This window comes from Betta splendens, chromosome 24 (assembly GCF_900634795.4).
Source record: "Betta splendens chromosome 24, fBetSpl5.4, whole genome shotgun sequence".
Lineage (NCBI taxonomy): Eukaryota > Metazoa > Chordata > Actinopteri > Anabantiformes > Osphronemidae > Betta > Betta splendens.
The window spans coordinates 11058899-11180794 of NC_040901.2; the positions used below are offsets into that span (position 1 = coordinate 11058899).

Sequence of the window (121896 nt, forward strand, 5' to 3'; positions counted from 1 at the left end):
TGTCACCGCTTTAACAAAGCGCACACTGTAAACAGCGTCCAAACAAACGCGACACCTGAGTAAAAAAACATGAATCCATCCCAGGAGTGACAGATCCAAACATTATCCTGCAACACAAACAATGTTAGTCCGAATCATCAAACATTATTACACTCGCTTTTACAAGCGGCAGCCATTTCACAAGGCTCTAATTTTAGTAGTGAACACAACTACGAGCCACTTTATTGTTGCTGTTGTCGTCGTCTGTGGAATTAATTAAAACGCCGCCGCTCTTTATCTTCACAGAGCAATGAAATCCGAGCGCTGGGTGAAATGGGAGCGCGCTCTGATCCGCGGCGCGTGCCGAGCGGAGGCCAACGCGGAAGCCCCTCTCCGACAGCGGGCCGCGCGCGTTGCGGTCATTATCCCGCGCCTCCGGCCACAGCGCGCGGTAAAAATAACCCCCGTCGATGGTTCCTGGCGAGCGCAGCGTCGGCTCTGGTTCTGAGTAATGATCGCGGCGCCCGCGGGCGTCGTGCGGCGGACGGCGGCGCTCGCGCGGCCCCCGCCCCCCCGCCGCCTCCGAGGGTGCGGGAGTCGGAGGTTGCGGTGTAATTAGGCGCCGCACGCCGGCGTGACGTGCGTGGACGCGGCCTCATTAACGCACGGCCTCGCGCTCCCCTTCGTTTCCCCGACGCTGTCGACTCGTCTGCCGCGTCTTTGCTTAATCTCACGCATGAAATATGGCGGCTTTATTGTTTTTAATTAAAAGCACATTTTGCTCAATTCCCCCTCGTTACCACACGCGGGGAGAGAAAGTGGAGGCATCGCTTTCTAAAGAGCAAATAGGACCTTGCTGCTCGAGGGTGTCAATTGGAGGTGATTTAAAACCACATTTGGATTAATGGGGAGAAAACAACACTGGAGGATTTTTATGGGGCGTTTAAGGGACACACGCTTTCCACGCCGGCCTCTTGTTCAGTGAGCAGCGAGTCCTTGAAGGACCTCATCTCACAACAAAACCCGGAACCTCTCCCGAGTGGACGCAGAGGAGCGGCGTCAATGTCGGCGGCGCAGCATGAATTCAAATGTTGGAAATGAAAATCCAATAGGCGGCGTCGCCCGTCCGTCTTCTCTGACCTGGAAAAACCCCCGCGCTGCTCCCGGCGCGGGAGAAAGCGAGCGGAGAGGAGGAGATAGGATCCGAATCGATAGCATCTCCACCACGACGGCGGAGGGAGGACGCGGGCCCAGAGCTGGAGCCTCTAATGAACACATGGTGTGTGTGTGTGTGGGGGGGGGGGGGGGGGGCACTGGAAAATGGACTCTCAGCGACTCAACTCGTAGGTCTGAAAATTCATTGATTTAACAAGCTCTTCAACGTCTGTAAAGAGTCCAGTGGTCGAAGCGGACGCTGACGAGTGTCCAGAGCAAAGTGAGACACGAACCTGAGAAACGAGGCCTCACAATCAGTGTAAGACACGAGGGACGCTCAACAGGAAGCTGGTGAAACGAGGACTGGTTTGAAATTAAGCTAATATTAAAGTTTTATGTTTGCTGTTTACTTTGTATGCGAGGGTTAAAGCTGCATGAAGCTCAAAGATCTTTAGTTTGACAAGAGGCACTGGAACCGGTTTAATTACCACCGATACAAACACTTTGATGTGAGATTAATTAGAACTTAATTTATGGCCAAAAACTAAAGCAGAAGTAGGAAAGATATAAATCATCCTCTATAACTTCAGTATTTACATACAGACACACTGGGTCCGACTCATTGCTTCAATAGTGAAGGTCTGAAGTCTGAATTAAAGGTTTATGCTTGATTTCTCCACATGAACTATGCAAATGAAGCAATTCTCGCTGTAGCCCTGCAACTGGACTTTTTAATTTGAAATCAGTGGCTGCACTTGCCCTTTAACAGCATCCTCAGCCCCTGGTTATAAATAAATAGGCTGCAGGACACTTTGATAGTGATGCTCTGATTGCTGGGGTTGATGCTGTCGCTGTGTTGGAGCCACAGGCCTCACATGCAGGCAGGAAGTTGGACTTCGACTGATTTCATATATAAGCATTATTATTAAACGGCTCTTTCACATCGGAGGGAGCATTTGTACGGTTGCGACTGAAGATTGGTAATTTCCCTGCAGGGGTGGCCGTGATAAAGTAGAGGCGAGAGGCGGGAGCGAGGTGAAGCGCGCATTAAAGCGCGATCGCTAAGGCGAGACGGTGGCGTCCGCTAATGAGGGCTGTAAAAGAAGAGTTTCAGCCCAAAATTAAAAGCCTCTCTCGCTAATTACACAAAATGACTGTACTTGACTTCCCACCTTGCTTGACGCGCATACAAAGCAGCCCGTTACGTCAGCGCGTCTCCGCCTGTTCATCGCGGACGCTGCTTTGCGTTTACACCCAGTTTAAAATTCAAACCAAAGACTTTTTTTTATTTATGGCTGCGACCATCTGTTTTTAACACGTCTGTCTTTAATCTCACATGTTTATCATTTCAAAGGCAAGTTGGATGGAAAATGAAATGTTTATAACACAGCTGAGGCAACAGGAAAGACGGTTCGTTAGTAGTAACGATGGCGTGGCTTAATTGATTATCTAATTATATACTGAACCGGGCTCGTGTTATAGATTTATACGGTTTTGTTCTCTGAAGATCCTCTGAAGCAATAGTTGTCATAGCAACAAGTCCCAAAAGCCATAACTGCAAATTAGCTTGAACCAAGACGTCTCCAACTCATTTGCATGTATTAAGTTACAGGACTCTTCAGATGTTACTGATTTAAAGCACACATTATTCAGTGGAGACAAACTGAGACCAAGCGTTTCCTGTGTAAACCCTGTGCAAGCTGTTCTGGCCGTGGTGAGACTCTGCTCAGCATTCCTTCGCTCCTCCTTTCACAATATCAAGTTTATCCAAACACGATTGATATTTACAATGTGAAATTGGCAGAACCCGGAGCGGGCGGACGACTAGGACCATGTGTCAGCTCCCCACGCTGTGGGATAATGTGGGCAGATAATCCGTCCGTCAGACCCACGACGGCCCAGTTATCCTGCATTAATGTGGAGACAGAACGCGGCACACAGAAATCAGGATTTGCATTTGAAACCTAAAGCGCATTAAATTAACGTCAAACGTCTGAAGCAACTTTTCAAGATTTAAATATTTCATTACGGTGAAAAGCTTCTGATTAGTCCCTAAAAGGCATTTCTGTGTCAGAGCAACGTCTCGTTTATGGGTAATGAGCCTGAGAGCGGCGGGAGCATGATGAACGCTGATGCTGAAACGCACTGACACGAATCAATATTGGCTTATGTGGATAAATCACGGACCTGCAGCCACGCGAGCGCCGCGCAAACAGCCGCTCGGCACCGGCGCCGTCTCGCTCCCTCCCCTCCAGCCGCTGCCTCAGCGACACTGTGTGTTTTTGGAGAGAGCTTCCGGTCCCCGGAGGCGTACCTGAGGGTGCCCAGAGGTCAAAGGTCAAAGGCTGCGTGTTTTCGGGCTTTAAGTCGAGGCCGCTTTTTATTAGCCTGCCTTATGTTTGTACTCCAGAAACGGTCCCCTTGGGCCTAATGAACCGCTTCTCCTCAGCTTTAGTGCACAAAGGGTGTCTTCCTTCTGCACGTAGTCTATGTGCGCTCTATATTAAGTCCACCAGTAATTTGTCATCAGCATAAAGCTCATCAGAAAAGCTGGATTCACTCATTACTTCACTCTCGACTATTTCATTTCCGATTTGAACCTCATTTGTCTCCCAGATTCCGGACGCTCCCTCGGGGTTCGTCTTTTAAAGCGGGGAAGCAGACTGATTGCTTTTTAAACACGATGATATAGCGGGAGCACAGTATTTAACCAGTCCATTTGTCAAGATGCAAGATTTTGTGTACTTTGTGCTTCAAATGTTGAGCGATTGCTTCCTCGTGGTTTTAACCGGGCGCGCGAAGGCAATAAGATTCGCTGCTAATACCCTGAACCAGAGGAAAGTTAATACGCCACAGAGCCGCCGTCGCCGGAGCTATTTCTCTCACCGCACGTCTCCTCGTTTCCTTTCTTCTCATCCCTTCTCATTATTTGCCTTTTTTCTTTTTCTCTCCAGTTGTTCCCAGTAAACCTATGATTCAGCCTCTGAAATCACGTCCTTTCATTTCTATTTCTGGGCACCTCCCTCGATTTACTGAAGGTGTAAGTAAGGGAGGTTATCAGGAGCCAGCTGAAATGGAACCGTCTCTTCAGATTAAGATGCATGCCGCCGCGGAACGTGCGCGGAATGAGAAAACGCATTAGCCGCGACTGCGCCGCGGGGGCCCGAAGCGTTTCCTGGCGGATTGGGGGCATCGCAGTCAAACACCCGCAGCCACTCAGCCCACGTTTTTCTGATCAATTTTCGCCTGAAAGCCACTGTTTACCCCGACTTTCAGCGCGCGCGCTAAATGTCAAGAACTGCGGCAGAAAGGCGGCGCTTCACTCCCGTCAAAACGCATCAAAGTGGGCTATTTGACGGTAAGTACAACACAATCAAGGGGGGACGGCGGGCTGGGAAAAGCGAGGCGAGCAAACGTAACACTTTAAGATTAAGCGCTGAGGTCAGCCAGGTGGAAGTTTTCCCTTCAATAAGAATTAATCTGCTCGCTCACAGCTTGGATGCAACTTTGGGACTTGACGAATCCTGGGACGAGCGCAGCTGCTCCGGCTGCTGCATCCGAGATGTAATCACCGATGTGGCCGATGACGTTCCCGTCCTCATTAGGGCGCTTTTATCAGAGCCAGCAGACGCCTGGGACGCTTGCGGCCCAGATGCTCCGGTCACCTCCCTGCTGCGTCCCCGGAGGCGAAAGCGCTCCTCAAAAGCTAAATTCAAACTGCCACCTGGTTAACGCGTGGAGGCTAAAGGAATGATTCATGGCGGCTGGATGCGGGCTATCACGCGCTGACGTCTCGCGGCAGCGTGGGGCTCGGGGCCTAACTGATTGATGGATTTGAAAGCACCGCGTGGAAAAATAACAACAAAAATCTCACATCTGCAATAAATCGTTTGCTAATGGATATAGACAACGTGCCCTGGGAAATTTATGAAATACGGCTCCTCATTTGTTTGAGAGCCGCGATATTGCGGATGACATTAAATGTGTCCGGCTGCGGCTGCGGCTCACATTAATCATACTCTCAGAGTCAGAACCTGTCAGGCCTGGTTGGCTTCCTTCATTAGGCTTCTCCCTGACACTGGACCAAGCAAGATCACAGAACGCCAAGCGTGTTCAGCTGTTCTGGCAGAACCGGTGTCGGGGTGGGCGGCCATCTTCCTCGACCATCACCAACCATAACCAGAACCAGCAAAGGAACCTCCGCTACTGCTACTGCACAGATTCACAAACGTGTCCGTCGGTGTCTTTTCTAGTGGACTGTGACGCTGTGGGTGTTGTGTTTTGACGCAGGGGAAGGACGACGGACTCCGGCAGCGCTTTGCCTGCAGCCCATCAGCAGGGTGACCTCACTGCCGCTCTGGAAACATCACAGCTGCTTTTTGGTGTCATAAAGATTACGCTTAAACACCAGAGAGCAGCTGATAAACAGCAGCGCCTCGTAAACCTCTAAGTATCAGGCAGTCGCTTGCTGTCGGGAGAACGTATTTGATACTAAAAAAAAGAAAACCAACTCTTATCCCTTATCATCAGGATGTGCTTCTCTTTTAATAGAGTTGAACTTCTTTGTGATTGACTGCGGGGGACGGAGGCCTGACGCTGCTGCTGCTGCTGCTGCTGCTGGAGCCCCACTCATCCACAAAATGTGGCTCCAAACGCTGAGATAAGACTTTCTATTGCAGCCGTAGCCGGCGTTAAGCTGAAGCTGAGGCATCGGCACCTAGACGGACAAAGAGCCGCAGACAGGGAGGAAGTGAACTGAGGAAGAGAACACGTGCGGGAGAGGATCAATGGCGACGCGAGTGAGTTTCATATCCGAAGCGCCGCGGGTCGACTGTGATTCCCGGGCACAAAGCGCCGCCGTCACGCGCCTGAACAGCGTGCCGTTGAAGCCCCCCCCCTACAATCAATGAGCCATTCATGTCGTCAAACATCAGAAATGAGTGTAAGGCATCGGGGGGATGCTGGGGCGCCCTCCCCCCCGCGCCGGCGCCGTGATTCAGCAGTGGGAGCTGACAGATCGGCGGAATAATGAACGGCGGCATGCTGGGCGGACGCGGCGGTGGGCGCGCGCCGCCGTTAGCGCGCGCTGCGGCGCTAGCAGGCCGTCCTCCCGCTGCGCCCGCGATAGCAAGGGCTCATGTGGAGGGGCTCCTTCAGCGAGTGCCACACAAAAACAAACTTCCGCCGCACGGGTCCCAGGTGACTCTGCCGCCGTTCTGTGATCGCGTTGCCTTTCTTGTTCTGTCACACTTCCCTTTACTTATTAATCCATCTCCGTCTCGCTGGGTCTTTGATGCCGCTGACAGTAGCGCTGTCCTGATTCTGTCACCGAACCGGAGCTCTAAAGGTGGGATACAGTCACTGTGATGGAGACTACAAGGGCTGTGGAGAACCCCAGAGGTGGGATGAGAGGGTGTAAAACATCCAGAGTCCACGCTAACTGTTTTCTGAGCAGCCTGGTGCCTCTGCAGGCGTCCCTGCATCAAAGGTGCATTAACTGACAGTCGGGAAGGTAATACAGTACGGTTCTGATAGAGACTGTACACGGGCACGTTAGATACGCCTCCACTGCCTCGTTGGCTCGTAAGAAGGCAGATGGAACTTATGGAGAGGAGCTGGGGGATCCAGGAGGACAAAGGCTCCCCGGGGCCTGCCGGTGCTGCATCCACTGCTGAAGCAGTGCCTTTGTGTGTATTGGGAGGATATTTGCTGCTCGCCGTTGACAGACAAGCCGTGAGCCGCGAGGGGCTGCTTCACACATGGCATCGGGCCCAGTTGGAAATGACTCTGGAGCGGAGTCAAGGTTGAACATGTGTGTCTGTGTGTGTGTGTGTGTGTGTGTGTGTGTGTGTGTGTGTGTGTGTGTGTGTGTCCATCCACCATTAAAGCCCTAACGTCGGGTAAATAGGGAGGGCGGGGGAGTCAATTTGCTCAGTGCACGAACAGTTTGTCCCTGTTTGGATTCCTTAAAGGAAGGCAAACAAGCAATTTGACGTGATGAGGCAGCGCGTCTGCGTTTGATCCTCCTCCCTGTGAGCTGCTACAGTGTGACCCTCTCCTCATCCTCACGCGCCGCAGACGTAGGAGTCTGCCGCTCCCGAGGCTCCTGTGGGGACGATCCGCAGATTATGGCATCAAGCGCTTTAAACACAAGCTGTTCGGGCCTGTAACTTGATTAGAATGTTCATGCCTTTCAAGGAGGGAAATAACATTCGATAAACAAGTTTATGGAAATGCCACGCGAGGAGGGACTGGATGGATTGCCAGGTAATTCTAAGCGCTGACACATTAGATTGTTGCTTTCCAGACGAAGAAATTGCCTCAGCTCGCTGGAGAGATCAACACGCGCCCACACGGGGACGGAGCGCTCGCAGGGCCTCTAATTTGGATCACTGGGAGGATGCCTGGGATGCCGGGCGTCAGAGCGTCAAGGGCCGTTAACGTTTACATCGAGTGGAGCTGAATCCAGATGTGTGATCACATCTGTATACGAGCTGCAAAGGCAACTAGAATGTCACAACTACAGTCACAACCTGCTGTAGTCTGCTCTGCCTTCAGGGCTAAATAAAAGCTGCATGTCATGTTGTCATAGCCCTTATTTGGACACACTGCAAAGGAAATGCTGGACTATTCATCAGTATTCTTAGACTTAACTCCAGTGAACGGCTCTTGAAGAAGTCAGAGCGATCAAGGACACAGCGCAGCGTATGTGAATCCTATTGAAAAACATTACAAGAGCTGAGCTTTGGAACAAACGGCGTAAGCGGAACATGTGAGAATATTCATACCGTCCACAATCAGCATCTTTCTTTATGTTCGTTTCACTTTACGCTTATTAAACACCATAAATCTAATTAGCTCCACAATGGGTCTGCTCAGTTACGCTCCTTTGTCTGACTGTTTGCAGGCCACCACCTCGTGGAGGACTGTAATTACCCTCCGACCACAGAAACCAAAGAGTGGTTGGAGCGGTTTGGCTTTTTCATTATCTTGCACGACGCAAATGTTCCGGTTCAGGTTCAGCGACGTTAAACCGACTGCGTTGGATTAGCGGGAAAGCAGCCGACTGGGTTCCAGTCATCATACAGTACAGACGAGCAGCGAAGGCCTTAAATGACACACGTCACCGTTCGCCAGCAACGTTTCCACTCATTGAAGCAGTGAACACGATGAACCGCGCGTGAACAAGCTGTCAGCGAATCCAGCGCCGCGTCTCCGCGGTTTATATAACAAAGTCGGTTTTTGGGTCTCTTTTAAAAGCCAGAATTGTCAGTTCAGTCATTTTATCATTGTACTGACGAGTGTTACAACATGAGTCAACAGCAGGCTCGAATTTGTTCGCTTTCATATTCAAAAGTCGTTTTTGTTCGGGAGTTCGGGTGAAAGTAACTTTAAACAATAAACTCCAAATTTTGTAAAGACACTTCGCCTTCCTGAAACAATATTCATCCATTATCTATGACACCGCCGCCGTGGGGAGAGGGAGCGACGTGACAGTTAACAGTGAAATGGAAATCGGGATGAAACGCTTCATGGTTGCGTTCTGTGCTTTACCTTTTGTCTCCCGACGCAGCGCTCATGTGTCGACGGCCTGTGACTGGAAACAGACGCCTTGCACTCGGTGTTTTGCACCATTCTTGTTCCATTTCAGGCTTGAAAAGAAACTCGTTACAACGTGATCATTAGCGTCTGTTGTTCATTCTGCTTATTTTTGTACATATATATATATATATATATATATATATATATATATATATATCTATATATATATATATATATATATATATATATATATATATATGTATGTGTGTGTATGTGTGTGAAATCTCTTGCCTCTCTGATTTATTGACAGTATGTCAGATTCTATTCAGCCCAAGGGGAGATCGATGTCTGTGTGCTGTGCTGGAACTCGGGTGAGCTACAGAAAAGAACAGCCTGATGTAGCATCTGTTTAATACAAACAGATGTACTTGTCCGTGTTGCTGGTGCCAAGAGATCATTGTGGTCAGCGTCTCTCCGCCCGGGGCGCTTCCTCTGGTGACCACGAGCAGGCCGCCAGCTGTCACGGCTAATTCACGGCCCAGCCTTTGGGGCGTCCTCCTAATAGCGCTGTTCATTTACGATAAATCCACGGTGCACGCGCCAGCGCTCCGAACACGTTCCCAACCACAAATCATGCGCCGCTGTCGCTCCGTATAAAACACAAAGCTGGCATTCGCTGTGAACGCGTGGCACTAATGTCATGGAGGAAGCTTGGTCCCGGGACCTCGGTTCCAGCAGCGGTTCCAGCCGCGTGATTGGTTGAATGACCCAAGGCCAGACGGCGCCTCGTGGAGCGCGGCCCTCGCTCTGCAGCAGCGCCGACGTCACGGACTTGGAAGCGGCCGTTCTCAAGTGCGAGAGCCAAGCGTGTGATGGAAAAGCTCATCGACTGCATTGGTACTGTAGGACCGAAACCATGCGTGATGGGACCTGAGTGACAACATGTTCTCTGCGAGGAGCCAAGAAGAGACGTCCTCTGCAGATGTGCCATGGACTGGATCACGTCTGTGCTTGTTTTCAGTCCACGGCTGCAGGAAGATGCCTTTCTAGCTGTTGTAACTCGCCCCCTTTTCTCTATATGATTATATTTAATGGAGTATCACGCATTTATTCTGTCTTTATTTTTCATTTTCACTCCAGCACTCGGGTTCGTGTCTTTTACAAGCAGAGGGCGGAGGGCAGCTGCATTAGAGCCGTAATTAACATGTTAAGACGTCCTGGATCCTCCTTGGTCTCAGCGTTTTCATCTGCCACCAGTGGCTCTGACCCTTATTAACCCAGACACTTACCTGCTCCTCAGCACATAATAGGAACCACACGGCCTTTACGTTGCACAGCCATTACGCTGACGAGCCGTAGCACTAGACGGCGCGTTTGGGTTTCTTAAAGGAACCACTTTACTATTTACTGTCCTCACGTTTACTCTCTGGCCCTTAATTTACAGCACATGAGACATGGCCCCCAATCAAAAAGCCATGAAAGGCAAAGAGCTGCACAGATTAAATCCATGACAGAAAGCAGGTTGGCAGCTGGGCTCACATTCTGGGGAACCTGGGTCAACAGCTCAGCTCCTCCTCCGCTTCTTATCATCACGCCTTTTTATCTGCTCACATTTGGCCTTCGGGGATTACTTGTATCTGCACCGCACATTTCTCCAACACCTATTAGCGACATTACCGCGTCTTTATCGTGGCATCTTTCTCCTCCTCTCTATCCTCTCACCATTTCCTCTGGCCGTCTGGTTATAAAATAGTCAGAAAGCAACATCTGGCTTTTTAAAAGGAGCCACTTAAGCATCTAAAAGCCCCATAGAGCCATCCTGAATAATGACACGGGCCCTGTCAAGATGGCCGCCACATCATTTATCTCCCTATAGATGGCCCCCAGATGGACAAACATAAAAAACAAAAAGGATTCTCTGCTTGCTCATGTCCAGATAAGATGCAGGACCAGGGGGCAGAACTGATTGTTGTTGATACGTAACGGGCTCCTCCGAACTGCTACAATAGAGCAGAGACACGGTCCTTGACCCAGTTAATTAAAATACTGGCGGAGATGTAACACAGTAATGTCTTTGAAGTTCAACACAACAGTGCTATTCATGATGTGAGATTAGCATTCCCCTCACACTGGCTTCATTCAGTACAGGTGGGCGCACCGCATTCAGTGGGTAGACACGCAAACAGCCTCCATCTGTGATTACAGTTACAGTTAAGCTGAAATGTGGGAGCAATTACAGCCCACGGCCGACTCTGCTGCCGTTTACGTGGACGCTTAGATCCGGCTCAGCCGTTGCCACTGCCCATTTGCATCCAGGGATGCGGATGCTGGTGGCGAACGCCCCCTCGCTGAGCGTCGAGCCCCCGGCTGCCTCGTCCCACCTCCCGTGCCCTGTGCACAGAGCGGAGTGGTCCGTATCAGTCACAGAGCGAGTCGAGTCGTTTTGAGGGCGGCGAAATTCAAAACTGTGCTATGAAACAGAACTAATTCATTTCAACTTTGAGTGTGAACTTGCACAAAACTGGCAACTGCGTGGGCGGACACTAAAGATGGCTGCCATCACAACAGCCACACTTGTTTGCAGCTAACGCCCGGCCATCGGCGTGACAGTGCGTCAGTAGCTACCAGGAAGGGCTCACATACGAGGTTAAATACTCATGTCTCTTCTATCAGATACTCAATTCCCACCAGGCCACAGGTCAAAGCAACGCCAAGAGAGTTAGCACAGGCTTAAAAGTTTTAATTTAAAATACGAACACAATGGAATCACCACCATGTGTTTTCCAGAATGTTCAGCTCTGCACGAAAAGAGCGGCAGAATGAAGAATGGCTCAGATCTGAAGTTAGTAGAATTTATATTTCGCATTGACTTCAATTTTCTACTTGGCTGCCTGCTCCTGAACTTCACACCTGTTAAAGCGCCACTTCTCCATCTATCATTACCAGCTCCTTGTAAGTGAAAATTATCGGGTGTGGCAGTTTCATTCGACAGCAGAGAGCCACAGTGTCCAAAGCATAGGAGACGAGACGGGGAGGGGGGGGTCTGCAGCCGGTGACTGGGTTTGGGCGCAGATGGATCGTCCTCTGACAGACAGAGGCCGGGCCTCAGCCACTCTCCTCGCGGATAAATAATAGGGCAGAGCGATGAGCAGCGACGGCCGCGAGAGACCGAGTCGCCAAGAGCCGCTGCTCAAAGTGCAACACCATTTGTCAGTGTCACAGCGAACTATTGATGTTCGTCAAAACACGCGCGGACACAAACACGCGGCGACCGCGGGGCAGCAGCCAAGGACACGCTCTGCAAAAGTCTATTTCTGCCTCCAGCTATTGTTTTTTTTTTTTGCGAGAAAGAGACAAAGATTGGTTTGAACTGATTTTCACCTCACATCCTCCAAACACCTCCAGTTTTCATCTCCCGGAAGAATCATCGCTAACGACGTTGTCGCGCAAGAAGCGCCTCAACAACAACAACAACAATAAAAAAATCGTATTTCACAGGACGACAATATAACAAAAGGAGCCTCATCTCAAACCCACTTACAGAACTCTGACTAGTTTTCACAAAAGTTGAAAGGGAAACATTATCCAGCACTTCACCCAACGACTGTACAACTAGGAACAGTGTTTCCATGGTAACAGCCAGTGACACCTGTTGACCAGTGGCACCATCTCAGAAAATGGGGGGAAAAATGGCCCATAATTGCCGGTCTTCAGTGGAGCCAGCATCGAGTAGGTAAAGGCCAGACTCTGTGCAGAGTTACCTACAATCTGGGAGGAGACGGAGCTTTAGCGGAGGGTGCTAAAGTTTGACGCTGAGTCAGCCACGCGGCGAACCGATGGCAAATTACCCCTGTTTGAGAGAGCCGGGAGCAGCAGACGCCTGCGGGCGTTAACTGGAGTCCATTAGCTGGAGCTGAGCCACAGTCAGAGTGTATCTTTGTTAAACAGGCCCCTGAGAGCCTCCCCATGTGACCCGGCAGATTAGCATGCGCGCCTGACGACGGAGGTCTTAGCTTGATGCGCGCGGCGGCGGCTACATCCTTGCGCTCGTGCCTCCTTGTCTTCATGCTTCAAGAAGCAGTTGACTTCATTCATTTATTGGCAAGTCTCTCTATTGGTTATTGTGTGTGAATAAAACATACTCCGTTTAAACTTTACAATTACAATAATTATAGTTATGTCCGGGTTTATGTAACTGCTGGTAGGTCCTGTTTTAGCAGGAGCTGCAGCCAGAGGGATGCTGCAACAACACAGTGTTCTACCGTCTGATCCCCACGTCCCTGTCCAGCAAAGCTCCCAACAGGGAGCCGCTTATGAAGTGTTTCATGAAGCAAGTGCGGCCGAAGCATCTATGAGGAGCTGCCAGATTCCCTCTTGAAGCCAGAGTCCAAATGTAAAAGCTTTGCTGCTCAGGAGGAAGAGCCAACCCAAACCAATGCTAGCGCAGCATGTGGGCTGAAGGATTCCTGTAAAGTGAAACACGGGGAAGCCCGTTCCAATGTTACGCCTTTATTTATTATCGATCTGCATTCATCTAAAGCCGTACGCAACCAGAACTCTGTTAAGAGATGGAGTCTGTTGTAATGTAATAGAGAGGTTTGTCGTGAAAAGTAATCAAATCATCAAATGTCACCACAGAAGTTCAGGTTGTAGATACAGTAACAACCTGCACATTTACGATTTAATGTACATTACCTTAAGACGCATTTATCGATTGAGAGAAGAAGAAAAACAAGCGAAAACAAGCCTGAATATCGTGATGGACGAGAGCCAAACTTTAACGAAGAGATGTGACTGAATTGTTGATTTGAACACATCATGGGGAGAAGTTAGGACAGACAGCGGGATGTAAAGGAGGACGTAAGAGAGGCGCCAGCCTTTGAAAGTGTTGCATCACAGCTGGAGGTTCAGCAGAGCAAATAACAAGAAAAAAATCTGGTTTCTTGAAACAACTCCAGGGAGCGAGTCAAAGCAGGAAGACGAGTTGTAAGAGGGGGGAGGTCAAGCACGAGGAGGACGCGTGCGCAAGTTGTGTTTGGCAGGTTGAAAGGTGCGTTCTCACATGTTTATATGGAAACTGTCATTCAAACGAAAAACTACTCTCAGAGAAAACTCTCCAAAGAGCAGCACCACCGCGTTGTAAAGTGAATGTCTAATGCGCACGCGACGCCTCCTCGCACGAGCAGCGAGTTCCCAGCGCGAGTTCGGGCCTCGCGGGGAGAAAAACAAAAGCGCGGCAACGGCTTCTGAAACTCGAAATTCAATCTTTCCGCCACTGATCCCCACTTATCCTGAGTTAACTCCACGCTGAGCCCCGTCGAGCACCTCCAGCTCCTGTCTGAGTGTCTCTGGGGCCGTGATTGGAGTGTCGGGCCGGAGCAGCGCAGCGCCACGTAAGCGACTGTGCTGCTCCATGTGGGAACACTTAAGACTCTCCCTCCGCTAATTACATAGCTCTAATTAGCTCGCGGGTAGAATCCAGTAAATGTCTAATTGTCTATTGACATTATGCAATGAGCTGCAACAAAGCCCTCTATCTCAGTTATCGTATCGCCTCAACAGCACAAAAAAACTGCGGGCTGCTCAAGGTGGCGGAGTTTGAAGTGCAGTCACAAACACAAGCGCACAACAGGAAGAGAATACGAATATTCATATTCAGTATTCCAATCATGACTTCCCAAAGTCGGAAGAGAAAGAAAGACTCAAATCTGTCTGAGTGAGACTGAGAGATCTGCCTCCGTTCTGTCTCTCTCTGTTTCCTCTTTTTCATTGTATCAAATGCAAATGAAATGAGCTTTACTTAGCTAAAATGCTAACAAGATGCTAAATAAATAACTTGTGCTGGAATCTCATCTTCTTAGAAAACTCATCCAATTCCAGAATTCCCAAAAATGCAAGATGATCCTGCTTTGGGATGAACATGTTCAGTACCTGTGTTCATTCTCCAGGTTTGGGGTGTAATGATAATAAAAACATCCCCAGCAGTCATTAATGCATGTTTGCTTGCGTTTGCTCTAATTCCGCCCCTCAGAAATGAGCTTTACTTTGCAGGTGGAACGTTCACCATAAATCAGCATGTGGAGCTTTTTGGAAAACACCGCTGCATCAAGGTGTAATGTGCACTTGAGGCTCTGGTGTTTGGAAAAGAAACAAGAGAAACACTTTGGAGCTTCTCCCTCTTGTCTTTTGTTTCTTAGGTTAACACACTCCCTTAAGGTTGTATTATGGGAACAATGAGCCATTAGCATCCAAGCGTGTCTAAGAAAGATCCAGCCGCATTTCTAATAAACTCACTAATCTTCGACAGTATAGTACATTGCCATCATTAGCATTAGCATTAGCATTAGATTTTACTGTAGCTATTTGAATGTGTGTTTCTTACTGGGGTCGTGTTCTGTAAGACAGACTGGTCTGTGGCAAACTGGTCAAAACAGGTATTTTTTAATCTAAACAATACTTTTCCACATATTTACCAGGTAAATGCTTAGTAATTCGGAGATCGTAAAAGAAAGCGCTACACAACTGTGTCGTCATGGCAACTAGTAATTAGACACATATTGTTAAAGCAGCATCCACATAATTCACATTTCAAAGGACAATGTGAAGATTCTCCATCATATGAATGAGCCCACAGAGAAGGATCTGCAGAATCTGCAGCCCCTCGGCTCCACAGCTTCACGGACTCTAAACCCCCGTTGCTGCGGAGGCACCGATTTGTTTCGCTGTCGGCCAGATGCTCGTCATCCGCAGCCAGTGACCGCCGCTGCATCTGATGGCTGGAGTGATGAGCGTTGCTGGCTGCAGCTCGTTTCAAGCGTCACTAACGAGCTTTCTGCGGCTAGTGTTTCGGAGGAGCCGAGCCACGCGTGTCTGTGTGCATCCACACAGTTCCTAGTCCTGGAGGAGCGTCAGCTGGTTTGTTTCGTTCGATGCCCAGGAATGAAGGATGGGATGAGTTAGTGACATTAGACTTAGTTGACATGAAGCCACAAATGTGTCTTCAAATGAACTGACGTAGTTTGTATAATAACGCTCAGCCTTCACTAGTAAAGTCATTTATTCAGTTATTCAGACTATTTATGTCTTCATTGTCCAATATATAAAAAGCATTAATTAGTGTGGCTTCTATGCACAGTCATAGTGTAAATTAGCATCATGAAATGGAATCCTAATTTACTTACTCTATGTTTTCCAGTGTTCTTCCTACTTTACCTCTGTCTGGCCTCTCGGGGGAACGGAGCTGCTTTCAAGTAAGGAAATGGGATTTCATCTCACCTAAGACACAACTCATATTTGTTTGTTTGTTTTGTTTTCTAGTGACGCAGGAAATTCACTATTTGAACAAACTTAATAAAAAGTATCCCAGCGAAGGAAAAGCGTGAGGTTTTCAGCCGCAGTCGGGAGGTTTAGTGTAACTTGTGTGTGGAGAGAGTGGGAGTTTTGCCCAGATACAGCGGTGGGAGTGACGAGCTGCCTTTGACAGCACCATCATTAATTCATCGCCGTGTTTATGACTCTTATTGCATTTTTTTCCTCCCCGGCAGCTCAAACGCGTCTTCTCGGCTGACTCGCTGGCGTGCGAGTGTGAGACGGCGTCACGAGCGTTGGAACGCGAGCGCCTCGGGTTCGCCCTGTTTGCGTCGCTCGGGCCCCAGGAGGCGCCGCGGAACCCAGAGGAGAATCTCAGCGCCGCGGGTGGTTTGTGAGAGCGCGTCACCCGCCCCGGGGCAGAACGCACCGGTCGGCCTCACTCAGGCTCCGCGGGATGGCAGCTACTCCTCATAGAGGAGGGGAGGAGGGGGAGGAGGGGGAGCCTCGCCGACGCCCCTCCATTTAAAGCGTGCTAATCATTGGGAGTAATTACCAGCGAGGGTGCTGCCGCCGCTGCCTTTTTCTGCCGGGCTCCAGCTCTCGGATGTAATTACGGCCGGCGTTTAAGGTGCATTAGCGCCGGCAGGTAGGAAATAGTCGGCGGTGGGTAAACACGCTGTTACGAGGCGGCCGTGGATCTTTCATACAGAGACACAAAGTAAATGGCCGGATAGCGTTCTGATATTGGCAGCAGGTATGGCAGCTGCGTGTCAAAGGGGTTGCCATGGCGACAGGGCCCCGTCGGCTCAGCCGTCCCCTCCCTCCCTCGCTTTATCTCTTTTCACTCAGTTTTTTTCTTCTCGCTCCCAGTCATTTCCGCCTCGCGCCGCCGGGCAGCGCCTCGTTTTCGCCGCTCACAGAAAACAACGCGACGCCGTCGAACCGTCGGCGACTTCCCGTCGTCCCCTTTTCCCGACGAGAGGACGCATCTGCAGGACCAACGCTGGCATTGTGCCGCGATGTCCTGATGGCGTTTTCCCTGAGAGCTCCATAATTGGGAGGGGGGGGGGGCTGAGCGAAGCAGGAGCAGATAATCACCTCCTGACAAGTGAAATTACGGTGTTCAGGAGCCGAGCGGGACACACGTCGCACGGTCCCAGCAGCATCAGGAGCCGCGCTGCTAAATGTTCTTCTGCAGCTCAGACCTCAGCTTCTGAACCCGCTCCGCGGTTCCGCTCCGGCCTCCGCCCGCCCCGTCCATTCACAGGCCCATTTCCCCGCGTCTTTAACCCACTTGTTAACGCGGTCGTTTAGCGGCGTAAATGTCAGCGCGAGCGCTGGGAACGGGAGCGACCGCCTGCGAGCGGCGGCTCAATGGGGCCTTTGTGCTGCGGAGCCACGGACGCTCGCATAAACAGGCGCCTGCAGAAGCGTCCGCTGTCACCGGACCAGAGAGGGGCTCGAAGCCCAACACGGGAAGAGGCCGCTTGAGCGCACACAACTTGGAGGGGGACATCAGGCGTGTTATGCAGCTTCCTCACAATATCAAATTAACCCAGCTCACTTAATGTTTACGTGTTTACAGGCAGCACCGTCGCACGGTTTGGGGTTAAAAGCCACCGTCTCACGGGGTCCAGGCCTCCTCTGTGCTGTTGTTCATCGAATCGATCAACTCCGGATCCGGAGCCGGATCCGATGCTCTCTGGCTGAAACAGCTCCACCTTCTCTCGTCCCACCTCCGCCTGGAACGTCTCCTTGTTCAAAGTAACCGAAGGACTAATTTATAGCAGGGAGGTGATCCGGATTCTTCCTGTGGCGGCTGAGACTTTCAACATCAGTCCTCAAAGTCATTTCTGAGCCATTTGGCCACAACAAACTCATCAGAATACATCAAGTTGCTAAACACGTTATTAACATTCTTAATATAAAAACGCAGGGAATGGTTTGTTGTTTTAACGTCTTTGCCCAGAACGTCTGGGCCCATTTTCCGTCCAAGGCCGTGCGCTGCTACTCGGGGCTTTGATTGTCAGATGGGCTGATAACCCCCACCGCCTCCATTCCCAGCACCTGTCAATCACCCGTGAGCCCCAGAGCGCGTGAGGGGCCACACAGGCAGAGGCAACGTGGACCCAGGCAGAATCAGGCAGTAAACAAACGTCCACCCGCTTCAGCACACGCGCTGCCTGCTTCAGCATTTCTGATCATTAAACTAATTCCCAGAATCGAGGATAGACCTCCATTAATCTATTAGCGCTTATTGACCGCTCTACTTTCCTGCAGATAATCATGTTTCCTCGTTTTACTCCTCCTCGTTTGCTGATGTGACAGTCGCCGCCTGCTGAGTCGCGCTCTGAACCGTCCCGTCCTGCGTTTCCTGCTCGGCTGCGCGTCCATCGCTGACGCCGGCTCCGTGGGTTCATTCACACTGGTGCATAATGGGAGCGTGTGAAGGGCATCTGCATGAAATATTTGGATGAACCCGCCTGGATGAGTTAGCACACATTAATCTGGGGGCTGCCGTTTGACCCGTTGCTTCCTTCCTCACACGTCTGATCATTTCCTCCCAGGACGTTGCTTCCTGTCTGTCAGCGAAAGCCGCTCCATCTCTTTGCAGCTGCTCCGCCTCGTCTGGATCCTCGTGCCCACAGGGGCCGGCGCCTGTGATTCCGGATTATATTTAAGCACCTATTTTGAACAGGTATGTTTTTTTTCCGACATCCGAGGCGGCGGCGGCGGCGGCGGCGGCAAATGAATGGTTGCACGCTGCCTTCGCGACGCCGGCCCCCGTCATCAAATTTTAATAACAGGGAATTGTGGGGAAAAGGCGCCGACGGATTATACAAACAAAGCGTGAAGGTGTGATGAGGTGTCAGAGCAAAAGGAAGTAATTGTCAACACATGTCAGGTGCCCACCAGTAATTATGTCACAGTATGTGTGTGTACAGTATGAATGCAGGTAAATTAAATCTGGTGCCTTTGCATAAATTTGCGCTTTATTGATGTGGCTGTCGGTGGTGGGAGCATTTCAGAGCATCCCTGCATGCGTGTGTGTGTGTGTGTGTGTGTGTGTGTGTGTGTGTGTGTGTGTGTGTGTGTGTGTGTGTGTGTGTGTGGGAGTGACAGTAATAAATGTGGCAGGGGGGAGGTGGCACACAGAGTGATGGATCGGCTGCACGCTGCAGGCGGAGTCTTTGGGGAGGGACGCCGCTGCATCCGACCAGGAAGGGACAACTTAGAGTAATTGGGTCACCGGTTCTGGGAGGAGAGTTTCCACCCAGCCGCGCTTTAAAGTGAGAGACTGGCACTGAAGGCAGGAAGACACGAGACAAGGGTGTGGATGAGCAGAGTGATAAATAATGAGCGTGTGGTCAGGCGGCGGCTGAGGATGGAGAGACACACAAACAGTGGCACAGTTGGCACAAACGAAGTTGCGCTGCTTCTGAGCTACAGCTTCCAAGGTTTTCAGCTGCTCCCGTGCAGACGGGGGGAGAGAGAGAGGCCTCCGAGCAGACGAAATGCAGAGAAACGTGGCGCCTTATCTCCGGTCTCTCCTCCAGGAGATGAGGCGGCTAAATGGGACCCGACTCCCCGTTTTATGAACACACAGGACGTGCAAAAGGCCGGTCGGGGGAGGAGGAGAGGGGTTATGGGATGTGAAAGGGAGACTCAGGAGGACGAGGACGAGGATGAGGAGAGAGAGAGGGGGAGAAATGTGGGCGTCCGCTGCTGCTTCGGCAAAAGAGCGAGGTCAGAGATTGAGTGTGGTGTAAATCTATCAGCGCGATGCCGGAGCACTACGTCAGCCGTCGCTTCAGGGGCCACTTTATTAGGAACAGGTTTACTGCTTTCATTTTTACCCAAGGTCCTGTCGCTTTCATTTGCTGCCACAGTGCGTGAGGCATTTTGAACGTTTCACCAACAGCTGCTCCATCAAGAAAGAGACAGAACCCACGACAGTGGACGAGCTGACGAGGCACAAACGGCGGCGTGGCCCCGACGAGAAGCAACAATGGAGAGATGGAATCCGCTCCCTGCAAACGTGCCGCGAAGCAGGTGTTCCGCTAAAACATCAAACCTCATTTGGATTCGTGTAGTTCAGCTGTTACTGCGTCGCCAACAGAAAGAGAGACGTGACACTGAAGGCCGAGCGTCTGAATGCGAACCGGCACCGAAGCAGCCGCTCCTTTATGTTCTGCAACAACATCTCCTCATCTCCCACTTGCTCGTTTTTTACGCCTTATCTCCGTGTTCTGTCCTCCTTTTATCTACACGCTCACATCTTTGCTCCCATTCTTACTGTCGTCTAATTATCTCACCTGCACAACTATCCATCATCTGTTCAGCAGCCCTCTGGCTTCAGCGCTTTAACTGTGTCGCTGCTTTTACATCCAGCATAAAGAAAGCCTGTTTACAACAGCTACAGTCGAACCTGCATTTAACCGTGTGATGCATAATCTTCCAAACCCATGCAATTTTAATGGTGAATATAACTAATTAACTCGTGATGTCTGACGCCGGCTGTCAAATTTAAGAGGCCCCAGATTTAAAATTCACAAAGTCCATTCAAAAGGCGAAGTGAGAGATCTACGAATGAAAAATGCACGAGGCGTGTTGTAATTCTTCACAAAGTGCAATTAGTCTCCGTTGAGTTACGTTACTAATGTATGATCACACAATTAACTTTTAATACCGGAAGCCTCGCGACGGCCGGGTGACATTTTAAACACAATCCCCCAAAGCGGGGGATTTCGTCTCCTGTAACGTTCGCCTGAGTAATTAATGTGCGGGCTTTCGACAAGCGCAATAAATAATGAACGGTGGGAAAAGGTGACGGGGACGCGAGCGGACGCGGCGGCGGCTCCGAAGGGAGCGCTCGGCCCAAACAGCCAAGTGTGATTTAGCACATCTGAGCCTCTTTATGGGCTCCTATTGACTCGCTGATGAAAACCCGGTCAGTCACACTTAGCAGCGGCGGCGGCGGCAGCGCTTCCCTTCATAAAGCTCCTCTCATGCTGCTCAGGTTGGTCGGGTGAAATGCTTTCATGCTCGCCCTCCTTTCCAGTCCAGACTGAAGTCCATTGTTGACATTTTGCGCAGACGTGGGCTCCGTGGAGCCAACAGGCATCTGTATAGAAGGTTCTGTAATAGAGCGTGAAGTCCATCTTCGGTTTCATTCCACAGGGGTCTGGAGGTCACCGCTCCACAGCCTCAGCGCTCTCATAACGCACATTAATTACATCAAGGCCCACGTTATTAATCAGGCTTCCTACCTGCAGGCAAGACTGCAATCTGAGAGTGTCAATCTAAAGAAACAGCATCGGCGTGAGATGAAAGCCTGACGGAAAAACTAATTAGTATTAGCGAAGGCGCGGGAGCCGAGCGTCGGGGCCGTCTTACACCAGATTTCATCACTGCACTAATATCACAGTTTGCTCAGAAAAGGACAATCGTATCGGCCTCTGCCCGGCGTCGGCCCGATCTCGGCTAAGCTGCCTGGTCGAGCAGGTGGCCTGGGACTGCGCTCGCAGGAAGTAAAGGAATCCTATTACAGTGGGGAAAAAGAGAGAGAGAGAGAGAAGAAGCTAGATCAAAACACAGCAAACATATTCTTCAAAAACACGACGATTCGTCCAGATGTAGAAAGTGCTCAGGCTTCAAAATCAATCACAATGTACAGCAACAAGCTTGTTTCCGTCAAATGGCGACAAAAGTCACCTGGAAGTCAGAGGGGAGAGAAGTGGAGCTGGAGTTAGAGGGTGGGCGGCCATCTTCCTCCGTCGGCTGGAGTTTTAATTTGATGCAAACTGCAGAAGACAGAAGTCAACGTTCTGCGAGACAGGATAATTAATTCACCTACAATATGAGAATTATAAAGTGTCGTTCGATCCAAGTAAATAAAGGTGAAAATCAAAGCGCGGGCATTTGAATGCACGGCCGGTCGCTTCCCTTTCACCTTGAAAAGGTCTCGTGCCTTCAGAACGTCTCCGCCGCACCCGTCCTCTGTGCTGCTCCCTCTGAGCGAGATTAGGCCGAGCCGGAGCCCTCGCTTTTCATCAGCCCTGCTCTCAATCAGACCCTCCCCGGTCACGGTCCCTCCGTCCACATCCATCAGCGTCCCTTCAATCAGCCGTCGGCCCCTCTCTGCTTAGCAACTTGTTTCAAAATACGCTGACCCGCCGGCGCCTAATGAGGCTCAAACGGACAATGAGGCGCTGAGGCCGCGGAGCCGCAGGGGGCGAAAAGCCTGCGGGTTTCCAACAACACATGGCCCTGATTGACCTGTGACCGGCTGCTATAATCCCTGACAGCTCCAGATCACCTCCGCGCTCACCTGCAGCAGCAAAAGCTCTTTGTGTTTTTCCCGCTCCCCTCTAGTAATCCACCCCCCGCCCCCCGCATTCACTCACTCTAATCTCGCTCCCTCGAAAACCTCTGATCCTACACATCCATTCAATTCGCCCCACAATTCAATTTCATTTGTTATATTAGCGCAGGACAAGAAATGCTTATCTTGCCAAAACATGTATAGAAGGAGTAAATGGAAAAACATAAAACAACAGACCATAAATATGAATAGGGATTAAAGTTGGTAAGCTGTCAAATGTACTGTACTCACGGCCAAAGTTAACTCTGCAACAAAGGCTTTACTTAGCGGTGGATCCATGCAGCCATGTGTGGCTGGATATTAGTCCCTGCGCAGTAATAAACATTTTTAATTCAGCTCCATCCGATTCAAAATCAATATGCAAATGATTTCTGGGGAACGTCTTCCTGCCAAAACCTCGACATGCTGATCTGAGCCTAGTTGTGTCTTGGAACAGGCAGGCAGGCTTTTAATGCACCCACACACACACACACACACACACACACACACACACACACACACACACACACACATACACACACACACACACACACACGCACACACATATGCTCCAAAGCCCTGTAGTCGGCTTCTCAAATGCTGAATGTCTGCCTAATAAATACAAACACAAATGCATTAACACATAATGACGTGCCGGCGCTGGAACCCTCCCACGTTTTACGCATTCATTGATAACAAACGCGTGTCCGGCTGCGCATTCGCTCACCTCGGCTGGTTCACCACCGGCGCTGTCCAGACCCACCTGGGCCGGCACCTACTGCAGATGTGAGGCCAGAGGAGAGAGAGGGAAGTCTTTACAGGATGAGCTTTGAAATGGTAAGAGGGTCTGTTTACAGGCGATGCAGATGGAACGCATGAGAGGGACCTTCAACAGCTGAGTCCATGGACTTTACTCTCCGTCTCCTCTTCCACTGCACTGCTACAGTCTTTCACACTGCACCAACCTTCTACCTTCCCATTGGTTTCATTAAAATTTCATCCAACTCTAACTAATTAGGCATCATCAATCACCAGGATTCTTCAGAAAAATCGATTCACAGTGAGCAGGTATCACTTTAAATGCTTAAATGCTATTTCAAAGTTTCTCAATTGAAATGAAGTCTGTTTAAACGATGCATGTGTGTGTGTGTGTGTGTGTGTGTGTGTGTGTGTGTGTGTGTGTGTGTGCGCACGTACTGCACAAACTAAATTAATAAAGAAAGAATCTGAAGTATTTAAGCGGTTCAGAAACTCCGAATAAATCCCCACTCACCTGGTCCAGACAGCTGCGCTGGGCCGGCACCCGGAGATCAAAGCACAGCTCACAGCAAACACAGAAGGGAGCTGGGGGAAAAATCAAGAACTTAACATGAGAAAAATAAAAAAAAAAAACCCTGAAAGCAAGAAAAGGCAAGTTGTGTGTGGAGCTAACATGAATAATGGATAACGAGTCGAGCTCATGCAGATGAGAACAAATAGACTCCCAATAAGAGGCGCGTTAAAAACAGCCAATATGACACGTGTTAGATTAGAGCAAGGCTTTTGTTGACGTGACGGCGCCATCGCGCGCGCACACTCACGTGCACCCAAACGGAGGAGCCGTCTGCTGATGTGTCTGACAGTAATGAGGCAATGTGCTGGATTCGAGGAGCGGCGAGCCTGCGAGCAACAGACAGACAAGCGGAGCATGTCAAATCAGCCCTATGTGGGACAAAAGCGTGATGTCACCGCAGAGCTGGGGTCAGCGGCAGACGGGGAGAGCTGCTGGCCGCGCACCCGGCCCCGGTCCAAGTCAATGTGGGCCGGGCCAGACCAGACCCAGGCTCCAGCGCCGTCCATCACCGGAGGGTTGATTTCAGCCGCGTGTTGAAAAATGCACGTTTGCCAGAGAACTCAGGGAAACCGAAAGAATGTAAGCCTTCAGCTTTTGGGCCCGTTTCTGTGTGGAGAGGACGACGCGGAGGCTGGGAAAACATCCAGAGAGGAGGATTTCAGAGAGGAGAACCAGCGCTGCTTTGCCGACACACTTCCCAGTTCCTTCGCCACTTCTGTCGGAATATGTGATGATTATTATTGCAATTTGCTGTAAAGTGTCTCCACAAATGCTTAATTGCCATTAAACAGCTGCCATGTAAAAACAGGCATTATCTGCGCCGACCCTGCAAAATGTGATGCAGTTTGACTAAACTGGCTTGATGGGGGAGAAACGGCACATTTTAGTAATTACTTACACAAGAAGCATTAAAAGCGGCGTAAACATGACTGAAATCCATAGCAAGGACGCCTTCGATTTTGGGTCTGCGTGACATAAAAAAGAAAGATGTTGCCGAGTTAACGAGATCTCGGTTGTGCTGTTCGATTAGTTCTTTGCAAAACGCTGCTTAATGTCAGACTGAAGGCTGAAAAACAAGAGCACCGAAGCAAAGCACCGGGAAGTGACTGACTACTGTAACTTTGAGACACAGTCAATTTTAGTCCCCTGGCAGAGGAAAGGGAAACTTTGCTTAAGTCGTTTAGACCAAGGCCAAAGCGCCACCCTGTGAAAAACAAGCCTCTTTATTCACGTTAGTCCAACACTCCTGAACCGCTCCAACACAGCGAGGAGGCAGAGCTCGTTACTTACAGCTTGTGGGATTAATCACTGCTACAGTTTGGTCCTCCGGCCTTCGGGAGGCGCTCTGTGTGTGTGTGTGTGTGTGTGTGTGTGTGTGTGTGTGTGTGTGTGTGTGTGTGTGTGTGTGTGTGTGTGTGTGTGTGTGTGTGTGTGTGTGTGTGTGCGTGCGTGTGTGCGTGATGTCACTTCCTGCTCCCTTTCCTCTAACAACTGCTGTTTATTCGCCTGTGCCTTTGCTTTTATCACTATAATGAGTAAAGTGTACGAATTGTTTGTGTCTTCAACAGCAACATAGAAATTAGGCATCTATTCATCCAGTAACATCACAAGAGAGGATATTCTGTTTACGTCTGAATATATGATTTCAGTAAGTTCCCACCCTCTTCTCTGTGAGCTCCTGAATGCCTTTCTGTGCTCATCGAGAAGTGGCAAACTGTGACCGTCGACTGTTTGGGGCTCGGCAGGAAGTGCACGGTGGGTTTTACAGCTGCCTGCTGGTGAAGACAATGACACTGTGAGAACAGAGAGATGGAACCGAAACAGGACCATAGCAGATTGAAGATGGATAAAGACCTAAAGCTAAAGCACAGCACTCGTACTGCACCTGCACCGAAGCTTATTATTATTAATAAGGAAAAACCAGAAGATGAATCTGAGAAAAGCTCTGAGACGCTCCAGAGGAACAGTCACATCCATCGGGAAGAGACTGTGCAACATGTAAATGTGCCCGGAGCTGGTTGTCTTTAAGGCAGAGTGACAGGTGGAGAAGAGGCTGCTCACCTCCAACGTCTGACGCAGTCACTGTCATTTTGAAACTGTGACAAGGTTCAGCGCGAGACTTTACATACAGCTGTCACCGAGGCTCCTCAGCCGCCGAAGAGGCGCAGGCTCATGCAGCCGCTCAGCTGGAGTCTGCCAGGAGGTGGGAGGGAGGCTCTGAAGTGTAATGGAAGAGGGCTGAAGGTCTGACGACAACAAAATTGAGCTCTTTGCCACAATCAGACGACAAAGCTGTGACTGGTGACGACCTCAGGCAGCAGAGGATGTGCTGTATGTACCCACGTTTATCATTACATACGTATGGTTCACATTGTTTTTAATGTTTGCCATAGAAATGACCTGTTGTAAACAAGCTCCTCCTTCAGTCTGACCTCTCCGGCCTCTCGCTCTTAATCTGTCTCCGACTGGACAACGGCAGATGCTGCGATTCTAATTCTGCTGCAGTGATTATGAAACAGATGTGTCTTTAGATGATGTCATGGTGTCTGTTACTCTGCTGCTTGCTTCTATACGACATATATGAGCACAAGACGCCCGTTTGAGTCCATTATGAAGAAACCCGGGGAAAATAAAGACATGATTTGTATGAAGTGGGTCTGAGTCATGTTTAATGCTGCTTGAGCATCAGTGGCAGTGAGACTGAACTTTAGTCTCTAACCTCTCTGCAGTATGATGAAATCATACCAATACAGTCAACCTCCCTCCACGGCAGCCAGAGGACGAGCTCCCCTGCTCCCCAAAAACATGATAAAAATCATTACATAACGCTGGAGCTGGTTTGAAAGCGCTCTAACAGTGAAGGGAGGGCGATCCTCAATATTTAACACCTTTCATCCTGCATTCACTTTGACTCCGGCCGAGGAATAACCTTGTGATCTCACCCATCAAAGCTCGCTCAGACAGTCACCTCACATCTCTCTTCCATCCCTGAGTCTAATCGGCGCTGATTGGCTTATGAAAAAGCCTAATCATTGAAAATGACTTTTAATGCGGTGCCGGCGTGTGTGGCTTCTGAATAACGTTGAAATGACGATACGGTGCAGGAGGGCTTTTCTGCGCCGGCTTGATTTGGAGTAGCTGTGCGCAGTCACACTATATGTGGATGTGGTTTTGAAAGCTAATGAGACACAGCAGACTCCTCGCCTCCGTGGGGGAGGGAGGGGGGAGCGGGGGGTGCAGCCAAATCCCCGACCAAAAAGCGCTACAATATTCCTGCTGTAGCCCTGCAGGGACATAACAAGGCAAAGGAGACTGGATGGGACTTCAACCACGGCTTCACAGTGTACGGAGAGGCATTTTATATTTTCTCTGGCATCGAAATGGAAGACATCTGATTATGTTTATTTACGGTTAGGACTAGAGGCCATATGATCTGTAATGAAGCAATGAATTGTGTGTTCATGGATTTAATTTATTGGATTTTTAAAGTCTCATATCATTATGTGGGTTCTCTATCAGGCTTTTTTTTAATCAGGTCCACTTTCAGACTCTGTGTCAGTGGACAACAAACATTCATCCATTCATTGTCTGCAGAGGATGAACCTTCTGCTATATTTTCTGTATCTCCTAAGTGGCTGGAGCCGTGGGGAGCTGTGTGCAGATATTGCATAGCTGAGGATCCCGTGACTTTTCCTCCAGCGCCATCATGAACTTGACCTTCTTTCTTTTCAGTTTTATCTAATGTTCCCTTCAGGATGAGTCGCATTAACGTTGTCTGTCCCTTGTTTTGTCATCATGCACCATGATGAGGGTAAAGTTTTAAAATGAGACAAGACAACAAGTCTGATCCTCAGCTGTTGATTTTGAGACTTTGACATTTTCAGTGTTAATCCTGTTTTAATTAAATGTAAACCTGCATTACAGTTTTGCCGTCTACTAAAACAGCCGCCATCGCTGCTATCTGCACGCTGCTGTGCTACTTGACTAGCACCCTTCACAAATTAATTATCACTCCGGTTGTTGTTTTCTTTAGAGGCTAATCCCCACGCCAGTGTTGTTGACTGTCATTTACTGGCAATAATCAGCGGAAAACTGTTGCTCTGCTAAAAACAAAACATGAAAACACACTACACGGCAGGCCAGGAGGTGCCTGAAACAGATGGCTGTCTACTTTACATAAGTAAATTGACCAATAATTCAGCTGAATTTAATTGAGTGTGGGTCTGTGAGAGGAAGAGGAAGAGAGAGCGTGTGCAAGAGAGATAGAGAAAAAGAGGGGGAAAGAAAGAGCAGGACATATGGCTCATATGCAGCTGGTGGAGTGGCACTGAATAAACCAAATTGAATGTTTCTTTATCACATCACTTCCAATAAGGCTAATGCTAAATGAATTCTTAACTATTGGTAGTCATTTGCTCATGTCTAATGCACACTATAGGACACTGGAGGATATTAGTTTCAGTCATGTCACTCCAACATATTTGAACTGAATAGTGACTGATGGAGCGTGGAGGAGGATTGGAAAGAAAGGGAGGGGGGGGGGGGGGGTTGAGAGCGGGGGAGAGAGGGAGAGAGAGAGAGAGAGAGAGAGAGGTGGTTGCGCCTATCCGGAGGAAGACGCAACTAGCAAAGAAGCCTCCGCGCTCACATTTACCAAAGCGCCTCCCGTTTTAGCCAGCAGGCTACACTTTCAAGCGTTTCCGCCACAAACGGCGTTTTTCTCAGACGCAGACGCTCCGTCTCATCCCGCCGCCCGCGTCGCGCCGGGCACTCGGCTGGGAATTGGATTTCCGTCGCACGCAACTTAACGCAGGCAGCGGCTGCGTGGACCGGCGTGTTCGGCGCCTCCTCGCAGCGGATTTACAAAGCCTCCGCGGAGCCCGCAATGAGGTCCAGCACCCCGGACAGCGCCTGAGCGCGTCAGCACCCCGGACAGCGCCTGAGCGCGTCAGCACCCTGGACAGCGCCTGAGCGCGTCAGCACCCTGGACAGCGCCTGACTGGAGGTAAGCCAGCACACTCGGGCAGCGGCTCGGGCTTCGCGTCGGCGGGTCACGCAGAAGCACGGAGACCGCCGTTCCACAGCGTGTCACCGCGAACTGTGGGGACCGCGGCTGCTTCGGTGGGCGACGGGTAGAGACAGACGCCCGTTGTTTCTAGTGGGAACGGATTGTCTCGTTCCCTGGATAAGTTTGAGCGTTGAACGTTTTTGCCAGTTCCGCCACTTTCTCGCGGTCCAGCGACTCTTACCGCCGCTTTTCGGCGCTAAACCAGTATTTTGGCGCGTGCATCTTAAAGAATTCGCGGCACACGAGGCTAAAGTGATGGCCGAAGGCGACCGTTTACTGTAATTTATGAGCGTCGTTGTCGTTTGTTTTATTTCGGATGTCTGTCGTCAGTTTTCATTTAACGTAGCGGTCCATTTTGAAGAGTCAGCGCGTGCCGACGCTGAAACAGCGGCTCGTGCCTGCGGTACTGCGCGGAAAGTCGGCCGCATCCATGGCCGAGGCTCCCAGCGCGCGCGCGCGCGCGCACGCGCACATCCCCGGCTCCACGCAGCCAGGAGTCACTAACGAAATATATCACCCCGACGACCCACGTGCGTGATTTACAGTGAGCGAGCGGCTTGCGGGTTCGGTTTCTTGCTTAAAGGCACTTCAGCGTCAAACATGGCCGATCTGTAAACGTCCACAGGGCCCTGAAGCAAGTGAGCCTGCAGTTTAATTGGCCGCGTTAGCAATGACACAGCGCTGAAGAAAACCCAAAGTTCTTGTAACAAAATACAACAATTGTCCTGGACCTTGTTATAAAAATGTGATAATCAACATAGGACAGCGCCGACGCTCTGCTTCAGCCCGGACGGCCACATTCCAGTGGTTGCTCGTTTTACACTGGTGTGGTCCCAGCTGCACATCAGCTGCTGCTGGGACCACACCAGTGTCACGCACACGTGAGCGCTCGGTCGGCGGCGTGGCCTCACAGCCTCCGTCGGCCTGTGTGGAGCCATTTTCTGCCCATTTTCCCACCAGCCTGTTCGTTTCCAAAGCGCGTTCGCCGGGTCGGCTTTGATGAGCGGTGCCCTCCGCGCTGTTTTAGCCCGAGGCACTGGAACGGGCTCTGATATCCACAGCGACACCACCTGACTGCGCAAACGCCAGCCTCGGCTCCTGGAGCCGTGATTTTAATGACGTTCATTAGGATTTTGATTACACCCAATGTGTGACATCGCACGGCTCCGCATTAAGCGAGTCTGATACGTGGGTTCAGGCCGAGCGACAAGGCTTCAGTGGGAGGATGCACTAAGTGTAAATCAAGGGAAGACACTGCTACAAGGCTCCACTTCAGTGTCCTTGAAAAAAAGAAAGCACATTTTCATCTGCCTCTGGATGCTACTGTGTAGAAACCGCTGCTCTATATCATGGGAGTGATGAACTAAATGCAAATACCTCTCCCGTGCTCAATTTATTATCCAATAAACACACCATGAATGTGAATGTGGACAGTGGTCCGGAGGGCGACTGCTGTAGGCGCTGACACGCAGGCCAGACGCTGGAGCCGGTGCATCCACGCTGCTCCTGTAGCATCGACACCAGCGGTTCGGGACGCGGCGGCTTGATGGACCCCACTTTACACAATACATTACACAAATTGCAGGCCGGCTTTTCACGAGTGCGCACACTACACGCCGTGCATCATGGCGCCGCGCGCCCATCGCTCCCCGTTTATGGCTCTCTTAAAATCCCGGCCTCCCGCTAGAAACGCAATTAAATTCAATATTGCTATAAATATGTGACGGCGCAGTCGGGGAGGCGCTCCTCACCCTCCTCACTCTGCAACACTCTTCTCAATCACCCCAGACCCCCCCACACACACACACACACACACACTACCACCACCACAAGGTCCATTTGAATGATCAACTGACGACCATCTGGGAGGCGATTGCTGTCACAAAGCATATTAGCTCACAATGAGGCGCTCCAATAAAAGCCCCTGCGTGTCCAGAATGCCCGGTGCGACTGCTCGCTCCTCTGTTTCCTGCAGCCCCCGTTGGCGCCGACAGAAAGTGGAAGAATGCGAGCGCTCCGCTGTGCTGTGCTTTGCTGCGCTAGGCTCTATTCTGGGCAGCGCCGCCGAGCGCCGTGCCTCCGCTCCGCTCTTTGTCGTCTGCTGACGGCGCGGCCGCCGGCCTCGTCGGCTCCCGGCCGCCGGCTGTGGAGGGCTGTATTCTCACTGACATAATGGCGTCCATCGCGATCAATGGCCAAATGGCACCAGGAATCGATAGCTGCGGCGCTGTAGGATAACGCGGGCCGCTCCTGCACGCGCTCGGCCCTGGAGGAGACATTCTCCTTAATTATGGATCAAAAATACCAACCTTGTTAACGAGCTGTGCATTATGGATTGCTGCGTGATCTATGCTAATGTGAGCGCAGCACTTGACTCTGCTCGCTCCCTAATCACCACACATGCAGAGCATGAGCGTCAGGCTTTGCACAGTTGTAGGAAACCTCATCGGTGTAATGCGTTCCTTGGCCTCTTCCTCTCCGCTTATCAATCACAAATAACATGTTCCTCTGCGGAGCCGTTCGGAGCAACTGAAGCCGTAGACTTTATTATATACTTGTTCAAAAACCTGCCACTCTTAGCAGATAGCAGCGCTGTGACTGACAGGCGTATCCCGTTACAGGAATGCAGGAAAAAACACATAAAACGCTCCTTGACGCACATCTGCAAAAACCACTGGGTCTGAGAAGCGAGCAGCGAAGGCATTTAGCGCGCTCCGTTAGCGGCTTGCTAACTTCCCCTGAGGGAGACGGAGAACTCACCGACTCCTTGAGTGTAAATCGAGACTAATCCAAGTAACAGACCTCTTAAGATGAAATTGTGATTTTATGTCCCAACAAGTTAGAGTCAGAGGCTTTTCTCCTGCAGCATATCCAGCTGTTTGAGGGGATTGTTTGAGACGTCCTCGTGATGATATGCACAACGAAAAGCAGCCACGGCTCTGGCCTTAATTCAGATCGGGCTGGTAGCAGCTCGTTATTCACGCAGAGAACGGGACATAAAGCCTGTCGTCCGTCCTTATTACTCTGATCACTGCCACTCTCAGCGGCACTTTGGCATTTTGACAACCCGCCCGGCTTCTCATAAAACAGTTTCCACAACCACGACGGGCATTTATGAATCCACGACTTCAAATGCGAGAGTGAGGCTGGAGGCGTAAACAAGCGGCCCAGTTACCGGATCAGAAACCCACATCTCTGACTCGGGCCAGCACCGGCCCAACGCGGCAGCCGGGCCCAGAGCGGCGGCGTAAACGGAGCGACAGCACGGGGGTGAAAGACGAGCGCCATCGCAGCCCACCAGGCGTGCAGGTATCAGGGATACAAAACAGATGGGAAATCAATCAGCTCAAGTGGAGTGGCCGGGACCAGGAGCCCCGTCTCCTGCAGATGCACGCCTGACTCCAGCAGCTCAGCGCTGCACTGTCCTGAAAACCAGGCAGTTCTCTCCATCCGACCCGGAACATCCTTCGAAATGGAGACCAGGACCCCAAGAACCGAGTCCATTAACCTGACTGTCACTATAAACGCTGCCTTTCTGCCCCTCTGGCCTGTTTCTTCAGCATCCTTTTCTGTGATTAATGTGAGTGTTAATAATAAAACAGCTGATTTAAATATATTAAATAAAAATGTGGCTATTTGATAAAGTCTCCATCAAACCTCAGTGTTCACATCCTAATCGAACATTAACCATAGAGGTCACAGCTCAAAAAGGCCACTGGCCCGTTTGTAAAATCGAATGTGCATCAGTTACGAAGCAACTCGCGTTGACGGAGGTTTCCTCGAATCTCCCGCATCTCCTCGCCTCGTGTTGCAGGACCGCTGTGTAAAAGCGAGCAGCACCTGGACGCTTCGCTTCTTTCGTTCACCCTCATGTCTAATTCACTGCCGTCGCCTGTAACAGCTTCGGTCAAACCTGAATCACGCGAGCGGGATGATAATGTGCTGCAGCTGGAGGCTTAGAGGATTTAAATACCTGCAAACATTAAGATGTCACATTATCCCGCTAAGACCGCTTCCTTTGTGATGACTGTGAGTCGGAATGTAAGCCAATTTCCATGCGCAGTTGTGTCGACGGCAGGAAGTGACAGAAGAGCGTGGTCGCGTCCAGCGTGTGCAGATTCAGGTTCAACGCCTGGACTCCAAGTGGAAGAAGCCCCGGCTGCTCTGCTCGTGGCCCACTTCCACGTCTAACAAGGGCGCACAGCGGGGCTCCTGCTCTGGTCTCCAACGCCGTTCGGTGGGAAATCACCCATATCAAACACTTTGCTCCAGTTTTGCGCGCGCTCACTTCTCATTTGCGAACTCCCGTGTCATTACTGTGCGTACGCGCATCGGTGTGGGTGATAAGTGCTCACCGAGTCGGGTTCCTGGCGCACGTGCTTCCAGGAGCGTTTGATTGCTGCGTGCCTGGTTGTGTTTGTAGCGAGGCGCTAACTGGGGAGTTAATTTCTAACCACTTTGTGCAGGAAATAACTCTTAATTCAGCATCGCTAAATCCGAGCCGCTTAATGCTAATGTCTCCGCTAGCAAATTATCGCGAGGGGCCACAGATCGGCCTGATGACTGTGAAAGCCATCTTCAGCCGCGTGACAATCAATATCTCCGATAATCCTATGGATCTTGATACGGTTTATTTAGAGTAAGCTGCAGGGGAACGTCACCAGCCCACGAAGGAAACACTTAATCCTTCTGTTTATCTGACGGTTTCAGATCCAAAGCTGGACGTGCGCGCGGCCTGCTACCGTACGTCCAACGCACCCTTTCGATCATGGTGCCGTAGTTAAACCAGCTGCTCACCCTGTGCTGCATGTGCTGCTGACTTGCTACTACTGCTACTGCCATTACATCAGCCGTCCTCCCTGAATCCATGTGTAGCGGGCTGTGAAGCTAAAATATGACAGAGAGGACGACGGCGTGCGCTTTGGTGCATTTTTTCATATCTTGCGCCGTGCTGGCAGACGGGGGGAGGATACTTTATGTTTCACAGTAATGGACTGTGTGACCGGCTGTTGTCTTAGCGTGTGAGTGACAGCTACAACAGGGTCTCGGCGACAAGGAAGCTGCCTGTAACATGTCACGCTGGATGGAGGCGAGACGAGCTGAGATCATCTTTAAAGCGGACCAGAGTCCAGACAGTAGCGTCGCTAGCAGCTATCTGTGACGCGTGCTCCGCGGTTTAAACCCAGCTGGCGCGAGTGCAGTAACAAGCATCACCAGCCGCGGCATATTGTGCTGACAGCATCCTGCTGTACTATTTATCTATCTGCTAATGGACACAAACAGCCGGGGTGAAGGTTACACTGTATCAGCTGAAGCTCAGTCCAAGATAAATGCACGGAGCAGATAATAAGAGGACGTCCTCTGAGCCTGCTTATCAGAGCCACTTGAAACACTTTCTGCACAAAATACTGTTTGCACAACCTTTTGTCAGCCGTTGTGCAGGTGTGGCTGTGTGTAATTACAGTCTGTGTGTTTGCCTGTAATTAAGTCAGGCCCACGGAGTCAGCGCCCACGCTCCTCGTGACGTAATTAACGAGCCGCGCACTCATAAGCACGCGTGCACAGTGGAGCGGCGCCGGACCCGGAGGAGACGCCCCCTGGCTGTTACCTGGGCCCACAGCGGAGGCAGGCAGTTAACCCGGCCGCGCGGGGTCGTCTGACCCCTCTGTAGCACATCACTGGCCGCGTGCCGCACGCCTCGGCCCAGCGAGCATCAGCATCGATACAGATCAGAGCTGACAGGGGGGAGAAGTCGGACTCCCCGGAGCCGAGCGGCAGCCGAGGCTGGTGGACTGATTAGTCGTCAGCGGCCGCTGGTAGTTAGGGGATAAATGCTGCTTCGCATGACTGTAGCTCTCAGAGACAGAAGCAGCTGCTGCTGTGTCACCTCCCGTGGGCAGTGGAGGAGGACCTCCACTGCCGCCCTCCTCCTTCCTCTCCCATCATACCTTTCATTCCTCCAGGCACCACATACTGTAATACAAAGGCATGCACACACCCAGCAGTGATGTACTGTCACATGTACTGGTTCATTTTCTGTGCGGGGGCTCGAATACAAAAGTCTAGTACTTCTTATCTATGCCCATTGTCTTCATGCTTCATGTGTGTGTGTGTGTGTGTGTGTGTGTGTGTGTGTGTGTGTGCTCGTGGGTTTGTCTCGTTTCCAGCGATGAGCTTTGTGTTCCGCCGGTTCGTCTCTCTGCACAGCACGGCACTAATAGCCTGGTTCTGCAAGCCGCTCGCGCCGCAATTAGCCGGAATCCACCAGAAAAACACTGATAAACAAAGATGAAAGGGTTCGCGCCTCGCCTGTCGCGAAGCACACGATCCAAGTGGAACGCCACTCTCATCCCAGGATCCCAGGCCCGGTTTGGGCAGGTGGAGGCCCGGCGCTGCCAAACAGGCACCGCTCTGCCCTTGAAAGTAATCAAACTGGAGCAGATGCGGTTTGTTCAGACGCTCATTAAAAGGCCGTTCTTGTGGGTGTTTGTTGTTGGAGCCGGAGCTGAAGCGGCGGCCGGCGCTTCATCCTGGTCCACACAGGGCTCTGGCAGCGCCGGCCCGGGGGCTGCTGCCCGCGGTTTCATGTCCGAGCCAGAGCCACGTGGTCCAACAGCCAGGCTCATCCATCCGGCGCCGGCGCCGGCCGCGGACCCGACGGGGCTCAAAGAGCGAAAACGGGCCTTTTGCTTCTTCTTGAAAATGTTTACGCTTAATGAAAGCCGACTCGACTGCTCCCTGAAGCTCGATGTCTTTGAACATTATTCTTGGCCTCAGCAGATCGATATCACCCGCGTTCCCTGTCCGTCGGTTCGCAACCTCTAAAACTTTGCAGTAATGAATCCTTTTTTACCCTTAATATCTCGGCTGATGAAAAAGCAGCAGCATCTGGTTCCCCGGGTTTCGTTGTCTCCTTCTGGACGCTGCCAGGACAATAATCTCTTGCGTCTCGTGCGGCTCTTGCCAATAAACGCGCGGGGGCGCGTTCCCGTTCACCACAGCTCCTCGCCCTCCTGCACGCGGGCCAGATATCGGACAGGCGGCCCAGTTGCATCAGCAGCAGACAGACGCTATTCTGCATCGCTGGAGCACCGGCTCCTCTTACAGACTGTTTACATCAGAGCCGATCAACAGGAGGCGAGACGGGGAATCGGAGGTTGACTGGTGCCGTGCTTCATTGGACCCAGTGAGTTTTACAAGGTCTCTGTCAATAGCGGTGACAAGCTACAACCGACATTTCTGCACTCCTGACTGCGCTGGGGGAACCGGTGTCTCAATGCCGATGCTCAATGGGCTGAGGATAACACTAACAGTTCCCTCTGGGCTCACACACGCGTTTACTGTGCGGGTTTGTACAGTTACAGAATTACAAAAGCAGTAAAGTGCAGGTAAGGGAATGAGACGATGCTAAAAAACCTTCAATTACCAAAACCTAGACATAAAAAGACACTATAAAATCTGAAAACTGCAGACATTGCACTTTCCGCAGAAGTCAGACAACAGCATAAGAATCTTTGATTATCAAATTCCTGCTTAAGTCTCAGCTTCTTATGTCAAAGAATTCTGCAAGGAGCAACTGAGAAGAGAGAAATTGACCGCCTGTGCCCGTGTTCTGATAATTAACTCCACTAAGAAGCTGCATTTAAACACCGCTTTAAATGGGGCACTCCGGTGCAGGTCACATTCGGGTAGGACTTGGCTCAACCTGCTCCGACTCCATCGGACCCGCTCGCCGCCTTAATCGCCTCATGTTTCATCAGAGCTTTCCGATGGGACAAATGATCGCTATACAACACAGGGAAACAAATTAACCGCCGTTGTCAAGATCGTAATGGTTCCAATTAGTCAAAACTTTGGGGAACGCGGTTTACGGAGAGCGACGGCCAACCTGCAAATCCCACCTCACGCGGAGACGTGATGCAGTGTAGTGATGCACGTCAACACTATCACTGAGCTTCATCCTCCTCATCCTCCTCATCCCGTGAAGCTACACTTCACATCCCGGAGTAATATATAGTTTTGGAATAAACATTTTCTCGCCTCCCTCGTCGATTCGCTTCTCTCCTTTTAAGTGGGGCCCATTTGTAAAGTCACTCACAGAAGCCAAGTCACCTGGATGGCAACACATGCAGAGCTTCAACTTCCTACTGCTGGCTTCCTCTCACCTGCTGTAAGAACTAGGACTTTTGATTTGAATGCGCCGCAGCCTCTGAGTGATTAGTTCCCAGATTAGGTTCTTTGGATGCTCTCCCTTTGGCACAGGCTCCTCTCTGCAGACAGACACAGGCAGCAACCAGTCAGTTACCTTCTGTAGAGCTTCCAACGGTCGTGGAGCCAACGCTGCAACGTCAAATCAAATAGACCCACCTAGTGACAGACGCTTCCTTATCTGTAGTGAAGCAGCCGGTCAAGGCAGATGACCCCGCGCCTGGTTCTCTCATGCACTGTATTCCCAGCTTAATACTGTACTGGTTATTATTAGCACACATCCTGGGCGTGCTAGCAGAACAGACAGAGTAATAGCTTCTGCTGTGACAGGCTCATTAGGCAAATGGCAGCAGAACAAATGCTCCGCTAAGAATCCGCCGCTCTCAGAGATCTCGGTTGCAGATGATCCACTCGGGCCGACCTATTGATCGGTGAGAAATGCATTGGTCCAGCACCGGACCCACGCGTGCTGGGCTGCTCTAACCTGCACCCAGCTGCTTCGCTGTAGCTCCATCGCATTTAGGTGGGCAGCGGAGGGCACACGAGGACCCCCGTCCCCTCCCGCCGCGTCTCAAAGGGTCTCAGAGGGTGAGGTGATGCTCTAAACGGCTCACCCGACCCGAGGCTTCAGCCAATGCCAAGCCCCTCCTGCCCCGCCTACCTCTGCCATGAGGCACACAGCAGACAGACAGTAAGCCGGGAGGCGATAAGATGGAGGTGGAGGCGTGTGTGAGACACGTTCAACTGAGTCTGTGCGTCTGCCGGAGACACGGCGTGTCAGACTCAGGCTCTTGAAGGTGGCGTCACCCGCTGAAGGTGCAGCTGCGTCTGAACGATAGAGGCTCGCTTCGCTCATCTCCTTTCCGCTCACGGCCGCGGTTAATTATTCACCGGGGTTGTGCTGCAGAGATGAACTGAGGGGCTCTGGGATAAAGGCACTGGAGGAGGAAGATGAAATTATAAAATCCTAATGATGGAACTCTGGCTGAATGGTAATTTCTTAAATTGATTTTGAAGAGGTGCCCAGACAGAACCAGTATGAAGAGACACCCAGATGGGGAGAAGAACCCTCCTCTCTCTCTCTCTCTCTCTCTCTCTCTCTCGCTCGCTCGCTCGCTCTGGACATGCTCCAGCCATCTCCACCTCCAGCTCAATCCTCCTTTATCCCACACTTAAGTTTCATTGCCACACGTCTGTCCTTTTGATTCAGCCCCGTCTACTTAACCTTAACTCTGAGCTGGTTCTGTTTCTGTTCACACACCACTCTTCACTATGATGTAATTACCTTAACTATTACCTCATTTTAGTCGTCAGTGAACTCTGTACAAAGACCTAAAACCTCAAATCGTGATTCTTTCATTTAATTGTGAATTATTCAGAGCGAAACTTTAATCTGAGGAAGATACGGTGAATAGAAACCATGATTCAGTTCTGATGCTCAGTAGATTGTAAAAATAACAATGTGCAGATATTCAGTGATATTTAAATTATACACCAAGATGAATGAGTGCCGATGACATAACAAACAGCTGTGTTGCTGTAAGAAAGGTTATTTTAATTTATTCAGATGAAATAAGAAATCGGTCCATCCTCAGATTGGCCTGTTTTTGAAAGTTCAGGTCTGAACAGTAACTCATCAAAGTGTTTGATGAGTTACTGGACTGGAAACTCTCTCCAGGCCACAGGGAACGATTGTTCTGGGCACCGACTCAAACGACTCGTCGTCCGAAACACAAGCGAACATTTGGATAAACTCACAAGGTGACGTGACGTAACGCCTGCTCCTGTGGATGCTCCTCCACTCGCTGCATCCCATAACCACGAATCAACCGTTCAAGTCTTTTTCATTATAGCTACAAAGGAGTGAAGCTTCGAATTCAACCAGCATTAGGCTTCTGTGCGTTTCACCTCCGTGCAGCCGCAGTCGGACTCTAACAGCCATTAATTTCATTTGGAACCTCTTCTTAATGGGTTTCAGTGTGTGCGGATCTGTGAGCTGGGCTGGATGTGACAGCCAAGGATGCTAACATCATTAGCGAGGCCAGTGCATGTGCATGTGTTCATACAGATGATCCCTCCGCATGCTGACTTCAACGCGACGTTAGCCTCCAGGCACGGGAAGCGTCCGATGGCGGCAGCCAATCAGCAGCAGCCAGTAAAATATGTGTGTGTGTGGGGGGGGGGGTATGCTACTAAATGCATTTCACTCAATAGGTACCATTGAGCAGAGCACTTAACCTCCAGCTGCCCCAGTTGAGTAGCTCAGCTGAGCTCGTGTGTGGATCCACGGATGCTGAGCTGATCACAATTCAGGACATCTTTACATCCTTTTACCAGTTTACAGCATTGAGTGTGTTCATTCTTCTTCGTTCCCATCGTCCGTCACCATCGTGGCCCGGCCACAGAGGAGCCCGAACGCCTCGCTGATTGACGACGATAAGGCCTCTAATTAGACGCAGTGACTGGGGGCTCTGGAGGGGGCTCAGCTTCCTGGCAGGCGGAGACAGAGACGGATCCATGGGGCCCGACCCGTCAACAATTAGACACATCTGCTATCAGCGATCGGCTCGCTGTGCCTGGAACCGGGAGCTGCTCGGCGGCGCGGCGCCCGTCAAAGTCATTCATTGTCCCGGTTTCTTCCCTCGTTACGAGCTGATGCCGCGACGCCGCCCCATGGATTGGGGAGATGCTGATAGTGACACACACACACACACACACACACACACAGAAGCAGAAACACACAGAAGCAGAAACACACACCACACGAGACAGGACGATGAATATTCATACAGAATGTGAAGAGAGAGCAGTGTTTGCAGTGAACACGCGAGCGGTTAAATCCGCTGCTCCTTGTAAACAGTGCATGTGTAAATCCAGACATCACCCGAGGATGAGTTTAAGTGCGACGGACAAACGGGGGCCGCAAACAGCGACGCGTGCGTGCACGCGTACGTGCACACGTACACACCCCGGCACGCCATTAGCGTGACTCACCGGCTCCCACCGCAGGCTGTAAACTTCCTGTGTGACAGTGGGGTTTTACAGCCCGGGCGAAATGTCACATCACCACAGCGCCGAGCTTTATGACTCTAATCTGGGCCCGTGACACAGACGCAGCACCCACAAGCATGTTCAAATGGAATAATAGTGCATTATGACACACGCGGGCATAGATCACGGGCCTTCCTGCAGCTGCCGCGCGTTGTCGCGTGCAGATGATTTACGAGCCGATACGTCTACAACCCAATTGCAGATATGAGGGAGCCGTCGTTTGAATAATCTACACGTGGGGAGCAGGAGGCTAAGGGATATTTAAGGTGATGAATAAGCCGGAGTGGAACTCGCGCTATCTGCTAGAGTCTTAAATCTGGAGCCTTAGTCGCAGCTAAGGAGGGGCCGCGGTCGTCCGAGGGGAGAGAGAGAGAGAGGGAGAGAGAGAGAGAGAGAGAGAGAGAGAGAGAGAGAGAGAGAGAGAGAGAGAGAGAGAATAAAAGGGCAGACAGCTGAACTGGAAAAAATATTTCAGGAGCGAGACACGAGGGGCCAGTTACACATAGTCTCCAACTAAAGAGATTTCTCTACAGAGACGCCTGCTGAAAAGGCAAATTAGTGGAGGAGCAGGCATAATCCATGTCTGTGTAACTGACCACGAGTGTTTTCTCTCCAGGGGCGCGGGTCTTCATTACAGCCCCACTCTCCAATATCACACCCCAGCCTCTGCCGGGAGACCGGTCGCCTCAGCAACAAAGGACTTTGGCTTTAACATGCTCTGTTAAATAAGCCACGCTAGGCGGCGCCTCCACAGCATCTCCTCTGAGCCCTTTAAGCCATTAGGAAACGGCGGCGGCGCAGCGTGCAGGGCCCCGTCCTGCTTCCCAGCGCTTGTTCAGCCCGTTCCTGCTACGTAAACACGAGCAGCGGGAGCTCGGGCCTCGAGAAGTGACCTTGAGCGAGGTGTGTGCTGCAGAACTGGGATCTGGAGGAGACTGGTAGCTGTGTGTGTGTGTGAGGGGGGGGGGGGTCAAACAGGGGCTGTGAAATGAGGAAGAAACCAGGACGACGTGAGGGGAGAGAGAGAGAGAGAGAGAGAGAGAGAGAGCAGCGTGGGAAGGAGGAGAGAGAGAGTTCACTCAAGGAGAGAAATGGGAGAATTGGAGCGTCTCCCCCTCGTGGATACTCTGCGAGCAGAACACAGAGGACGCCTCCTTTGTCACCCATCTGTTACTCCTCCTCCTCCTCGCCGCCGCCGCCACCTCCTCGGCTGCCGGGGAGCGACTCGCCCTGGCGCCGGCGCTGTGTCCGGCCAGGGGCCGGAGCGCTGGGGGACAGAGCTGCTCAGACTTGTTTTCAGCCGTTTCAGCAGGTTTCTTTTTCGGCTCCTGCTCCTTCTGTCACAACGCATCTTGTGTTTCCATCTTTCTGTGTTGAGATAATTTAAAGCGTTGCTTGCGACGGAGGCACTGGGGACTCGTAGAGTGTGTGACTGTGAGGCAGAGTGAAGGCCGACTATTTATGAATGGCCTTTAACGGAAAGGGGAGCGATGCTGGATCTGCAGGATTTTCCCTGCTCTCTCTTCCTCTCTCTCTCTCTCTCTCTCTCTCTCTCTCTCTCTCTCTCTTGCTCGGCTTCAGCGCCCCACTGTACGTGACATTCAGCCTCAGTTTGAAAATCAGCAGATGGGTAATTTTGTTTGTATGGTTAGTGAGTGTGTGTGTGAGTGTGTGTGTGTGTGTGTGTGTGTGTGTGTGTGTGTGTGTGTGTGTGTGTGTGTGTGTGTGTGTGTGTGTGTGTGTGTGTGTGTGTGTGTGTGTGTGTGTGCATGCGTGGACCATGGGGGTGGGTGAGGGAGCGCTAAGGAGCGGGGAATAATTTATGACTGCTGTACCCTATAATTAGCCAAAACCAAATTGCGTGTCAATGTAGGAGGCCGTTAAAGAGGCTCAGCTTCTGTCAGAGGACGTTACAAAGCTGGGGAGAAACCCAACAGTAGCAGGCGACAGGCGACTTCTACCCACTCGCTCCCTGAGTCGCCCGCAGCCTGAATGAATTTGGACGCATTTCGGCGAGACCAAACCGCCAATAACTTTTTGATGAATTGCTAATTCTCAATTACTTCTTAGCTTTTAATCTGTTAATAAACGCTGCACAGCCCAGAGGCAGAGGCTCGTTGGGAAAGCAAATTGCTGTTTTCGTCCTCTTTTTCGTCCTCTTCTTCTTCTTCTTCTTCTTCTTCTTCTCCTTCTTCTTCTACACACTCTGTTGCCTGCAAAGGTGCGGGCTGGCCTCAGGTGTGTGTGTGTGTGTGTGTGTGTGTGTGTGTGTGTGTGTGGAGGCTGCTCTAATTTAAAAAGGCCGACAGCGCTTGGCTGATTGATCAGATTGACTTCTCTGCTCCAAACAACTCCCCGAGCTTCATTCCACACCTTAAATATGGACAGGACCATATTCTGCCATCACTGTTTCAATCAGTTCGACATCGCGACGCTCACAATGTGACTTAAGCAGGATTAGATGGGACAAAACTAACATTCTGATGGCTCTCATTGGATAAACCACAAGCGGCACAAATCCAAGCAGCTTAGTGCCGATGTGAGGAGGAAGATGGTGGATTCATGAGTGGAGCCTTTTCTGAGCGGCGGCACATTCCAAGAACATCGGTTCATCAACAGACGCCCGTGATGAAAGGAAACACCCGCCGCCGTGGCACAGATCGGCTCGGCGCGTCCGCATTCAGAACCGAGCTGCTCCTTATTCACATCAGCGTTGAGTCTGCAGCAGCGGCGGCGCTTCACGCGTCACAGCCTTCACACGCCGACGTGATTATCCGCCCTTATACGAGGAATAACTTTGAGGAGGTTTGTTTGGCAGACGTGTGGGAGGTTGGCAGTCTGGTCCTTAACAGCCGGAAAGTAATGGGAGTCAGACGTGGATGCATTTCAGATTTAAGTCGCATTTTGTGGCGGAGGAGGAAGCGAGGCTTCAGTGTTAAACACTGCAGTGGTGATTTCAGGCCCCGGACGCGTCGCCTCCTTTCAAATCCTGCCGTCGCTACACTTTTAAGTTCTCGTCCCTAATAATCAGTTTGGGACATTTATTCTCCCCGCTGTTGGCTTTAAGTGAGCGCAGTGGCCACCCAGCGCAGATCATTACTCTGAAACACCGGCCTCCTCGTCGCATTAGCCTCCTGCAGCAGCAACGCCAGGAAACGCACTGTCGCAAATTGCATTTTACATTACGCGGCTCCGCCACAACTCGGGGGTCACCTCAGTGCATCCCGAGCTGTAGGTTATGATAATCGCCTGTAACCAGATGCCACTTTTAGAAAATGGCTGCCATTAGTCCGCGAGCCAAACAAGTTCCTCTTTCCCGCCTGTTTCCGGGCAACCGCGCGTTTGAGCCCATGGCTCGGTCCGATTGCACCACGGTTGCCTGTGCGCGGTACCGCGGCAACGCTCCTTCGCTGCTCGGCCTGCCTGCCGCCCAATGGGCTCCATGGGAGGGTTGTTGAACTCCGTGAGCTGACGGAGTAGGAGGCATTTCGCGGGTGGAGGGGCCGCGCTGTAAACGCGCCGGCCTGCGTTCGGCGCCCGGGCTTTGTTTGCGGTTGGAGCATGTGAAACAACGGCTTCTCCGTATGCGCTGATGATCAGAACAGACCCGGCTGCAGCTGCCTGCTGAGAGTGTCTGTCCCCCAGTTTCCTTTGTTGGGAGGGAATATGTAGCCTTGAGAAGTTTTTATGATGTGGCGCTACAGAGAATAAATGAAGCCCAACTGAGCCTGTGGCTTCAGGTTATTTAGAGTCACTTAGCCTCCACGTGTGGAGAAAAGGTGGGGGAGGGTTCTAACTGTACAGTTCCTTCTAATGGTGTTGCTTTCTGCTTCTTGGATTAAGCTAACGCACACACAAATGGAGGCCGCCGCACGTGAAGCATGGATTCCGTGCACGGAATCGTTAGCGAGTCATTTTTTCCCCCCAGGAAATCGCCCCGCGTTCGCGCAATTTCACACAATACGCGCGGCGGCCGAACAACCGGCGTCGCACAAATACAACGCGCGGCCGAATTATCCCATCAACATCAATTTCCCGCCGGTCGTCTCCGCGGTGACGCCGGCGGGCCCCGCCCACGCGGCGCCCTAATGAGGCCCGAAGGGGGAGAATAGTGTGGCGGCGACGACAATCAGCAGTCAAACTGCAGTCGCACAATTATGTCGTCTGCGGCGAAGTAAGTATGAGTTCCATGAGCTCGTGCTCAGCATTTTCACCTCAGCAGACGGATGCCGTCTCATCCTGGGTGAAATATTCTCCCCATTTCATTATCATACAAAGCAGGCGTCGCCTTCAGCAAACAGCCGGCCCGCCGAGGCGCGCTCAACGTTTCGCAGCGTTTTGTAACAGAGCGCGCATGAAGGGAATCTGACAACGGCGCCTGTTCGCTGCCAAAACGCCTCCACTTAAGGTAAATGATCTTGCGTTCCCTTTTTAAAAAGCCATCACCCTTGAATCCGAGAACGTTTCTCACGTAATGAATAGATTTTCTTTACTTCCGTCATGGAAAATTACTCTTTATACTCAGCTTCTGCCTCTCTCTTCCACGTTCTCGTCATAAATCCCTCACTGGTGATATTCAAATCTGTTTCTTCTGCAAAGCGATCCATTTTCACTCCCAGTTCATTAGCAGCACTTCAAACCCTCACTGTGTCGTATCTCTTTTGCCTTTTATTCAATCACGAGGACAGCGGCGCAGCTCCTCTCTCTCCCCCCTCATCCTCAGCTCCCTCGCCCAATCCGCCGTGATGCTCGTGCCCCTGATGGCGACTGGTCCTGTCCCGCTGACGAACAGCTGACACAGGAATCGGGTCGACTCCATCGCTCGCATCCTCTCCCGCCGCTACTTCCAAAGACACGAATGAGTCATGAATACGAGCGGCGAGGTTTTGATGTCTTTGGGAAGTTATTTCACCCTCAAGTGGGATGAGAGAGCCACAAAAGGGGAGCGTGACGAGAACGAGGTGTGGACGACGCCCTCCCTGAGGGCGAGCAGATTGGAAACGGCGGCGGCAGGAAGTGCACGGCATCGCAGAGAAGGAGCATTGACTCAAAGATTAAACCGAGCTCGCTGTAAAACCAGTGGTCAAAACCTGGCTGATCACACACCCTCATCATCATAGGAGGAACCACCGTGAGCGGTGTATCAGTGCCGTTACCATGGTATCGAGGGCTGATGGTAATCACTGCGAGACTTTGGGATCGTTTGTGGAGCTCATATTAAAAAAAAAAGGAGAACCACTTGAAGGGACAAAACAATTAGTACAGTAGTTACAGGACGTGCTCCGAGGCGTGTTTTAAAGGATTAGGAAGAAACTAAACTGAATTATTCACACAGTTCTAACGGTTTTTATTTGGGTTTAAGTCCTAAAACTAATAACGAGGGACCAAGCAGCTGGAATCTACTTCCCTCTGGTCATTTGGACTGTCTTTACTCATAGTTTCAGGGGTTTTCAGCATCTTTGTGTTGACAGTGATGCTTCAGAGCGCCCGACTTTACTGCTGGTCTCAGGAGGTGGTGGCGACCAAAGCCGAGCAAAAAGGGGGGTTTGAGACCACAAATACGACGAAGACGCAGAGGAAGCGTCAGGACCTCTGTGGTCTTGACCTGAAACACTGGCACATGATGCGATGATTGTTCATATTTACAGGTATCTGATAGTCTAGTGAGTAAAAGCTCAGAGAACGTCAGTGTACCTCATTGACATTTCATTTATCCGGCCTTACATTAAAGCCTTGCTCAGCCGTCTGCCAGAAATAGCTTCTCATTCATCAAATCTGTTGGTTGTTTTTTTAAAAGACTTTTGCAAATTGAACTCCTGTGAAAACACAATTTTTCCTCAAGCTAAAACCAAGTGTGTGGGTAAATGTCAGCAGCTTGAGTGACAGCTCATAAGGGTGTGGGGAAGGGAATAGAAACAAACAGTGGACAGTGGATGATATGCACGAACTTAGAAGAAGTACAGTTTTTTTTAAGGCTTGAGTGAATTATTGCCCAAGTTCGATGGAATAAATAAGTAAAGGTCTGAGTGGAAGCAGCAGCACCCAGGACTCGCTTACTCAGAGGCGCACACGTAAGAAAGCATCGGTGCAAGATTGCATTAAGTTACAAAAGCTCATACAGTGGTAGCAGGGGTTCTGCAGAGAGAACTCCACATATTGACGTTCCACCTTTGAAATAAGGCTCAAAGAACGAGAAATAAGATTCCACAGAGTCCAGTCACGTGTATGTCACGTCCCTGTGTGACTAACAGCTGGGTGGGATGTCGGGGGCTAAAGATGACTCAGTGCCACGGCGCCTTTGATCCTCTCCCCCTGCTTTGTGAATAGAGAATATGCTGTGATTGACACATTACGGCCGTTTTTAGAGCTGGCACAGTCACGCTGAATCAGCCACATCCCACTGTAGTAGCCACAGATACTGCATGTAAGCAATCTCAGCTGAATCTGCCATGATAAGGAAATATACATTAGAGAATGGACCCAGAAAACAAAGCAGATGTGTTTAAATGCAGCTGGGTCGGTCCCAGCAGGCGATTTTGTGGGGATTTGGGGACCTGCAGCCGCTGCTCCAATCAGAACAGGGTGCGTTTCCATCAGACCTCATCAGACTAGCAGCACGGTGAAGCTCCATACAGGAAGACGTGTGCACGTTTGCTCACTCCTGCACCAGGTGGATTCAAAGCAATCTGCCGCCTCCCTCCCAAAACTACCCAAGCGCTGACTGTAACACAAAGGAAGGCACAGAACACCTGGTGAGATGATGGAGATGGCTGGCAGCCAGCGCAGCATATGGGTCTCGTTCCGGCCCTAATGAAGACAACCTGACATAAAATCGGACAAAACGGATCGCTCCGGAGAGCCGCGCCGTCCCACTCAAATATTGCCGACGCTGATGTAAACATTCGATCATCCTCGCAGCGCCGAGGCGGGAGGAGGCCTGCGGAAAGAAACATATAATGTAATGCATTCAATGCATAACAATTGGGCGACCCAAAAGCATAAACATGCCGGGTTCTTTGAAGCCCACAGGTACCGGCGTGGCTTCCGCGGCTGCAGGATGAATTGATGCCGCCGCTGTGAACAAGCGGTGGCTCGCAGCCGTCGCGAGGCGTCTGCAGTGTCACAACACCCGGCACCGGAACCAGCCTTGTTTTTGTTTTGCTGCGACTTGAAAGAGCGGAAGCGATGTCAGAAAAGACAGACACGGGTCGGACGCAGGGTATTGTAATTAAGTTAAAACGGAGCTTGAAAGGGGAGCATTTTTAAAAGCAGCACCTGCGAAAGACCGACACGCTCGACCGCTTGTTCTGTGGCCCAAACGGACCTCCGCTTGTTTCACACGGAGAACTGTTTGTCCCGGTTCTGATCCACGTGGGAGCCTGTGACCCGTCAGCGAGGCTAAGCGCTAGCGCCGCGGCCTGACAGGGAGGCGCCGACCGTTTGGGGAGATCGCGGCTCAGGCCTCAGACAATAACAGCCTCCCTCTGCGGAGAAATGCAGCTCTGCCAGTTCACAGCCCTCCGTGCGGCCTATTTATAGCCCCACCATAATTAATACGCCGTAACTGAGGCGTACATTACACGGAGCGCTGAAACATTTACAGCAGGCGGTACACAGGGGTCCCAGGCTCTAACAGGGCGAAGACACTCATTCAGAGCTGCTACGTCTACCACCGGTCGAGGCCGATGGCCGCTCATCCTGAACCTGGCTCCTCATTTCACATCCAGACCCGTTTTTATAACAGCATATGACAGAAAAGGATGAAAAACCATCCATTACTGTAATAGTCCCAGCTTCCTGCACCTCACAGAGCGCCCACGCAGCCCCGAATCATGGAGTCATCATTTCTGGGAGGTCAAACCATCCAATTTAACACTCGTCATATTATCACGCCGTCAGTAATCCGCTCATTAGGGAAACAATGTCGGCCCCTTTTTTGGTAATTAATGCCGTTTTAAATGATGTACTGTATATGTGGGAGCAGTCGTCCTTATAGCATGTTAATGATCTACAGCATTTCGCTAATCAGTCAATTAATCACCATCTTATGAATTTAATCTCTTACTTAGGCACTGTTCTACGTAATGGGTTTTAAACATTCTAATCCGTGCCTGGATTACAAACCAGCACCGTTCGGCGCCGTCCTCTTCTCAGCCGCGCTCCCGTTGACAGCCCTTGATCTCGTCTGCTATTTGATGCAACGCTTTACCACGGAGCGCGAATTAGAATTCCCGACGCGCCGTTTGTTTCGGCGTAACCTTTATGAGCGAGCGGCACATCGTTTTCAAGGATGACTTCTGTTTGGAGGAAAAGCACGTTTAATTGTTTTAAGGGCTCAATCGGGTACGGAGCTGGAGTGATTTCACAAAGCAGGGCCGAAGACAAAGCCCTGGTTATTTGGCTTGTGTTAGCAGCCACCAATGGCCCAAGAGGCTCCAAATTAGTGGATAACAGGCTAAATTATTCAGTTTAGCCCAAGGTTTATTCCACCGATCTGAGACACAACCAACAAAACCGAGCGACAGGCGACGTCCCGCTTTCGCTGAAGCTTAACAAACCTGAAGCGAAGCCGAGGTTTCTGCTCCGTCAGCGCCTTTTCCTATTTACCCAAACTTGTTTAGTCTCTGCATGTTAATATTTAGGCACGCCGTGCTGTTTACTGATGAAGCCAGTGCTCAAGGTGAGGTCCCGCTGGTAAGCGACGCGCTCGGCTTCTTTCTGCTGTTTCTAGTCACTACCTGGACTGTCGGCTATAAATAAAGCTTGAACTTAAGGTGAAACGACACAGAAGGATAAAATCCATCACTGACACAACGCAATATAGTCACTGTGCAGCATTTGACACATGAAGATCTTGACTGTTCCCCATGCACCGTGATGGAAACCTCACCAAACCGACTCGTACATGTGCAGACAGAGCCCATCACCGCTCAGTTCAACTTAGACTTAGACCTTCACTATTAGGGACAGTAAAGCAGTTAGTTACTGTGCAGAATTTCAAAACTGCTTCCTACAATCCACTGTTAACTCAAGTTGTAGAATTACCGACCCCAAATATAATAACTTCACAATTGGGGCATATTAAGCCGTGCACCCAGACAATAGCGAGGTAATGGCGTCCTAGTGTAAAACCTTCATTATTTCATGTCCCATCAATAGGAACACAGGCTACGTTTGAGCCAAGCTGACACATTACTTGGCTCCTCATACGTGCAAGCCGTTGGCAATGAAAGCTGTGTTATATGGCCCAGGAGTGCTGACAGGTTTCTTCCCCCCCCCCCTTCTCTTTCGTTTTCTCTCGTCTTTTCCCAGGTTGTGGAGCAGGAGGAGGGGGAGGATGGATCTCCGGCCCCGCGTTGGAGCCCCCCCCCCGAGGAGCTGGCGTCGGACGCAAGGCCTCGTGGGCCGCTGACCTGCTGTCCCGGTGATTGATGGCGGCTGGGGGCCTCCGGCCGCCGCAGACTCCTCTCCTCTCTGTTGCAGGACCGCAAGGAGCATCCGAGGAGGAATCCCTCACGCGGGCGAGCTGCGACCTGGCGTCCCGAAATAAACACCTCCATAAACACTCCCGCACGGCCGCCGTCCGACCGCACGTCTGTTAACGCGGGGGGGGCGCGCCCATCGCCATCCGTCATGGTGCGGAGCTGCCGCTGCAGCCGCTGCTCGGGGGTGGAGCTGAATCCAGGGAAGCGCCGAGTGACGAGGCGGTGCTCCCGTTTCCACGTGGCCTGAGCGCGACCGGCAGCCAGCACCTCCACGCCGACCCAACGGGCCGCGACTGACGGCGCCCGGCGCTGCTTCCAAACCCGACTGACGCTGTGCACCACTAGCTCGTACTGGACTCTACCACACCATGGTGTTGCCGCCCCCCGACAAACGCCACGTGTGCCTGACCACCATCGTCATCATGACCAGCATGGCCTTCATGGACGCCTACCTGGTGGAGCAGAACCAGGGTCCGAGGAAGATCGGGGTGTGTATCATCGTGCTGGTGGGGGACGTGTGCTTCCTCATCGTGCTGCGCTACGTGGCCGTGTGGGTCGGCGCCGAGGTGCGCACGGCCCGCCGCGGCTACGCCATGATCCTCTGGTTCCTCTACATCTTCGTGCTGGAGATCAAGCTCTACTTCGTCTTCCAGAATTGCAAAGCCGACAGGAAGAGTCTGGAGACGGTTGCGCGGAAGGCGTTGACCTTACTGCTGTCCGTGTGCGTGCCGGGCCTGTACTTGGTCCTAGTGGCTCTGGATAGCATGGAATACGTGAGGACTTTCCGGAAGAAGGAGGACATGAGGAGTCGTCTGTTCTGGGTGGCGCTGGACCTACTGGACCTGCTGGACATCCAGGCGAACCTGTGGGAGCCGCAGCGAACGGGCCTCCCCATCTGGGCCGAGGGCCTGATGTTCTTCTACTGCTACATCCTGCTGCTCATCCTGCCCTGCGTGTCGCTCAGCGAGATCAGCATGCAGGGCGAGCACATGTCGCCCCAGAAGATGATGCTGTACCCGGTGCTGAGCCTGGTCACCATCAACGTGGTCACCGTCCTCATCCGCGGCGTCAACATGGTGCTGTTCCAGGACAGCCGCGTCTCCACCATCTTCGTGGGCAAGAACGTGGTGGCCATCGCCACCAAGGCGTCCACGTTCCTGGAGTACCGCAGGCAGGTGAAGGAGTTCCCGCACCCGCAGAACGCCATGGCCCTGGAGCTGCAGCAGAACTCGGTGGGCCACGCGCAGCCACTGCCCAACGCCACCACTCTACCGCACGAGCCCTCGCCGGCGCAGGACGTCATCGACACATGATGACGGGCGCCGCCATCGGCCGCCGGGCGCGGGGACGATAGAGACATCAGCTGCATGACAGGATGACGGTCTGCTCTTGTCAAGCCCACACAAACTACTGTGAAACCATAAAAGAGATTTTCAGCATCGCCTGCCTGTCAGAACAGACTGTAGAGCTGCAATCGACTCGACTAGCGTCAACCTGAAGTCCAAACTTTGTATTGTGCTATTGTGTTTTTAATTATGTCAAACGTTTTAAAGGTTCAATCTTTACTAAGAGACAATCTCCACAGTGACATTATGTCGTGTAGAACGGACAGCTGGTCCTCCCTCGCCGAGCGTCTTGTGTTTTTAAAAGGTCACTTTTTCGACGGTGCATCTGTGGCATTTCTTTTGAATTCCAGCACAAAAGGACGCGGCGCTCAGCGTGAAGCGCTGATGGAGAGGGGAGCGAGAGGGAGGCGAGGGTCGTGCTGTGGGAGGAGGGAGACGCGAGCGGTCGCCGTGCGCGGAATTGCAAATGAGACGAAAACATTTCATGATGTCAGAAAAAAAACAAAATAAACTAAACGCGATGGGGAGAAGATGCTTTTCGTTTCCTGTACTGCACATTCCTCTAAAACTTAATCTTAAGCCTTGAAATCCAAGAGTCCGGAGAACGCCTCAATGAATAAATGATAAAAAAAACGTTATTATAATCACATACAGACAGAAAATGCATTTTCTGATATTATTCAGTTTAATATTATTATTATTATGTACATTCTTTACTTCTTGGAGGCCAATGACGTTTTAATAAAAGCATAAATAAAAGAATATCATCAAAGCCATTATTATTGAGACTTAACTCCGTTTTTCTTTTCAGCTACATTTCTTTTAAGTGGTTGAAAGTGCGACATGACTGCAAAGTCATCTCTTATGTTTTGATGGAAGAATCCCCACACGGCATAAATATTTAGGTTGAGCATCCGCCTCCTCCCCCTCGGGCTGCGGCAGCAGCAAGCTGCGGATTTATCTTCAAAATGTGATCAAATGTACGAAGCTTCTGTCAAATGGCTCCTGTGTTGTGCTCCCAGCTGTCATTATCGCCACCCACCTGCTTTTTTTTTTTTTTTTTTTTTTTTTTTGCTGTTAACACTAATCTTCCCTGCGCTGACCCAGGATCAGCTCTCAAGTGTGACTTTTCGCCTCGTGTTTCCACGCGCGCGCGCGCGCGTCGCGTGCGTGGGTGGAGGCTCCTCCCACACGCGCCGTCGCTCATCCCCAGAGACGGAGGTGAAACTGAACCTTCATGAAACGCGTCCAAACCCGACTCCACCTTTATGGGTTCCGCTGCAGTGATGTTGAGGTCTGTTTTACAGCAGGGCGCCGTTAAACAGCTTCATTACATTTTTATTTATGTTGCGGTAACGTTTGTGCTTCGCTGGCGAACCTCCGCTCCACTTACGCCTCTCCCGTTTGCTTACGTAGCACAAAGTTGGTTCTGTTTCCCACAAAATATGCACAAATAACAACCACAAAAAGTAAAACACACACACACACAAAAGTCCTCACCTTTAAACACGTGCGTCCAGGTGGATCGCGTCATTAGTTATTACTTTGGCGGCTGCGCTTGTGTGAAAAGCCCAAATAATTCGCTGTACTGATGCACTGTGTCAATGTTTGCGTTTGCATTTCCCACATTTGACGTTCTCCGGCTGAAATTGGAGTAAAAGCGACCCAGTCACAGAGAAAAACACCCTCAGCCTGACTCCAGCAACGGGGAGTCGCCGTCTCACCGTTACGCGAGCGTCAGGGAGCCGCGTGCGTGCCGCGCTAACGCGCACGCGCGAGCGCTGGCTGTCAGTCGTCCATCACGCGCTCCCCCGCGTCTCGCTGTCACACGCGGAGCTCTCCGTGGAGCGTCCTCGTTAGAGCGGACGGCAGGTAATCCAGCTTTGACACCGCGGAACGTAAACGAGTAGGTTAAAAAAAATCTAATTTGCTCCACAGAGAAACATGATTTGTGTAACGTAAACAGGCAACAGCTCTAAATCTGGGAAAGACTGTATTGTATTTTAATAGGCCCAAAGATGCAACAGTTGGAGGCGGCAACAGTAGCTTCAGAACGAAGAGGAAGAATTCGATTGGACGTTTAATTAAACGTATGAGGACGCTATTGGGCCTGTTATGAATGAGACTGATACCAAATCTTTGCTGTGGTCTGGATGATTGTTGGGCTTAGAGCATAATGCCACTATTGTTTGAATAAATCTTGTCAGCACAAGCGGTTGAAGGGGAAAAAGTAAATGGCAAACTCAGGAACGGGAATAAATTACCTGTGGCTGCTGCTGCTGCAGCACATCACCTTTGGAGACCCCCGGAGCGAGGGATTCATCCATAAATCACCAGCCTGCGCATCAGGAATGTAATTGTGCTCTCTCTCTCGCTCTCTCTCTCTCTCTCTCTCGCCCCACATGTAAGAAGTTGGTAAAAGTGCTTTTTCCTCCCTCTGCCTGTGATTTACTGTGTATCAATGACTTCCTGCAGCACTTAGTCTCAGCAGTATTAGATGTGAACCGACCAAATGCAGGCGGTTTCCTGCCCCGCTCTCCGGCGACGCCTCCGCTTTTGCTGACGTGGAGGAGTTTCTCCACTCGCTCGCTTCACACTTGTTAGTAAATGCTGCCGATCTAATGCTGTAATCACTGCGCTGGCTACACAGCCCTTCAACTCCACTACCCACTGCACACTGTAATCTATATGGAAATCGCTCCCTGCCGGCGAGTCCGTCATAAAAAGCTGTGGATCTATTGTCCACCGGAGGCGTGGGCAAAAAGAGCATCTTCTGCCCCATGAAGCGCTGCTAAACGTTACTGAGGATGACGATTTGGAAGATTCATCCTAGATCCTGCCTGGCTTCAAGGTTTTTAATAAACTGTTGGTGCTTTATTTTGAAATGCACAACTGCTCATTTCCTGCGTCCGTGCGGGACTTAACGACGTTAACGGCTCCTCGTTTCGCTTTCACGCAGAGTTTGTCACGTTCACGTTCGGTGTGAAATCTAAATCAACAAGGTGATGCTTCTACCTACAGACGGAGCCGCAGGGTGATTTCAGGGGGAAGTTAGGGACCGTGGCTAAAGTGCAACATCCTTTGTGTTTTTTCATCCTTGTGTTTTTTTCTAGACATTTCCAGGAAATGCACACTTTTTTTACAAATTATAACGTACTCTCAGAAAATACGCTTTGACATCTCCCTCCTACACGAATAACCCACTTTTTTGTGAAATAACATTCCTAAGCTGATGAGCTGTGAAGTACGCGCTATTCACATAAACCCAGAGGGACATTATCTTTTGTTGGGATATCAACAGGATTCCTCATATTAATTCATGCCTTAAATCTTCATGAGTGATGATTTGCACATTTGTTTGAAATTATTATGTGCCATACAACAGCCAATAACTTGAATGAAAGAGGAAATATCTGTGTGACAATAACTGTGAAAAGGATTTAACACATTTAAATTGCTTTACTACTGTATGAACCTATATGAATTATGTTTATAATGAACACTGTTTGGTGGTACTGAAAGAGGAGCTGTCTCAGGCTTGTAGTTACTGTAGATTTAGTGTGTCTCTAATCCCACCACGCCACTGTGTTGAGATGGAGGCTCTGGAGAGGCCACAGCATCTTCTGAGGGATCGTTCTTGTTGCTGAAGCCACTTCTTCATGAGCTCACGGCCGCATACGCTGCAGAAGGAGCCGGGGAGCGATGCAGTGCCTCCTGGTCCTCGTGATGGATGGAGGCCAGCCTGCACAGACACTCTACTGTAAATCTCTGTGCGGCTGCTGAAACGGATGAATCGCACTTACAGTGCAAACACATGCACACAGAAGTGGAGCAGATTTAACGTTGCACTCATTTACCGAGTTTGACGAAATATAATTCACTTATAAATGAGGAAGGATCCCATTTTAATTATGGATAACGACATAGTGAATTAGTTTTACTGAAATCCAAGCATTAGTCAGCTTTACTGTTAATTTAAAATTAGATTTGATTAAATCGGAGCGTGAGGCTGCAATAAATGCAAACGTTGGCCTTCTTCCAGCTCCGACGTGTTCTTGTAATGAGCCCGACAAACGTCTACAGCGGCAGCCGCTGATCTTTACTCAGGGCTCAGTGTGCGACTCGCCATTAGTTGATTCCTCCAAATTGTGCCATCAGAGATAGCCGTCTCCATTACACAGCGCCGCCTTTACCTGGAGTCACTGCTTCATATTCATATAGAGATAAGGACGGCGCAGCATGTGCAGCATCCATTAATCACCCAGCCACAGTTGACGGTGGGAGCTGTCACCAGCAGATAAACAGAAATGAGGGCCGCGTCTGCTCTGGGGTGGAGGTCGTGAAAGCAGCTGCTTGTCCTCTGAGTCCGTGTTTTCATTTCTTGGCTGTTCGCTGCGTCTTCATCCTCGTCTCGGTCGCCAACAGCAGCCTGTGCAGGTCGCAGCTTCATCTTAATTTGCTCTACAGCTGCAGCCTGGATCGTTAGTTTATTACAGCAGTTTGTTGTCGGCCTCGCTCTGATCTTCAGTTCGTTAAACGTGCTAAACGTGAACCCGAGCCTCTGCAGTGTTCTGCATTCGGGTTCCAGCCTGGTGATCGGCTCAGTTTTCGAATAGGAAGTGTTCCCAGTTCAGGAAAGGGTTTTATTCAAGGCACGTTTGTTGAATAACTAGGACAATGTTTCTGGAAAGTGATGTTGCTGCTGAATTTTTTAAAGTATTTTTTCCCCATCGCTCTGAGCATCACAACAAAATCCCATTTCCCTCCATCCTACCTCGGTGGGAACGAGTCTCAGACGTGATATTTTCGAATCAAACCCCTCCACATGGAAAAAAATACAGGCTGTAAATATAAGAAGGGGCCTTTGTTTGCGTGTGAAGAGTCAGAGTTTTTCAGGCGACGGCAGCGCGTTACAGCGGCGGCCGGCGCAAACCGGTCGTCGAGGGCGACCCTCGGCAGCACAAGACGCCTTTATGAGGGACTGCAGCGAACAGCAGCGGCCCCGTTTGCTCACCATCCATCACCGCGGCACAGCAATTTACCCAAACAGCCGAGTGGTGTCAAAACCAGCGGCGAGACACAAACAAGCGAGGAAAATGTCCCCGAACTGTAAGCGTGGGGGCGGAGGGCGAGCGGATAAGCAACTTCTCAAATCCAGATTACTGCTGCAGCGGACGTCGGCGCCGGGCACGCGTGGGCCCCGTGTGAATGTGGCGCCGGGGAGAAGAAGCTGCCCAAACCGGCTTGTTAGGGGCGAGAGGGGGGATTCATCAGCGCACGAGATCAGGCCTGACAGAGGAGCTCGTTAACCGCGGCGCCGGCGCCGAGAGGGCGGCTCGTTAGCGAGAAGCGCCGGCGGCCGCTCCGTCCGAGCTGGTCTCACCAGATGGCCGCCTGTCCCGCTGCCCACATTAATCAGTGACTAATCATGTTGTGCGCGTGTTCACTTCATTAAATCACACGGAGGCAATGGTTCCAGTCGTGGTTTGACTTTGTCACAGTTTGATATCTGAAACGTCGCATCACGCAGAGCCAGAGTCTGATTCACTGGGGGTGGAGGTCGTCCATTTTCGTTCAGGGCCCAGAACGCTGCTTCAACATTGCCCCCTGCTGGTGCAGCTGCACCCAGAACGTGACGTTTGCCCATCACTTGCAGCTCAGCAGACTGGTTTTGTGTGTCACTTATTAAAAAAAAAAAAAAACAGTCACCCTGACTCAGCCACACGCTGTTACAGCAAACTCAGACGTGGGAGTTCTTTTCAGTGACACTTCAACCAAATACAAGGAAATATTTCACGCAATTCAATCGCACGCATATTGAAATTAAAAGTATTGTTGCGTGCTGGGAATCCATCCACAGCTGATGCCATTAAAGTAAATGTCTATTAGAACTCATTAAATTAAGAGAAGCAGAGCTGGAAAAGGAACGGATGCAATCAGACTGGAAGATATGGATGAATGTATTTAGTAGATTTTTAGGCATAGATGCCTGATTTCTAGCAGAAGTAGATGTTTAACTTCCAAAAAATATCTTAAGGGTCATTCAAGTTTGGATAAAAGGCAAACTTCCACCCCCGTGTACGAGTCTGAAACTGTCTGATTCTGAGAAAAAGCACACAAGCAAGTGATACATGTACAAATGGCTTCATTTAATATGTATTTCACAATCCAAGAAGTTAGACAAATGTACAGGAATTATTTTGCCATTTTATTTTTTGTTCTTCACATTATTGCTTTACAGTAAAATGCATTGGTTGGATATGTCCAGTATAGCAAGACAATACATTCATAAGTTATACAGATGTCCTCAGTAATGTTTGATAGTAACTAACTTTACATTAAATATATTTTTTTAATCATCTATTATTCTGGACGAACGACTGTCACATCACATTGAGCTCACAGTGCATCAGGTCGCATTCGATCAAGAAATACATACCGGCCCTCGCTTGCGTTCTATCGCGTGTGCGTTTAGTTTGTACATGGTTTCCATTCAGTCTGGACGTATGCAGAGCTGCACCAGGTTCGTCGCCCGAAAGCTATTTTAATTTTTCACCTCCTTCTAAAAAAGAAAAAAAAAAGTCACTTAGTAACAAAGACGCAAGTCAGACGCCGCGAAGGGAAAAGCAAGTCGTCGTCTTCCCCTGTTGTGGTTCCGCCACTCAAACCCAAAGTCCAGGACACGACCACACCAGCGACTCCGATACGGTACAAACGTGCCTTCCAAGAAAAAAAACAAATAAAAAACAACGAGTCCTGTATGTACAGAAGACCCCCTGCAGGGGCAGAGGAGGAAGCTGGGTGGAAAGGACACGGCGGGAGTGTGGTCGAGTCTGACCCAGCGGGCTCACATCCAGCCAGTAAACAGTTCTGAACTCTGGCCGAGCAGCTCAAAGTAGGTCCAAAAGTCTGCGGGCTCCAGGATCAGGAGGAGTCTGAGCTGTGGAGGGTCCGTCCGTCCGTCCCGGTCCGCGTCCCCCCCGCCCGTCAGGGTTGGTGGAGACTTAATGCCCTTGTGCAGGAGCGGCCGGGAGGGGAGGCGGCAGCGAGCGGCTAAGCTAGGTGTGCGTCCGACGTCCCACAAAGCTGCAACATCTGCAACATCTGTGCAGCTGATCAGTTCGTCAGCTGCCACACACACACACACACACACACACACACCTGTGAGCTCACACAGTAATACTAGACAAACCAACACCACCATCTCCACAGGACCCCCTGTCTGTATATGGCGTTCTTGCAGGGGCCCACCGTTACATCAACTCTTTACAGTGATATTGCATATACAAGTGCCTCCCGCCAACAACGGCAGAGGGAGAATTTCAACGCGTTCCGCTCCCCACACACTCCAAAGTCCAGTCTCAGCACCTCGGTGCTGGACCCCCGCCCCCCACAGGCCTTTTTGCTTGGTGTCAAAACATGTGGATCGCAGTGTAGCTCGTAGCTGCCGATTTCTGTAAAATGACTCGGGCAGTTTCCACGGAGACGCCCAGAAGCCCCCAGCCTTAATTATTCAATTTTGTTGTTGTTTAAATCGCCCTGCGCTAAAGGAGGAGCCGTGTTTAACGTCCCAGCATGCACTGCACACTGAGGCGGGTGTGCTCACGGTGTCACAAGAGGTTCAAGCCTGTTTTTTTTGGGAGTCGTCAGCCCAGTGAGAGACATGTGGAGCAAGGTGGGCCCGGACGGGGCACGTACACAAACGTCCTCACGCACACACAGAAAATACACGCGCACACACACACAAAGGAAGCACTAGTTGATTGAGAATGAGAGGACGGCCGTTAAAGTGCAGTATCTACATGTAACTCAAAAATCAAGACACCATCACCGTCGCCTCCTCCTGGAGCTGTAAATTTCCAAATTTCCCTGATAACACACAGTTGTGGTTGGCACCCTTGCCCTGAGTAGAAGGGCTGCAGCACCCCCTACTGGCCAAAGGGCGTTATAGCAGACAGTCACTGTTGAGATCTGGTTGGTGTTCAACTTTTTTTCCTTTTTTTGTTTTTTTTTTTTTTTAAATATATCTCCATGCTACAGCTGAAAAAAAAAAATAGATGCGTCCCAAAGATCTGGGTCCAGTTTTGTCTTTTCAGTTGTGCACAGAGACAAATGCCACCAACAGCTGAAAGAAACCTCCGCGTGGTCAAATCTCCTCGCAGCACAAAACTAGAGAAAAAAAAAAAAAAAAAAAAAAAAAAAAAGCGCTTCCATGTGCAATTTGTTCCGGTGAGAAAACAGGCAGTCCTAGAGTCTGCAACATGTTTCATACAAGACAAATCCTTGGTTTAGAAAAAAAAAAAAAAAAAAAAAAAACTTTACATAAAGTTTAGTTTGTGCAGTGTTGCATAACACCTTCACAGTCGGCTGATCTGGACTGCAATTCTTCTAAGGAAAACCAAGGGGACTTGTGCAAGCGGATGAGGCGCGGGGGGAGCTGTGCGCGGGCGAGCGGTGCCAAAAGCCGTGCCAGGGGAGTCGGGTCCAGGCTGGAGGAGGCGCTGCCAAGGACGAGGCCGGCGCGCTTTGGGTCAAACGGGGGGGAGGTGGGGGCGACTCGGTAAATCCCCTAGGAATTAATTTTAGGAGTTAACGGCAGGACGTCTCCCTCCTCTGATTTGGGTCGTGGAAAAGCTTTGAAAATGTGTGGAAATCTACGAGTGACCACTGAAAACACACACACCAACAATCAACAGGGGCACTTATGATTCTGGAGCTCCCCCAACATCTACGAAGGCATGCTAGATGGGTGGAGGGTTCTGAGGCGCAACAGAGGAGCGAAACATCGTTACTGCAGTGACAGGCGACGCCCGGAACCGTGTGCATCGAGGACCGGCACCGTGGACTGACCCGACGGGGCCGAGTCCACCTCTTACAGTGCGCGGCCTTTCCAGTCATACTTGGAACTTAAGGGATCACGTGTAGAAGAGGTCGAGGGAGGAGAAGAATGATTCTGCGGCTAGGTCCAGTGTTAATGGGAGGAACATTTGGGCTGCTGTGCAAGTGCTGAGGTTCTGGTATCGGTGCGTGCGGCTGTGCTCTACTCCTCCATGCACATGGGCAGGTTGACGAAGGTGAAGACGTTGTACTCGATCATGATGGAGAAGCAGAGGAAGACGGCGTACAGGACCAGCACGTAGATGCCCAGCTTCACGTCCAGCCTCCACTTGTTCAGGTGGATCCCCAGAACCTGCCAACGCAAACGGCGCCGATATGGTCACGTGCCAAACGAGCCCCTTCACGAGGTTCCGGGGGAACGGGGGCGTCGCGTATTTATGGGAAGAACACTGGATGTCCACAGACACACTCACCGTGAGGGCCACGGACCCCAGCAGCAGCACCACCGAGTACACCAGCCCCCGGCTGTTGATCACCACCTCCGAGCCGTAGCTGACGCACGTGGTCTGTAGCGCCCACGGGACCCCCAGACCCACCAGGATGTCAAACACGTTGCTGCCAATCGTGTTGGACACGGCCATGTCCCCCAGACCTGCAACAACAGGACTGGTCAATGCGCCAGACGTGGGAGCATCCACTGCGTCCACGCCGATCCAGACGCCGTGTACCTGAACGCATCACGCCCGTCCAAACGCGCTTCGGAGGCGGAGCTTACCTTGCCGGGCCACGATGAGGCTGGCTATGCAGTCGGGGACGCTGGTGCCGGCCGCCAGGAACGTGATGCCCATAATGACATCAGGGATTCCCAGAGTGTAGCCAATTATCGTCACCTTAGCGGCGCGGAGCAGAGAAGTGGTCCATATTTAGCTTGAGCCAAGGCCATAATTCAATCTAGTGTCTGTTTAGCATTTGCCTTTACCATTACGGTGTATTTTTAGGTTGTTTTGCAGATTACACCCATCTCACTCACCATCCAGACCATGAAGTAGGAGAAGACTGCAATCCACACCGTGGACAGAATGAAGGACAGCATGAAGAACCTCTCCCAGCGAGGCTTGGCACAGTTTGGGACGGTTAAATACAGGAGCAGGAGCAGCGGCCACGACAGCAGCCACTTCAACTTGCTGCCAATGCCTCCTGACGACCAAAACAACATCAAAGGTCACTGGGATTCTAACGGTCCCTGAACGCAACACGCTGATCCAGTACGTACTTGGAATGTGGAACGGGGAGATGGTGTCGTTCTGCTCGGCCTCCGACGGCTTGTCCTCGGGCACGTTTCCGTTCTCGATTTCCACCTTCCCGTCAATCACCTGCGTCTCCACACCGTTGGCAGCTTGGACCAACTTCTGACGCTTTATGAAAAGGGAAAGTAAGTCAAGGAGCACGCGAGCGGATGCATTTCGCAGGCAAAGCCGCTGGACCCGCTCCCGTCCAGCTGTACCTCTGTGATGATGAGGCGACTGGCCATGCGCAGGCGCGTCTTGGGTCCAAAGTTCCTGGTGACCATGACGCGGAGGCCGGCCTCTGGGAAGCGGAACTTGGAGGGGCTGGCGTTCATGATCTCGTCCACCATCACCACCGAGCCGCGGCTGTAAGCTTTGCTGGGCTTCACTGGAGAGCGGACGGACACGTTACGAGACAAAATGGCCGCCCGTCGCCTTACGCTGCACCTACAGTCTATGAGAACCTACACTCTCTGCACCATGGTGGCGCCTCCATCTGGACTGTTTTCCCCACAAACACACAGCTTCTCTGCAGTAATGTTTGACGGAACACACTCCAGTGTTGTCTTTCCAGGAAACCAACTGTGAATCATCACATGTAGGTTTGACCCATTTTAAAGTCTGCTTCACTCAGTCAATTTTGCAAATAATGACGTGCTCACTGCATATTAGCTTCTTGTATGGTTACATACAGTAACTATGAACGTGATAAAACCTTCTCTCGTCCATTTTAATCTATTGCTTCATCAAGTCGTAGACTTTACTCTGACTTATCTTGAGAAAGCTATTTTTATGTTCGCTACCAAATTGCCTGGTGCAGCTTTGAAGTTTCTTTGGGTCCATTAATACACTCAATTATTCTCACAGATTAAAAAAAAAAAAAAAAAGTCTGACTTTGCTGCTGTGACCTCTGACATCCGGCTAATAAATACACATGATCAGTGCAGGCACTATTCAGACAATATGGATCAGAGTTCACAGACAGCCTCCATCTCCTCACTTGCCCTTTGCTCACAATTACCTTTGAGGACGCAGTGAAGAGGCAATTAAAGAAGTTCCACAGTTCACTTATTGGTTTAACTTGGCTTTCATATCATATATTATGCATGCAGGAATGCACATAAATTAACGGCGTAAACAGAGCCGGCGTAAACATTTCCTCTTGTGAATATCATTACCACTTCAGGAGCGAGTGGGTCTGAGCCCCGAGACCGGCGGAAGAAGTAGTAGCACGCAAGCAAAAAGAAGTGGCAGCACAACACTGTGGACAATAAGCGTGGAGAGGTTTAGTAAGGCTAAACAGACAGGCATGTTAACACTGACGCAGCCAAAGTGGGAAGCGTTAAATGTCGCTCATCAGAGGTCGATTAGAGTCAGGAGCAAGAAAGGAAGAAGTGGAAAACTGTGGCTCAGAGGAAAGCAGCAATATGTTATTCAGAGGTTTTCATGCCTTTAAGACCCTCAACAACAAAGTCCCCTGACATCAGACCGCAATACTCAACAAAAGATTACAGAACATTTTCATTAGGATGGTCTTTTTTTCCATTTTATGCCCGTGTATGCTCAGATAAGCTCCGGTTGCTTATCTCACAGAAAAGGACTTAGCGAGAGGCAGAGGAAATTAATGGATCGTTACGCTGAACCTTTCAAAATGGCGAACGCAGAGAGAAATGTGACTTCAGGTGCAGCGCTCACCAAGGTCAGAGGCCTGGTACTGACCTTAACATGAATTTTAGGATTCATGTTAAGGTCAGTACCAGGCTGTGGTCAGCAGCCAGTTACCAGAACCTGCTGGGGACCAGTTAGAACCCAACAGTGGGAAAACATTTAAATGCTTGGTCCACTGATGATTCAATCTATACCGTCAATTAGGAAACGCCTTCATCTAGGGATTATTATTTTTCACTTCCAGCTCAGTAACATAGCCGTGATATCGATCTTCTCATCTAAATGGTCAGAAAAACAAAATGTCAAACAACTGTTGGAAATAAATGTCAGCAGAATAGAGGATTGAAGAGTTTAAAAAGAAAACGTTGAAAGCCACATGAGGAACCAGCCACAGTCTTCCAGAGAGTTGCAGTCAATCATCAAGACAGGATTATAAGTATTAGACTCGTTTTGTGAGGGAGGACTCAGCCTGTCTGATTAACCTTACCTGCAGAGAGCAAAGGCGATGACGGGTCGTCATCCCAAACATAGTCATAATTAGCATTACCGTCCTCCATCTCGCTGCTGGCCGCAGCGTTACCGTTGGCCACGTTGGCCGACTTCCCCATGAAAAACTTCTGCATGCTGGAGTTGAACCTGGTAAACAGACGGGAGATAATCCATAAATTAGAGCCGCTGAAATAGTTCAGCCCGGCCAGCAAAAAGGGGAGAGATGTTCAAAAGGCGAAATTAGCATGTGCAAATGGAGCCTGGGATAAAAAGCGTCTAAAATAACATTCACACCTCTGCAGAAGAAGTTTACAAACTCATTACACAAAAAAGAAGGAAAAGACTCTGGACCCGGACGGAAAAGGACAAGAAAGTCAGAAAAATGTTCAAAGGAGCCAATCACGAGGCTTTCATCAGCCACGCGGCCTCGCGGTCGGCCGTTCCATTCAAATGCATCAAAAATACGGAGCGCGGTGCTGCAGCCTTTGAACATAATGTGCAGATGTTACACTGGGAACATCAGAAGAATGACCCCTTTCACAAGTTCAACATTAAAACTAAAAATATCTTGCATCGTCGCGGCATCATTTGCATGAAATTAGTCAGCGCTGCTATTTTAAGGCGAGATTTTACTTGAGGTTGTGGGATTTTTGTTCAGTTTGGACCGTAAACGCAAACCAAAGCTTAGAGAAGTCCGAAATGTAACAAATGACATCAACTGGCATCAAACAGAGCCGTGGTTTTAATAAAGTGCGCACCAGGATCGGCTCATTAGCGTCTGGGCTTTTTCCCACCATCCTGCTGTTTTTTCCAGCAGCACGGGGGCTATTTGAGGAGCAAAAAGGCACAGAACACGCAGGCGAGGTCACCTGAGCGCGACCGCCGCGCTAAATAAAACCCGCCACCGCTAACGTCCGCGTCCGGCAGCACGGACGAGGAGAGGGGAGCGCTCCAGCTAAGCCCGAGCTCTCGGCCACTGCAGAGGGACAAAGATTAAACTCTTATGGCAGCGGGAGAGCAGGCTGCTGCTGAGTGCGACAGACACAGATTACCAGCAGGTTCTGGACGAGGACGGCTTAAAAAAAAAAAAAAAGATACGCTGCAGTAAAGCACTGCTTGGACTCAGACTGCTGCAGCGCGACGTCTGGGCAGAAGCTCCTCGTGGTGATGAACAGGAACGACTCACTTCATGACGAGGATGTACCCCGCGTACATGACCACCAGCACCAAGCTCTCCCACCTGAGGAGAGGAGCACAGCGTCAGTAACTCATCATCGTACGGACAGACAGCTCGGCCGGACGGGCAACTCACCACACGATCTTGTCGTCGTAGATGAACTGGAGACGTGGAGAGAGACATTTCTCGCGTTAGAACAAAGTTACCAACACGGTGCGCGGGGATTTGCGGGACTCACCGCAATCAACGCCACGACGGACAGGATGTAGTAGAAGGAGTCCCTGAACACGGCCCACCAGGTCAGCATCACCACCTGAGGATGAAGCCGTCTTAGCTCGGAGCGCGTGACCCGTTTACACCTGCGGCGCTTTGTTCCGCGCTTCCATTAAAGCCAGTTCTGAGAAAACTAACTGCAGCAGACGCTTTCGTGCCCCTCAGCAAAAAAAAAAAAAAAAAAAAACACGTCTGCCTCGCATGACTCTAGAAAGTCTATAAACAGAGGTCTGCAGTCTATAAACAGAATCATGCAGCTGCAGCAGCCCCCCCCCCACACACACCTGTCCAGCGAAGATCCCACACACACCGATGATGCACAGGATGTTGAAGACCGCTGAGCCGACGATGGTTCCCACCCCCACGTCGCCGTGGGTGATGAAGACACCTGCAGACGGGGGAGGCAGCCAATCAGAATCACCGGTGACACCGGCCACCTGTGCTAACGCTGCCGCTACGTTTGTGAGCGCGTACCGATGACGGATGCAAAAAGCTCCGGTGCGGAGCTGCCAGCCGCCATGAACGTGGCCCCGGCGACGTCTTCGCTCAGGTCCAGTTTCTGCAGACGGAGAGCGGCGTTTACACAAGCGGCGCCTGAGACAGCGAAAGGTGAGAAACAAGGCGGCGAGTACCTCGCAGATCTTCTCCAGCGCCGTCACAAAGTACTCGTCGCATGTGATGGCGAGGGCCAGGAACATGTAGAGAGCCTGGAGACGTGGGGGGGAGGGGGGGGGGGGGGGGGGCAGAGTGAGAGGCATCCATCAGCTAATGGAGGCCGCTAAAGGACGGGTAAAGGGGAACCTCAGAGCATGGCACCCAATTAAAAGGGAACGTGCGTGAAATTCAAATGTCACCTCAGTGACGCGAGTGGAAAAAGCTACGGCGGCTGCTGCTGGAGGAGGGGGTGGGGGGGGGCGGTCAGCCGATTTCAGCCGCCGAGGTGAAAATCTATAAATTATAGATCAGATGTGACATCATCGTGCCTCCGCCGGCCGCCGTGCTCTGCTCTATGCTATCCACAGGGGGCAGCGCAGGACTGCAGCAGAAGCACAAGGAACACACACACACACACACACACACACACACACACACACACACACACACACACACACACACACACACACACACACACACACACACACACACACACACACACACACACACACACACACACACACACACACACACACACACACACACACACACACACACACACACACACACACACACACACACACACACACACACACACACACACACACACACACACACACACACACACACACACACGATGCCTCCCACTAGCGAAGCACTGGAAGTTTCCTTTCTGAACAGTGTGAGCTGTGAAACATGGCGCTGGGGGAGGAGGGGAGGGAGGACCTGACACTGCATTTCAGGGAGAAATGAAAACGCCATCTAATCTCCCCCCCCCATGCTTTAAAATAGACAGTGATGAGTAATTGCAGGTGACTGCTTCACATTCTTTGGCATCGCTCTGTGAAATCATCTTACCGCCAAAATGTGCAGGAGAATGGCTCCCGTCTTTCGCTCGTTGTTGGTGAAAAGGTCGTCCGGGAACTCGTGAATGGCTGCGGAGACAGGGAAATGTCAGCGAGCACCAGCAGAGAGGCACCCGGACCCAACAAGTATGAATTATCACCAGGTATGAGTGAGTGGCTGAGGACTCATCCTGCAGAGCTCCATCTGCAGCTGCTGATGGGAGACAGAAGCCCAGCGTCGCCCCGGCTGCACGCAGCATCTGCGGGACCGGCCGACGCCGCCCTCCGACCCGTTCAGGCCTCCACCAGGACTGGATCAAGCTCATTAGCATATCGCCAACACGGCACCCGGCTGCATTTAGCCTGATGCTGCACCCGGGAGTAGCGTCTTTGAGTAATAAAGCACTGTGAGCTTCGCGCGTCAGCAGATTAAAGCACCGGCACTGTTCTGTTTAATGAGCCCAGCCAGCGGCCCAGACTACATGCATGAGACCAGTACACATGGAGGTGAAAGGGAGCACTGCTCCTGCACTCAGGCCCGGTCCAACATCACATGCACAGAGCACGTGGCACGTTTTGCATCAGCTGCCGTCGTCTAATAAGAACGATCGGCAGCGGATCCAAAGAACCGAGCACAAAGCGGCCGCGCGGCGCTGATTGGTTTCTGGCGGGGAGTCTCCCCGTCGGCGCTGTGAATGCACATGATTAGAGCGCGGGCTCAATAAGACGCTGAATGCAGCATGTGAGCGGAGCCTGGAGGACACCTGGCCGACATTAGACTCTTCACAGCCACAGATTTAAATCAGATCGCTTCAGGAAAGGCCTGAATGAATGGGACCTCGAGCACAAAGGTGCAGCCAATTACGGAATTAGTCGCCCGCGACCTCGGAGGAGAAACCGACGCCTGGTGGAAAAACTCATGACCGCTCCTTATTCCTTCCCCGCTTTAAGCCTCGGAGTCACAAAGAAAAAGCAGGGAAAAAAGCATCATGTGAAATTCCTGCTGTCTAAGCTCCTAAGCCCTCTGTCCCAGAGTGTAAAAATAAAGCTTCACAGAAGGTGTTTGGAGGACGGAGCGCTGACGGGCGGGCGGGGGTGTGTGTGTGTGTGTGTGTGTGTGTGTGTGGGGGGGGGGGGGGGGGGGGGGGGGGGGGGGGGGGGGACTCCCGGTCCCAGCGCCGGAGGTCAAGCAGGACGCGACGCACACAAGGGCTTCCAGGATGGAGTCGTGAATCACATGGAGATGAGCCGGGAGGAACGAAACCCGCGGTCACGGGGAGCAGGAATCATTAGGTCACAAATCACACCCGTTCATTCTGATGAAGCCCGCTTCTGCAGCTCAACTAGTAGTCAGTTCTGTGTCAAAGTTATTTTAAAGGAGGAACGTGAGAATTCAGCTCATTATGTGCATTTGTTCTGTACCTTTAATTTATCAGGCGGAATATCACTGAAGAGAAGTGAACAGCTATGGATGCTGAGGAAATGTGCCATTCTGCAGGTAAACGCGTTCAACGCGAGCGCTGCCAAACGAGCTGCGTTCACGAGGAGCTCCTGCTGCTCCTGGGCTTTTCTTTACAGGCCGTCGCGCCTCCTTCCAGAAGCGGCGCCGCGGCGCTATAAATAAAGGCTGGATTCTCCGCGTGGACACCTGACGGTGCCGATTATGCAAGAAATTACTGGCAGCGCTTTTGTTCAGCCGTCGCCCCGAACCCCGGCGTCCTCGTCTTATCAACCCCACAAGTAATTACAAGTCCACAGGCCTGAGGTGCAGCGCCGCCACGTTAATACTGCTTAAATTGTGGCCAGCACGGACCAGCAGATGGGGGGGGGGGGCTGTCATGAACGAACCAGCCAGTTGGTCCATCATCGAATACAGACCTCATTTCCTCACTAAAAAAGGCACAATTTCATCATATGCCTGTTCTTGTAAAATGAGCATGCTTTCGGGGGATTCGTGTTGGCGCTAATATAATTAAAAGCCAAAGATCCCCTCGCATTTATTTACATTTGTGCGGTTATTATTGCCCCGTGTCTCATCAGGTGCCGTCTGTCGCCCCAGATTGTGGAGGTCTGGCAGGACAGTCGAGAGCGGGGCCTCACCCCGAGCTCCCACTGTGGAGCCCTGAGCAAAAATAAAACCCAGCGCTACCGGCCGACGGGCGACGCTAAAACCAGCCTGATGAGTAAAACACCAGGTCATCGCAGATTAATGAACCCAACACTAATATCACGACAGCAGCAGGATGTTTTGGCGAAGCGCCGGCCGCCACCTTCCAGCCGGCCTGGTCGTTAGCGTTAGCTTTAGCGGGCTAACACCCAGGGCTGTTATTAGCACATCAGATCATTAGCCTGCTCCGGCGCACATCAGTGATCGCCGTGACTCAACTGGGAACCATCAGCCACAAGACAAGGCCACAACGTCACCAGTCGCCTGATGGGGAAGGTCCAGTAACACTGGAGTGGACTGAGCGGCAAAGGGCTCCACGTGCATCAGTACATGTGTCTGCAGGTACATTTATGTTGTGAGCCTCGACTCAGTTCTACTCAAACACAACTCACACTTGGCCAAACGTGCCCCACGCTCCCCTCTCCGCTGCATTGTTCCACCGCCGGCACGCCAGCGAGGTCAGTTTCCATTATGAGCAGCGGCAATAATCCCCTGCTTGTGTAATTCCCTTCCTGAAAAAAAAAGGGAACGCAGCCTCCTTCTGGTGTTTCCTGGAGCCCAGCTCGGACCGTTTGCAGCCAGATTTCTGCTCCTCGTCAAACCCGGGCCAGCACCAGAACCACACAAATCAATGAGCCTCCACTCAGCGCCACGCAGCAGCTGCCTACGGGCCCTGGTTCAGCATTCAAAGCCTCATACAGAACATTAGCTCTACGCACTCGGCTTTAGTCATCCCTCGGGTGGAGGCGGAGGCCGGGTGCAATCAAGTGTTAGCGCTGAAGACAGCTGCTACGCTTTCAGAGGTTTGGCAGCTTCACGCCAAGAGACTGCTGCATGGAGATGCACCGACGGGGGGCACAACTCAAGGTCTGCATGTGATGGTTAAATACAGAATAACCAGGGGTGGGCCGGCCTCGTGAAGGTGAAAGCAGGCCTTGTAATAGTGAAGGTTAGTGGTCCTGTGATGAACGGCTGCCTCATGAGCTCTGGTCTCAAGACGAGCATCACAACTCAATCATGCGCACAGAAGGAGGAGGTGGAGGTCCAGAAACCCACTCTTTAAACTCCAACTGCACACGTTTTGTCTCACATCTGTCATTCAGGAAACCTCCTGAACGTGGCTAACGTGCTACGATGCTAAAGCTAACGCGGTGATACAATAACGACCGAGCACAGAGTCATTCGTGCCACGCAGACGCGGCTAAAGCACAGCAAAGCAGTCGGCCTACGACGCGGTAATTCACTAAACCAGGAGCCGAGAACAAAGAGTCATGCGGTGGGCTCACGCTGCTGAGGAGGATGTGGAGGTCGAATGGAGGAGGAGGAGGAGAGCCGATGAGAAATGTGAGGAATGTCTGGTGCCTCCGGTGTGGAAGGCGTTTGGATGGGGAAAATATCTAATCCTGGCGGGATTAGGAGGATATTTTCCAGTGCATAATCTTGTCATTTTCTGCTGACTTCAATAGGACCTGGAAGAGCTGAACGGACGACGCGGAGCACTTCGTCCATTAGCGCGAGATTGCTATTCATTCCGCTTGTTCGGGACCCGTTTCCCCTGGAGACGCCGCCCGCTGTGGCCAGTAATGAAGTAATAACCAGTGACTCCTCTCTGGGCCACTTGTGACGGCGCAAAAACAACCGCGAGTTTAACGCGTCAAACTGATTCTGAACGGAACGCGCCCCAATGGAACCACCCTTCAAAACAGAAGCGGAACGTGCCCCGCTTTCATTTGTGAAGATTCAAATTGTTTGTGCACAACCTTTTATTGATGAATGCAGCAAACGTTTAATTTCTGGTTTGGACTTTGCCTTAATTTAGCCATTTGCTGCTAATGCCGCAGTGGATTCTGGGAAGTCGGCGGTGACGGCGGCCTGGCAGCGTGACGGCAAACAGCTGCCGGTTCAGAGGCGGCCGACGCGGAGCAGCTGTGAGCTTGTTGCAAACTACTTCTGGTTTTATTTTCGTGTCAAAGCTCCTGAGGGAAACAAAAGTCTCCTCGGCTGTTAAATGTTCTCCGCCGCTCAGCAGATAGAACCGAACTGGGTCAGACACGTTCCAAACCCCTTTTTTTTTTTTTTTTTTACTTTCCATCTGAGAGGCAGCACCTGCTGCTGATCCGACGCAGATGAGAGACGGAACCGGAGCGGCGGCTGCAGATCGGACTCTTCTACTGTCTGACTGTACCTGGTGCCGAGCAGTTCTTCGCCTCCGTCTCGTTGTCGGGTTCTGAAGCCATTAGCCGCCTCCCCCAGTGCTCGAGGTCTGGACGTCCCTCCACCACCATCCCATGGCCTGTGAGAACAAACAGCTGTGATCAATCAAGGCAGTTAATTAACGATCATGACTCTTACTGTAAAAGTCCATTTGGCTTCAGACTAAGATCGGCCCGCTTCAGCAGAGCCCGTTTCGTGGCCTGCAGCACGACCGCGGTCATTAACCCGCGTGAGGTCGCTTTTCCTTTAATCCCTTAAAAGTTCCCTTTTATGTAAACATGACATTTTCATCTGGCGCTGGCGGCAACACACAGTGCAGCTGCTGTGCCATTATGTCTGGAGGAGGGAGGTGCCGGCGTCCAGGTCGGCTTTTTGTCATTAAACTCCTCTTAAGCCTCGGTAATGAGGACAGAAAAAGCAGACCATTATGTAAAGTCATGGCAACAAGCAGAGCAGTTTTAGCTTCAGCAAACAAACAGCGCGACTCTAACAGTGCTGCCGTTCACTGGATGAATGGCGGCTGCTGTGATGACGCCTCATTCATACCGGACCCCCGACGGGCCGCGTTGTGTGGCTCGCAGCCGCCGATCACAGGGTGTGTGTGCGCGTCACATGACCCCGGTGTGCAAACGCCTCGCCGCTCATGTGAGCGTCTCCTTGTGCTCGCTCCGAGGCCTAATCCCCTTGTGGGAATAACTCAGCAATTAATGGATCAGACCTTTAGAATTAAAAATTAAGAGTAAGAGCCGTTTGAGTTTTTTTTTTTTTTTTACCAGTCACATGTTCTGCGGCAGCTGCATGCTGGGAAAAGCAAGTGGCTCCTCTCTGACCAGTCCAGTCTCCTCTCATGCGTCAGATCTTCACGTTTAATTGGGTTCAAGCTACGCTCTCGGCCCCGTTCTTTTCAGCCCCGTACTATAAGCACGTTGGTCACACCCACTGGGGCTCATCCCTCACACTTCCACACAAACTTTGACCCTCTTCATTTTTTACGGACAATTAGTTCGATTCTTTCCCATAATCACACCCATCCAAATTTAATTTCTCCACGCGACGGTGCGTAGAATCGCTCGACCGTAACTATGAAAACTGCTGTCCAAATGTTTTCTGACAACATTAGGCGTGACATTTCCTGGAGGAGCAGACGGGGCAACGGCCGCCGGAGGAAAATAAGGGCTGCCGTCGGCTGTGGGCGTCCAGGATCTGGCTCCTGGTCCCGTTCTGTACCACCGACGGCCCCCGGATCGGACCTCGTTAGTCGGGAGGAGACCTCAGAACGTCTGAGGACACGCTGAGCCGAGACATTAAACAGCAGCACAGTAAACATCGCATCTCCCTCCGTCATCCAGAGCTGGACTCATGACAGCGGCCATCAATCATCCCGGGCCGTAAACGCGCTCCTCTCCATGAATATTCACCCCCAGCGTCAGCTTCCTGTCACAGCCTCCTTTTAAAAAAGAGGAAAACACCTGTTCTGAGCCCCATCCTCGCAGCCCACCCCTCCTCATGGAGACGTAACCCACGAGGAGCACATCAGATCCCGTCCATCTGGGCCGACACCACGCTCCTGCCACTCAAACTGCTGCAGAACCCATGCTGGGGTTATTTAGTCATTTATTTTTACTTCACAAACACTTGTTCCTGATGCGACGGCTAAAAGACAAGAACGCCATGGCAACCAATGTCTGTCATCCATCCCTTGCACAGGTCAACAACACCACTATATAACACCCCCCATGACAACCAGCCAAACGTAATTAAATAAAAACTTGGGGGGGGTCACTTTGGGGCGTAGCAGCTTTGCACTCATCTGTAGCGTATCATTCCACTATAATCTTTTAAGCCTCTTGTTGTATTTAATGTAATTAATGAAAACTCCTGCAAGAGATCAGTCACTGGTTACTGGGACCTAAGTGGCTGCTGGTGGACGCGTCCCATGACCCAGTTTGATTAGAGCCAGTGAAGTCCCTCAGTCTCACTGCAAACTTCCCGTCCTCTCCCTCGTTTCCGTCCTTGGCTCAGATAAAAAAGCAACTGAATTCATCGAGGCACTGAGCACACGGTGGTTTTGTTCCCCACATATGAACAGTACTGTCCTGGGGTCCGTCTACAGAACCCGAGAGCTCAGTGTCACACACTCTTCACCAGCAAAATGTCAAGATTGGTTGTTAGATTACGTAAGTGTGTGTGTGTGTGTGTGTGTGACGCTGCGTGTCAGTGTTTCCACCTCCTGGAGGTAGGAGTTCTGACATGTATCCATGAGATGGCGTGTTATTTGAAGCGTGGGGGCATCACACGCGCATCACGCGTGATCAGCTGTCGCTCGCTCGGCGCAGATCTTGGACATCTGCCACCCCCCCTCCCTCGTCCTACATGACTGTCAGTGGCCTCTGCGTAAAAAAAAACAAAAAAAAAAAAAAAAACATCGACATGCCTCGATCACCGTGCGGAGCCTGGCAGCGTGACGAGGCTCGAGTGTGATCGAGGGGGTCCGGTGCGCGCAGTGGCGTGTGAACCCCACGGGCCGGACGCGATGAGTTGGCATTAAGCACGAGCCCCACGATGCGCCGAGAAACGGCGGATTTCTATTTTTTTTATTCTTTTTTATTGGGAGGGAGAACGGCGCCAGCGGCCGCGAACACGCGGCGCTGTAACGCCTCGGTTCTGGTCGCTGCGTGTGTGCGCACATGGAGCGTGGGGCGCGCGTGTGCCGTGCTTATTGTGAAATTAAAAAACGTGCCGCCGCCACGGCGCGCACACTGCGGCATGCGGACGGGCCGCACCGAACACGGATTAAAAGACAGCACGACTCTTCACATGCGAAGCCGACTTGTCCACGGAGCGTGACGGGCCACAAACAGCAACATCACCGTGGGCTGTTTAACACGCGCCAATCAAACGGTGACAAAACACCTCGCAGATTTGGGTTTTACGGTTCTGGTCCCGTGCCCTTCACGCCAAAGCCTCGTGTCTGAGCAGGAGACGGCACATTATCACACTGCAGATTTCGGAGCGGTTCCGCTCTGCCCCGGTGCATCCCAGCCGTTTCCACGGTCCCCACTCACCTGTGCTGGTCAACAGCGCCGACATGGTCCACGCCACGAAGAGGACACTGCAGATGAAGCACACCTGCACGAAAAGCATCTCCCTCCTCTTGCGAACTTTGAATATTTTGGCCATTATCGTCTTTTTGGACGCGCTCGCGGCGCCGGCGTCGGTGCCGGTGTCGGTGTCGTCCCGCTCCATGCTGCGCAGCTCGCGCCGGCTGCCACTTCCCGTGCGTCCTTGAGAGCCGAAGAACCCCGCCGCCTCGCTCGCCTCGTCACACTGAGCCGCGCCGGGCTGAGGTCCTCATTTCACGCCGCCCGGACGGAGAGTGGAGCGGACGGGTTCTCCGCTGGAACCGGCGACGCGGGGCAATGACACGGCGGTCAAACGCCGAGACGGGGATGCGAATCACAGCAGCGCGGGCCGCGAAGTCGGACTGTGCACGAACACGCGCGTCGGACGGGCTCTCGGCGCAACGTGCATCCTGTCCTGCGCGAACGAATAAATGCGGGGCAGCGGCGGCGTTTCCGGCGCTCGCTGCGTCAGTGTCCGGCCGCCAACGAGGAGCCGCTGGAGCTCCGCGCACCTGTGTCGGCTACGTGAAACCAATCCGCGTTCATCAAGGTTAATTGTTAAATTCGGGCAGCCGTCGTGCCGCTGGCCGCGCTCCTCTCGGGCGCCTCCCCCTCACGCGCATTCCTGCTCAGTGCGGCGCGGCGGCGCTGACGAGAGCGGACCACGCGCCCTTCGTGCTCTCCGGCGAAACCGGGCTTCTTCTTCTTCTTCTTCTTTTTTAACTTTCCCAATCAGCTGCTTCAGAACCCCCCATCGTCGCCTCCTGGCCGTCGGCCGCGCACCTCGACGCCCCCGGAACCGCCGCGCGTCGATCGCCCCGCTCTGCGCCGGGCTTTGGTGCCGTTCGCGTGCGGCCGTGAGATCGCGCGTGCGGCGGGCTCTGGCTCGCGCTAAGTCCTGCCGCGCTACCCAAAACAAACGCCCGCATCCCACTGATGCATTATAAGCCCAAATCCAATATGCTGCCGCTCGGCCCTTTTTAATAACGGCCCCACGTGTCACCTGCTGTTCTCGTTGTGATATCACGCTGAATAATTGAGGTTATAGATCCAGTAGCTGACGGGCATCCACACTTTGAGTCCCCTGAACCTTCCTCAGTGGTGTCAACAGAATAAAGGCGTTTGGAGAATTGCTTCACACAAGCAGAGTGATAGAAAAATAATGAGATTTGGTGCAAATTAAAATAAAACACGTCCGGCGCTCAGCGGCCATTAAAAGGCAAATGCCTCAAATGTATGACATGAATTTTCCCCAAACGCATAAGTCAGCTTAAAATGCTGAGTTGAACGGGATTTAGCCTCCACCACTGCACCACTAATTAGAGTTTGATAGTTGGCAGCCGTGCAAGTGTGTCGCGCATGCATCCAGGCCGAGTGAGGACAGCGGCGCCGGCTCCGTGTGAGCGGCGAAGGTCAAGTGGACCCGGTCACGGGTCGGTTCATGCTACGACGCCCCCGGAGGCTCTGTTAGTGGGAATGAGTGAGCAAATGTAATAATGTAAACGAGGAGGGGGGTGCTCTGAGAGGTGATACCTCCGTGGAGGCGGTTCTGATGTTTTGGCCGACCCAACTAAAACATTAGAACCGCCTAATGAGCTCCAGACAGAACCAGCGTTTCCAGCCGTCATCTCCAAGAAGCGTCCGTGACGTTGTGCGAAAGCTTAGAAGTTGTAGGTTATTAGTCAGAGCCTTTGGGAATCTGTCACCAGGTCTCGTCTTGATCCGGCTGCAGCCTGGGTCTTCTACACACACACACACACGCACACACCAACATGTGTGACCCGTGCCCATGCCAGGGGATTAGTCCCCTCCAGGCCCCTGCCCACACAGCAGGCAGGCAATCGGGGAGCGGAGCCAGGGCCTGCTTACAGAGATTTAGCCACTGCTACACACACACACACACACACACACACACACGCACACGGCTTTCTTTGCCTCCTGCAGGACCCCGTGAATGGCTGCTGATGAGCAAACCGTGTGTGAGGCGGTGTTTGATGGACCCCGCGTCCGGACTGCGCTGCTCACTTTCAGTCGTTCAGTTGCAGCTGTGATCCCGAAGCCTCGTTATTCAGCGTGTGTGGAGTAAATGCAGAGCGTCCCGGTGGCCGTTGGGCAGAGCGCATGCTTCCATAATGTGATCAGAGTCATAAGGAGTGATGTTACATCCGGAGGTGCGTCTGACGTAAAGCTCTGCGTCCTTCAACCGCAGACCATTCAATCCCAGCGCGGAGCCTCACAGGCGCCTCGTCGGCCGCCGCGCGGGTTGAACTGAAAAGCTCGTGGTTAACGTCTGCATTACGAGCATCAGGCCGTGTCCCTGAGAGCACACGCCCGCTCGCTGCATCGCGACGGAAAGCCTGATCTCTCCTCAGAACACAGCAGACGCTGGACGCGCGCCAGATGTGCCGCACAGGCCCACATTAGAGTTCAGAGCATTGTAACGAATGCTCCACTAATTATCTGACGCAAGTAAACAGATGGAGGGATAATATCCACTGCTCTGAACCTCTGAGTGCACTTTAGCCACGGTCCTCAGGCCCAACGGGCTCAGACTCACAGGAAGTGAGGAATGAAATGTCCACCATGAACGTTGAGGTGTGGAGCGTAAACGGGGCCACGGAGGAAACACAAAGCGTGTGTTATGTTGCTTTCATATTAAATTCATATTAAATGTTTTTATAGTTTTCAGACGGTCTCATCTTTGTATCGTGCCATCGCTGCCTCCCTCTGGGCTGCAGACATCAATTTAGCACCAATTTGAAATGGTTTCTTTCATTTGGGCGCGAGCATGCGGGCTGTGTGGAATTAAACGAAGGTCCGTGGCCGGCGCCGCCTCGCAGCAGAAACAGGTGCGACGTGGGCTCAGCCTTTTGTAACGAGCCCCACGCAGACACCTTCATCAGTGCGTCGGCAGAGGAGGAAGCGCTTGGAGCCCATTCATCCTGGGGAGATAGCGTCAGCGCATGCAGCGGCGAGGCAGAGGACGAATGAGGGTGAGTCCCGCTGCCTTCGCTGGGGGGGGGGGGGGGGGGGGTGCTGGGCTCCCTGCTGGGTGCCTGCACACCTCCACGCTGCAGGAGAGCGGTCCACGGGCGCCGCGGTGATGGAGTAGGAGTCGTTAATGTCACCGTCCTGTTATTCATGAGCAGCACGAGGACAGGAACGTGCTCGCGTTGAGCTTCTGCTTCTCTCTGTTCTTCTCTCCGGGTGTCGTCGGCCTCTGAGCCTCATGTTTTCAACCCTGCTGGACCCTATAGGCCAGGAAGGAAGGAGGCTGATGTTTGACCCCTGACCCCTGATTGTCATCCTCGTCCTATCCTGTCCTAACTCACATTTTTCTCCTCTTACTCCCATTAGTGCGTGTTTCACATCATCATATGAGAATCATGTGGATTGAGTGTCAGCCCATCAGCATCTAAATGGGCCCGCGTGAAGATAAACGTTTGTAATGCTGAGTCACCTCCCGTCCTTGCGCCGCCGATGATTCAGCCTGGCTTCGCGGCCCCGGTGTCAGAGAGTGGCGGCGGGTTCAGATGTCCGCGGGCGTAAACACAGAGACCTCCCCCGTCACGTTTTTCTGAGCTCCAATTAATCACCAACAGGGTCTCCTCACAGCTTGGAAGGGGGCGTCGGCCAAGTCGCATCAGATGAGCCCGCTCCGCTCGGACGTGCTGAGCAGAACCAGCAGAACCGGCCGGGCCGCATTGTGCTGACTGGAACCGCGCGTCAGGCTCGATGCACTTTGCTAAGAGGCTGACGCTGCCCACGTCCAAGTGCGCGTTGCTGGTCAGGTTTGTTTTGCTCCGGGAGCGAAAGAATGCGCCGCTTGTGTCGGGCCAAGCAAAACAGTCTCATGTGATCCGTCCGAAATATCCACACGCACACGCGATGGAGCGGAGTCCACGCCGTGACTCACCGCCGCGGCGGAGCATCAGAGGATCACCTTCATCATGGTGGAGTCAGGAGTCCTGCTGAACTGACGCATCCGAAGCAGTGGGTACGAGTGGCCTCACGGGGCGTGAAGCCTCCTGGAGCATCCACGCATCCACACGGCAGACGTTCACACAGCTTCTGGCCTTAGGCGTCCTGGCTGGGGTTTAGAATGGAAGATCAATAGTCACATACGCATCAATCTCATAATATCTTCTCAAGCACTATCTGGACTATGACTAAAGAAGCCAAGAGCTTATCTTCGCTTATTGGAACATAAACACTGGGAACTGGCTCTTTTCAGACTTTATTGCCATATGTTTCCCCGGCCTGTTTACAACTAACTCCAACTGTTATTGTTGCAATATTGTACAAGTTTCATAATTTTTTATTTTTTCGGTGATTATAGCAAATTGCTAATGTATTTACCTACTGTATCTTCAGCCACACGTTAGAATTTTTAAATTTTTACATTAAAGTTTGTTGTTTTCTTTTCACAGACTGGGATAAAAACTAAACAATATAAAAACAAAATAATTTTTTGTTTTGTTTGTATTTATTTTATCCAACAGCTGCCGTTGGACCGAACGCTGCCTCGTGCTCATTTATGACCTGTGAGTAAGCTACCGGCTAACAACCGTAATAAAGCTCAGACATTTTATCGTGATGTCCATTTGGGCACAGTGACAGGATCCATTTTTAGATCTGGACATCAAGGGATTTTGGTGCCTTATGCTATGTTTGAATATTGTGAAGTTTCATAGAAATGTGTCCTCTTTTCACATTATTACATTGATGTCATTGGCATTAAGTGGTCTGCTTAGTGAGGAGACCGGGAATGCAAAAGGGATTAAGTTCATTCATCCTCCAATCCACACATGAATGGATATCAGCCACCAAGATGCTCCTCTCGGAGTAAAGCCTCATGCAACTGAGGAGAGTGGGCGAGGCGGGGGGAGGCGGGGGTGGGCTGCTCTCCCCGTAGCCAGGTTATGGATCTGTGATTTAACGTGGCGTGACATACCGGCAGGGCACTTGTTGGGGAGAGAGCAGCGCTCATGCTGGCCTCCAGGGGGCAGAGCGTGCGCCGCTGCCCCGGGCCTCCGGGCTTAGCTGCTCGTTACATTAAAACAGGGGCTTCTGTGACAGAGTCAGCATTATGAAAGCTAAGAGGATTAGCTGATGGACATTTCTGGCATTGCCGGTCAATTATCAAAATGAAAAGCAGTGACTGGGCAGGCCTGGCATGCTGTGTGGCACAGAAGAGCTGCTCTCCTCACTCAGCTCCTGCCTGTCACAGGTTACTGGGGTTCAGGGGGAATAAAAAACAAATAAAGGCACCACTGGTGTGCGTCTGAGCACGGAGGCTTTGTGTGTCTGTGAGCAACGGATTAAAAAAAAAAAAAGAGCGTTTCAATTTTAATGTTTCTTAAGTGCAAAACTGTATGTTATGCAACTGTTAAAAACAGCTGAGTGTCAGCCAGTTATTCATATTCAAGTCTGCAGCCATGTGCACCATCACCCCCTGCATCACTGGAGGAGGAGCCTCCACTGCCGACTATGTCAGCACGCCGGTCACACGGAAAGTTGAGGGGCGATGGAGAGGAGTTGTGAGGAGGCTTTGTTGATGTGCGTTAAGGATCTAACCCAGGGATTCACACGACGAGTCGAGGCGCCGCCCCTGCGATGACACCCCCGCCTCAGAGCGAGCGACGCTCCCGCTTATCGCCCACATTTCTAACACACCTGCTGCACCTCAGCGGGCTCGGCAGAGATGAGGCCGTGCAGCTAAGATAAGGGAACGAACCGGTGCGTGTCATTATTGCTGCTCGGCCACAAACTGTGAGGGACGGGGTTTTTTTTTTTTGTTTTTTTTTTTTTGCAGAGACAGTTGGCTAAAATATAAAGACGCAGCGTAATCCTCGCTCACGACACGCAGGCTGAATTATTTCCAATGCCAGTTATCACTTCAGGGACAATGTCATCTCATCCCTGTATTACAGATGGTGCTGCTGCATGGGCAGATTTGATATGGGCATTCAGAGGCCAGTTAAATTCAGCCGAAAACGTCTCCATCTGGAGTTTCTGCACTAACTAGCCCACCTAGTACACAGCTGAATTTGACGGGCAATGTTACGGCAAAAAGTAAAAGTAGCAACTTTTATAAAGAGATATCAGAGGCAAAACTTTCACAGCAACACGTTCGAAGAAAGAAACAACACCATTTAATGACAGGATTATGAGGCGACGATGATCTGCTTCACTGGGATGTTACTGTACAGAGGGAGGAGGGCGGGTTCACGCAGTGATGTCAATCTAGGCTAAACCTCTGCCTCTCACACTGTGGAGGTAAACTAACAATAAAAAAACACCATTTGGAGAAAAATACTCATATAAAAAGGGAAACTGTACAACGAGCTTGGAAGTGAAACAGCTGGAGTCGCCCACGGGGCAGAGGTAGTAGCCCGTGTGTGGTGCAGCCTTGTCCATCGGGGAAGGATTGTCTCTGTGCTGCAGCGTGTCCTGCTAGACCACGGCGTACTGCTGATACAGCAGCTCCCGGATCTTATAGTAGTCATCACACAGGCAGCCCTCCAGGCCAATGCGCCCGGCCTCCGTCTGGACAGAGCACAAAGATGCACAGGTCACGCAGGTTCCCACAAAGCATCCATTAGCATCTTGTAATGCACCTTTAAACATTGATGTAGAAGCCCTGCACTGCACGCTGCTGACCTCCAAAACTACCACGCTCCTCTGCTTCCAACTAACTTGGGATTAAAGAGTCTAATGAATCTACATTGTGCATCTCCATTTAAATAGCACACATGCTCTTTTAACTTGGATCTCTTTGATTTTATTTTCTGGGCTGCATCTATTTTTACTTCTTGTCAATTATGCATTTTGTTGTCGGTATCCTGGCTCACTGCTTCTCTTCTTTATACTGTAGATGGAAACTTAGTGCCTGTGATTCTGTCTTTGTGTGTTTTTTGAGCCAAAATGCTTTCATTGCCTCTGGGGCATTAATCCAACCTACGCACACAGTATTTGTTTATCTGTGTTGTTATAACCTTATACTCTATTTTAAGTATTTGATAATCAGCAGGTAAATACACCCAAACCACACTTATTCAGGTCCATTTCCGCTAATTATATATTGCAAGTGTCTTGTTGTTCATAGTGTAAATACGGTAAGTTTTTCTGCTTCTTCCTGTGCGTCTCAACTCTCCAAACTAAGCTGCTGTGTTTCTCGTGGCTCCATCTAAAGAGTGCCACTTGCTTGGGGTCCACAATCCATCATCTCACAAAGGGTGAACCTTAATGTCTCATTCTGCTATACAGGAACATTAGTATGTCCTACAGGGGCAATTTTCAGCTGCACGTCACCACGACTGATGGCCCAAAGTCCAAGGAATCTTAGGCAATAAAGACTGGTGTCACTGGAAACGTATTCATTCTGTATGTCTTTATGGCAGTGATGAATGGATCCCCTCCAGCAATCTCTGCAAGTGGCTTCTGAGGCTTTGAAAGCACAACAGACATGTTTGAACTCAAGGCTACTGGCAGACGATGGATGCATCTTATTCAGTGAGCCACATTAATGCGTTTCAAACAGCCCCTTTGTCTTTATTCCTTTAAATTCCCTTCACGTGTAACAAATATGAATCAATATAGAGACATTAGAATTTTTGAGTGGTCTTGGAAAAAAAAACATGTTTTCTGTCCTTCCCCGCTGGGAGCTAGTGACGCCGGCAGCGACCACGCTCTGAGCCGGGGGGGGGGGGGGGGCACTCACCCTGCGAACGGCCACCATGTTGTTGCACACCAGCACTCCTCCTACGAACTCGGCCTGGATGCCCTCTCTCAGCAGGACTTGCTTGAAGTCAGACAGGCGAGGCTCGTTGATAAACACCGACTGATGCCCGGGAATCTGGAGGGAGAGCGGAGGACAGCGCTGGTCAGACTGTTCCTCAAAGCGGCTGTCAGAACCACTCACACACCCTCCTGGTCACACATACACTTTTGAAAAAATAAAGGTTACAGAATGCTTATGCTTTACTTTAACTATTGACCTTTGTTATAGTTTAAAACACCATGGAAAACACCTCATGAAAATAGCTCGATTTATTTTGAGAGATATTTTCAGTATTTAATGTTGTCCACCAAAGTGTTTATTTCCCTTCAGGTAGATGATTCAGCTTTACTGTACAGAATGATGTATGTGCAGCATTAACAGTGGAAGGTCTCGTCCGCATTCATATCTGCTGAAGGAGGACATTTTACGTATGCTCACTTGGGCTGGCAGAGACGTTTCACAAAATCACAAGCAGCTTGAAAAGTCAATTACAGTTCAGCGTGAAAATATATATCTCGTTCAAGAGGAAAGGGAATAGATGCATAATTCAGGCACGATAGCTCGAAACAGGAGATGAAGGATTTAAGCATGGGAGATAAAAATGCTGATTTAGTTTTCACACAATTCCCAAATCTGCAAAGCTCATATTTGGAAATGATGATATATGACTGCAATAACTCCTACATGATGAAAAGAGTTTTGAGTTGCCTCACCTCGTGTGTAGGAAGTGGCTCCAGCGTGGGAATGACATCGCTCTCCTCCGACAGCTCCTTCTCGTCCTCACCAAACAGGTTCTTCATGGCGCGCTGTGCCGCTGCTGCTGTGGCGTTATGATCCACGTCAAGCTCAGGGGCGACGTCCATGGCCAGGTCGCCGTCCTCACCCTCTTCGTTTAAACCCTCCTCGAGCATCACGCCAGTGTCCACCTTGATTACGCGCATGTCCAGCACGCCATCGATCCACGCCAGCTCCGTGTCTTTGGCTTTGCAGAACTGCAGAGAGCTCACCAACGAGTCTTTCAACCGCACCTTTGGCACAAGGAAACAAGCAAGAATGAAGATGGCAGAGATAGCACAGGGCAGCAGGGGCTTTGTGAGGCTCACCTGGTAGATGTGTGTCTCACTGGTGGCATCCACAGTCTCCTGCAGTTTGGGTGTGTACACTTTGATGTCCTTGCTGAAAGCCTTGCAGGACTCAGCGAGGTCCAGGCTGGCTTCTGGAGGGCCATGGACTATAACCAGCTGTCTGGGCTTCATCTGATTAATAATTTTCTTGATGGAGTCCCCGTCAGAGCGACCTTCGTAGTCTATGTATGTTACCCTTGCTCTGTAGAGGAATGAAGACAAAACAAAGCCCTTTAAGTCACTGTTGAACAGGATGCAGAGGAGGAATCTAAACTTGCACAGTTATAGTAGTCAAGCCACTCTTTATAATGACCACTGACCTAATTTCAAGGTTTTCCATACTGGAAATACATTTTGTAGGAACAACAGAGAGATCTTGGTCCATGGGCTCGTCACCATTGGTTAACCCAGATTCCAGTTTGCTCTTTTCCTCCTCTGTGGCCTGCAGTTCAGGAACCAGAAACTCTTCTAGCCTGTAAAAATGCAATGATGTGATGTTATGTTGTGATTTTAGTTTTTTTGCAGTAGTGTGTAAACATATTAATCATTCAGTACCTGATAATTTCCCCGTACTCGTCCCATTTGATCCTCTCCTCGTGTGCAGGGAACATCGGATAGGACTTTTTGGCTTGTTTGAAGAAGCTGCCTTTGCGGCTTCCCTCCGCCTTCATCATCAAGTCATGGTGTTTGCTTTTTACGACAGCTGGCTGATCCACGTCATCATCCATATCACTCTCGTCACTGGAGTCGACATCCACTCTGCAAATGTACCACACAAACGTTACCTGTGCCAACATAAGTTACGTTTTTCCCTGGAGAGTGTCAAAAGCTTCTTCACTTTCACATAATTGTTTGACTGTCATCAGATTGTCATTTTGATATGAACAACAGTCAAACAGCCAGGGAATGTAGCATCTCTAATGGGACTTACTCTTTTTCTTGCTCAAGTTTTTTAGCTGCTTCTTTCTTTATTTTCTCTCGTTCAAGGTATTCTTCCAGTTCCTTGCCTTCCAGCTTCACTCTTTTCCTCACCTGTCACATTGAGAGGATTTAAAGGTGGTTATAGTGTAAATGATGGGCTGACACTTTTTGCTGTTTCCTCAGGAAAGTGTGAATGTGAGACAGGAGCTTCCCATGGGGCAACTGCTGCCTGAAGGGATAAATCTTAGCACTCTGTCAAGGTAAATTAGTATCACGGCTGCTGGTCTCACCTCCAGGTCCAGCGTCTTCTCTCCAGGGTTGTCGATGAGATAGCGTGCCAGAGTTCCAGGTGTGGTGCGGTAGGTGAGGATGATGGAGTTCTTGGCATCTTGGCACCAGTAGATGAAAAGTTCCCGGGAAAAGCCAGATTCGAGGTCCGGCTGGCTGCATAGCACCACCTTGGGGCTCGGCACCCGGGCCAGGTCTGCTAGACTGTGGCACAGAGTCAAGTGACGGAACTGGAAGGGGTTGTTTCGCTTGTCCTCAAAACACCTCATCAGCTTATCGCTCATCCACTCCACCTTTAGAAAAACATGATCAAAATTCCATTGTAATGCACAATAACACGTACTTTATCTGGTGCTACAAACAACATTGTTACATTAGATCACTCTAAAATCTGCCTATTGAGCTACAAATGCAACAAACAACCTGAGTCACAAGTTAGCTACAAAAGAGTTTATTCAAGAATAAATGTTTTTATTTTAAACTCTAACTAACAACATAATTAAAAAACAGTTAAAATGGTGAAAAAGGGTCACATATACCTGGGACTTTGAGAACTCCACCACATTATAGCTGACATTGTTCAGCAGGGCTAGTGGGTACACTCCCAGGCCAGCATCTTTTGTCCTCCAAATCTGGTCCAGGAGCTGAGCCAACTCCAACACCCGACCGGCTGTGTCCACAGCAATAAGGACATTACCATCACCACGAAGCGTCTCCATTACATTGGCTGCGAGTGTGAAAAATAAGATTAAGCATGAGATGAATGGATGAACAGGATTTTTGTGTTAGCGTTTTATACAAGAGGAGAACTGAAATGCAGAAATAAGAGATGCACATTTTGTTCAATTCCCATGCAGCTATGGAGAAATTTTTAAGATTTCAAAGCTTTACAAAAATAACACAGTACTGCTGGAAACATGTTTATTAAGGTCAAGTTACAAGTCCAGTGGGGGTTACTTACTAAGCAGCTGCTCATCTCTCTGTTTGCGTCGAGGCTGCACGTATGTAGCATTGAAGGAGTCTGTAATAAGTAAAGAAGGACGACTGATGCTCTCCAGTGTGCAGCCATTTAGGTGTCTAGAGGACAAAAACATGATATTACTTAAGAGTTAAGTAACACCAAAAACCCCTCCTACTATGTATGTTTTGGTTCTGCTCACATCTCTCGCTTGTGATTGAAGTCTACGGCATAAACAACCTCCTCTTCTCCGTCCTTAACTATTTTCCAAATGGTGCCTCCAATCATGTGACCAGCTGGAAGCGGCGTGATGGACAGACCGTGGCCTTTACCTGACAAGTTGAAGGAAAGATATAATCTAATATATACTGACAGATAAACTGGTGTGACTTCTGACCTTTAAGAATCTGAATATAACTTACCTTTCAGGTTGACAATCTGAGAGTATTTCAGTTGCTGGATTTTATCAAAAGCTGAGTCGACATCATCCAGGGTGAAGAGTGTAAAATCTTCACTGTTGTTTCGAGACTGGACATACAAAAATAATTAGGGAAACAATACATTGAAGCCCCTTACTAGTCGTTACAAACTTTATATGCATGACATTACATACAGCTCCTTCCTACCTGATAAAGATCATACATGAACATCTGACCCATCTTATAAACAGGAATTGTGGCATAGATAGTACAGTTCAGACCCAGTTTCCCTACAGCATATGGCAGAGCTCCCAGGTGAATGGGATCAGGGTGGGAGAGGAGAACAGCGTCAACCTGGTGAACATATCTGAGGGAGACAAATGGCATAATATAAAGAAAAATTAGAACAAAGTCAGAGAGAAAGAGACAACTAAATGTTTATAGTCCTGCAATGTGAGGTGATCTGGGGTATGTATGAATAGCTGACCGCTGTGCTCAGTCGTACAGGACCTTGATCTTTGTGAAGTAGTGAAGTACCCGCAGCGTGTCCAGTGAAAATTAGCTCATGATCAGTCACGTTGATGGAAACTGATGTGATCAATTCGGTCAGTGCTAATGAGGACACTGTTCAAATGGAATCTATAAAAAGGGACACTGGCAAAACCGCATCCTTTAAAGCCAAAGTGATGTGTGCTGATTCAGAGTCGGGAAGATGCACGGACACTGCCTTGTGCTGCATCAGCATCCTGCTACATACGTACTGTATATACACTGCAGAGAGTCTCTGTGTGCGGCTGTCTGCAGCAAAATTACCGTTTCATTGCGTCAATGATGTCCATTGAGAAGTTCTCGTCCCAGCCACAGTCCAGGAGGAAGCGGAACTCATCCACCTGGAGCAGGTAGCAGAGGGCTGACTCCTCCTGAACCCCCGACACGGCCGTCAACTTGATAATAGACGTCATTGCTCTTCAGTTGTGTCGCTGAAAGTCCAAGGAAATTCGCATTAAACTGGGCAGAGTAATAGAAAACAACTTGGCCATTTTGAAAAACAATAAGACACTAATAAGACAATAAGGCGCTCAGACTTGTTCGATTCAATAAACTTATTTCATGCGGAAAATAAGCAGCAAACATTACGTTCAAAGGTGTAATTATTTGTATAATGCATGCAACGTCTGTGATGTTGGAATGTTTTATCTTGAGCAGTTACACTGAAAGAAATCACTTTGGCTGCTAGCCACAGTTAGCTTACGTGAAATTCCCGGTTCAGGCTACTTAGCATGCTAGCTACCTCTTAGCTTTTGTCCAGTGACTTTAATTGACAAGGAAACGTGCAACATACCATTAAATGTGAGATAATACAAATCTCCGCGTTTCGATAGAATTTATGTTTAATGGAATTTGCTATAATTCCTTCATTGAGACATTTTGAATACACACTTCACTCGCAGACATGTTTGCCGCTGCATCATGTGTGAAAGGGCAGAGGACCGTACCAAGTGTGGTGGTGTCCACACACTGTGAGTTGGAAAATACCAAACATTTCCATTATTAAGATACATAATGACATATGCACGTTGAAATTCTAGCAATTTATTTGTAATTAACCAGACAACCGCAACATGAACCACAGCTGAAATATTGATGTTCATTGATGGAGGAACCACGACGTAGTTACAAATGTGGTACAGTCCAATGTCCTCTGTCTGGTGAGGAAAGACCTAAAGGCCACGGCTGGTTATCAACAAAAGGTAGCAGTCTCACATACATTTGTATTTTATCTTCATTGATTGATACGCTGTACTTCAAACCGTTTACCGCTTTATAGGAAACGTCATTATTTGACAGCAGTAATTGTTCTTTACGCAAACCTGGCCTTTCTTGCTAAGGTTAGCTAGCCAGTGCTGTTAGCTGTAGCTTAGCATTTTAATTGCGCACTGGACTGTTATGAATGTGAATGCACAGTGCAAAGTAACGACTTCAGGTCCGCATTTGATGTGTTTTCTGTCTATTTCTTTAGGAACCATGGTCAACTTCATGGCATTTGCGCGTGAGCACTGGACGAATCTATTGGTGCCCATGGGCTTTGTGATCGGATGGTACCTCGACAAACTACAGGACCAGAAGTTGACAGCTTTCAGGAATAAAAGTGCTTTGTACAGGAGGTGAGGAAACATTTGTCCTTCTGCATCTTTCCTTCATGTTTTAGTTAGATTGGCTCCTAGGATGTTTTTACAACTTGAGTGTTTAAAGTAAAACAATTATTCTTGAGTGAACTCTTGTTCTATCTAGACTGTGATGCAGTGTTTCACATTTCCTCATAGGGAACTGAAGCCAGGTGAAGAGGTGACCTGGAAGTAATGCACACGTACCTGAAATGTGTCCTGCCGTGACTGATGGGAGGCCAACTAATCACAATATTTAAGATCATACACTTGTCTTTTTGAGATTTATCAATCATTAATAAACATGTTATTTCTCAGTCACTTTGAACTTGCTTGCAATTGACTGCAGAACACACATTTTCTGGTCCTTTAAAAAAATGGTTTATTCAATGCAGAGCAGTAAACAAGTTCATAGATGGGTTTGGTCATCCAAGCACAGCTACTGGAGTCTATTTATGACAAGTGTTTTGCATTGAATTTGGATTTTACACATAAGCAATTTGAATCTGCTCATGCAGTCATCTGAAGAATCTGGTCACTACAGAGGCTCTGCAGTGTGGATAATCCCCTTCTCAAAAAGCAGCTCGGCTAAAGCAATCTGAAGGGAGAAACAACAGCATGAGAGCAACTCAGGCTAACTTCACGAACACTGTTGCATTACCTGCATTGTAATGTATGTAGAATAAGATGATAAAGAAGAAGGTCATGGTGTAAATACACACATTCAGTAGATCACACAGATTGGCACAAAACAAATGAGACAAAAACGTACCCTCTCCTCTGCAGCACCACATGGTAAACTTCCCACCGTCACAAATTTAGGATATGAATGGATCAAAAACTCAACTGCTTCTGTGTGCTGGGGGGGGAAAGCAATTATAAACATGGATTCACATAAGGGCTGTATGCAAACATGACATTTAGACAGATCTCCCAGGCCTACTTCTGCTTTTATTTCAAAACTCTTGGGCTCCTCTTTGTGGTAAACTCTGGAGTTGCTGGTCGTGTAGTAGAGATCAACCGCCTCTCCATCACCGCAAAGCCTGGCAGAGGAGAGAGCTTACAATGCATTTTCATGTTTGTGCTTTAATACTGTGTGTCATTAAAACATGTGGTGCATGGACACTGAACTTTGTACGTTAAATAGTCCATGGCAAACCTGCCTGGTCTTTACATGCAGGGAAATGCAATTAAAATATATATTACCTTGCACAGTCAGCTCGAAGGAGTCTGATTCGGGTTTGTTTGTTGATGTGTGCAGCCACATCCATGACCTGCCCGCACTCCCACCTAGCAGGTGCTCCCTGAACACTGCTGGCTAATTCATCTGTGAACGATAATATAAATGAGTCTGAAGCAATACGCTGCTTGAACAGCCCATTCATCAGACATCCTGTGGAACTTTAACACATTCATATCTCTGCGCTCTTGCATTTCCTGACTCCAGCTGCACTTTTTCACAAAATGAACTGAAAAGAGGGCAATTACACACAAATGTATTAACCACATACCTGGAGACAGCATGGGAGGCAAGCAGTCATGGAGGAAGTCTCTGGCTTTCTGATCCACAGCAGCATCAACTGGAGCATAATTGATTAGCTTCTTCAGCAAGCTTTCAGTCTGGGAGAAGAACTTTGTTCTCCGTGGGTCATCCTGCACAAGAGTTCTGTGGTTAGTGGGTAGCAGCAAAATGGAACACTATGTTTAAAAAAAGAATAGTACACTACCTTGTCAGAATTCTGTACTCCCATATAGGTGAGATACTCCAGAGGTAAACCCTGTCTGAACTCCACATCCTCCTCCATTGCTATATCTAATGCAGCTGGAAGAAGCTGTAAAAATGAAATCAAAGCAGAAAATCTGCCTTTTAGTAACACTAGGATATTACAGAGATTTTACAGACCCAAACTTCACTAGGTAAGTCACAGTGTATTCATCTGTATCTTTCTCAATAAAGACCAGACGGTTTCACCTTCTGGAGCAGATCTCCCCAGCTGTTCTTCTGGTAGGAGGAGATGGTGATGTGCAGCGAGTGAGCGTCTGGGAGGCAGTCGCCCTGATGGATGAATCCTCTGGGAAAGTAGAGGAGGTCTCCAGCTTCTAGCACCACTTCCAGGATTGGCCTTCCGATTTCTGCATCGTTAAAGTTTGCTGGAGATGGAAAACAACAGAGTCAGGTGAGCAGTTAAGGTCTCCTCTTAACTAAAGAATTAGTGTTTAACTTACGACTTGAAAAAACAGGCAAGGTCTCATCTTCAGTTCTGAAAAAGAAAATGTCAACAATTTCACAAGTTGTTTTTTCAGTTTTAACCAAAACCTGATTTGTGAATTGATTTTATATCACACTATTAGGAAAACTTTATTTTAACAAAACAATTATAATAAAATGTATCCGCATAATCTATGATATTTATATATTTTTTTATATATATTTTTAGCTCCCATCCCTGGATCTCACCTTGGGTTGTACACTCTCCAGTGTTTCTTGCCCTCCAGTTGGACCACAAATGCCTCAATGTCATCATAATGTGGAGCAAACCCTTGTGTTCCAGGTGGTGTCAGGTATCTGGTGATTAAAAACATTTATTACAAAGGCAAACACAGCGCACCTGACAAATAATATTAAAAACCTACACATTGGCTCCTGCCATGCTGCCAAATCGCTCTTGAAGAATGGAGAGCACGTTCCACACGGTGGAGGAGAAAGCCTGGGGATTCAGCAGTCGAATGGAGCAGCCATTCTGGGAAATGAAAACGCTAAATGATCATCGCTAATCTGCGGTGAGAGCACCGTGAAGATGGTGAATCGCATAAAATTACATCTAGCTTGCAGCACAGAAAATATTAAACTGCTTCATAATGCAGGTGGGCCTCGTTTTTTTCCAGGGAGCGAAATCTTTAATGATCCGCACAGAGTGAGCTGGTGAAGCTAATTTGCAATGCCTCCAACCATTTGGAATGTAGAACTGATAATGAGAATGAGTAATTACTCTACTCTGGCAGTAAAAGTAACGTCATGAATCACTTGTCTGCACCACCGTTCGCTGTTTACCTCATAGAAGTCCCACACAGTGAAAGGCAGAGCTCTCCCTGGAGGATTGTGTGTTTCCCTCTTGCCATTAGTGTAGGTTGTGATATCCAGATTCACTCCGTACTGAACATCCTCCTTAAATTAAATAGCACAAATATATGGATCAATATGAAATGGATTTATTATTTTCTCATGTTACATAAACTTCCTAATGATCCTAATAAACACAATCATGGAGATTCTGACAGTCATTACAGTAAAATCAGTGCAGATAAGTGTAGGATGAGTGAGCGTCCTACGGTTTCTGATCCTTACCTGTCTTAATATACGGTCAAATTCTGCTGTGGAGAACAGGCCCTTATAGTAATCTGGATTCTTACGCTGGACCAAAATGGGTTTCTTTTCCCATGTGTCCCTTATGTAACAAAAGAGATTACATGAGATTTTCCTTTTCATTAGTTTAACATAAACAGAAATCATGAATCTCTAAAAATTGTTCAAAAACCAATATTTACGTGAATATACGCTGCAGAAGAAGCAATGCGTGTTGTTCTTACCTAAAGAAGGCTTTAGCAGGAACAGGGCTGATGAGCCACTGGAACAGTCTGCTCGCTCGCTCCCTGCTGTTGTTGACTCTAGACAGGTCAGACAGCAACGCATCCAGAGCTTCATCTGTTCCATTCACACATTCCACCTCCTGATTTCAAACAAAGAAACGCTATGTCAACGCTACTATAATAATAATTACAGGGTTTGAAACAATGACATCAATAGCAGCAGTCATTTCAGGGTAAAACTACTTGACACACTCACTTCTTTTACTTCCTCCTGTGTTTGTGCAGACTTTGGAGGCTTCTTGCACCTTTTTTTCTGTTCTGGTTTAACTTGAGTTTTAATGGCGTGGACTTTACTGCCTGCAATCCCATTCTTCTTCTTCTTCTTCTTCTTAGATGCTACCTGTGAAATTGAAACAATTTGACATCAAATTGAATTTACTGCATTGGTTTTCAACAGTTGCAATACTGCATTTACTCCTATTATATAATGGCAATCCTTTCTACCTGGATTGAAGGCTTCTTAGCAGGAGAAGGCAAATCTGCTGATAACGTTTGATACAGACTAAAAGCTGACATGTGTTTCCTCTCCATTTTTCTGGGCTACGTCATCATCCTGCGACCTCTGACTCTTCTTCTTCAATCCTTTCGTGTTTCTGAAATGACTCACTACCGCCAACAAAAGCTTTATACTGGGATCTACATCCCAGTTAAGGCATGAACCAACAATCGTTCTAACTGCTATTTAAATACAATTTATTATTGGAGTAAATAATCAATGATATATTAAAGCTGTCATCGTTTAATTTTGTATTGTAAAAAAGTCTATACTTTCATTTAATAAGACAAAAACGTGTTTTTAATAATAGAACAAAAATATGTTATGTTGTATTAACCTTTCAAGAGAAAATAGACACACAAATACACAAATTATAATATATATGAACTTTTGGAGAATATTTCCGTTTGGGAACTGACACTTTGTGGCCAGCAGGAGGCGCGTTTAGCCCAGGTTTCCATTTATGATTACGCTGAATAACACCGTCTCCCACAATGCTTTGCTGCGGGCTGTCCGTCCCCCCACCGCTTCAACAATGCAGCTCTTAATGTTGCCTTGAGCGGAGAGCGCAGCAGCACCGCAGGATGGTCCTGGCACCGTAGTCGGACTAACCCAGCACAGCGACGTGGTGGCGGCGTGACAGACGCGTCGGGCGGCGGACACTCGGCTCTCGGCTCGCCCCGGTCTCCGTTCGGGGTGAGTAGCCGCTGAAGCTAACGTCGGTCTGGCTGTGGTCAGAGCAGATGCGTTGTGTTGTGACCACTGGCTAGCGCTAGCGCTAGCTAGTGGACCGCAGACATGGCTCCCCGGTGAACGTCTGCGTCCGTCTCCCTCTGAAGCACTGGCCCAATGTCGCGTAGGGCCGTTCTCGCTGCGCTCGGATGCGTTTTCCCACCCGGTCCACGCGTCGCGGGGAGTTTTCGTGGGGACTCTGGGCTCCGTCTCTGTAGCAGCTGCCGCTGGCTCGGCTTCGCTTGGATGTGAAGCACACGTCAACCGGCCGGTGCGGGATGTGCACTCACCCAAACTACATGATCTTTTTGTGAACTCATTTGAATATGTGGACACCTTAGTGCGCACCTAATTCAAGAATGTGTCAATTTGACGCCCTCCGGCTTGTAGGGAAACATACTAGCATATTAATTATTGGTCATTATAAGTGTGTCTCTGTTCCAATGCTCCTAATACACAGCCGATAGCGTGTTGGTGATTGTGCTCAATGAGGCAAAAAGCCAAGTGCAGCTGATGTTTTGATTGACAGTCCCATTGTAAAACAAGCTCTTTTTAAAGAGGAGTTCTGTGTTGTGGGTCAGAGCAGGGCTGGCGGTTCTCTTTAACGTTTTTAAATCCTGCCCTGTCACGTTCCGTGTGATTATATGTATTGAGTCTTCAACCCAGCCCAGTAAACCTGCACGGGTCCATATCAGCCAGACGTCTCGGTCCAGTCGACCCTGAGGTACCCGGGTTCAGCAAGGTGAGCCAGCCCCAGCGGTTTGGGGAGCTCCTCTGATCATCCACGCCGCAGACAGGGCTTAGCACGTTTGTGAGGTTACTGCCGGGGGGCTCTGCCTTTTTAAAACACGTTCAGCAACTAGTGAATGCGTTTTCACTCCGTTATGAGCCAAGAGATAATGACTTAATAGCAGCCTTATTGAGCTGTTGGCCCACAACCGTGTGGTCAGTTTATTTGTAGCTTTAAGGCATAGCCGACATTGTCAAAGCATGATTCTGTAGATTTGATCTGACAGAGCAACACTTTTTAGGTACTAAATCATGGTTAATGACATAAGTTCAGCTTCATTTTTCTGGTTGCATGTCATAGTTTTCGTCTAAAAGTGATTCCCCAGGCCATTACTGTCCTGCTCAACTCAGTCCAGCCCAACTTTATTTGTCCCTGTAGGGGTAGTTGTATAATAGCTTGTTTTTGTTGTTTTCACAAACCTATCGACCTCCATAATGCAGAATAACAACAACAACACAAGTGTGGGAAAGGTGGTCGTGTTTGACGGGACATGGAATCCCCTGTTTGCTGCAGAAGCGTGCTGTGCGCCCACAGAAGAGCACGCGTGCTGTCCTCAGCAGGAAGCGGGTTCCTGTTCTAAACCAAAATTATAACATGGACCACGCATGGATGTGTATAAGAAAGAAACAAATCTTACAAATCAAATCTCTTGGAGTTAAGTGTGTTCTGTAGACGTCATGTCGGCCGGCGTCTTGGGGAAGTTTAAGGCGTCTTTCTCATCTGAACTGCACTTTAAAGCACGACTTAACACACTCAGAATGGGTTTTCTGGCAGAACCTGGTAGACGGTCTCAACCGTTCAACTGGACTTTATAGTGGCCAGGAAGTCGATTTGGTCGCATGCCAAGAGTTAATGTCTCTGATGGGTCTGTTGTATGAAGCCTTTCTTGAGTCAGAGTTACTGTTACACACAAAAGACTAGAAACTAGAAAATATTCACGTGTGGCTGTTTTAAACTGGCCACAGTTGTAGCGATTAGCATTCATATAGTGGATGTATCGATGTTGTAGGAGTGTGAGCATTTGCCATTGGGCATTCATTTCTTTGTCCTTGTAGAGAAGGTCTGAATCCCTGAACGCATCGGCGGCTCCTCGTCGGAGACGGCTCAGAGGTTTTTACTTGAATAGTGGAGCGTCCTTCCAAGCCGATGAACATCTGCGCTTACAGGCAGCAAAGAAAAGGCTACACTAACCCAGGACATCTTGTTCTGTGTGTTTACCGAGTAACGGGAGGATGTTTTATTTTATTTTATTTTCTTTTGGGCTAAAGAGAAATACATGGAAGAGATAAAATGTCTGACTGGAGCAGATGCAGCAGCTCGTAGCAACGCGAGGGGTGGGGGGTGGAGGGTGCTGTGGAAGGAGCGATTGCAGGACTAGTTTTACTTTGGCACCGTGCGCACACGGCAGCGCTCCGTGCCTGCAAGTCAAGCGGTGGGATTTTCACAGCCAAGTCACTTTCCAGGCAGCAAACTCTCCTTAAATAGCAACTCCGATTTCCTACCTGCAGTAGCCCCAGTTAGTGCATCACTGTCACACTCAAGGTAAGGGGCGAGCGGGTAAAAATACTGCTTGGCTGCACGGCAGGAGAGAATATCTGATGTCAAAAGACCTGACAATCGGTGAACTGAACTAATCTTTACCCCAAATAGTGGCTCTAGATTATTATCATTGTAAATTGACATGAGTTTGAGTCGGGCACATTTCTGATGAACCCACCTCAACAACATGACTTAAAGTTGTGTAAATGCCCCGCGCTGACACTCGGGCGCGGGCTCTTTTGGGGTCCTACACTGCTGTAATTCCTCCATGTCAGGGGCTAATCACCCTGGCTCCCCTCCCACAATCCATCAGTGTCTGGAGGACGAGGCTCGCAGGGTTCTGGCAGCTGTTGTCGGGCTGAGTCAATCTGTTCTGGTCTGCGCCAGCCCCGCGCGGGGGGCGGGGGGCTCTCGGGAGGGCACAGCAAGCGGGGCTGCAGCCACTGCTATGGCGAGATAACAAGAGGATTTATTCGTTGGGAGGACGGGATTTCAGGGCTCGCGTGTTAATTTAGCCGCGTTACCACCAACTGTTGTCTCTAAAGTGTGCAGGGAAACACCAGGTTTATGTTATGGATGGATAAAAATATATAAAAATAAAGACTGCACAGTTGAAACTATTAATGATGTTTATCATAATTTTTAATAATTATGATAATCCTTGGATTATTTTTTATTATATTACCTCCAAGCTCCTTGAATGTGGCCTTCTGGTTTACGCCCTGTGGATCAGTGGCTTCCTCACAGGTTTTCCTGGCAGTGCAGCCGGTGATTGGCTTTTTAAAGCGATCATTTCAGATGCTAATGGAGTGTGAATGTTTTTGAGTGCGCCTCTCGCAGAACACCTGCCTGGAGCTGCAGTTTGTTGTTTACACGCGCGGGGCCGACTTTCGCTTGACAGGTGACCGTCTGCGCCGAAACCTGGAAAGGGACACAAAAGGACGGCAGCAGCACACAGGCAACGCCACCGTCCCGCTGATGGAAGAAAATTGGCTTCATTATTCTTCTCTTTGTTCGGCGCGCGGGCACCAGCGGCTCCGGCTCAGAAAGCCTTTATTCTACGGGCCTGGAGAAGGTATCGTTCAGCTCAGAAATTACACCAAGGCCTTCAAACAAACAGGGTCTTGATGCTTCCAAATCCTAAAGGTGCAGCTGCTTTTAGCTCTTCATCCCGCTGTTGGAGACGTTTTGCCGTCTTCGTGCCTCACGGTTCCACAGCAGAGGCAGTGAGAGGCAGGTCAGCGCCGCCCGGCGTAAGATCCACCAGGGTGAAGAGGGACTGAGTGGCTGTTGTTTGAAAAGCTCTCCTGTCCATGAGCCCAGCTGCATTTACTGCTACTACTAATTATATTGAATAAACAGCTTAATTTCTGCAAATAAAAGGGCTTGGGAAATTTATGCTAACTCCATCAAATATGTTTAATACTATTGAAGGAATGAGGTTCACGCTCAGTGGAATGAAGTGACTCTTCCATCCTTCTGTTTGATTAGCAGCCCTGTTGATGGATTTATAAACGGTGATGTTGCAGCACTGGCACCAAACGTGTCGCTGGTGGCAGAGGGAGCTGGCAGACACCCGCCAATTAGCCTCGCGGCAAATATTTGGAGCCATACATTTCATTTGCAGCCTGTCTGTTCACAACTTCGCGATGGCGGCAGATGGAGGGGAAAGGTCCGATCGCATCTTTTTCTGAATCGATTTCCTGTGACATCTGCACTCATTAAATGCTGAGAAAATGTTTGCCTTGACAACGGCCCACGCTTTCAGGGAGAACAGCGCCGGGTAATTCACGGCTCACCTTTTTTATCTGAGCTCTGTCTTCAGCAGGAGAAGGAGTTTTATATTGACACAGACTCAGCTTTTCTCCTCCCATTCCTCTTTCTGGACTAAACGCTCTGATACTAAATGGTTGAAGCTCCTGTAGCTTGATCAGATTCAGGCGTTAAGCGCTCCACTAAATAGACAGTAACGTATAAGGGTGTTATGGATATATAAACCATATGATGTGGATGCTGTGATGTGGTCTACAGATGATCAACAGCCACTTTCACCCTGAAACTTGGTTGCGTTTCCTGTTTTAGGTGATGATTTAATTATTTGCGCCAGCGTGTTTGCTGCTTGTACTCACGTCTTTCATTTATGCTTGACGTAATTATACAGGCGCACATGGCTGAATGTGTGCCTTGTGGCAGTCTATAATTAAATTTTTGGTAATGAAGGAGGAAAACACCAGTTGCAGACGTTAGCCTGGAGGCAGGACACGTAGCTGCTGGGTCACATGAGACGCTTCTTTGAACTCTGATTTACCAAATTTAGCTGTTAAGAGGCATTTGTTTGTCAGTTGGAGGTCTGTCTGAAACGGTGGCAAAATAAAAGTTAAATGAATGTGAGAAGTCATTTTTTACATTTTACATGAAAGAAAACTGGCCGGGCAAGACAGGACTGTTCACATGTGTTCAGTCATTTAACCCACTTCTCTCAACGGCAAATTACGGAATATTTCATGAAGAACTTGCTGACTGTGTGTGGCAGCACAGCTGTGCAGTGTCTCTCTCAGACAACGGTATCACAAATCATTTCAAGCTCATCAGGTCCAATGAAGGACGCTACGGCCAGAAACCAAGCAGGGGTTAGCTTCCTGTGTCCCCATCTCCTCTCTGCCTGTCTTTCTTTGTAATACTTTCAGTGTCGAGGACGTGAAAACCATTGAACAGCTCGTATTGTCTATTTATTTGTTCACAGAGACGTGAGAACGACTTGGCTCTGCACAGTGTGAACCCACAGACCCCTGGAAAACCTGAGCCGCACAGGCCATCGCTGCAGAAGTGGAATCTAAAAGCTAATGAGTTCAGTTATGCATCTGTAATTGAGCGTATTACAGTCACAGAGAATCAAAGGAAGAGTTAGAAACAGCTGGCGGTTTTCTCGCCGTGTCCCTTGTTGTTAGGGAGGAGTACGCTAACAGTGTGAACTAACCAAACTGGATGATGCATTATTAATTGTTTTTGCCTAGCGTGTGAGCTGCAGGCAAACAAAAGTTCAGTAGGAATTAAAAATGCACGAGATCCGTGTAGAGGGTTTCGGCAAGTCCAGGCTCATTACGACGACGTGAGCGGTCGTGCTCCAGGGTCTCACCAGGGCGGCGAGGGTCCGGGTTCTCACCAGGTCCGGGTTCTCACCAGGCCAGCGAGGGTCCGTCCTCCGGCCGCAGCCTCGGCTGCACGTGAGCACCGTCTGCGGAGCCGGCGCGATGCACTTTGTCTGTCGTCTCCGCAGTGATTCATAGACCGCTCGAAGGATACAGTGAAGTAGCAGAAGCATATTCAGGCTCTGAGTAAGATGCATCATAACCCCCTCCCCTGCAGTTGCTCTGTTGTGCAATCTTTGCCATATTGCGAGAGCCTAGGAGCTTGGAAGGCACCCAGGCCATCTGTCATTAGGTACCACTCCTCCTCTCCCTCATTTTCCCTGGTTATCTCTCTCTCCATCCACGCCTGTGCAAAATTGTAATTCAGCAAAGTTTAAAAATAGCAGTCGTGTGTGCGGGTTTTTTATTTTTTCCAGCAACAGACCAGTAAAGGGTTCATCTCTTCGTCTCGCTGAGCGATGAAGGTCGGCGCTCTCGTATATTTTGTGATGAGTGGGAGGCGAGCGGCGCGGAGGCTAATCTTAATTGCCCCTGCACCACTTCATCACCGCACCGAGACCCTGGACGCGCGTAACGGCCTCATTGTCATGTCAGCATTAGATAATGAAAGGAACAGCACAAAGCGGCACCCACTGGAAAAGCGCGAGTGCTGATACAGTCTTATTAAAAGTGTATTTAAAAAACGCTTTGTTGGAGCGATGGAATCGATTTCGATGCAGAGTCCCTCACGTCCGAGGTTCAATTAGTTTCAGATCTGTACTTATTCAGGCGTCCGTTACCTGCTTTTCAGAGGCCAGACAGATGTTTGTATCAGGCAGATGTTTACAACATTTGCGTCCTTAAATTTAGACTCTCGTACTTTTGTTTTTTATCGTCCTAAAAGGTCCTTGCGATTGTTCAGTCAGCCGTTTGCAGATGAGCCGTGATCCATGGCTGCAACAGCTGTTCCCCCGCTGCTGCCGCCGCTTTTTTCCCCCTCCATCGTCTCCACAGGGAACGAGCCACCTCCATCTCCTTCAGAGTCACTGTTAATTATGGGATGGGTGGTCTGCGAGCACAATGAGGCGAAAGCCCTTAAGGCGTCGGGGTCTGAGCAGCTGCCGTCCGTCTCTGCTGGACTGCAGCATCACCTCCGTAGGCCTCATTGAGCGACTTGAGCGACTGTCGGTGCTGTGTGAGGAATTCCAGGACCGTCTCCGACTCCAGCGCCAGCGTGCGGCCGGGCTGTTCAAACATTTATACGAGTTCTCGCCCTCAACTGTCTGCAAAGTTCGGCGCGGCCCGATCTCTGCGTGATCTGGAGATTTTCTGCCCAGACCTGCTTGTATTAATCACCACATCATGCACCGTCGAGCGAGTGCCTGCAGACATTACTAAGCATTGTCTCATTTCGGACTTGGAGCTGAGAACTCATTCGGGGTTGACGCCGATAGTCGAATGCAGCCTCCGTCGTTCACAGGCATGTCGCAATTCGCTGACTGTGTTGTTGTTGTTCGTTGTGCGCTCGCCATGTGGAGCCAAGGCATTTTTTATTTGGGTCGTTAGAGGCGGCTGTGCTTCAGCTTCCCCTCTCCCCCGAGAAGCCTGCGGACCGCTGCATTTGAAAGAGTTGCAGGATTCTGCAGCAGAATTTGTGCTTTATTAAAAGGCGTCATGGAATATTTATGCTGCGTTACATAAAGTATTTTTTTGTATTTTAATATGCTGCATAAACTAATACAGCGCTGGATCCCTGCAGCCTTGTGGAGTCGCTGTAACAGTAGATGGTGTTTTTAAAGGGAAGGCAAGGACGGACACGTCCGCATCCTCCGGTGCAAATCACAGAATGGCGCTCACTCCGACATCTGCCTTATTCCTAATGCCGGCGAGTGAGGAGGACTAAAAGGCAGCCCTTTAGGTTCTTAACATCAAAGCGCCTCCCCGCTCGGTGGTAGGTAATGGTGGCATTATCATTGATCCCCGCAAAGTAAGTCCAGAGCAATCAATGTTTGCCTGCGGGTTTTCCATGCGGACAGCGGCCAGATTAAGCCGAGCCGAGCCGAGCAGGGAGAAGACATGCGCCCGATTAGAAAGCTCCAGCTAAGGAGATTGGGCTCGATGCAGGCATGTGAGTCCCAGACGCGCTCTGAGCCCTAAGCCCAGATGTTTCTGGCTCCAGATTAGGCCCTGCGACAGTGTTTGCCAACATCTGTCCGCCGTTGCCCCGCTGACACTGGCAGTCGTGCAGCAATTAATCGGGCTGTTTTGATAGTGGCCTCTGGGTCACGCTGCACCTCGGGCGCATGGCGGAGCGGCAGGACGAAGGCCAGCGTTCAAAGCCCCATACGTCCTGGGAGCTGCTACTGTACATGTGTCGCACAAACCGCTGGGCTGTCGTCAGATCGCAGGACCTCTTGTTTAATTATAACCTGCTTTGCTCTGTTGACCTTAATTTGCCTTAGTAGGTAAAAATACACCACTACGATATACTTTCACTTCTAGTAACTGATACCAAAGCTGACGGTTTGAAGTCATGAAGGCTACGGTGTCCTGATCGCCCACCACCTTCCCTTTTTCTGACAGGTGCGCACACACACACACACACACACACACACACACACACACACACACACACACACACACACACACACACACACAGCGGCTGCTTTCCAGGAGAGACGGGAATGTGTGAGCCTCTCGCAGGCTGCTCACGTGACTGCTTCAGGCGGAATAACCTCATGCATCCGCTTCCAGCCTGTGAACCAGCCCGGCTTTGATTCACCAGCAGCTCAGGGGTCCGCGTCTTTATCGAGTGGAGCTGGAGTTCGTAAAGCAAACATCACGTGCGCTCCTCTTGGTCTCTGCGATCGTGTCGCTCCGAACCGCTCCGCGTTATTGAGATGCACTTGCAGCACTGTGTGTTTAGCGGCGCGTTTGATAAGGGCTGTTTGGTGCCCGGCCTGTGGGTTGACGCGGCTCACGCTGCAGCACAAAGCAGATTGCCTGATACTCGGGGGAGAGGAGAAAACCAGGCGGCGTTCAAATACTGCCCGTGTTTTCATAGATCTTCATACGCCCTGAAAGGAGCTCCACACAGGCAGGACTGCAGCCGTCTGCATCAGGATTCAGCCCATTTCCTGCGAGTCTTCCTCTTCAGGACCAGGGAGGATAATTCTGCTTCGCTCTCAGATAGATTGCTATTAGGGATGCTCTGTAATTTGAGTCTGTGATGAGGATGGGATGCAGGAGGAGGCCTAATAAGCTCGGCTTTCCTGCTGCGAGTAGTTTACCAGTGATGGCTGCTGTTTTCTGCTAATCTGCTACATTGATGGGATGAAATTGAAAGGAAAAACTGCCCATGGGTGTTTTGCTTCACGTTAATATTTATTTATTTGCCGGACAGAGAGTGGTGTCAGAGGGTTGAGCTGCAGAGTGTTGCTTTACCAAGCAACTTGTACAAGGACTGATTATGAAAAGCCAGACTATAAATATTATAGACTTTAATGCGTTTGTTACTTTAGTGGCCTGCATTCCTTTCCCTTTTGCATCTGTGTGATGATAAACTAGGCTGTCATTATTAATGCAGGAAAAAAATAGCTAAATCTGGGTCATAGTGAACTGTTAAATGCAGCCCAGCTTCAACAAAAGGCTATTTTTTTTTTTTAATAGTCTAATTGTCTCTGTCAGTCATCTGTTACCAGATTAGGTGTTTTAATACATTTAGTCAAGACTAGATTTGAGATGTGCCACTCATTCTTTTCTCATTCTGTCTTGCAGCCTCGTGTACAAAGCCAGTGACGTTCCCGGACTCCAGCTCCGAAGGACAAAGGACACAATGAGCACATCCCAGAGAGAAGCCGCGGGCCCACCCAGACATTCGGCTTCCCAGTGACCAGTCATGCCATTTATGCTTTGTCCATCAAGCGGAACCTCTCCCACATGTGGGACTGTTTTCTGACATAGATTTGGAGAATAATAGATTAGAAATGGCAACGGGCAGTTACTCATCCGAATACATATTAGAGCACAGGTGAGGCTGAACCCCTAGCGAAAACGCACAGGACGCAGAAGACGGGCCGTGATGACCTGCGCCCCACCTATGATGATTTAATATCCCTCCTACTACCTTGCAGACAAAGTCAGTCATGGCTGCTGCTGAACCCCATAACAGCGGTTCCTTGTTGGGCCAAGGAGCAGACTGATCGCGCCAACAATGCAGAGGAACGGGGTCGGGGCGGTCGCCGGAGGGCAGCCGTGGGTGCTGCGCCGCGTGCGCCTCACGTGGCTCAGTTTCATGCTCTTCTTCATCCTGGTCTTCTTCCCCCTCATCGCCCACTACTACCTCACCACCATCGACGAGGCCGGCGGGCCGGACAAGCGCATCTTCGGGCCGCGGCCCGGCGGCGAGCTGTGCGAGGCCAAGCACGTGCAGGACCTCTGCCGCATCCGCGAGTCGGTCAGCGAGGAGCTGCTGCAGCTGGAGGCCAAGAGGCAGGAGCTCAACGGGGAGATCGCCCGGCTCAACCTGCGCATCGAGGCCTGCAAGCGCAGCATCGACAGCGCCAAGCAGGACCTGCTGCAGCTGAAGAACGTCATCAGTCAGACGGAGCATTCCTATAAAGAGCTGATGGCGCAGAACCAGCCCAAGCTGTCGCTGCCCGTCAGGCTGCTGCCCGACAAGGAGGACGCGGGGCTGCCGCCGCCCAGGTCGGCGCGCTCCTGCCGCCTGCGCTCCTGCTTTGACTACGCTCGGTGCCCTCTCACATCAGGCTTCCCCGTGTACGTGTACGACACAGCTTCCTACGCGTGGGGGGACTTTCTGGACCCACTGGTAAAGCAGGCTTTCGCAGTGTCCGCCAGGAGCAACATCTATATAACCGATAACCCCAGCATCGCCTGTGTGTACCTGGTGCTGGTGGGGGAGCTGCAGGAGTCGTCCTCGCCCCCAGCGCCGCCCCCCTCAGAGCTGGAGAAACAGCTCAAAGCTCTGCCGTACTGGAGAAACGACGGACACAATCACGTGCTGGTGCATCTCTCCAGAAAGTCTATGACGCAGAACTTCCTGTATAATGTGAGCACAGGGCGAGCGGCAGTGGCTCAGTCCACCTTCTTGGAGCAGCAGTACCGTGAGGGCTTTGACTTGGTGGTGTCCCCGCTGGTCCACGCGCTGTCAGAACCGAACTTCTTGGAGGTTCCGCCTCAGGTCCCTGTCAAGAGGAAATACCTCTTCACCTTCCAGGGCGAGAGGGTGGAGTCGCTGAGGAGCAGCCTGCAGGAGGCGCCGCCGCAGTCTTTCGAGGAGGAAATGGAGGGGGACCCGCCGGCCGACTACGACGATCGCATTATCGGCACCCTGAAGGCGGTGCAGGACAGCCACTTGGATCAGGTGCTGGTGGAGTTCACCTGCAAGAACCCGCGCCCGAGCCTGCCGACCGAGTGGGCTCTGTGTGGAGAGAGGGAGGAGCGGCTGGAGGTGCTCAAGGTTTCCACCTTTGCCCTGGTCATCGCTCCGGGCGATGGACAGCTGGTGGCCTCAGCGGGCTGTGGGATGAGGCTCTTTGAGGCTCTGGAGGTGGGCGCCATTCCAGTTGTGCTGGGAGACCATTCCAAACTTCCTTACCACCATTTCATCCGCTGGACCGAAGCTGCCATTATTGTTCCCAAGCCCCGCGTCACGGAGTTACACTTCCTGCTGCGCAGTTTATCGGACAGTGACACGCTAGCGATGAGGCGGCAGGGCCGCTTCCTGTGGGAGACCTACTTCTCCACCTCGGAGAATGTCCTCAACACCATCCTGGCCAGCATCAGAACCAGCATCCAAGTTCCTGCGGCGCCCATCAAGGAGGAGCCTGCCCACGAGATTCCTCACAAAGCCGGGAAGCTGGCGGGAACTGACGCCAACCTGGCCGATAACGGGGATTTGGACCTGGGCCCCGTTGAGACGGAACCGCCGTACGCTTCCCCGCGCTTTCTCCGCAACTTCACATACACAGCTGCAGACACCTACAGGACGTGGAACCGGGCCCCGGGTCCCTTCCATCTCTTCCCTCACACACCTCTTGACCCCGTGCTGCCCTCTGAAGCCAAATTTCTGGGCTCTGGTACCGGTTTCAGGCCGATAGGCGGCGGTACGGGGGGTTCAGGGAAGGAGTTTCAGGCAGCTTTAGGGGGAAATGTGGCTCGAGAGCAGTTCACCGTGGTGATGCTGACGTACGAGAGGGAGGAGGTGTTGATGAACTCCCTGGAACGGCTGAATGGATTGCCGTACCTCAACAAAGTGGTGGTGGTGTGGAACTCGCCCAAGCCTCCTTCAGAGGACCTGCTGTGGCCTGACATCGGCCTGCCCATCGTGGTGAGTGACACAAAGCTGTAATATGTGAACGTCTTCACAGGTCGTGGACAGTTGGACTGAGCCGTTTGGGTCTGTGCCTCTTTTCAAGCGCTGCAGGAGTCCAAGCAAATTAATAGCAGCTTTACTAAAATGTGAAGACGCCTGACAACCCTGAGTAATAAAATTTATGCTTTCGAACTAAGCCTGAAGAATAAAATATTCATGTAATTTATGTTTACGCCATTAGTTTGAGACAGTGAGTCTATGAATCAGAGCCACTTTTCCCTCTCATGCTTCGGATCCTTTAGACACGCTTTGCATAATTTTTCATCTCACTGGTGTCACTGTAACTGGTGGAAATGAGTCATTTATATGTTGATAATGGTTTAATTGTAATTTCCCAAGAACTGATCATCAGATAGTTTCAGCCTCTGAAATGTGAGGTCTGTTTGAGTCGTGTATCTTTGGATGTTGGGTGTTTTTCAGATTTCAAGCTGGTGATAGTTCAAACTACTATAAGAGTGTTTTGCATTTTGTACTTTTTTATGCCTCTGTGTAGTTATGTTATGTTCTATAAGGACGTTACGCTTGCATTGAGGCTTGCGTGGTCTAAATCAACTGAACAGCATTTCCTTCTGCTCGCAGGTTGTCCGCACAGAGAAAAACAGCCTCAACAACCGCTTTCTTCCCTGGGACGCAGTGGAAACCGAGGCCATCTTGTCCATAGACGACGATGCTCATCTCCGCCATGATGAAATTATGTTCGGCTTCAGGTTAGTGATGCTGACGGGGAGAGGGGAGAGCGAGCTAAGCATCCACTAAACTTCAATCCCATCACTTTGGCTCGGGACCTACTTGAAGCTTAGGGGTTACATGCAAAAGTAATTTTCACCTACAGTAGAGAGTGAGGCAGCGAAACTCAACTACAGACGTAGAAATGAAAGGGGCTCATGATGTCAGCAGCTTATATTTATGATTCATTTGCTAATGCCGTACTTGGGTACGTTTAATTTGAAGACCATGTTTAAACCAATTAAAAGATCAAGTCGCCTGCTAAGTTGCATCCTTCCCCCAGACCTGTCTACAAGTGGTGCTGCAGCAGCTTGTTCAGGCAGGCAGAGAAAATGAGCTCTGTGACTGAGCGTACGGGGTCATTCGTCATAAATTATCTCCAACTTCCTCCAGACTTAGGAATGTTTCCTGCGCTCCAGCCAGAGAGGGACGAATGACACAGCATCTGCCGGCTTTAAAGGCTCTCACATGAGCCCATTTGACAAGTCTCGGTGCGCTTCGACGTTTCTTCCACTTTCTGTGCTGAAAATTCCAAGCGCCTTCTCCGCTGAACTCCTTCCCCCCAGGCTGTGTTACAGTGAGAGTGTTAATGAGGCGCGGTGAAGGTGATCTCCACGTAAAGTGACACGCTAATGGAGGACAACAGAGTAGGTGCTTAATTGGTCCCACGGGAAGAAAGAGATGGCAGCGAAACAACGCAGACACTGGAATCCAGCTACTAACGACCGACTCCATGGACCGGGTCGCAGGTCACTGACGGTTTCCTGTGTGTCGCTACAGAGTGTGGCGCGAGGCCAGGGATCGCATTGTGGGCTTCCCTGGGAGGTATCACGCATGGGACGTCAACCACCAGTCGTGGCTCTACAACTCCAACTACTCCTGTGAACTCTCCATGGTCCTGACTGGAGCCGCCTTCTTTCACAAGGTCGGGCCTCGCGCCCCCCACTCACCTCGTCCCGTCAGACGAACCCGTTGGCCGCACTGTTCACGCGCCTCCCTGTGCTTTTTTTTTTTTTTGCAGTACTACGCCTATCTGTACTCCTACGTGATGCCCCAGGCCATCAGGGACATGGTGGACGAGTACATAAACTGCGAGGACATCGCCATGAACTTCCTGGTCTCTCACATCACCCGCAAACCACCCATCAAGGTCAGAGGCAAAGGAAGCACTTCAGTCGTGCTCAGCTGAGCGTCAGCAAAGACGTGTGTCTGCCTCAGGCCCTGTGTATTTATACTTTTAGCCGTGCCATTACTCACACTGACACATCCAATACTCCACACAAATAGAAAATCAAAAACACGAAATTGAATCGGTGCATAATGCCTGATTTTTCTCCCCTAGATTTTTATTGTAGCGGCATTTATCACCGGAGAGCATATTTATGGCTGGACGCATAATTATAGCAATCAGCCAAGGAAGCTGTAGGAACAGAAATGTCATTGCAGCTCTGGGTTTAAGTTCTTTTTGATTTAGTGCAGTGTTAATATTCAGGAGTGTTTCAGATGGGAATTAAGGATGGCTTTGATGGGGCGTGTTGCATGACAGCAATTCACTGCAAGGAATAAGCCTTTTGAATAATGAATCTGGGCCAAGTTTGAATGTTGAGTCCTACATGATGAGCGACTATATTTCTTTTAGTCCAAGGAAGACAAATAAAGCAGAAAATAAATTGCTTCTGCTCCGACTTTCTATGCTTCAGTGCTGCCGAATTGTCAACATTCAGTGAGGCTTTTATCCCCTTTGCCTACATTCAACTCTTTTCTTAATTGAACTTTTGGTAAACTTACAGCAGAAACCTCAGCAGATAAAGACCTGATGTGTGGTCGTGTCCACAGACTTTAATACGAGTAGTTAGGGCAGTTTGTATGTTTGTAAACCCCCAAACTCTTATTTCTTTAGTTTAGCCCCGTGCCTCTTATTGAATTATGCTTTAATTCCAACCTTAGCAGCAAATATGTTCTTAATGAAAAAATGTAAATTTTCACAGATATCACATGAGTTTCTGTGTTTCAGGTAACCTCCCGTTGGACTTTCCGCTGTCCCGGCTGCCCGCAGGCCCTGTCACACGACGACTCCCACTTCCACGAGCGGCACAAGTGCATCAACTTCTTCGTCAAGGTGTACGGATACATGCCGCTGCTCTACACGCAGTTCCGCGTGGACTCGGTGCTGTTCAAGACTCGCTTGCCCCACGATAAGACAAAGTGCTTTAAATTCATCTAGCGCAGAAAGCAGTGTACGAACGTTAGAGGAACTGAAGCTGAAAGGGACCACTGCCAACGAAACCCGCCTTTTCAGTGGATGTTAGTGCTCGGTTTTTAATGTTCTTCAATCATCAACCACTAAGGGTGTCATTTGTCCCTTTTAACGACCCGCGGAGGAAAGACAGTGGCTGTACACAGTGTATAGAAACTCTCCTGGGTTAAAAACTATGTGACAACGGAGCAACTGAGGCTCAACGGTCTGTACAGAGCAGAAGAGGCAGCGCGTGGTCTCCACTGCAACTTCGTTTTCCATTTTACTGTTACAAACTCAACTTCTTGTACATATACGCCAGAGAAGCACTGATGGTCAGAAGTATTTTATTGAACTTTTTTTTTTTTAATAATAATGTTTTAATGTCTAAATCTCTATGTGAAAGTAACTTTTCCCAGATTCCCTGTTACTGGGAGATTATTAGTTTGACAATAAGACAGGACCTCCACTGAAGACTGTAACACGCTGAACGATCATGGTAAAGTAGGAATTCACTTCAGTGGTCACCACAATGCCTCAGATCTGTCATGGAAACCAGCCGCCATTTGTCATTTTGTTATGCTTCTAGGCACTTGGCTCGTCTTCGATGAGTGTTTGGAAATGACCTGTTTTTTTATGCTATAGGGTGTTTTGCTAATGTTTGTAAAATTGGTCCAACGTTGAAGTAGTCATGTTTAAATGTAACTATATGGATTAATCAATGGTTACAGGTTCTCCTACTGAACTGCAACAAATCATGAGCAACAAAAATTGCCAAAACTGACAAAAAAAACACAGATTTCCATGTCTTATTAAAGTGAAGTGTACTTTTAGGATCAGATGTTTAGCTCTGATTCGTTTGGCACTTGGGTCAATGCAGCCGTGTGGTTTCTTGCAGAGGTTGGGTGAGACGATTCTCCATGTTTGTCATTAAGAAGCTGCTTAGATTAACTTCAACGCTGCTGGAGACTAAGGCTAGCTGCTGCTGCTGTCTATTCTCCATGCTGAGCCTCCTGCTTTAACAGTCGCATACATGAAGTGAACAGTGGAGCCGGTTTTCTGATCTAACTTTGGCTTCGCATCACGACCATTAGCTTCCATCAAGTTCACGCTGCCCTTGTGTGTAAAAGCCTCCCACTTCAGTCGCCATATTGGTTTCACTTTGTTTTTGTTTTTTTTGTTTTTTACCATATCTTAATGAATGTTTCCTTTGCCAAAAAGGTACGACGCCTGCTGCTTTACTGCAGGAGCCACAGTTGAGTCCTTGCTGAAGCATTGCAGTCTGCTGCTTGGTACTTCACCAGGAGTCCAACTCATCACATGTTATACATGAATCCAGAGTTCTGTTTTTGTCCTTGCCAGATTTAATCCTGTAATCTGAACCAAGTAAAAAAATCTATTTCAAGTGATATTCAGAACTTTGTCTTTTTCCCAGATATGTTCTGTGAAAAATCTAAATAAAATATCTAAATGAAATGTAGACTCTCCTAAAGTAAGTGGCTCCCATGTGATAGATTCATGGATTATAAAGACGACAAATGGCTAAAAGTGACGAGCGCTTGCATTTTATTTTCCTAACGTGTGGTCCAGGCCTGATGGAGCAGGAGTCTTGGATCTCTTGGACGTTTCTTTGCCAAGGAAAGCTTGTGAGCGCCAGTGAAAGCTTAAGGGGGACTTTACTCATTTGAGGAAAAACACAAACATGATCTTTAAAAAAAAACAAACAAACACAAAGCCAGTTTACAAATGACTTCCTAATTATCTGGTGAAATGCTGGTTTAAGTCCACATTTACTGCTGCTGCTGCACCGGACCTGGAAAAACCTGCTTGGCTCCTCTGTCCCTCATCACATATCAGCGCTTTTTATTGGTGCCCCGGGGGATTCATTATTACTTGGCTGCCTCCTGAACCAGTCCTTGGGGCATAGTTTGGGTCAGCTGATATTTTGGAAACCAAAACCTACACATTCCTCTAAAGAAAGTATTTTTTTTTCTTCTTTTTCTTACTAGGAGTTAGTTTTCCTGTTGCAGGTACATTTCCTCCGAAGACAATAGTCATCCTGTTGGGTGTGAAACTCTGCACTTACCTGCCCTGTACCAGACTGGGGACAAAGTCAAACATGAAGAAAGATGATCTGGTTCTTTATTTGGTGTAAATGCTGGTTATGCAAATTCATTAGCACTTCAGTGGCAGTTATTCTGTTTTTTTCAGTGAGAAGCCGACTGGTCACCTGGTCTCTTCTAAGAATAGAAGCAATCCTAGAAACGTCCTAAACCTCGACATGGAGAGCAACTGGAGAGACGAGGAAGTTTGACATCTATGTAAAAACTAAAGAATGTGTCCCACACCCCTGAAGTTGAGCCAACAGAGGCAAGGGGAGAGGTGTGTAGTTGTTCTGAAGCGGTGCAGCTGTGAAGCATTCGTCTATTTAGAGAAAGCTGACTTTTCTTTGTGGGGAGAGTTCAACATGAGCACTGAACTGGATCTCATGTATTGCACGTTTGTTGGTCCTTATAAAACATCTCTTTCATTTTAAAGCTGTCTTCATTGCCTCAAAGAAACAGCCATGTTTACTGGACTGTGCAAGCTTTTGCATATTCCTCCTCAGCGGGAAGCACCATGTTTCTACATGAATGAACATGGCTGAGTTGTCTGAAGGCTGAATGTTGAAACACACACAATCTGTATCGCAGGAAAGGAAGCTGTTCTTTGATACCGGTGCCATGCAGAGCCGTGTCCAATGCTGTTAGAGTCTCGGCAAACTCGAGACCTTTCATTCGTCTGAAGGGTTCGGGTGCATAGTGTTCTGAGTAACAAAACAAAGACATGTCTTTGCGCAACACGCGACGCAGAGGGACACAGAAATGACGGATGATCCGAAAACATAAGGGCAAAATCAATGCATTGCTCTTGCATAACGTTGTGCGTGTAAACAAACTGTACAAAGCATAGCTTGTCAGCGTAGTTGCAGCATGTCGTAGGCCCCTAATAACAGTCTCCATCGCGCTCTCTCTCTTTTGTCAATAGCTGTGACTGATACAGAAATGTCTGGTATGCTGGTGGCAGCTGACGTCCAGAGAAGCCCCGAAAAAAAGAAACAGGGAGGAGTCTGCTGGTCCTGGACCGAGCTCTTTGGTCCAAGATTCAAGTGTCTTAGCATCATCTTGTAAACAGTGCACATGCAGATTTTGATGACAGGAAAACAAAGTGTTTCCTTCGATTCTGTCATTATAATTTTTGTAATATTCAACATCTCTTCTTTTTGCAGTAAAAAGAGCTGGAGCCAAAGTTCACAGCTTCACCAGTGAAGTCGGTGTCTGATTCACAAACGTGGCAGATTAAAGGGTCTTCATGCTGTCTCTGGCAGTGAAGACTGGCAACCCGTGCCCATCCTCACACCTGTAAGCAAAACACACACACACACACACACACACACACACACACACACACACACACACACACACACACACACACACACACACACACACACACACACACACACACCACAAGGTGCCTCCTGCTCTGCTGGCACCTCTTCAAGTTCAAGGAATGCTGTTAATTAGGTTCAGTCTCCCTAAATGGTCCTATGTGTTGGTGAGCGTGTGCCAGTGACAGATCTGCTGCCCCTCTGCCTCCTTCATCTCTGTCCAGTGGGCCTGCTGCTCCTCGCTGGTGCTGTTGAGGCCCAGGGAGACCCAGCCCAGCCTCTCCCTGGGCCTCATGCTGCTCCGGCGGCAGAACACCGACAGCACCAGTGACACCTCAGACAGCTGGAAGAGCGCCACATGGAATACAAACGTCTCCTTGTAGGTGGGGTTGGGCTGGCCGCGGCACACGGCCGTCTTCCACTTGGACATCTCCTTGCCCTTCGAGTCCAGCATGGTCAGCTTGACGTAGGTGTCTGAAAGTAGACATGGGTGATGAGAGAGTGCCATCAAGTGGCAGCAGAGCAGTAGTGCAGGAGATGTGCACTGATAAATAGCAGTGCTGTGCTTTTTTAGGGCTAAATAGTATCTATAATAATATTGTGCACGTAATTCCACTGATGTGTTTGCGACTTGAACGACTCACCTCTCATGATATAAAGCTGTCCCCCTACGAAGTGTTTGACACAACAAAACAGACCATCTGTACACACACACACACCACAGCACAGGCAGGTTGGAAGAAGGAGGAAGCAGTCAGAATAAACAGCCTGGACTGTAAAGTAAAGAACAACGGCTTCCATGCAAACTCTCTACCTTCTATTAAAAACATCGGTACTGTTGCCACAAACCAATACATGAGAAATGTATTGAGCAGGGATAGTGTCGCTGAGCAGTCCAAGCTAAAACCCTGACGCGTCCGTACTTACTGACTGGTTTATCGGACGCTGTGGTTTTGAAGTGGCTTCCCCTGACGACCTCAGCACTTAACTGTCCTGTAGCCGAGTTGTAGATGAGGCCCAGCAGGATCTCGGGCAGCGCCGTGTCTTCGCCGGAGCGGTAGGACACCGCTCCGGCGCTGCGGGACACGCTCACCAGAGAGCCGCAGCCCTGCAGGACGAGACAGCGGGAGGCGGTGAGGCCCAGCGGGTGTCCCCAGTGAACGTGCAGAGCACTGAAGGTCCTTACTGTGATTTCAGAGCCGGGCTCCAGCGTGACCGGTAACGCCATCTTTCCCTGCAGGTTGAGCTTAGTGAGGTTAAACACCTTTTCTCCCAGGACCTTCTCTTTCTTCATTCGCCTGATACTGTACAAGCGGAAGCGCACGGCGTAGTCCCCCAGAGCGTCCTGTTCCACCCGGGAGAACTTGAACGTCTCTGTGAAGACAGGGCACGGGCCCTTCTGCACGCCGGTCTTGGCCCGCTGCTTCTTGGTGGGCAGCAGAACCAGGTGGACCTGCCACGAGATGTTGCCCGTCTGTTTGAGAGCGGGTATGTCTGTAGCTGCGGTGACGGTGACGGCCAGCCACTGCTCGCCCGAGTCGTACTCGAAGGCCACGTCCAGGGTCCCGTATTTGGCGAGGGGCTCTGGCTCGTAGGCCGCGGGGAACCGAAGGCCGTCCTGGACGGAGAGAGAGACGACAGCGTTCTGTGCTGTGGCCGTGCTTCTCAGCAGCGAGTTACCTGGAGACCAGGAGTCACCTCTGGGCCCAGAACAGCGGTGCTGTCGCTGGGAATGTCCTCCTCGCAGCCTTTGTTGAGGTAGCTCTCAGTGTCCTGGTCCTCGCTGGTCTCGCTGGAGCAGCGCCGAGGGGACGAGCCCCTCCGGACCCCTCTGTCGGAGCGAGAGCGGGCCGACACGCGGGCCGCCGGGCCGTCGTCTGGGTACGGAGGAGGCTGGAACTCGTTGAGAGACGGGTCTTTCTTCATCCTCTGGATGTTGTTGCCTGCTTTGATACAGAAGACAGGATAAACGCACAGTGAAGCTCTGTCTTACGTGGCCGTGGAGCCCGTGGCCTCACCCTCGCTGCTGAACCCTCCCTGCTCAGCCGACGGCCTGCTTTTGCTGCTCCACGCGGCCGTCGCCTCCTGCTGGGCCGCCTCCGGGCCTCTGTCCTCCTCGCTGTCTGACAGGACTCCCTCTGGACAGAGCACACGGACACCACAGTGCAGCTGTGACACTCATCGCAGACATTTTGACCTGTGCTGTGTGTAAGGAGGTGGAGCGGGAGCGGCAGACGCTGAGTCACACATCTGGAAAGGTGAAAGGAAAGGGGAACGACAGCTCCAGAGTCAAACAAAGCGCACACGCTCTAACCTTGGTTGCTTTTTGTTTTCTTGCTTTTCTTCTCTTTCTCCTTTTTCCGGCTGTTTTCTGCTTCTGTTTCATCCTCTTCTGCAGCGTTCCCCTTTTTCTTCTTCTTCTTGTCTGACTTTTTCTTTTTTGCCGTTGAAGGCGACATTGAAACGTCGGCCTCTTCCTCATCGTCTCCCTCTCTCTCCGGGCTGTCCTCCATCACTTCCTTGTCTCCTTCATCTTTTTCTCCTACCTCCTCCGACAACCTATTTTCAGTTTCACGACCCGGTGAATGAGGAGCAGATTGGTTTCCACCATCGCTCGCGTTTCTGTCTTGTCCAACGCTGCCATCTGTTTTCTTTGAAGCATCCTCCTCAGCATCTTCCTCCTCGCCCTCTGGGGATTCTTCTTTGTTTCTCTTTAACTTGGCTTCTTTCTCCAGCTGTTTCTCCCTCCTTTCTTTCCTCCTCTGCTCTCGCTTTGCCCGCAGCTCCTCCTCCTCCTTCTTTCGCTTCTCTTCCTCTGCTAACTCAGCTTCTGTCTTTTTAACTCGCCAACAACCGTCCCTCCACTCCCACTCCAGCTGACTCGCAGCGTACTCTGCCTCTGCTGAATCGCCGGTTTGGTTGTTCTTTGAACCTGACTGACTTGTTTCTGAGTCTCTGGACATTTGCCACATGCTTTTGTTGCTGGCCTTGCCTTCGTGTGCTGTAGAGGTCTGGCCCGACTCCTGGACACTGCTGTTGTTCTCCCCCTCCTCCACCTTGCTGATGATAGTGGTGACCCCCTCGGTGAGCTGGTCGCTGACAGCGTAGGTGACATCGCTGACGGCGTTGGCAAGGTCGTCCACGCGACTGCTGACCGAGTCCAAGATGGAGGAAATGTTGACAGATGGAAGGTTCTGCTGGAAGCTCTTGAAGAAAGCCATATCTCAGCTGGGGATCCTGTCGCCACGCTGACCACTAGATTAGCTCATCAGAGGCACTGAAGTGGACATGTGGTTGTTAGCAGGGTGTGATGGCAGCATCGTGTGTATTTACCCACAGCAACATGGCTATGGTCTATAGTGAAGAAGACATTTAAGAGAAGGTCGACAATGCATTGTGTGTGTTATTATTGACACTGTTTATTTATTTTGTATTCAGCAATTATTACCAAATTGCGTCTAAATTTGACTAATCTGTTTTATGAAATCATTCTGATGCTCATGCACCTTGTCTTGTTGCTACAGCTACTAAGTGCCCATTAGTTTGTCGGTCCTTTATGTTTTACTTGTGACTTTTATGACTTTAATCATATCAAACTGCCACCGGACTGTGTGGTCGCACACATAAACCACAACAAAGCCATTATTCACCACACTGTGTGTACATTCAGCTAACGACGCCGGACTGATACCTGGGCAGGTGTTCTTAAATCCACTAAAATGTGACAGGTCATCGGGACTCGCCACCGAGCGCCTGTTGCTGAGGTACAGAAAAAACAGAGCCATCAACGCCATGAATGCTGCAATGGACGACAGGACACCCAGAAGCTCAGGAGACACTGGGGAGAAGAAGATCAAAAGCAAAGACAGAAGATGGGAAAAAGGACATAATAACCAACATTAGACATGAGTTATTCTGATAATAAAGATGTGAGGTCACATTTCTTTTAAACAATTTTGAAGGAGAAGTAAAATTCCTGCTTTCACACTACAAATAAATTGATTAAAAGTCATAGTAATTTGGATCCAAGCTCTCCAAATAACGCCATGTCTGCGGAGCATTAGCTGCTGGGGCTTTAAACCGTTTTTCCACTTCAAAGGCGAACCAGATCCAATCTACAGCTCTGTATGTAGGCCAAGCATCCTCCATGTACGCACCCGCTCTGTGCTGCTGATGTGCTATTTTTATGAGCGCCTCAAAGGGACTCCATCTAAGTGAAACGTGGCCAAAGTAAACCCGACGAAGCCGCTCCGAGCCAACGCTTAATGGCTGGAACGCAGACACACTACGATAAACCAAGTGAGGCAAAGCGGGCGACAATGAGGCCGGAGGGTATTTGTACCCAACGCCTGAGTGACGCCGGCAGCTAACGAAGTAAAGCTCACCACTAGCACGACTCACAGGTGTCGTACATTAGAGATGGCACTCAGGTGTCCCGCTCGGCCTGAACACTCGCTGACCACCAGCTTAGCAACAGTAACTAAGCTCAGCCGCTCTGTTAAATTTAGTTTTTTTGCTCTTTCAAACCCAAATACACAAAAGCCAGTGTGTGTGTTACAGAAATGTACAGATTACATTGAGTAGAAAACAAAGTCATCTGAAGGCATCAACTTGACTTCAGTAATTTTCTAGATTAGCTGAGAATTGATTGAGCAGACTGATCAATCACTGATCATCTCTAGAATGGTGCTGTGTTTTATAATAAACTAAAACAGTGGAGCGTGGGAGAGGTGGCGTGTCCCTCAGAGCACGAATACGAGAGGAAGAGAGAAACACCGAGTCATGCTTTCCCAAACCTCCTGACTACAGACTCAGCACACTGGACAGTGGTGTTTCACCATGGCAACAGGCAGAGACCACTGCAGTCTGACAACCAGTGCAAGCTGCAGACTACCAATGGGCGACAGGAGATGAGACAGAGATGCTGTGGCAGAGCCTTACCTCGTCTTAAAGCATGTCCAGTATGGAGCCATCTGTTCTCAAAAGGCACAACATCTACACATATAGACAGCAAACAGTCTAGGAGGGGAGAGCAAAGTGGTCCTGCTCCGAGGTGATCCAACATGTAATCAATCCCTCACACCCTCCGGACTTACATCTCAACTCTCACTCACGCTCACGCTGATCGGCTCGACTTCTGCCACGGCGCGGGTTAAAGACGGCGGACTCTGTACCCCGGGGCTGCGTCAACGCGCCGTGAATGTGAAGGACAGCTGAATAATTGATAGCCCTGAGGTCATTCGATCGCTGTGTCAATGTCCACTGGAAAGTGGAGCAGCGAGGCAGCCGCTCAGAGAGCTCACCCAGCTAGCACTTTATTTTTTACATAATACCAAAGTCTGATATATTTATTAGCAGCTACTGTGTTTTCCTTCGCCTTGTTTTTAAACTCTCTGTGTTCAGCGCATCCCAGCCTCTGTCAGTGTGTGTGCGCACGTACACAAAGGGAAGTAAATATATCCATGAAAGCAGCTTTTCCCGTGTGTGAACTGAAGCTGAACTCAGGACTCTGAGCTGAGCCTTAGGATTCAATCTGCACCAGTTTTTATCCCGCGTAATGGTTTCACTGAGCTCACTAACAAATATGAAATTGCAGCCACTAAGCAATTCAGTGTGATGACAACCCAGGAATGGGCAAGTTTTGATGGGATGTGTCAAGTAAACACATGACTAACTAATTATTCTCTACACAAATGGAACAAGCACCAAAATAAAAAATGTTGACGCTCCTCAAATTGAATGAAAAGTCACCTTTATTTCACCTTTAGGTCAACTAACGGTGCTGTAGTTTATTGGACATGCTTGTTTAAAAGTAGGCAGGCAATCTAGAAATGTTGCTTACACATGTGCCTCCGATGCGAAACAAAACCTGCACTCTGAATAAATTATAACCACACAGCTGCTTTCTTCTGCCCATGTGAACTAAAACCTGATATGCAGTACATAATTTAAATAGATATTATCCTTCCCCAGGTTCACATAACAAAACTTTCTATACACCAGACCTTAGTGGAAATTAACAATAAAAAAAAAGGTCTGAGCTCCAGCTGAATGTTTAAACATTCACCTCTTGGTGCACAGAGAGATAATGCAGCTACACATAATTAAGATAAAAGAAAGCAAACACACCCACAATTTGCACTTAATGTTAATACAAGGACACTCATCAAATGGTTTTACCTCGTCTGGCACAGATGAGCTCATGAACACCACAGTTCCTCCCCCCTCCTGGGAGAAAGACAGAAATGAAAAGACGTGAGTCAGAGCTTAAAAATGATTTTGTGCTTTAGGAGCATATGCTACAGGTTTAAGAGCTGGTGTCACATCAGCAAAGATATAATGAGTTATATGCTCAGAATGAAGAAGATGCAGGAACTTCATAAAGATATGACAAAAAAAGTCTAAAATGATGTGCTTTTTACCTATATTACTATTTTTACTCAGTTCAAATATTTAGATTTGTGTCACACAGGTTATTACATTTTCTAGTTCTGATTGCACATCAGATTCCATATATACATAATCCCTTAAAGACTTATGTTAATCAAGGACACAGACACTCTCACTAATGTTCACACACACACACACACACACACACACACACACACACACACACACACACACACACACACACACACACACACACACCATGGCTCAGTGCTTCACCATTCAATGATTCGGTTGTCTCGCAGTGAGAGTGTAGCAGGAGCAGATCTGTATCAGTGCAGCAAAGGGGAATTTGAGAAAAGTCGGAAAAGGTGGTCGAGTGACCGTGTTCACTCACAGGAAGACTTAGATGACTTTTCACAGTAATGGGATCTATTAAGAAAATGTAGCAGCAATCTGTTAATAATAATAATTAATAATAATAATTAATACTTTATATGCACTTGTTAAATTCATACTGCCGGAGTTTATGTGTACATTAAATCTAAATTCCGGACGTGCAGCACTGTGGCCACATGTTTTATGAAATCATGCCTGCTCGCTCTCTTTTACTTTGACAACAAACACTGCACCGCGTGCGCGCATGATGACACGCGCACGTGACACAATGACAGTGACCGCAGCAGGACGGGAGTGATTCGCGGGTTTCACAGCTTAAGTAACCGCATCCTTTTAATCGATGCCACTTTAATTAAAGCACATGGGAGGCCCTTAGATTGAAATTATAACACGCGCGAGAGATTATGGGAGAATTTAGCAGCACGTGCAGCCCCGATTTAGCGGTTACGGCGGAGTGATTTCCTCAAACTCACGTCCTCACGTTTTGATTGATAATATTATGATGTATTCATCCGCCAATGAAGGTAGTTCTTTAACTATATCAAATCAAGGCAGCACTAACTGCTTCTGTGATTGACACTTGAAGCTAAAACAACATGCAATATCTTTAACTACTCGCTGCACCGTCGCGTTTTTCGTAGTGACTCGGCGCCGCCCGGACCATCTCTGGCCACTTGAGCATCACTCCACGCGCCGCTGCACCACTGCTGGTGTCCGCACTTGAGCATCACCAACGCCGCGGAGCTAGCTAGCCAGCCGCTGTCCCAGCTCCGGAGCACTGCGGTACCGTTCACCTGGCTCCTTGGCGGCGTCTTAAAAAAACAGGAGGCTACAATAACAACAACCGCCTCGTTGAATTAAACGTGTTGTTCTCCGTTGACAACAGTTCTCGTTGTGTCCGCAGCAAAGTTTCACGTGAGTCCTGCAGGACGGAGTCGGAGCACTTACCGTCTATCGCCATGATGCTCCGTCCCGGGCTCTACCGAGTGAGGGGGGGGGCGAGGGGGGGGGGGGGGGGGGGTACCGAGGGACGATGAGTGTAATACGAATATATTAGTATTTTATTATATTTTATTAGCAGCGGCGCCTTCTGGTGTTTGTATTAAAACTGTGAATATAAAAATGTAAACATCAAAATGTGTAATGTAATATTCTGGACATCGTCTTTTCAAACATCCCGTGTTTCTGTAATAGGCAAGAATGTGAAACGTTCTCGTCTCCGTGGGTCTGAACCAGAACCAGCGAGGTGTCCAGGTGCATTCCTGTTGGAACACACCTGGGCAAAATTCAGCTACAAAGTGCATACGTCTGCACTTATTTGCAAACAGCGTATTTTGTCGTAAAATATATAACATTTATGAATACGCGCACTCACTGTGTAGACAATTAAAGTACATTTTTTGTTTTTGACTTTTTAAGAGTTGCTAAATACTAGTTGTGTGTTTCTTAAGTGGAATTTGTTTGACATTTTATGCACTAGTAAACTTTAAATCGCGTGTAGCGTTCTTTGACAGGAAGTCGAGTAGAGTTTGACTGTTCCCCACGCGTCCAGTTGTTCACCCGTGTCAGTCCCCCACGTAAGTGATGCCCGGGCCGTCGTGCGTCACCGCAGACACGCCCACCGGGCTTCCCTTCACTACATTTCCGCAAAGTACTTTCTCCGCTGCTGCTTCACTCAGTTCGGCTTCTGAGGCTTTGGAACACACAGAAGTCTGTAAAAATGAGTGAAATCAAGCAGGACGCTGCGGCGACGAATGGAAATATGGCGGAAGAAAAAGACTGGGCCGCGGCCAAAGCTGCTTTCGAGAACCTCAAATCAAACAAACCGAGACCTGTGAGTACTAAAACTTTATTGTCAGCTCTGTTTACGGCCTGCGCCCCGCGTGGGCATCGCTCCGTCAACCGCTCAGCTGATCGGCCCGTGCGTGACTGACGCTCTTTCTGGCAGCCCAAGCCCCAGTACGCCGTCACCATCGCCGTGTCCTCGCGCGCCCTCTTCAACATGGTGGCAGAGAGGAAGATCTTCCAGGAAGATGGAATGGAGACGTACGTTGCCCACCAGCAGGAGCATGAAAGCGAGCCTCTCAAGGAGGGCGTTGCCTTCCCCTTCGTCAAGGTACGGGTCAGACCGGGACAACGTTCACAGATTGTTGTATTTGATATAGTTCTGCACGCTTCACTTCCAGATTTACTTCCAGGCTGTATCATTAGCGCACAGACCTAAAACATGTCACACCCCTGAAAGGTATGCAAAGACAGGCAGTCAGGTCCAGTATACAGTAGTAAACCAATAGTCCTCACTGAAATGTGTGTGCGATTATGAAATATGGTTTCCTAATTTACTGTTCTCACATTCTTTAAGTGTCAAATGTAGGGAAGGACCAACAAACGATTGCTTAATTTCCCCTGCGGCCAAGTAGTGGAGGTAGAGCACGTACAACTTGTTAAGGTGCTAAACAGTCCTGAAGCTTCTCTGCATTTACTTCACAGAATTAGGCAGGTGGAAAACTGCTGCACAATGTCCCATAAAGCAGCCGACGTGTTTGTTTTTGTGCACCGGCCCCATGTTTGTAGCGTTGGTCTGCGTTATCCGTCTGGACCAATAGTTCTACCACAGGTTCTAGCATGTGAAGTTATGCAGTAGGAACGTTACCAGTGCAAAGGAACATTTTGTTTTTGTTTACTTTCATGTAGAAATAGAAAGCGTGAAAGCCCCTTGAGGTAGTTCTCCGGGTCGGTGATTATTCCTTCTGGCACCTGCGTTTGATAATTCAGTACAGAGGAGGAACTTCACAGCAAAAATACAGCCAGTCAAACCTTTTGTTTACACAGGAACATAAAGCGACGCAGCGTCGGTGTCGACACTTTGCTGTAACTCGCGTCTGTTCCGTCTTTCGCAGGCGCTGATGAACGTTAACGCTCGGCTGAGGAAGCTCTATCCAGACAGCGAGGAGCTGTTTGACATCGTCCTAATGACCAACAATCACGCCCAAGTTGGGGTGCGCCTCATCAACAGCATCAATCACTACGGTGAGGTGTCCTAAAGCAAAGAAGAGGCGCTTCTGCATTGAACATGAATGAATTAGCATGAGCCTTCTTCATATGTTTTGTGTCCAACTCTTCATTCTTCCAGATCTGAGCATAGAGCGTTTCTGCATGACGGGAGGACAGAGTCCCATCGGCTACCTCAAGGCCTACATGACCAACCTTTACCTCTCCACAGACTCCGAGAAAGTCACGCGGGCCATAGACGAAGGCACGTGCTGCTCTTTGTGTTTGATGCACACGGTGTCGTGTCTTGTGCGACTCTCACCACCTTTGTTCTCCGCGGACAGGAATCGCCGCCGCCACAATGTTCACGCAGAGCACGGACACGGAGCTGAGCAGCACCCAGCTCCGCGTGGCGTTCGACGGCGACGCCGTCCTCTTCTCGGATGAGTCGGAGGTCATCGTCAAGCAGCACGGCCTGGACTCTTTCTTTGAGCACGAGAAGCAGTTTGAGAACAAACCTCTCGCTCAGGTAATGGTTACAGCTCCGACACACACAGACCGAAGGCTTCCACCATCAAATAGAGACCATTCATTTCTATCCTTATTCCTCAGACCACTGGAGTTAAAAGGTTTCTCCAGCAATAGGCTGATGTGTTGGTGTCTGACATCTGATCTCCAGTCAGATTTGTTCCGTCTTTCAGGGACCCTTAAAGTGCTTCCTGGAAGCGCTGGGGAAGCTCCAGAGAAAGTTCTACGCCAAGAACGAGCGCTTGGACTGCCCCATCAGAACCTACCTGGTGACGGCCCGCAGCGCTGCCAGCTCAGGGGCCCGGGTGCTCAAGACGCTTCGCAGCTGGGGCCTGGAGATCGACGAGGCCCTGTTCCTTGCCGGGGCCCCTAAAGGGCCCCTGCTGCAAAAGATCCGGCCGCACATCTTCTTTGATGACCAGATGTTCCACATCGAAGGGGCCAAGGAACTGGGGACCATTTCAGCGCATGTTCCCTATGGGATCGGACAGAAGTACCACAAGGGGAAGCTCATCGAGCAGCCCCCAAAAAAAGAGTAGCTCAGAATGGTAAATACGCCCATCATGCACTACACCATCATGCATAGGAGAAGATTTGCTCAAATAATATATTTTACTTTGAAAGATGCCTGTCAAAGTTCAGACAGATTAGAATTTTATAAAGTTTTCTATTACCTTTAGGCAACGCTAGGTGCTTTTCACTGTTTACACTGGGGTTTACATGTACATGTATTGTAGTTCACACCTTTACCTTTTACGCATTTATTTGGTTGTGTATCTTGACTTGACTAGTTACTATATAACTATATTTAGATTTGTATCACTCAGGCTATTACATTTTCTAGTTCTCATGTAATATGTCATAGTTAAAGGTTGTCACATTCAGTGTCATTGTTGCCGTCTTCATTTTATTAATGATAGACAGCAGGGCACAAATTCAGATTTTATTAAATTTGTCTACATTTCTAAAACCATGTTGTCACTTTGTCATCATTGGTTCCTGGGTGTGACCTGATAATGCAGAAATCCAGCAATTTGATACCTTTTAAACGTAAGATACTAATTTAAACCAGGCAGGAAATGCAAATTCCAACCTCTATATAACCTGACAATTGGGACCTGTTAATATTTGGGGCTTCATCATTTCCATCATGCTTTTTTATAAAGTAAAGAGTCCACAGTGAAGACTCTGTTATGATTTAACTGTTGTGCTCAGTCAATACTTTATAAGCTGAGGTCA

At 49.9% G+C, this 121896-nt stretch overlaps 8 protein-coding genes across 18 annotated transcripts; 4 read left to right on the top strand and 4 right to left on the bottom strand.

The window, feature by feature from the left end:
• Positions 1 to 28275: 28275 nt before the first annotated feature.
• tmem121ab (transmembrane protein 121Ab) lies at positions 28276 to 51604 on the top strand. Its single transcript, XM_029141734.3, has 2 exons — positions 28276 to 28689; positions 49324 to 51604. The coding sequence occupies exon 2, from the start codon at positions 49865 to 49867 to the stop codon at positions 50807 to 50809; it is 945 nt and encodes a 314-aa protein (XP_028997567.1). The 5' UTR covers positions 28276 to 28689; positions 49324 to 49864; the 3' UTR covers positions 50810 to 51604.
• A 5366-nt stretch (positions 51605 to 56970) lies between these two features.
• On the bottom strand, positions 56971 to 74488 carry slc24a4b (solute carrier family 24 member 4b). 2 transcript variants are annotated; one of them, XM_055506543.1, is made up of 16 exons: positions 73519 to 74488; positions 70425 to 70532; positions 66086 to 66162; positions 65206 to 65280; positions 65048 to 65132; positions 64858 to 64961; positions 64539 to 64613; positions 64436 to 64461; positions 64310 to 64363; positions 63122 to 63270; positions 61185 to 61354; positions 60954 to 61095; positions 60711 to 60877; positions 60456 to 60570; positions 60154 to 60332; positions 56971 to 60032 (listed from the first exon to the last, which is right to left on the bottom strand). In XM_055506543.1, the coding sequence occupies exons 1-16, from the start codon at positions 73697 to 73699 to the stop codon at positions 59883 to 59885; spliced, it is 1857 nt and encodes a 618-aa protein (XP_055362518.1). In that variant the 5' UTR covers positions 73700 to 74488; the 3' UTR covers positions 56971 to 59882. The 2 variants fall into 2 exon arrangements, with proteins under 2 accessions (XP_055362518.1, XP_028997519.1); XM_029141686.3 differs by having other exon boundaries at positions 63182 to 63270; positions 73519 to 74483.
• A 5223-nt stretch (positions 74489 to 79711) lies between these two features.
• cpsf2 (cleavage and polyadenylation specific factor 2) lies at positions 79712 to 86571 on the bottom strand. 2 transcript variants are annotated; one of them, XM_029141655.2, is made up of 15 exons: positions 86411 to 86571; positions 85882 to 86048; positions 85276 to 85435; positions 85072 to 85177; positions 84852 to 84981; positions 84653 to 84768; positions 84231 to 84418; positions 83694 to 83984; positions 83414 to 83514; positions 83038 to 83241; positions 82803 to 82955; positions 82462 to 82684; positions 82072 to 82386; positions 81299 to 81433; positions 79712 to 80124 (listed from the first exon to the last, which is right to left on the bottom strand). In XM_029141655.2, exons 2-15 carry the CDS (start codon positions 86028 to 86030, stop codon positions 80032 to 80034), a joined length of 2364 nt encoding a protein of 787 aa, XP_028997488.1. In that variant the 5' UTR covers positions 86031 to 86048; positions 86411 to 86571; the 3' UTR covers positions 79712 to 80031. The 2 variants fall into 2 exon arrangements, with proteins under 2 accessions (XP_028997488.1, XP_028997490.1); XM_029141657.3 differs by having other exon boundaries at positions 86509 to 86531.
• A 90-nt stretch (positions 86572 to 86661) lies between these two features.
• LOC114849924 (NADH dehydrogenase [ubiquinone] 1 beta subcomplex subunit 1-like) lies at positions 86662 to 87554 on the top strand. Of its 2 annotated transcripts, none has more exons than XM_029141744.2 (3): positions 86662 to 86819; positions 87089 to 87233; positions 87393 to 87554. In XM_029141744.2, the coding sequence occupies exons 1-3, from the start codon at positions 86723 to 86725 to the stop codon at positions 87427 to 87429; spliced, it is 279 nt and encodes a 92-aa protein (XP_028997577.1). In that variant the 5' UTR covers positions 86662 to 86722; the 3' UTR covers positions 87430 to 87554. The 2 variants fall into 2 exon arrangements, with proteins under 2 accessions (XP_028997577.1, XP_028997578.1); XM_029141745.3 differs by lacking the exon at positions 86662 to 86819 and adding an exon at positions 86847 to 86957.
• A 47-nt stretch (positions 87555 to 87601) lies between these two features.
• On the bottom strand, positions 87602 to 91562 carry riox1 (ribosomal oxygenase 1). Of its 2 annotated transcripts, XM_029141695.3 has the most exons (15): positions 91326 to 91551; positions 91078 to 91221; positions 90822 to 90961; positions 90580 to 90679; positions 90286 to 90399; positions 89868 to 89974; positions 89692 to 89799; positions 89460 to 89494; positions 89206 to 89384; positions 88961 to 89065; positions 88745 to 88886; positions 88440 to 88560; positions 88177 to 88276; positions 88006 to 88092; positions 87602 to 87831 (listed from the first exon to the last, which is right to left on the bottom strand). In XM_029141695.3, exons 1-15 carry the CDS (start codon positions 91410 to 91412, stop codon positions 87772 to 87774), a joined length of 1629 nt encoding a protein of 542 aa, XP_028997528.1. In that variant the 5' UTR covers positions 91413 to 91551; the 3' UTR covers positions 87602 to 87771. The 2 variants fall into 2 exon arrangements, with proteins under 2 accessions (XP_028997528.1, XP_028997526.1); XM_029141693.3 differs by having other exon boundaries at positions 88006 to 88276; positions 91326 to 91562.
• A 338-nt stretch (positions 91563 to 91900) lies between these two features.
• On the top strand, positions 91901 to 108401 carry extl3 (exostosin-like glycosyltransferase 3). Of its 3 annotated transcripts, none has more exons than XM_055506538.1 (7): positions 91901 to 92073; positions 97182 to 97285; positions 101344 to 103918; positions 104543 to 104670; positions 105470 to 105614; positions 105711 to 105839; positions 106704 to 108401. In XM_055506538.1, exons 3-7 carry the CDS (start codon positions 101780 to 101782, stop codon positions 106911 to 106913), a joined length of 2751 nt encoding a protein of 916 aa, XP_055362513.1. In that variant the 5' UTR covers positions 91901 to 92073; positions 97182 to 97285; positions 101344 to 101779; the 3' UTR covers positions 106914 to 108401. The 3 variants fall into 3 exon arrangements, with proteins under 3 accessions (XP_055362513.1, XP_040925494.1, XP_028997472.1); XM_041069560.2 differs by lacking the exon at positions 97182 to 97285 and having other exon boundaries at positions 101344 to 101596; positions 101700 to 103918; XM_029141639.3 differs by lacking the exon at positions 97182 to 97285.
• Positions 108402 to 109045: 644 nt separating this feature from the next.
• syt14b (synaptotagmin XIVb) lies at positions 109046 to 118135 on the bottom strand. 5 transcript variants are annotated; one of them, XM_029141666.3, is made up of 9 exons: positions 118087 to 118135; positions 116533 to 116580; positions 114044 to 114190; positions 112371 to 112490; positions 112051 to 112298; positions 111539 to 111970; positions 111280 to 111460; positions 110997 to 111053; positions 109046 to 110826 (listed from the first exon to the last, which is right to left on the bottom strand). In XM_029141666.3, the coding sequence occupies exons 1-9, from the start codon at positions 118097 to 118099 to the stop codon at positions 110510 to 110512; spliced, it is 1563 nt and encodes a 520-aa protein (XP_028997499.1). In that variant the 5' UTR covers positions 118100 to 118135; the 3' UTR covers positions 109046 to 110509. The 5 variants fall into 5 exon arrangements, with proteins under 5 accessions (XP_028997499.1, XP_055362514.1, XP_028997496.1 ...); XM_055506539.1 differs by lacking the exon at positions 118087 to 118135 and adding an exon at positions 117763 to 118085; XM_029141663.2 differs by lacking the exons at positions 116533 to 116580; positions 118087 to 118135 and adding an exon at positions 112667 to 113629 and having other exon boundaries at positions 112051 to 112295.
• Positions 118136 to 118375: 240 nt separating this feature from the next.
• On the top strand, positions 118376 to 121627 carry LOC114849908 (cytosolic 5'-nucleotidase 1A-like). Its single transcript, XM_029141725.3, has 6 exons — positions 118376 to 118972; positions 119087 to 119254; positions 120039 to 120168; positions 120272 to 120394; positions 120474 to 120658; positions 120831 to 121627. The coding sequence occupies exons 1-6, from the start codon at positions 118859 to 118861 to the stop codon at positions 121194 to 121196; spliced, it is 1086 nt and encodes a 361-aa protein (XP_028997558.1). The 5' UTR covers positions 118376 to 118858; the 3' UTR covers positions 121197 to 121627.
• Positions 121628 to 121896: the final 269 nt, after the last annotated feature.

Coding starts and splice junctions, on each gene's coding strand:
- tmem121ab (XM_029141734.3), top strand. CDS start 49,865: ATGGTGTTGCCGCCCCCCGACAAACGCCACGTGTGCCTGACCACCATC.
- slc24a4b (XM_055506543.1), bottom strand. CDS start 73,699: ATGGAGCGGGACGACACCGACACCGGCACCGACGCCGGCGCCGCGAGC. Junction 65,281..66,085: donor TTCTCCTGCACATTTTGGCG/GTAAGATGATTT, acceptor CCACGTCTCCAG/GCTCTCTACATGTTCCTGGC. Junction 60,033..60,153: donor TGGGGTCCGTGGCCCTCACG/GTGAGTGTGTCT, acceptor TTGCGTTGGCAG/GTTCTGGGGATCCACCTGAA.
- cpsf2 (XM_029141655.2), bottom strand. CDS start 86,030: ATGACGTCTATTATCAAGTTGACGGCCGTGTCGGGGGTTCAGGAGGAG. Junction 82,685..82,802: donor ATGGAAAACCTTGAAATTAG/GTCAGTGGTCAT, acceptor ATTCCTCTACAG/AGCAAGGGTAACATACATAG. Junction 81,434..82,071: donor AGCCACTTCCTACACACGAG/GTGAGGCAACTC, acceptor CTCTCCCTCCAG/ATTCCCGGGCATCAGTCGGT.
- LOC114849924 (XM_029141744.2), top strand. CDS start 86,723: ATGGAGGAACCACGACGTAGTTACAAATGTGGTACAGTCCAATGTCCT. Junction 86,820..87,088: donor CGGCTGGTTATCAACAAAAG/GTAGCAGTCTCA, acceptor CTATTTCTTTAG/GAACCATGGTCAACTTCATG. Junction 87,234..87,392: donor AAAAGTGCTTTGTACAGGAG/GTGAGGAAACAT, acceptor ATTTCCTCATAG/GGAACTGAAGCCAGGTGAAG.
- riox1 (XM_029141693.3), bottom strand. CDS start 91,412: ATGGAGAGGAAACACATGTCAGCTTTTAGTCTGTATCAAACGTTATCA. Junction 89,495..89,691: donor TGGAGAGTGTACAACCCAAG/GTGAGATCCAGG, acceptor TTTCTTTTTCAG/AACTGAAGATGAGACCTTGC. Junction 88,561..88,744: donor GCCTCCCATGCTGTCTCCAG/GTATGTGGTTAA, acceptor TATCGTTCACAG/ATGAATTAGCCAGCAGTGTT.
- extl3 (XM_055506538.1), top strand. CDS start 101,780: ATGCAGAGGAACGGGGTCGGGGCGGTCGCCGGAGGGCAGCCGTGGGTG. Junction 103,919..104,542: donor ACATCGGCCTGCCCATCGTG/GTGAGTGACACA, acceptor TTCTGCTCGCAG/GTTGTCCGCACAGAGAAAAA. Junction 105,615..105,710: donor GAGCCGCCTTCTTTCACAAG/GTCGGGCCTCGC, acceptor TTTTTTTTGCAG/TACTACGCCTATCTGTACTC.
- syt14b (XM_029141662.2), bottom strand. CDS start 113,573: ATGGCTTTCTTCAAGAGCTTCCAGCAGAACCTTCCATCTGTCAACATT. Junction 112,299..112,370: donor GGGAGGGTTCAGCAGCGAGG/GTGAGGCCACGG, acceptor TCTGTATCAAAG/CAGGCAACAACATCCAGAGG. Junction 110,827..110,996: donor ACAGCTTTATATCATGAGAG/GTGAGTCGTTCA, acceptor GTCTACTTTCAG/ACACCTACGTCAAGCTGACC.
- LOC114849908 (XM_029141725.3), top strand. CDS start 118,859: ATGAGTGAAATCAAGCAGGACGCTGCGGCGACGAATGGAAATATGGCG. Junction 118,973..119,086: donor AATCAAACAAACCGAGACCT/GTGAGTACTAAA, acceptor TCTTTCTGGCAG/CCCAAGCCCCAGTACGCCGT. Junction 120,659..120,830: donor AGAACAAACCTCTCGCTCAG/GTAATGGTTACA, acceptor TCCGTCTTTCAG/GGACCCTTAAAGTGCTTCCT.